Raw genomic sequence first — 144,179 nt, 5'->3', positions numbered from 1 at the left:
AGCAAGCAGTAAAGGAAACAAAAGAAAAATTCGGAATAGGTATTAAAATTCATGGAGAAGAAGTAAAAACTTTGAGGTTCGCCGATGACATTGTAATTATGTCAGAGACAGCAAAGGACTTGGAAGAGCAGTTGAACGGAATGGACAGTGTCTTGAAAGGAGGATATAAGATGAACATCAACAAAAGCAAAACGAGGATAATGGAATGTAGTCAAATTAAGTCGGGTGATGCTGAGGGAATTAGATTAGGAAATGAGACACTTAAAGTAGTAAAGGAGTTTTGCTATTTAGGGAGTAAAATAACCGATGATGGTCGAAGTAGAGAGGATATAAAATGTAGACTGGCAATGGCAAGGAAAGCGTTTCTCAAGAAGAGGGATTTGTTAACATCGAGTATAGATTTAAGTGTCAGGAAGTCGTTTCTGAAAGTATTGTATGGAGTGTAGCCATGTATGGAAGTGAAACATGGACGATAACTAGTTTGGACAAGAAGAGAATAGAAGCTTTCGAAATGTGGTGCTACAGAAGAATGCTGAAGATAAGGTGGGTAGATCACGTAACTAATGAGGAGGTATTGAATAGGATTGGGGAGAAGAGAAGTTTGTGGCACAACTTGACTAGAAGAAGGGATCGGTTGGTAGGACATGTTTTGAGGCATCAAGGGATCACAAATTTAGCATTGGAGGGCAGTGTGGAGGGTAAAAATCGTAGAGGGAGACCAAGAGATGAATACACTAAGCAGATTCAGAAGGATGTAGGTTGCAGTAGATACTGGGAGATGAAGAAGCTTGCACAGGATAGAGTAGCATGGAGAGCTGCATCAAACCAGTCTCAGGACTGAAGACCACAACAACAACATATCATGAGGTAAGTACATTGGCTTCTGCAGAACTTAGCTTTCGGAGGACAATAACTACAACACTGCCACAGAGATTATCTTACAGCAAGACGCACATTTAGCGCTACAGGTATTTGAGTGATTAATTTTGTACTTAAATCATTTATTTTTTAAGATATTTGAAGTACAATGATACAAAGGTTTTCCGTGATACATTTCATTCCATTGCTGTAATCTGTAACACCTGAGGGTATTATTCATTTATCCTCAGGGGGGTACACACTTACTTTGTGTACCATGTGTTTGGCAAGCACAAGGAGCCCTAGCTAATATGGTATTTGCTTATACAACTTTACACATCGGTACCATATTTCTCTAACACACAAATTACACAGCTATCTGATCATTTAACTGAGAGATAAACTTTTTTTTTTACTACATCAGTGACACATGTTTACACAATTACACAGTTGGGTAACTTCACACTTATGAAATTGTATTTTGTCTGTATTTTGTGAACTGTTCATATTTTTTCGGAACCATTGTGATACTATGAGAGCTTTGAATGATGTATTTGGTAAGGGAGCATGATTTTAAAGTACGTTTGAGGTAGATGACAGTATTGAAATGAGCAGAGAATTTTTTTTAGGTTTTGACATTATTGCAGAAAGCTATGACGTTTTCGAAATTTGACTGAGGTGTTATGATGTTATTTTTACGACGACGATGTGTATTATGCTGTTGAGGTATGTTTATGATAAGTAAGATGATGCTACCATATATGAGGAATTTGATTATGCTACGTATTTATTATGATGAAATATTGAAGAAGTGTTGATGAATACGTATATGAATAATGAGTAGCGGTTAGGGACTCTGATTTGTGGAAAAGGATGTTGGAAAACAAGAATCGTACTTTAAGAATTATGAAATGTGTGTAAATGCGTGAATGTATCACAATGCCGACGAAAACTTTTTGAACACTGTTATATTCATAGGATTTTGTTTCTACACATTTGCAGCGCAAATTCTCGACCTGTGAAATTTTTTTATATGAGACTGTCACTGTAATGCAAACTGGTGTCATAAATATTTCAGTAAGAAAGTTAAGTGACCACCTTCACGTAATGAGTCGTGGGCACTCAGCTGCACGACAGTCTCCTGAAAAAAAGCCATTAGTATGTGCCTTTCAGAGGCACAGGTGGAGAAAAAGAGGGGCCATTATCCTTGCTATTGACATTCCTTTGTAGAAAGCATCGCAAATACGACACGCTCAAACTGGAAAACATATGATAACACTGTGGAGCTCTTAATTTATATTTACTGAAATGCCTAATGAAATGACGAGAAATATTTTTATGTCTATACACCTGATTATGACTACTGTCTTTTTAATTGAGAGATTTTTTTACTACCTTATGAAATGCCATATGTCTAATGAATGATATTTCATGCCTTCCTTTGTACATATTTGCTCATTTTCTTTAAAATCTAGTTTCTAGCTGCACTGCAGCATTGGTTATTATAAAATTTAATAGATGTACTAATATCACTATTTTCTGTCTACAGACGCAGTAAAGAATACATTTATGATGTACTTTCTCAGAAAAGAGAGCACACATAGACATTTCCCTTCACAGGAATTGCATAAATAATTTTTTTAATGACTTGGTAACTTTCATCCAGAGTACGTTTTTGTGATGCATCACTCTAGTGTTAAGATGTGACATATGTATTAAAATGGCCATTTTTACTGTAATATTTTTTCTGCTTGAGCTATGTCATGTTTAGATATAAGTTATTGCATTTGCTGCTGCTGTTTGCCAGGCATAGTGCTACTAAATTTCACTTTACATTACTCTGTTAAGCCAGTTTTACTACTGATTTATTTTTCTTGTTTGCTGCTCATTGCCTTATATTAGTTGTAATATTGCTCCTTGCTTTGCCAATTTGCATTTTTTTGTCATTGCTGTTTGTGTTAATTGTTTTGTGCTGCTGCATTGCCTCGTCCCTTAGTTTAGCATCTGAGCTCAGTAGATTTAAGTTAGCTTAAGATGGGGTAGGCCATATAAGAGAACAAGTTGTGATGAATTGGAAGAAATGCATTGAGATGCTATAAGAAAATGGTTTGGCCAAAAAAGTATTTTGAAAAAGGATATGAGCAAAAGAAGTAGGGTTTAGGGACAACAGGTTTAGGTAGGATTTTCTTGGAAATAAATGATGAGGTAAGATAATGGAAAATAAATAATGAGGTAAGAAATATGTGAACAAATAAATACAGAAAGCATGCTTGGATAGAATTTTTTTGGTGGAAACAAATGTTGAAATAAGACGAAAGATCTATGGAATGAAGTTTTGGGTTGGACTGCAGTACTAAATATTACACTGAAAACAAATCCTGCCTTTTCCTCTTGTGTTATACTGCTTATGTCTTTGTGTATGCTTGTGTATTTGTGTTTTTCCTGTCTTTATGTGTTTAGCTGATGAGAGTTATGTTGTAGAATTGTTCTAATACTATGTTATTTACTTTGTAAAGATGTTTAGACATTATTTATCTGTTCTGTTTTGTTGCTCATATGTGAATTTGATGTTTCAAAAGTTATTCTGATCTTTATGTATGTACTTATGTCATAATTTTTGTAACACTGATCTGCATGTTTATTACGATTCTTTTGTAAAGCTTGTACTACTTGTATCAATAAGTGTGTGCATTTGATATCTTTGTTATTGCAATTATGAAAAATTTTATCAAATCATTATTGGCCACTGTCCAAAACAATTTGTAAAATTTTTTGTGGGGAGCATGGGGGCTATGTAAGTAGGCTGTTTATGTTTTCTTATTGGCAACGTGGCGTAGCGCTCTGTATGAAAATCACTGGCTGTGCTGTGTGCAGTCTGTGGCTAGTTTGCATTGTTGTCTGCCATTGTAGTGTTGGGCAGCTGGATGTGAACAGCACATAGCGTTGCGCAGTTGGAGGTGAGCCGCCAGCAGTGGTGGATGTGGGGAGAGAGAATGGCGGAGTTTGGACATTTGTAAGACTGGATGTCATGAACTGATATATATAATATGACTTTGAACAATATTAAGGTAAATACATTGTTTGTTCTCTATCAAAATCTTTCTTTTGCTAACTGTGCCTATCAGTAGTTAGTGCTTTCAGTAGTTTGAATCTTTTATTTAGATGGCAGTAGTGGCGCTCGCTGTATTGCAGTAGTTCGAGTAACGAAGATTTTTGTGAGGTAAGTGATTTGTGAAAGGTATAGGTTAATGTTAGTCAGGGCCATTCTTTTGTAGGGATTAGTGAAAGTCAGATTGCGTTGCACTAAAAATATTGTGTGTCAGTTTAAGGACAGTCATGTATCATTTTTCTAAGGGGACGTTTCATAGGAAACTCATGACCTTCAGTATGACAGACACTGTTTGAAATGTGACAACGAATCAGTTGTTGACACGAACAGGCCATGGACATAAACTTTTATGCTAACCAGCCCATATACTACAATCGATGTGTACCATTGGTTACTTGAACGAGGTACTAACTTGAATGTAGAGTCATGCCAAGCTTCCACGAGAAGAACCACAAAAACTACAAGTGTTAAGCCTTTCACGGACGTCGGACGTGGTCAGGAGATTAGGTGTCATTTGTGTCATACGTCTGTACGAGAGATTTCCATACTCCTAAACATCCCTAGGTCCACTGTTTCCGAAGTGATAGTGAAGTGGAAACGTGAAGAGACACGTTCAGCACAGAATTGTACAGGCTGACCTTGTCTGTTGATTGAGAGACAACCGACAGTTGAAGAGGGTCGTAATGTGCAATCATCAGACGTCTATCCAGACCATCACACAAGAATTCGAGACCTCATCAGGATCCAGTCTAAGTTAGGCGAGAGGTGAGAAAACTTGGATTTCATGGTCGAGCGGCTGGTCATAAGCCACACGTCACGCCGGTAAATGCCAAACGATGCCTCGCTTGGTGTAAGGAGCGTAAACAATGGTCGATTCAACAGTGGAAAAACGTTATGTGGAGTGACGAATCATGGTACACATTTTGGCAGTCCGATGGCAGGGTGTGAATATGGCAAATGTGTGGTGAGCGTCATCTGCCAGCGAGTGTAGTGCCAACAGTAAAATTCGGAGACGGTGGTGTTATGGTGTGGTCGTGTTTTTCATTGAGGGGGCTTGCACCCCTTGTTCTTTGCGTGGCACTATCACAGCACAGGCCTAAATCGATGTTTTAAGCATCTTCTTGCTTCCCACTGTTGACGAACAATTCAGTGATGGCGATTGCATCTTTCAACATGGTCGAGAACCTGTTGATATTGCACGGCCTGTGGCAGAGTGGTTACACGACAATAACATTGCTGTAATGGAGTGGCCTGCACAGAGTCCTGACCTGGATCCTATAGAACACCAGGCCTTACCGACCGACATCGATACCTCTCCTCAGTGCAGCTCTCCATGAAGAGTGGGCTGCCATTTCCCAAGAAACCTTCCAGCACCTGATTGAACATATGCCTGAGAGAGTGGAAGCTGTCTTGAAGGCTAAGGTTGGGCCAACACCATATTTAATTCCAGCATTACCGATGATGGGTGCCAAGAATTTGTAAGTCATTTACAGCCAGGTGTCTGGATACTTTTGATCACATAGTCTATATTCATGTATCTATGCTTGTTTGCACTTTTCTTTTTGATATTTCGGGGACAATATCAAAGACTCTCAAAAAATGGTTCAAATGGCTCTGAGCACTATGGGACTTAATATCTGAGGTCATCAGTCCCGTAGAACTTAGAACTACTTATACCTAACTAACCTAAGGGCATCACACACATCCATGCCTGAGGCAAGATTCGAACCTGCGACAGTAGCGGTCGTGCGGTTTCAGACTGAAGTGCCTAGAACCGCTCAGCCACAACGGCCGGCTCAAAGACACTCGTGTGGGCCTGGCCAGCAATTATTCACCAACTTAATAATACTGGAGCACTCCATTAGCGGAGCTGCATATTGTTTACATTTGTAACCTGATATTATCTTATGTATCAAAGACAATTCTGAAGTACACTATCAACAGTGTCACAGGTTGAGAGTATTTCTTATCTTATGTAATTTTATTATAAAAATAGGCTGTAACAATGACACTAATTTGTTAGTTACTGTCAATGCTTCTTGTCACAATTATGACACTTACTTACCAACATGTATCTCAGTCTGTTGATAACTGATGCAAGGCTGATGAAGGCTGGTCTATTATCAATGGTTGCCATGCACATTTGCTTCCAGATATTGTCAATGTATTTTTATTAATCATTCTATTTGGTGTTATAAACCATTTGGTGGGATGTATTTCTGATGGAATGAATGATTTGATATTGTAACGCAGTGGTTGTGGATGTAGTAACTAACATTAAATTGATTTTGAGTATATGTGGATTTTGAACTCACTCCATCAATGTCAGTGTGAGACTACCAAGGCTTTGCCCTTATTATGAACAGTATAAAACTAATTAATATGTGTGTGCAATATTGTAATAACTGATGATGCTTTCCTTGTTACATGTGTTCCAAATAAATATGCCCTGACATCAATATATATGAGTGAGTTTGAGATGGCTGCTGGGTAAGTGTGTTTGTGTATTTTCATGTTGTCACCTTGGTACCAGATTAGCCTTTTCCACCCATGGCATGAAACTGATCATGCAAAACAAAATTAAAAAAAAAATCATTCTTTCTTTCAGTCTGCTTTAGTCTGCATATATACAAAACAAGTTTGAGACCAGAAGAGGTCTCTGAAACCAAATAGTTTCGTTTGAATAAAGCACCTGTGCCTTGCTTTCAAGCAGGATTAGGGGGCTTGCCTAGTGAGCAGGAGACCTGGTTTCGAATGCTGGCCTTCGTGCAAACTTTCCTGCATTGCTTCATTCTGCATACATATATGATGTTCATTTTTGGAACACAGCCTATGACCAGCTTAGAGACAGAAGTGTTGACACTTTCTGCAGGACCTGACCATCATTTTGCAGGACAATGCTCAAACACATACGGTGTAAGCTGTTACTGATTTGTTTGACTGATGGGTCTGCTAAGTGCTATACCACGTACTGCACTCCCCTGACTTAAGCCCCCATGAGTTCAACTCGATTTCTAAACTGAAGGAAACACTTCATGGCATTCGCTTCAGAGCTGCCACAAATTTGTCAGGCAATAGACCGCGCTGCTCGAACTGTCAACACAACTGGCACTGCTAAGAGTATCCTATGACTTCCACATCGCTGGTGACTACTTTGAAGGTCAGTAAAGCTTTGAAACACTTATCTATTTTGTATGAGCTGTAAATAAATAGTTGCCACTATTAAAGTTCCCACCCTCATATACAGAGTATTATTTAATTGTTTATGGCAGTATGTGGAATATAGTTTATTTATTTAGTTAAAGAATTTGTCTGAAAACTATTGCTGTGTATGGAATACTGTTTAAACAATTTAGACAATTTGTGGAATATTGTTTATTTAAACAATTTAGGGGATTCAAGCCAGTGCATAGAATATATGGAAACTGGTGGCTCTGCGGTGGAGAGGAAGTATCTCACAAAGGGGAAATTCAAGAATGTATTGTTTCTTATAAAAAAAGTTAGTTTTTTGGGGCTTGTGCTTCTTTTGCTAATCATCCTCTGCCTAGGAGACGAGATACTGGCAGAAGTAAAGCTGTGAGTACCGGGCGTGAGTCATGCTTCGGTAGCTCAGATGGTAGAGCACTTGCCCGCGAAAGGCAAAGGTCCCGAGTTCGAGTCTCGGTCGGGCACACAGTTTTAATCTGCCAGGAAGTTTCATATCAGCGCACACTCTGCTGCAGAGTGAAAATCTCATTCAAGGTATCATGTGTTCCCTTCCTGGAAATCGTGACGTTCTGCTTTCAACATATGTCTCAGAAATGGTAAATGCTAACAGCCCTCATCATGTCTGTGCATGCTCGCAAGAACATCGTTACTTATAAAAGCATTCATGTTGTTTGGAAAGAGAGCACTGTCTAAGCACAGATGGGAATATCAGAACAAAAATGCAAACAGAATTCGATGCACTGTCCTATAGAAGAGAGAAATGGCTGGAATTTTTGGTGTCCTACAGGTACTGGTCTGGAGACATCCTAATGCCACAGTGACAGAGAGTGACGGCATCCCCACCAGAGATGGATGGTCTGCTTCAACTTGTCTTTGAACACTTGCTTTCTCAGAACTTTCCATAGATACCTTGCCTCCATCTTGTTCGAATCAGTTTGTAGATGCTCCTATGCCCCAGCATGAAGGATGTCTTGAGAATGAATGGAGCATTCTGATTGGATCTTACTAAATTTACCCTCCAAATTACTTATGCTGCTGGTGTGGAAGCACTGTCCGCCTTTTTTTTCTGCAGACAAGACTTTCGGTGGCAAAAAACTATTTTGTGCAGATCGCCATATTGTACTGTCTATCAAACCCTGCAAAGTGGCCAACAAGTCGTCAAATACGGAAAGACACTTACTCAATTACACTGCTCTTCCACTGAGGACGGAAGCCTGTATGTTAAAATGTGAAACTGATCTCCAACGAGGCAATATATCACCAGGTACTATGTGGATGTAGTAGACAAACAATTTATATCCTGCGCCATACAAAATCGCCCCTTTTGCATGATGCATATAGCTATCGACCGCCAGACACTTGTACATATACCGCGAAGACAGACAGCATAAGCACATGCACCGTAGGTATACCCCTCGCTGCACTAGATATTTCCCGCGAGGTCAGGCGGTCATCCACTCCCGATGGGTGAAGAGAGCGCCCTCAGCGGATCAAAGTCACTCTCAGACCTGTTGTACAAAGTCGGTGTCGGCTCCCCTCGGCACAAAGGTGCCACCGTTTCTGGTCCCGACCTGCTTGCTTGCTTTCTACACCAATCTCCAGACTCTGGGGTAACAAGAAGATGTGTAATTTCACATGGTTTGCTAGAATATTATACCGTGTACGCCATGCTTCTTGATATTAAGCACATAGCAATATCGCTTGCATAGCAGTAGTATCTCTCGCACAACATAATTCCGAAGATATAGACTGGAAATTATTTCTCTAGAAACCCAAAAATGAACACAATGCGATGCCATTCATTGAAAGTCGATGCTTCCTGGTCGCAGAACCATTCCAAACATGGCCATTTATATTGTGGTATTAACAGCAGCCTATGCATGGCGCAGTAATTCCCTAGTCTAGCTGCTGCTGCTCTCCAGCCAATGGTGTTGGATACAAAATGTTGCAGGGACCAAAGCACTTGTCCTCAGATGTGTTGGGGTTACAAAGTACTTGGTGCACATTACAGTGATCCTACCTTCTAGTGGTGAGACATAGTCTGGCAGAGCCTTGACGACATATAAGTTGGCCCTCTCGTTCCCATACTGTCAAACACTGGGCCATTTTCATATACAAATGCCCCACAAATCTAGGTATAACACGATTCAACCAGCTGACCAAATGGTGATTCGCAATAAGGCTCATTGCTTTCCTGGCACATTCCAGTTCCCTTAAAAATACATCCCCTCTGCTTAAACGGAAAGACCTACATCGAAGACGAGCCAAGTGTCTCTTCAGAGACATCAAGCACTAAATACCATATGATAAGTAAACAATAATCCTAATTCTCCTCATTTAGGCTCATGCATTTGTCTGTTAGAACATTATTAAACGCAGTAAATGATCTTTCTTACTTTGCAAGAAGTGACATGTATACTTAAATGAGTAAATTGTGCAAAGTGTAATCCTTATCACTTTCGCCACCAGAAATTGCTCTATCTTCTCTGTGGTCGGTAATGAACGCAGTGTCCCCAAAAATTAGCAATCGTTCACTCCTGATAACTTCCTTAGCACAAATCCAAACTGAAAAAGAAGAGTAAAATGAGCTTGACGGTTAAAGGAGTATGGAGCATGACTCCTTCTTAGTGGTTCTCCAAAATAAAGCATTATAAAGAAAGGAGATAATATCTCCATTTGGTGAAAACACTGAGATCAATGTGGAATAAAGTGCTTTATTGTTCTTTATGGTACGTTTCAGAATAAATGAAAAACATGGGCCTTTTTAAGCTCCTCTTTAACAAATCGGAAGGTTCACAAAATCCTGGCTACATCCTAGAGTGACATTCTGCAGGTAAGCTAAACAAAGCAATTAACACTTTATAGTAGGTCTCTAGATCTTCAAATGTAATATGTGGCAAGTTTGTTAAATGTTTAGGCTATGTTCAAGGCAGTCTTTGGATATCTATATATGTACAGGAACTTAGACTCTAAGATTTATGTTTTATTATGTGTAGATGACATTATCATTTTTGGAAATGATAAGATGAAAATTGAAGAATTATAATTGGCCTTAAGAAGTAAACTTAAAATGAAAGATTTGGGAGGTCTGAAATTGTTCTTGGGAATAAAAATAGATAACATAGGGTGAAATAATATTGAGTCACAAACTTTTCTGGTGAATCTGTTGAGGAGGTTGGTTATGACAAAAGTAAGGTAATGAACACATCTGTTGAATTGAATTACCATACATGAAAACTGAGTATGTTAAGAGATTGCTTGAGAAAGTGACATGCAAGGAGTGAAATGGGATGTTTGCTTTATGATACTCAGACAACATGGGCTGATTTTTGTTATTCTACTACGTATTTCAGCCATTAGCAAAGTGATCTATAGGAATTACATTTTAAGGTTTAAAGAGAATAATGCATCAAACAAAAGGAACAGCAAATTATGGAATGAATTGTAAAAATGAGAAAGACAAGGAAACTCTAACTGTTTCTGCTGATGCTGATTGGGCCAATACATCAGACAGAAAATGAACGTCAGATTGAGTTATCAAGATGTTCGGTAATGCTAAGTTGGGAACTAGAAACCAAAGTCTTGTAGCATTGTCTTCTATGGAAGCAGAAATGCAGCTTCTGTTGTAGAATATTGGTGGTTCGAGAAGCTGTTCCAAGACATAATAATTCTGAAAAATGAGAGACTTGCAATTTACAGAAACAGTCAGTCTTGTATCGACCCTTTTTGTAAATGGGAATATAAAAGACTACAATACATCTATGTTAAGTACAACTTCCTTAGTGATTAATCTTTGAAAGTTAACATAGATGTCCAATACATTGCTACAGAAAATCAGTTAGCTGATATTTTACAAAATCGTTGTGCAAACAAAAATTTGAGAAACAAGAACTGGGGATGTGTAAAGTTGAGGATTATTAGCATGTAGAGTAGAGGCTAAGTGAAACAATAATAATTCAGTATGCACTGCTCATGATTCCTTTGCTATGTGTTCATCTGTGGTGATGACGAGGCTTCCATTTCTTCAAATCTTTTACTGTGCTTTTGTGTGTTGCTGTTAAGCATGTCACATATTGTTATTTTTCTTCAGTGAGTAATTATTTTAAAATAATTTTTTTGCTTGAAACCATGCTCTGCAATCAGTCTACTCAACAATCATCAGGAGCAAGGTTACAAAAAATGGGAATGTTTGCCATCTGTTGTCCACAATGTCGCCAGATTATGATAATCTAACCACAATGCTAGAATGTAATCAAACTCAAGACTTCGTGAAGAATTAACATTTGGATGAAGAGGTAAAGTGTTGTCATGAAATATCACATAAGACATGAACGTTTTTTCGCAATCAGGACAGAAATCCATTTCTGGTAACAATATTAAATCAAACAAAACAGATATTATTCATTTGATTTTTTGTTTTACAACTGTGCGTTAAAAAGTCACAAAACATAATTCTGCATTTGCAGCCTCCTGTGGTCAAGGTAGCAAAGAGAATAATTATTGTTTCCTTGCAACTGGTAATGAAAATTAAGCTGGAATTAAATGATATCTGGATCGTAGAGGTGCAAAGCATTTAATAAGCAGTATAGTATGTGGTTGATAAACATGAATATGTTGCCAGAGCCAATTAAAATTAATATTGCAAAGTCTGGGACATTTATACGTGCTAAATGTGTCGGTGAAATTAAATTTACAGCATGTTGTGTGAAAATAGCAAGAGAAATCCGATTTTGGTTACATATACTCTACCAGTTACACACATCAGCTATAACCTGCTGTCATTACATAAGCTAAATCAAAAGGTTTCCCAGTAGCTTTTGACAAATGTAAAGGCATTATTCAGAATAGCAACATGAATCCTGCTGTTGCACATATAAATAAGTAAAAGATATACACACTAAATTTTGTACATAAGGAACTTCACTGTCATATATCTTCATGAAGAGAGATGATTGAACCATAGCATGAATTTTGCTCACCTGACTACAATAATATTATAAAGTTACAGATGCAATTTAACAGAATAAACGTTAAATCTAACAAGTCAGATAATGGTATGTGTCACACATGTATTGAAGGGAAACAGACATCAGAGACCTGCGAAACACAAAGGGTAAAATCAATGCGATCTCTATAACTTATTCATAGTGACCTACTTTGACCAATTACTCCAAGTTCATATGATGATAAAAGATATATTCTAACATTTCTCTTGTGTATATTTTGTAGGCACAAAGTAGAGCAAACCAGATTTGAATAATAATCAAGAATACATAGTGAAACACAAACCAGTTTGCAATGTGGTATGTTGTTTGTTGTGTGCTATACTTACAAGAAGACCAAACCTCAGTTTTGGACAATGAAGTATAAACGCTGTATTGCCTTATCTTCAAAAGAAGCTCAGTATGTAACCATGGTCATAGCAGCATCTGAACTTTTGTGGTTCATTCAACTGCTGACTTATATAGGTATCAAAGGCAACTACCCACTAAGGAATCTTGAAAACAACAATTGTTGTATTCGTTTGCTTGGAAGATGGGAGTACCAATGAATGTAATATTTTGGTATTAAATACAATTTTGTCATAAGCAATGGAAAATATCTGCAGCTCTAGTGGCTACCTTTCAATTTCTTAATTTGTGTACAATAATCAAACTTCACTGACTTGTGCAACTCAGGTTTCTTGCAAATCCTCGACTGAAATAGCACTTTGAAGTATGTCATGCAGTTTTTGTTAAGTTAACCAAATACATAACACAGCCAAACAGATACAATATTTCTTAGATATATTTTATTGCATCAGAACATAGATAAAAATACTACAGGTTCTGACACACACTTTTTACCAGTTTCTGGCTGAAAATATTCGATTAACATGCTTATTGATTATGAGTATGTGTTAAGTTCAACGAAATGCTTAGTTTTGTACTTATATTGTTGGTTTTGAAGACTATTCTCAACCAGTTCACTATTAATTGGGGTGCATAATATTAATTGTTTCACTGCATAAATCTAAGGAGTTAATGTGACAAGCTGATGATTAAATATTTATACCAGCACATAGTTTCCATTTTGTGTTAATGTTTATATTCTTCCAGCACACTCATAAAACGCACAGTTCTGAGAAACTGACTTTATAGGTCATGTACTCGAAATAACTAAAAACAACTGCCACTCTATTGTCACTCCCAAGCACTGAGGCTCACTGCTTATATTCTTTCTTAACAATACATGTTCTTTGAGAGTCTTGTTCAAGAAAGTCACATTAGTTGAGTTACAAATTAAGTAGGTTCTTTCATATGAAATTACAGCTACAGTTTTGAAGATAATAAATGACTGATTATAACAAATGCGATTTCTAAGATTGCTTTGCAAATTTAGTATCGGAATTCTTCTTGAGAAATGTGACTAACAGTACTTTTACCAAATAATTAATATCTCATAAATTATAAAAGGAATTTTGATGCTAACGTATTTGGAGTACCTTACATAATGAGGAGATAGATGTGAGCGTCAAATTTTACATGATAATCTCATTTTGACCAAATGACCGAAATAACAGTTTGATGATAGACAGTTCTAGGAGTCGTAATTACAGAATTAATTACAAAAAATCTGATTTTAGTTTTCATAGAAACATAATCTCTTGAGAGTGAACATAGCTTTCAGTGCATCAGTTAGCCAAAAATCTACCCAAAACATTACTTTTCATGTTTTATAAAATAATCGAATTTTTACAATTAATTTCCCATTTAATGACTGAAGTGATTTTAACACTAACGTTTCTATGTGATTACTGTCTGGTAGTCACACAAATGAAACAATTAATTTTCTGCAAATTTCGTAAAATTGATACAAATACAAATGTTTTATTCTGCCATTGGTGTTGTCAGTAATAACATAATAAGAATAACAATAATAATAATATAAACTGCAACATGACAAATGTTATTAACTACAATACAATAATCCAAGATGGGTGCAATACATATTTGTGCAAATGTCAATAACAACAAGAAGTTTCCTAACAGATCAGTTAAAAAATAAATAAACTACATATTTCAGTGAATGACAAGTAAATAATTAAACAGATAATTAACAATAAGCACATGATGTGTGGCATATGCATAGTTTGCAGTTAATTTATAGTTTAATCTCATAAGGAAAGTGGGCCATTTGTCACATACTCAAGGAACTCTTGAGCAGATTAAATTACTTTACTTTACTTGAGAGAGTAGTTTTAAATTTATTTACTGGTACTGTGTAGGCACTTTCAGGTAATTTGTTAAAGTAGAGAAGACCAAGATATTTGTAGCTGTTATGTGTCTTTGGAAGCCTAGCATATGGGATATTAACTGCATGTCCACTTCTTATGTTATGGTATCATTTGCTTTGAACTTAGCTGCCTTAATTTCAGACCTGTAAATCGTTTCTCTTTAGTACACATTTCCTTGTCAGCATTACTGTGCTTAAACCTATCATCACAGAGTAGCATTATGATACTTATTCTACTTAGGTGTGGGGTGTACCATCTTTTTAGATATTGTGGTTTGGTGTACTGATTTTGTTTGATATTTTCTTGCAGTGTTTAGAGCAACATGCTTCAAAATTTTCAGTTAACAGTTCTAGAATTTTGTAGGTAGATTCATTTGCACCTGCAGTGGTTATTATTTTATTCCATTTTATTAAATTCAATTTAATTATCAACTTGTTTAGCTTTGATCGTTAATTGGTCTTGTAATTTTTCTTCAGTCTGTGTAAGTTTCAGCTGCTTCACTGTTAAGAGTTTGTCTGAGCCATAGTCCCTCATGATCTGAAATGCCTAGCTTGATTGTGTTGAATTCTGTTTTGTTTAGATGAAAATTACAAAATATGTTATCTAGACGTGCTTCCTTTCTTGTGACTTTGTCATTTACACAACTGAAGTTAAGAGATCTTAAAGTATTTAGCAAGTGATCAACCTTTCTAGTCTGAAACCTAATGTCTATATTGATATCAACAAATATTAGTATTCTGTAATTTTTGTATTTGAGTAGGAAGAGTATCAGTTTGTCCAGAAGCTCTACAAACAGGTCTTCATTGTATTTTTGGGGGGAGTATACTGAAGCTATTATAATTTCCTGGTTTGGCAACATTATGGCTGCAGCTTCAAATTATGCAGTAGCTGGTTGCCAATTCATATTCAAATGGTACACTCAATTTATAGTTCCTCATTGCTAAGCCAGTGTTCATTTACTAAACTCACAGTGCAGTTTACGTTTTCCAGCCAATATTGAAGTTCATTAAGTTTGTTCTTAAATGACTGCACATTAATATATAAGAACATTACACTTGTACTTATCTTACTGTGGTTTTCCAGTAGCCCTTCAGCAAAATATCACTGAGATGGGATGAAACTGCTGCTTTCCTTTTCCTCAGTATATGACCAACTGATGGGTTTTCCAATGTTGACTGCTCCTTCAGATGGCATGGTGCTGAATTTCTCGTCTTATTAAGAGGATGAGCGGCTCCTATTACTTCTGCCAGTGCTGATGTTGCATTTTCCATTATTGGTGTTGATTCTTCTCTTCCTGTCTGTGTTTCTGATGATAATGATTCTGGGGATGCTGCTGCCACTGGTGACTGTGGCTCGGCTGCTGTTGCCAATCATTGTTGTGGTTCTGCTGTTGACTGGGATGATGATGACGTTGTTTGTTCCAATAATGCTGTTAATTCTACATCTGATTCTATTTTTCTTGGTTCAGTGTGGTCAATTCCATTGGTGGAATGTGATGGTCCAGTTTTTCCATCTCCCTGGTTTTTTGATTCTATAGAACATTTTTCTACTTCTGGTGTGATGGTTCCTAATTTGTTGTTTGCCATGACTATGGTCTGCTTTTTGGTTTGTTATTGCATACTTTAATTTTCTGCATATTTTGTTTCTTCCTCTTTTGTTTATATGCAATCCTTGCCTTGTGAAATCTTGTCTTCTTATGAATCTGTTTCCATCAAGTACTATGACATGACTATTGTTGACAGGTCTTTACTGTACTTGTTGAGCTGTTATATGACATAGTTTGTCTGTACCATGTCTGGCTTGTATGGAATCATTGTGTGTAACATATATCCCTGATTAACTCTTCTACAGCGGTTCTGAAATTGCAGGTCGTCTTCCAGTTTCTGCTGTCATTTGATCCAGCACAGACTATTAGAATGTCTTCTTTTCCTAGGTGTTTGATTCTGCTATGAATGTGTTTAGTAACTTCAATAATAACGCACCTGGTTTAACAAAGGACGTTACAGAGAGCACTTCTTGTGACAATTCATTTAAAAGGCTTGCACAGTTTCTGCCGTTTTCGTCAGTCAACATGAGAACTTTAGTTTCTGGCACAGCTGTATTACATTGATTCCTGGTTCCTTTCCCTGCTAATTGTATTTCTTTTAGTGCAATATTTACTTTTATTGAGACGTGTAATGTAACACAATTATCGGAACATTCAGCAATGTGGCTGTTTTGTTCCTCCTTTTGTAAATATGCTCTACATTTTCGATCATCTGAACGAATCGACGCACTGATGTCACACACATCCAGTTTAATTTTTCTTTTAGAGCCTTCAAACTATCAGTAATATGTGCAATTAGAGCATCAACTCGAAAAATTTCATCTTTCTTCTTTGTTGGGAAATTTCGTTTCGAGTATTTCCTTGTACTATTTTATTGTCTATTTGTTTAGTATCAAGCCATTAATTTCGTTCTGTGCCTTGCGCTGACCAGTTTACATACCGTGCATCATGACGATAGTTGTTTGCTTTTCTGCATCATGCTTTGCAATATATATATATATATATATATATATATATATATATATATATATATATATATATATATATTAATTAGAGTAAGCATACCTCGAATACTGGTACTCGAATACTGGTACTGCTGTGTCTTCATTTCCATTTCATTTGTGCACTTTAAACATATAGTTCGGAATTGGACTACACATTTACTTGAAAGGTTTTCACTAGTACATGCACTGATTTATATTTACACTGTGTCCACAGTTTATACAAATTTCACTAGCTTTGTATCGTAACAAACTCTACTGTAACAGGAAAAATTACACCTATAGAATTGATACTTCTCTCATTTATTTTCGCAAATTTGACTGTATTCACAGTATTATAGTTATAATAAGATACTTTCCACTAATTAACGATTCCTATTAATTGTTTTTAAGTGAGCTGTATTTGACTAAATAGCAAATGGGATCGCTGCAGTTGTAACACTGGTTCCCATCAGCTCGCCGAAGTAAAGTATCGTTGGGTTTGGCTCGCACTTACATCTATCTGTCTTGCTGCCAAGCGCTACTGGTAAGTGGGGTACACTCAGCCCTTGTGAGGCAAATTGAGGAGTCACTTGAATGAGAAGTAGTGGCCCCAGTCAGGAAACGTGACAACAGCTGGGAGAGCAGTTGCTGAGCTCATGCTTCTTAATATCTGCATCCAGTACTTCTAGGCTCAGGATGACAGGGCGGTCAGTCAATAACGTTGGGTCACTCGCTATACATTCAGATGGGGTTTAGTTGTCTAAATGGGTGTATTACATTTCTTATATCTCAGGTACAATGCCACTTGATACAATATAGAGCATAAAAACTGTATTTTACTGATTGTTGTACTGTGAAATGTGTATCATATAATACATAAAAGTGTGGTACTGAGTACTGCATAAAAGGGTTCCCACAGTATGTCCTTTCAGAAGCTGTGGTGCCTAAACGAAGCCATAAGATTGACTTCCCATAGTTCCTGCCATTGCTCTGTACGTAGATCATCCTGAGCCTAGATGTACTGGATGCAGATATTAAGAAGCATGAGCTCAGCAACTGCTCTCCCAGCTGTTGTCACGTTTCCAGACTGGGGCCACTACTTCTCATTCAAGTGACTCCTCAATTTGCCTCACAAGGGCTGAGTGTACCCCACTTACCAGTAGCGCTTGGCAGCAAGACAGATAGATGTAAGTGCTAGCCAAACCCAATGATACTTTACTTCGGCGAGCTGATGGGAACCAGTGCTATTGTATCTCTTTATAGATCACCAAATGGAAGTCCATTAATATTTTTAGAAAAACTTGAGACTTTACTAAATTTCTTTCTTAGTCCTCAGTGGAAGAAATATAGTATTGTGATTGGTGATGACATCAATGCCGCATTTGATGTAAACAAAGATGTGCACACTGTAAATGAATTTAAAAACCTGTTACGACAATTCAACTTCATTTTTACGAACTGCAAACCCACAAGACAGTCCGCTTGTCTCGACAACATACTTACAAATGTCAATAGAGAGTTACTGTCTTCAGATGTAGCTGTCTTCGATTTCTCGGACCATGACTCAGTTTGGGTAAAAATAGGTACAGACAGGCCTAACATGGAGTATAAGGAGTTTAAAGAGCCTAAAATAGTCATCACAAGACCAATATCGCAAGAAAAATTGTCTAATTTCATGGTCTCACTCAGTAATTATGACTGGTCACATCTGTTTGACAATAATGCTCAGGGCTCTGCCAATACATTGTTTGATAGATTTTTTCATTATTTCTTAAATATATTTGAGACCAACTGCTCTCAATACAAATGTAAAGTTAACCCTAAAAGTAACAGTAATAGACATAGGGATAAGAGTCCATGGTATACCGCTCAACTAGCCAATATGAAAAGAAGGTTGTTGTTGTATAGAGATTCTTACAGACTTCAGAAAACTGATATGGCTAAACAAAGGTACTCAAGAGCACAAAAGGAATATAAGTATGCTTTAAATGAGGCCAAAAAACAACATAACCTAGTCAGCATTGAAAAAAATGGTTCAAATGGCTCTGAGCACTATGGGACTTAACATCTATGGTCATCAGTCCCCTAGAACTTAGAACTACTTAAACCTAACTAACCTAAGGACAGCACACAACACCCAGCCATCACGAGGCAGAGAAAATCCCTGACCCCGCCGGGAATCAAACCTGGGAACCCGGGCGTGGGAAGCGAGAACGCTACCGCACGACCACGAGATGCGGGCAGTCAGCATTGAGTCATAAAAAAATAAATAAAGAAAAGCATGGACTATAATAAATTCAGTGGCCAAAAGCAAGCAGAAAGTTGAAGTAGTAATTTCAGCAGACGAATTTAATAACTACTGTATAAAATCTGTTAACCAAATTAGGGAAAGCATTGTGAGGCCACAAGAGGCTGTTGCTGATCTCATTAAATACTATAATGTAGACTACACCCTGAACGATAAATTCCTTTTAACAGAGGTCACACCAGATGTTGTTTTAACTCTTGTAAATAACTTTAGACCCTCTGATAGTGAAGATATATATGGTATTTCTTGTAATATGTTAAAAAAGATAATTGGCTACATAGTATATCCTCTTACTAAATGTATAAATAGATGTCTAATTGAAGGAGCATTCCCAGAAGTATTAAAATTATCCAGGGTAGTGCCCATTTACAAGAAAGGAGACAAAAATTGCCCATCTAGCTATCGCCCAATATCCCTGACACCTATTTTATCTAAAGTTTTGGAATCCATCATCAACTCCCAGTGTGCATTTTATCAATGACAAATTGCTCATCTCATACAAGCATAGTTGCATACTATAAAATCATCTGACATGTAATAACATTATTACTCCGGTACAATTTGGCTTTAGGAAGGGCAAATCCACAGTCCATGCCATTGACTCCCTGATTAAAAAAGTGCTTAATGCTTATGAAAGAAAAAATTTTGCTCAGGCTACCTTTTGTGATCTTAGCAAAGCCTTCGATTCTGTGGAGCATATTTCACTCCTCAACAAACTAGTTTATTACGGAATCACAAACAGCGAAGTCGACAACATTTTTGGATCTTTCCTCAGCAACCGTAGACAAATTGTTTGTATTGGTAAACAGAGATCACAGCTAGCTGAAGTTAAGTGCAGTGTTCCACAAGGCTCAGTATTAGGACCTCTGCTATTTATCCTAATGACAAACGATCTACCATCCTACATAAATACTCACTCCATTCTCTATCCAGATGATACCACTTTTTTCAATATCAGCTCAGACATTGATATGCTCCAAACTGTGGCAAACGACACAATATCACAGGTATCAGTCTGGTTCCAAGCTAATGGGTTCCTGCTTAATGAGAGTAAAACTCAAAAGATTGTATTTAGTTTGAGAGATCCGCCAGCAGAAGACTTCAAGAATAGTGTTAAGTTCTTAGGTATTGTTATAGATACTAAACTGACTTGGGAGCCACATATTAAATACATTAGTGCAAGGCCGTCTAGAGTGGTGTATTTGTTAAAGAATTTAATAAACCATGTACCTGCGGCCTATGTAAGATCAGCCTACTTTGCTTTTTTTCAAAGTATTATATCTTATGGCCTTTTAATATGGGGCAATAGCTCACACCTTCAGGACATTTTGGTACTTCAGAAGAAAGTAATTCGAATTATCACAAACAGTGATAAACTGGCCCACTGCAAACCACTGTTTATCAACTTAAAAATATTAACTGTGATAAACATGTATATTTACACTGCCCTACTGCATATAAAGAGCAACTTATCAGAATACCAGCGTAGAAGAGATGTACACTTTCATGGAACCAGGAATAGTAGCAATCTTGACATACCTTACTACAGATTATCCAAGTCATTGAACAGCTACGAAGTGGTGGGTATGAAGATGTTTAATAATTTGCCACTAGAATGGGTAGAAGCTCCATTTGATGTATTTAAAGACAAATTGTTCAGTTGGTTAGCTGCAAATCCATACTACTCACTTCAGGAATTTTATGACTGTAAAATATCATAGTGGTAGCGATTTGGAGAGTGCAGCATAATTTCTTTAACTGAATCAGTTATGATGCAATGTTTTTATATTATTTTATTTTAAATATTGTATTTTATGTAAAACCTATGTCACATATTGATCTTTAACCCATGTATATATGCTGTATGACTTGTATATATGTAACTTGACTTTGTCAATTGCTGTAATAGCTAAACGACAATAAAATTTCATTCATTCATTCGATACCAATAAGTGCAAAGTTACGCTATACATTCTATCAATCAAATTTATTTGAATTTACAATTATGTTTTCAATACTTTTACAAAACTGGCTTTTGAAGCTACTTTATAAATCATTGCAATATTTCTGAAACAGTTAACATACCGAGATATTACATTTCTCGTATGAAAATTATGTGAAGTGTGTATCCATAACAATGTTTTAATTATTTGTATTATTTTCTTTATGAATAAAGTGTGGTTTTAGTTCCTGATATAAATCCTGTATCTTTAGTGTTGGATGTACCGTTATTAGTATCACTTCTATATATATGAATTCCGTGAATGATTAATTGGGCTTTTGTTTACTTTATTTCTGACATATTTTTAGCTTGTAGTTCAGTATATTAATGAATTACAATTCATGTTAACTGATCACATTTAATCTTAAGAAGATTTATTCTTGTCAGTACAGTAACCCAACAATGTTACAGTTCAAGCTTTTGCACTTATATAACTTCATGTAAATTTTTCTTGATAGTATCACATTCTTTGATGTGCTTGGAGTCGTAGTTTTCCTTATATGTTGTCCTACTCTGCTATAATACACACACCCTATCTCCAAAGTATCATACTTAAGAATTATGGGCGAGACTTTGTCGTGGTATGCATTGACCAGAATAGGGAGTTTGTTATACAAAATGATTGTATTGTTTGTTTTGTTTGTGAAACAAAACAGAGACAAATCCTATTGTATTACTCACACTGCATAAAAATTTCATATAAAAATAGCTTTAACATACATACATATTAGTGCATAGGTAATTAACATATATTTCTTTTTATGAATGCCTGCACAGTGACCTTCCTTTACTACATAAACTCTCAAGTACTGCCAAAATGCATAACTGAAACACCACCTTTCAGTATCCTGCATCTCCTCAATTTAATTCAGAGGCTTTGTCTTACTCTGAAATGACACACAGTCTCATTACTAACATTTTGGTCAGAATACAATTTCAAAAAATATGTACACTTTTAAACAACTGATGCACAGTTAAATCTTTCAGTTTCAAATTACACAATTAAAAGTTAAATGTCTCATGTAATCATATTATTAAACAGTACAAGTATGTAGTCACATCATTCATGTTTGAGAAAAAAAACTCAAACATATACACAGATTGTTAGAAGATAGACAGTTTGGTTCTAGACTGGGTAAACATATAGTGTATGTGGACCAAAATTTACAAAATAAGTGGTTAATTAAATATATTACTGATTAGAATCAATTTTTTGCCTACTCATTATGAAGCATTCACACAATAATATGAGTCGCAAAGGCAAACCACTTCAAAATGTAACTGCTATAGATATTTGGCATTTTTCTCGTGTAAATGACATGGTAATATCTTACACATACAACTCATCATTAGGAAAAACATGTATTGAAAACTGTAATGTTAATTTTGTCATCTAGAAAATGTGTGACTTATAGTTATTCCTAATGATGTCTGAAATATTTTTATAAAAGGGTATACATTCAAGTAACCCCAGTGTGCATTTTATCAATGACAAATTGCTCATCTCATACAAGCATAGTTGCATACTATAAAATCATTTGATGATATTACATTAGATTCGTCATCTACAGTTAGTATAGGTTGTCACTCTTTGACAACAATTTTCTCCAATCACCTTTTGTGTAATTAGACACTTACGACAGAAACCATCTGGTTTTTGTAGTCACATGTATATAAATAAATTAGTGCAAAAAACAATTCTGCTTCACTGCATATAGACTTACGTTAGCATTTCTTTCACAAAGGAATAGTTCCATACTATTATATTTACTTATGCTTTGACTAGTTTTGTAAGAATAATAGAACTGTGGTATACAAGTGTAAGGTAAAGTGCTACTTATCAAGCTTTTGTGCTAACAGAAATAAGTTCTAGGGTTTCAGAATACTTTAGAATATGAAAAAAATTCAATTGTATTGGTTTGCATATTGAAAGGGTTCACGCTATTTATATAATTCTCAATACTCGCCAGTTTTCTACATTCTTTATGCTAAAGTAACTTAAGAAAGCTAAAGAAAGAAAACTGCAACTTAATGAGCTAGGTTCTCCTAATCATTTATTCCTAGGCTACGTATTTCTTTATCAGTTCTGCATTATAAAAATCTTTTTCTTGGGCTATGGAGGGATCTACAAGTAATAAACCTTTAGGAATGGTAATATCTACTATCTCTTAAAGGAAATCACATTGCTGAAAGAACTACTAGTTTCTTTTCTTAAATTAGAACTTAGGTTATAAGTTCTTATTACTATTAGTCCATCCAAGAATATTAAAACCACACCCACAGCAAGCTGCTAGGGCTGACATGAGACTGACAGATTTGTCAACTGACTACGCCATTATGTGGAAAGAGCGCAGTGTGTACCATCTATGGTGTGCAAAAGGTGCAGAAAAAGGATATAACGAGAGACTGAGCATGATAATAGAAACACAAAAAATCGGTAATAAATGAAATATACAGGAAATGCTACAAATTCAAACAACATTTGATACATGGCCTGTAATAAACTGGAAACGTGTCACAGGTTATGCTATTATAGACATCTCATTTATGAAAAGGAGTAATGAAAGATTTCAGACTGTGAATTATGTTTTTCTGCGAACTGTTATTAGTGGAAAAAGCAACTTTGACTCCATATTGTCGCATAAATCGTGATGTAGTGGTTATGTTATGATACTCGACTGATGCATGGAGGGTCATGAATTCAAAACTCATCTGAACTGTAAAATTTTAATTTCTATATTCGGTTCGAGTACATTCTAGAAGTCTCAACAAATGTCAAGAATCATTGTACTGGAATGTTCTGTAGCTGTATATGTATTGTATGTGTTCTGGCTGGAGGCAGTTCGCTCCGCGCTCTTGTATGTGCAAGTGCTGAATAAACCTTCGTTAAGTGAAGTTGGTGTTCGTCATTCACCTAATTACAACTTCTTCTATGTGATATTATTGTGGTAGAGGCGCCGGGTATTGGAACTTGTGATAGCACACATGATCGACAACACAGTGGCTCCCATCAGGCACGACCGAGCCGCCGTTTACATGTCGAGAAACCTGAGTTCGAGCCATATTCAACAGATCGCAATCTATCAGAGACAGAAGAAGACGAGGACGTTATGATGGCAGCAACTATGTGCCACCACATGAGACATCCTTCTGGGTTCTCTGGTGACGATGGCCAAGATCCAAACAAGTGGCTGAAGGTATATGGGCGTATAGCCAAATTTAACAAATGGGATGACACCGTGTGTTTGGCTAACGTGTTTTTCTACTTGAAGGGCATTGCCAAGCAATGGTATGAGAACAACGAGGAGAAGTGCACAAGCTGGGAAGTATTCCAGGTGGAACTGCGCAAGTATTTCGGCGACACACAACGACAGAAGTGCAAGGCTGAAGATAAATTAAAGTGCAGGGCATAGCGTCCAGGAGAAACTACAACATCCTGCATTCAAGAAGTGTAAAATAGTGAATACTAGAATGTAGGAGGAAGATAAGCTTGCACATCTCATGAAGGGTGTTGTTGAGGACATGTACACTCCTGGAAATTGAAATAAGAACACCGTGAATTCATTGTCCCAGGAAGGGGAAACTTTATTGACACATTCCTGGGGTCAGATACATCACATGATCACACTGACAGAACCACAGGCACATAGACACAGGCAACAGAGCATGCACAATGTCGGCACTAGTACAGTGTATATCCACCTTTCGCAGCAATGCAGGCTGCTATTCTCCCATGGAGACGATCGTAGAGATGCTGGATGTAGTCCTGTGGAACGGCTTGCCATGCCATTTCCACCTGGCGCCTCAGTTGGACCAGCGTTCGTGCTGGACGTGCAGACCGCGTGAGACGACGCTTCATCCAGTCCCAAACATGCTCAATGGGGGACAGATCCGGAGATCTTGCTGGCCAGAGTAGTTGACTTACACCTTCTAGAGCACGTTGGGTGGCATGGGATACATGCGGACGTGCATTGTTCTGTTGGAACAGCAAGTTCCCTTGCCGGTCTAGGAATGGTAGAACGATGGGTTCGATGACGGTTTGGATGTACCGTGCACTATTCAGTGTCCCCTCGACGATCACCAGTGGTGTACGGCCAGTGTAGGAGATCGTTCCCCACACCATGATGCCACCCTGTGTGCCTCGGTCGTATGCAGTCCTGATTGTGGCGCTCACCTGCACGGCGCCAAACACGCATACGACCATCATTGGCACCAAGGCAGAAGCGACTCTCATCGCTGAAGACGACACGTCTCCATTCGTCCCTCCATTCACGCCTGTCGCGACACCACTGGAGGCGGGCTGCACGACGTTGGGGCGTGAGCGGAAGACGGCCTAACGGTGTGCGGGACCGTAGCCCAGCTTCATGGAGACGGTTGCGAATGGTCCTCGCCGATACCCCAGGAGCAACAGTGTCCCTAATCTGCTGGGAAGTGGCGGTGCGGTCCCCTACGGCACTGCGTAGGATCCTACGGTCTTGGCGTGCATCCGTGCGCCGCTGCGGTCCGGTCCCAGGTCGACGGGCACGTGCACCTTCCGCCGACCACTGGCGACAACATCGATGTACTGTGGAGACCTCACGCCCCACGTGTTGAGCAATTCGGCGGTACGTCCACCCGGCCTCCCGCATGCCCACTATACGCCCTCGCTCAAAGTCCGTCAACTGCACATACGGTTCACGTCCACGCTGTCGCGGCATGCTACCAGTGTTAAAGACTGCGATGGAGCTCCGTATGCCACGGCAAACTGGCTGACACTGACGGCGGCGGTGCACAAATGCTGCGCAGCTAGCGCCATTCGACGGCCAACACCACGGTTCCTGGTGTGTCCGCTGTGCCGTGCGTGTGATCATTGCTTGTACAGCCCTCTCGCAGTGTCCGGAGCAAGTATGGTGGGTCTGACACACCGGTGTCAATGTGTTCTTTTTTCCATTTCCAGGAGTGTATCAAGCCCTACTCCTGAAGGAGGTTTCGACAGCAGACGACTTCATAAAATGCTGCCAGTATATCGAGACATTGCATCAAAAAAGAGTGAGAAACCTGCTTGGGAACCAAGGAAGACTGACGTCTGGAGGACCCAGGATAACCAACCAGTATGTTTCCACTGCAGACGACCGGGACATGTGGTGCGCTATTGTCGAGAAAGGCAGCGGATATTTGATGGCGCCCGCCCTAGAAGACAGTAGACCGATCTTAGCCGACGCCAAGGCCGGGACGACAAAGATGAACAAGAAGATACAGGACAATGTAGGTCATCATCGCCGCAAGCTAGCCGCTGGAGAGGACACTCCCCAGCACGCTGGTCAAGGTCTCCATCTCCGTTTAAAAGCTCCAGCCGATCACCTAGTCGCCGCAACCTGGAAAACTAAAGGGTGCGACCTTCCTTGGAGATGAGGCAGCCGAAGAGAACAAACATCTGCCATCGATCACTACAAAAATGATAGGAAACTACGTCAATATCGTCGTGGATGGCCGACATGCCCAAGCTTTTGTGGACTCTGGAGCATCATATTCAGTAATTTTGGAGAAGTACCGTTGTCAGTTACAGAAAACCGTATTCGTCAACAACAAAACATCTCTGCTGAAGGTGGCTAATGGGAAATTTGTAAAACCTACAGGAAGATGTGTCATTCTTGTGGGTATAAGTGGCTATACACAGCCCTTAGAAATCATCGTCTTACAGGGGTGTAGTGAAGACGTCATTCTCCGGTGGGACTTTTTGAAAGCTTCGCAGGCAATTATAGATTTTGGTCGCTCAAAGATTATGTTAGACGTGATGAGATACTGTGGACAGGAAGATGCGCATCCAAGTATGTGGAGACTATGTTTGCTGGATAAAACAATAATTCCTGCAGTCAGCGCTAGAAAGGTAACTGTCATGTGTCATGCCATGCTTCAACCAATGGATCTTGTAGCGGAATGTAAGAGAAGCATACCACTCAAGAATAACTTGGTCATCCCATCCTCTGTCATCTCGTTTAAGAACGGATTCGGTGAATTGTGGATAGTTAACTGTCACCAAGAAGCGCAGATCCTTCCAAGACACATGTGTGCAGCAAACACTGAGCTGGTAATTGCAGAACAGCTGAGCATCATAGAAACCTCCCATGCCGAGTCTGTGAGTGAAATTACCGCTACCACTACGAGACACGATCTTCTAGCTCGACTATCACCAGATCTCACTAAGGAATAGCAGAAGAAGCTACTTGCCATTCTTCAAGAGTTCTCTGAATGCTTCAATCCACAGTTGAAGAGCAAATTAGATAAATCGATGGTGAAGCACAGGATTAGCACTGGAGAACATCAACCAATAAGCTAGAGAGCATACCATGTGTTGGCAACGGAAGGTCGAATAATTCTCGACGAGGTAGAGAAAATGATGAAGAATGACATCATTCAACCGTCGCAGAGACCATTGTCGTCACCAGTGGTTCTCGTCATGAAGAATGTTGGCAGTTTGCGCTTTTGTGATGATTACAGGAAGCTTAATAAGGTAACTAAAAAGGACGTCTACTCTCTTCCACGAATTGACGATACACGAGGTTGTCTGAAGGGGGGGGGGGGCTAAGTTTTTCTCAACTAAGGACATGTACTCGGGATACTGGCAAATCGAAGTAGATGAGGCTGAACGTGAGAAAACTGCATTCATCACCCCTGAGGGCCTGTATGAGTTTAAGGTAATGCCGTTTGGTTTGCGTAATCCACCAGCAACTTTTGAACGGATGATGGATAATCTTATAAGTCACCAGAAGTGGACGATGTGTCTTTGTTATTTAGATGACATTATAGTATTCTCAGAGACATTTGATGACCACATAAAGACTGAGGGCCATTCTTAAGTGTCTCCAACAAGGCGGACTGAAACTTAATCCAAGAAAGTGTCTGTTTGGAGCAAAAGAGATCAAAATACGTGGACACCGTGTGCCAAACGAAGGTGTACGGCCAGACCCAGAAAAGGTGAGATCTATAACGTAATTTTCTATTACTAAAAGTATTAGAGATGTGAGAAGCTTCCTCGGATTATGTTCTTATTGCCGTCGTTTTATCAAAGACTTTTGTACCAAAGTCAGGCCACTCTAAGAGTTGTTAAAAGCCGATGCTAAATTTATCTGGGGTGGTGCTCAACAAGATTCTTTCGGTGTGCTGAGAAAAGCTCTGGCGACTGACCCTATACTTGGTCTGTATGATGAGAGAGCACGTACAGAACTACACACAGATGCCAGTGGGTATTGGATCGGTGCTGTTCTGGTACAAATTTCGGATGGAAAAGAGAAGGTTATAGCCTATGCTTCTAGAACACTTACAAAAGCCGAGAGGAACTACTCAACTACAGAAAGAGAACGTCTTGCTGTGATCTGGGCAATGTGCAAATATCGACAGTATCTCTATGGAAGGCCATTCACAGTTGTTACAGACCATCATTCACTTGTTGGTTGACAGGTCTTAAGGATCCAACAGGACGACTCGCCAGGTGGGCACTACGTCTTCAAGAGTTGACATTACCAGAGTGTACAAAAGCGGAAGAAAACGGCAAGATGCCAACTGTCTCTCAAGAAACCCTGTGCAAGACCATCAAGACTTTGATGAAGATATTGACTGTCTTGCTGCACTCCAGGATCTCTCTGCTGAGCAGCAGAAATACACCAAGATATCTCAAATTATGCTTACCTTAAATCGATCAGAGGATGTGAAAGGATAATTTAAGGTAGTTAATGGATTACTTTGCAAGAAAAACTTTGATCCGTTTGAAAAGAGGTGGCTACCAGTGATTCCTAAACACATGCGCTTAGATGTTCTACAGAAATTCCACGACACACCTGAGGCCGGACATTTAGGATTTATTAAGACACACGATAGGATCCGCAAGAGATTTTTCTGGCCAGGTTTATTTAGGAGTGTTCGTCACTATAAGTCGCACTGTCAAGAGTTCCAGAGGAGAAAGGCAGTTCCTCAGAAACCACCTGCTGACTCGTACCAATTCCACCAGCCGAAACGCCTTTCCAGCGTGTTGGGATTGACCTCCTTGGACGATTTCCAACGTCTGCTAATGGCAATAGATGGATTATTATTTGCACTGATTATCTGACACGCTATGCCATTACAAAAGCCTTGAAAACAACCAAAGCATTCGACGTAGCCAAATTCATTGTAGCAGACATTGTAGTAAAACACGATGCTCCAAGGTCGTTAATTACGGATCGAGGGAAAGTTTTTCAATCGAATGTTGTGAAAGAGATAAACTGTCGGTGCAATATTACTCATCACATGACGACTGCCTACCATCAACAAACTAACGGGCTTACTGAATGCCTTAATAAGACTTTGGCCGACGTGCTATCAATGTTCGTCAATGTTGAGCAGAGCAACTGGGATGAGGTGCTACCTCTCGTGACGCTTGCCTACAACACCGCCAAACAAGACATCAGATGATTTACGCCATTTTTCCTGTTGCATGGGCGTGAGGCGACTACTACGATGGACACTGTGTTTTCGTTGCATCCTGATGACGTGGACGACCACATCGGCCAGGTGTTAACAAGAGCTGAGGAAGCTCTGCAGTTAGCTCGACTCCGCACGCTGCAGGCTCAAGAAAACGATCGCTGAAGGTATGACGCTAGGCCACCGCCCTGTTGTCTACCGGCCTGGTGACCTCGTCTGGATCTTCACTCCTGTTCGGAAGGTTGGTCTCTCTGAGAAGCTCCTCAGGCACTCTTTGGACATTATAAGGTTGTAAGACAGTTGTGTGATGTTACTTATGAAGTTGAAGATTTCGATCCCGACACAAGACGACGAAAGATCAGAGGTACATTCCACGTACTTCGAATGTAGCCCTATAACGATTCTGCAATCCAGGGTAAATTCGAAACTTCAGCGACAGGCAACAAGCGGAAAGGTGACAAAGAGCGTAGCGGCAAAGGAAGTTCTAACAAGATCACCTCCAGGGCGAACATCAGTCATTGGGAGTCGGTGTATGCAGGACCGATGACTCGTTCCCGCACTAGGCCGACGTAACACTGAGACGCTGTTCTCTTAAGGAGGGTGCAATGTCGCGGAAATCTTGGTGCACTGGTTATGATACCAGACTAGTGTATGGAGTGTCGTGAGTTCAAAAATCACCTAAACTGTAAAATTTTAATTTCTGTATTCGGTTCGAGTACCTTCTAGAAGCATCCACAAATGTCAAGAATCATTGTACTGGAATGTTCTGTAACTGTATACAGGGTAGTCCACTGATCGTGACCAGGCCAAATATCTCACGAAATAAGCGTCAAGCGAAAAAACTACAAAGAACGAAACTTGTCTAGCTTGAAGGTGGATAACAGATGACGCTAGGGTTGGCCCACTAGATGGCGCTGCCGTAGGTCAAACGGACATCAAATGCGTTTTTTTAAATAGGAGCCCCCATTTTTATTACATATTCGTGTAGTACGTAAAGAAATATGAATGTTTTAGTTGGACCATTTTCTTCGCTTTGTGATAGATGGCGCTGTAATAGTCACAAACATATGGCTCACAATTTTAGACGAACAGTGGTAACAGGTTGGTTTTTTAAATTAAAACACAGAACGTAGGTACGTTTGAACATTTTATTTCGGTTGCTCCAATGTGATACATGTACCTTTGTGAACTTATCATTTCTGAGAACGCATGCTGTTACAGCGTGATTACCTGTAAATACCGCATTAATGCAGTAAATGCCCAAAATGATGTCCGTCAACTTCAATGCATTTGGCAATACGTATAACGACATTCCTCTCAACAGCGAGTAGTTCGCCTTCCGTAATGTTCGCACATGCATTGACAATGCGCTGACGCATGTTGTCAGGCATTGTAGGTGGATCACGATAGCAAATACTCTTCAACTTTCCCCACAGAAAGAAATCGGGGCAGGCAGATCCGGTGAACGTGCGGGCCATGGTATGGTGCTTCGACGGCCAATCTACCTGTCATGAAATATGCTATTCAATACTGGTTCAACCGCACGCGAGCTATGTACCGGACATCCATCATGTTGGAAGTACATCGCTATTCTGTCATGCAGTGAAACATCTTGTAGTAACATCGGTAGAACATTACGTAGGAAATCAGCATACATTGCACCATTTAGTTTGCCATCGATAAAGTGGGGCCCAATTATCCTTCCTCCCATAATGCCGCACCATACATTAACCCGCTAAGGTCGCTGATGTTCCACTTGTCGCAGCCATCGTGGATTTTCCGTTGCCCAATAGTGCATATTATGCCGGTTTACGTTACCGCTGTTGGTGAATAACGCTTCGTCGCTAAATAGAACGCATGCATAAAATCTGTCTTCATTCCGTAATTTCTCTTGTGCCCAGTGGCAGAACTGCACACGACATTCAGAGTCGTCGCCATGCAGTTCCTGGTGCATAGAAATATGATACGGGTGCAATCGATGTTGATGTAGCATTCTCGACACCAACGTTTTTGAGATTCCCGATTCTCGCGCAATTTGTGTGCTACTGATGTGCGGATTAGCCGCGACAGCAGCTAAAACACCTACTTGGGTATCATCATTTGTTGTAGGTCGTGGTTGATGTTTCACATGTGGCTCAACTCTTCCTGTTTCTCTAAATAACGTAACTATCCGGCGAACGGTCTGGACACTTGTATGACGTCGTTCAGGATACCGAGCAGCATACACAGCAAATGCCCGTTGGGCATTTTGATCACAATAGCCATATATCAACACGATATCGACCTTTTCAACAATTGGTATACGGTCGGTCCATTTTAACACGGGTAATGTATCACGAAGCAAATACCGTCCGCACTGACGGAATGTTACGTGATACCACGTACTTATACGTTTGTGACTATTACAGAGCCATCTATCACAATGCGGAAAAAGTGGTCCAACTAAAACATTCATATTTCTTTACGTACTACACGAATATGCAATAAAATGTGTGGGTTCCTATTTTTAAAAAAACGCAGTTGATATCCGTTTGACCTATGGCAGCGCCATCTAGCGGGCCAACCATAGCGCCATCTGGTTTCCCCCTTCAAGCTAGACGAGTTTCGTTCTTTGTAGTTTTTTCGTTTGATGCTTATTTTGTGAGATATTTGGCCTGGTCACTATCAAAGGAGCACCCTGTATACCGTATGTGTTCTGGCCGGAGGCAGTTCGCTCCGTGCTCTTGCATGTACAAGTGCTGAATAAACCTTCGTTAAGTGAAGTTAGTATGCGTCATTCATCTAATTACACATTCTTCTACGTGACAATATTATTTTTCTAGCATACGACGTATTCTGTAGGAAATGGTACCTAAATACGTTATTGAAAAGAATTCTTGCTCCGTAAGAATACAAGGAACCAGAGATTTCTACTGAACAGCACGTTGGGAGGCATCCAAGATATGCTCAGTAACGTTCATGTCTGGGGAGTTTGATGGCCAGCGGAAGTGCTTAAACACAGAAGAGTGTTCGTATAGCCACTCTGTAGCAATTCGGGACGTATGGGGTGTGGCATTGTCCTGCTGAAAATGCCCAAGTCCGTCAGAATGCACAATGGGCATGGATGGATGCTGGTGATCAGACAGGATGCTCACGTACGTGCCACCTATCAGAGTCGTATCTAGACGTATCAAGGCTCCCATATCACTCCAATTGCACAAGCTCCACACCATTGCAGAGCCTCCACCAGCTTGAACAGTCCCCTGCTGACATGCAGAGTCCATGGGTTCATGAGGTTGTTCCCATACCCGCTCGATACAATTTGAAACGAGACTCGTCCGACCAGGCAACATGTTTCCAGTCATCAACAATCCAATGTCGGTGTTGACGGGCGTAGGTGAGGTGTACAGCTTTGTGGCATGCAGTCAGCAAGGGTACAAGAGTGGGTCTTCAACTCTGAAGGCCCATATCGATGATGTTTCGTTGAATATTTCGCACGCTGACACTTGTTGATGGCCCAGCACTGAAATCTGCAGCAATTTGCGGAAGGGTTGCACTTCTGTCACATTGAACGATTGTCTTCAGTCGTCATTGGTCCCGTTCTTGCAGGATCTTTTTCCGGCAGCAGCAATGTCGGAGAAATGTTCAAATGTGTGTGAATTCCTAAGGGGCCAAATTGCTGAGGTCATCGGTCCCTAGTCTAACACACTAGTTAAACTAACTTAACGCTAAGGACAACACTCAGACCCATGCCCGACGGAAGACTCGAACCTCCGGCGGAATGGGTCGCACGATTAGTGACATGGCGCCTCTAACCGCGCGGCCACTCCACGCGGCTATGTCGGAGATTTGGTGTTTCACCAGATTGCTAATATTCACGGTACAGTCGTGAAATGATCGTACAGGAAAATCCCATTTACACCCCATACGTGGTGCGCACTCGGTGTTTCCATGTAGTGGCGTAATCAGCTGAGAAACCTTTCAATTTGATGGTAGTCCTACTGGCTTGCTATGATTGTGGTTTTAAATTGGCTTTACAAGACAACGTAACTTATTTGACTCGAGTGCTTCAGCTAATATGGTCTTATTATCTCCCTATGCAATGTAAAACTACATAAGTAAGACAATCCATTTATAATACATCTTGCGCTGCTGAAGGTCTTTGAAATCTTTGTTGTTCTCCAGTGTTGATTTAAAATTTTCTGTAGGTAACTATAATTTATTCTGGTGAAGACACACTTAGCAGATATCAAAACCAGATCAATGCAATAAAATTTGCGCAACCAGCTGGCTTTTGTTATCCTTCATTAAAACTAAAACACAGTTGCTGAATATCTGCCAAATCCAAGATTGTAACTCCTTACGTTTCTGCTCACGCCTTTGAACTAGGTCATATGTATAATACTTTTCGTCATACCGAAATGGCCATAATCTTCATAAGTAAACCAAACTAATTCTTCTATGGCTACCCTTGGATTATGTGGATTATACACTTCCACACCTGGACTCTTCTATTCATCTCAAAAATAAGCCTCCTTCTTGTAGCATCCATAAAGGTTTCTCAGTATCTGTTAGGGTTCACCAATGGTTTATTTTTTTTCAAAGAATTCATCAGACTGTAATCTCCCTTAATATTCCTGGCTGGGCATCTTACCTCATTACTGTATTCGTATAACTAAAGTACAAGAATTAAATTTTAAAAACAACATAAAGTTCGTCTGTTCTTGGCAGTGTGCTCATCCCTAAAGGTAAGAGTGATAGTGCATCTTGGACTTAATTTAATGAACCTTTAACGTATTTTATTTTTATCTGGAATTCTTGAAAAAACTACGTCCAGTGCATAGGTTGGCTGTTCGTATTTCCAATAAGTGATAAAATGAAGGACAATTTGTCTGTTCGAAGGCATACAGCAGTTTTGTATAAGAGACTACCGTCTCATCTTTGTTTCGCATGAACAGCGCTAAGTATTAACCCCTTAATACCTGAATAACTTTCTGAATGAAAGATAAAAATAAAAAATCGTGGCGAAACACTCAGGATATGCAGCACTCGTCAATAGCGCTGGTAGCTTCATGAGGAATCAGCACCTACCGCAATGGCAATCAGAAACGGTTAACTTTCCATTTATTGGCACAGCACTGGTGTAATGCGAATTCGCTACATTCGTCATTAAGGGGTTAATAACTATGATCGGATGTTTATAATGTGTAGTCTTTACATTACAAAGGGAAGTACTTGATAATTATCTGTGACCCCCATATTAGCGTTTCGAATTTCGTGTGCATTCCACGCAATGGCTAACGATTCCTTTTCTTTGACCGTGTAATTTAATTCGTTCCTATTTAGGTACTTGCTAGCGAAAGCTATTGCATCATGACTGCCTTCTTGTGGGTTCCATTCTACCTGGGAAAGCTCACAGGCTACCCCGTATTCCAATGCATCCGTGGCGAGTTTGAAAGGCTGACACCATTTTAGACGTTGTAGAATTTCTGTATTTACTTATGCTTATTTTATGTTGTTAAAATCTTCTGCAGCACCTTAATCCCATATAAGCTTAGTTCGCCGTTTCAATTGGGACAAGAGACGTGGATCATTCGTTGGTTGTCCTCTTACAAATCGCCTATAAAACCCAGGCAACCCTAATAAGGAGCAAAAGTGGTTTATGTTTTGAGCTTCTGGACAGTATTTTCTGCTTGAATCCATTCAGGGTCAGGGCTCACTCCCTTTATACCCACTATGTGTCCCAAAAATTGTAACTCGTATCTTCTGAAATGGGATTTTGTAAGTTTTATTGTAATACTTTCCTTCCTTAATGACGAAAAAGGTTCTTTCCACGTGTTAGATACTACAAGTGGATAAAGTTATAAATGAGTCTTGAAACCTAGGCACCGTCAAGTTGCTCACAGGCGGTGAAGGGATTGCATAGTCAGTGGCTTCGCAACACTAGAGTGGCGACATGCAACACTTGCCGCCGGATTGTGACACAGCCTGCAGGAGTATTGCAACTTAATTACAACACGCGGGAGTCGCCAATACATTCCAGATGGTTGGGCATGGCACACTAACCACAGTAAACAGCAGAAATCAGCGTGGAGAATTATTATTTAAGGACGCACTAACAAGTCAGTCATAATCAAACAGCTGAGCAGTGATGTGGCTTCGAACCTGCACCAGTCCACACTGCAACGATGATGCAGACGTTTCTGCCTCTGTCGTCAGATGAACCACTGCCTCCTAAGCTTCTGGGCACAAGGGTGTAGCTCCAAACTCTACGGTTGTCCCAAGAGTACCATGCCAGGTCCCAGACACCGGAGCCCCTATTGGGGTACCAATAGAAGACCCCTATGCTCTGAGCCTGGCAATATGATGCAACCTGACGTACCTGTGGTCACTACCACCAGCCATGCTCACGATGGTTGCGATACACAGGAACGTGGCGACACAGCACCAGCTGCCCAGCAATGGCACATGCAGTTAGCAGCCAGAGGCCGTCGTTTCAGTGGAGATACTATCGCATGCTCTGAACTGCCCAGTGACAATACTAATCAAGCCGTGACAATACTAATCAAGCCTCAATAAAGAAGTTATTGTAATCATCATTGAGCCTTTTTGAGCTGCCCAAAATCCTCCCTCTGCAGAGAATTCTGGCCCACACTAAATTATCAGACACATTGTGTTATGATTGCTGTCAGGATCACTGCCGGAGATGATCATAATGAAGAAGATGGACAGTCAAAAGACAGTAACCAGAACTTCCTGCAACAGGAACGTCCTATGCAACAATACGAGTAGATTACAAATTCAAAGTTTTGTGTGGTTGTTTAACTAACCTTTCTTCATTCTTTTATTGTTTGTGTATAATGATAATTGGGTTGGTAGTAAGTAGGTATAGGGAGATGTAGTACGTAATTCAGCGGTTAATAAATCAAGTAAATCAGTGACAGGGAGAATTAGGGCATCTAAAGGAGGAAAGGAGGGAACAGACGCTTCCTAGTACACCTACCTATCCTGGGTACCGAAACTGCTACATTGGTTACACCACTTTCTGGTAAATATGGGGAGGCTATATTTGTAGTTTTCGATAGTTTGTACATAGCCACTAGGTCAGAAAATTGGAGTAATGAGCAGTTGTTGAGTGTAGCCGCCGGCCGAAGTGGCCGTGCGGTTAAAGGCGCTGCAGTGTGGAACCGCAAGACCGCTACGGTCGCAGGTTCGAATCCTGCCTCGGGCATGGATGTTTGTGATGTCCTTAGGTTAGTTAGGTTTAATTAGTTCTAAGTTCTAGGGGACTAATGACCTCAGCAGTTGAGTCCCATAGTGCTCAGAGCCATTTTGAGTGTAGCCAAGCTAAAACTTGCAGGGGATGCTAAGAAATATGTGATGTGCCATGAAACGTTAAGGGAAAAACAGTCACTCATTGTCTTCACGGAAGGGATGATAGACAGATATACACTATGTGATCAAAAGAATCCGAACACCTGGCTGAATATGAGTGGACCCCTCCATCGGTAATGCTGGAATTCAATATGGTGCTAGCCCACACTTAGCCTCGATGACAGCTTCCACTCTTGCAGGCATACGTTCAATCAGGCGCTGGAAGGTTTCTTGTAGAATGGCGACCCATTCTTCATAGAGAACTGCACTGAGAAGAGGGATCCATGTCGGTCGATAAGGCCTGGCGTTCTATAGGATCCAGGTCAGGACTGTGTGCAGGTCAGTCCATTACAGGAATGTTATTGTCGTGTAACCACTCCGCCACAGGCCGTGCATTATGAACAGGTGCTCGATCATGTTGAAAGAGGCAATCATCCCCGAATTGTTCTTCAACAGTGGGAAGCAAGAAGGAGCTTAAAACACCATTGTAGGCGTGTGCTGTGATAGTGCCACGCTAAACAACAAGGGATGCAAGCCCCCTCCATGAAAAACACGACCACACCATAGCACCACTGCCTCCGTATTTTGCTGTTGACACTACACACGCTGGCAGATGACACTCACCAGCCATTTGCCATACTCACTCGTACCATGCCATCGGATCGCCACATTGTGTACCATGATTCGTCACTCCACACAACGTTTTTCCACTGTTCAATTTTCCAATGTTTATGCTCCTTACACCAAGTGAGGCGTCGTTTGGCATTTACCAGTGAGCAGCTGCTCGACCATGAAATCCGAGTTTTCTCACCTTCCGCCTAACTGTCACAGTACTTGCAGTGGATCCTGATGCAGTTTGGAATTCCTGTGTGATAGTCTGGATAGATGCCTGCCTATTATACATAACAACCCCATCAACTGTCGGCGGTCTCTGTCGGTCAACAGCCCAGGTCGCCCTGTATGCTTTGGTGCTGTACGTGTCCCTTCACGTTTCCACATCACAATCACATCGGAAACAGTGGACCTAGGGATGTTTAGGACTGTGGATATCCGCGTACAGGCATATGACACAACTGACACCCAGTCACCACATCACGTTTGAAGTCCATGAGTTCTGTGAAGCGCTCCATTCTGTTCTCTCACGATGTCTAATGACTACTGAGGTCGCTGACATGGAGTACCTGGCAGGTGGTGGCAGCACAATGCACCTAATATGAAAACGTATGTTTTTGGGAGTGTCCAGATACTTTTGATCACATAGTGTAGGAGGAAGAATACATTGAGATATTACCGTGAGCAACTTAAAAGTGTGTTTAAAAAGCATGAGGAATCAGCAGAGAGTTTTGTAGACCGTATTCACAAAATTAATGTCAGTTCGTATGAACTAACGGCAAATGATAATGCTAATGAAACCATCTTGCAGTAAGCTGTGCAGAGAGCACTCGTCGCCTATTTTCGGTCGTTGCAGCCAGGAATGTCTCGAAGAGCTTGGATGGACTTTCCAAAGTCTCTAAACGAAGCAACAGAAACAGCACAGATGTTAGTCAAAACTGATGTAGTCCCGAAGCCTCAGGAAAGGAGGTGGTATTTAACACAAATGTTAAATGTTTTAGACGTAGACATACAGGGCAGATGAGTCATATGCAGACAGTTTGGACATTCTGAGCAGAATTGTACGGACAGAAATTCACAGAGACATGGGAGACAGCCACCCCTCATAGTTAAGTGAGACAGGGATCGACTGTCCACTGTACAATGCTCCCACTAAGAGCTAGCACCTTTATGAAATGAGTGGTAGAAGATCGCAGGTATCTGTGGAAAGTAGGGGTATACTTGGGAAATTGAAATTACATCTGCCATGCTTGGCACTAAGTGGCGTAGGTGGGGGTCACGAAGCTTAATTTGGTTCCATAGAAATAAGTCTCTGAGTGGCAGAAGGTAACTTCCGGGTTGATGTACAAATTCTTCCTGCACTCGGAAGGTGCTAAGAATTCATTCGTGGTTTAGTTTTCCTGGTTGCACATCACGCCATAGTTGACTTGGAATGATGTGTAGTAGAAATGGATGGCACATTGCTTCATCTTGGCTCTATGGCCAGAATGCTGTTACTGTTGCAAAGTTCACCCAATGGCCAGGGGCGACCAGCGACCACCTAAACTGCGTACAAGGTCCCTTAAAGTCCTCTTGAAGGCTGTCATACCAAAATGTGCTGCAAAGATAATCTTGGCTGGTGTTGAATCTGATCTGCCAATGAATTCTTTGTGCATTGTTGAATCTTTATCTGAAAATGAAGAACTGAACAAAGTGACGTGTTCTGTTATGTGTAGTTTATCCTACATATGGTAAACTGAAGGAAGCAAAGTCTTTCAGTATACATAAATTTAGCCCTGAAGAGATAATCTGTCAAGCAGTACCCCAATAGCTAATTTAGAGGCACTAGATGAAGACAGATTGGACAACAACGGAACAGTCTGCTGGCTTAACTGCACTGAGAAATAAAGTAGCACATTTGGAGGGCAAGGAGGACATGGAAAGACTTTTAGAAGAATACACTGGGTTTTTTGATACTTCTACCCCGTTATTTGCCATGCTGCTAACTCAACATCATATTACCACTGGAAATGAAGCACCTGTTCATAAGAAGTCATATTGTGTTCCTAAAACCTTACAGACTGCCATGGACGACTTTAGAGCTTTAAGATGGTATCATAGAAACAAGTAATAGCCCCCAGTCAGCACTAGTCGCCGTCTGCCATCATACTGAAAGGGTCGCCAGATGGCAACAAAGTATAGTGATTCTGTTGGGAACACCATTACATACATCAGAAAACAGTGTCAGTTACTACCTGATGCCAAATATAACTGAAACGTTAGACAATCTGCACATGTTGATATTTTACAATATGGACCTATGAAGTGGACACCGTTAATTAGAGGTAGCACCTGCAGACCGCTCTATGACAGCATTCTTAATCTCTTCTGGTCTTATCAATATTCTTCACATGCACTTCAGGCTGAAAAATGCATTAGCTACTTTCCAGCGATTATTATAAAGTGTATTGCGAGGATTAAAATCGAAGCAATGCATGGTGCATTTAGATGATATAATTGTATATTCCAATTACATCCAGGAGCATACAGTGAATTTACACAAAGTTTTCAATCGTTTATGTGCAACACAGTTTTACAAGAAGAGCATTACTTGAGCCACATTATCAGCTGAAACCAGATTTGCATCAATCAATGACTTGATGTTATCAAAAATCTTGTGACATCCACTACAGTAAAAGAATAGCAATCAAAATTAGGCCTCCCAAATTTTGATTGCAGTTAATATGTCCAAACATTTGCTGAAATTTCAAGACACCTAACGCAGTTGTTAAGGAAAGGTTTAAGTTTCATTGGTCACCAGATTGTGCATAAGAATTATTAAGACTAAGAGGTTTGTTAACACTATTCCAGTTCTTGCCTTTACAGATTTTCAGAAACAGTCCATACTAACCTGTGATTCCAACAATTGCCTAGGCTGTGTCTTGAGTTAGGAAATAGATACGCAGGAACACCACATAGCATATAAACCAATGAGCCAAAACATTACAATAACCTGTTTAATAGTGTGTTGTTCCACTTTTAAACACAGTACAACAGAGATTCGGCTTGGCATGGATTCTACAAGTCCTTGACAGGATTTCAGAAGTATGTGGCACCAGATGCCTATGCACAGGTGGACGGTGGTTTGTGAGCATGCACCTGGCACGTGATATGTGTTCAAGTGGGTACAGGTCAGGCACATTTACTGGCCAACAAATCAATGTCAGTCCACTACAAAGCTCCTCGACCACTTTGATATGATTACACTCCTGCAACACAGACAGTTCTCCAGCTGGAAAATGTCATCACTGTAGGGGGAGACTTCAAGTACAAAGGTCCTTAATAATGTTCGCATAGTTCACTGCTGTCATGATGTCTACAATTACCAGCACAGATCTCATGAAAGCCCAACTCACTGTAGCCCATAGCATAATTATCTCCTCACCAGCCTGCATCTATGGCATGGTGCATGTTTTATGCAGCCATTGGCCTGGATGACAGCATGTAAGGACCCAACCATTGTCCTGATGTAGGAGAAAATGTGATTCATTCGACAGGTGACACGTTTCTATTGATCCACAGTGAAAACTCAGTGATGGCTCTGAGCACTATGGGACTTAACATCTGAGGTAATCAGTCCACTAGAACTTAGAACTACTTAAACCTAACTAACCTAAGGACATCACACACATCCATACCCGAGGAAACTCAGTGATGCTGTGCCCATTGCAATCATAGCTGATGATGCCTTGAGTCAACACAACATATAGGGATTATGTGATGTGGAGCTCCATGTTCAACAATGGCCTTTGAATGATATGTTCTGAAACAAATGGCCGGCCGCGGTGGTCTAGCGGTTCTGGCGCTGCAGTCCGGAACCGCAGGACTGCTACGGTCGCAGGTTCGAATCCTGCCTCGGGCATGGGTGTGTGTGATGTCCTTAGGTTAGTTAGGTTTAAGTAGTTCTAAGTTCTAGGGGACTTATGACCTAAGATGTTGAGTCCCATAGTGCTCAGAGCCATTTGAACCATTTTTTTAAAACAAATGTGCCTGCACCAGCATTGTACTCTGTCATCAGATCTACCACAGATCACTGCCTATCCTGGATTCTGTGAAAAACACAATATCCTCTGTAGCAATCAGTTTGGCTTTCACAAAGGGAAAAACACAACAGGGGCCATCTTGGAAATCATTGATCAAACCTTAACAGCTTTTGAAAGCAATAACATGGTATCACTGGTATCATGTGACCTAAGCAAAGCTTTTGATTGCATTCCTGTTGACGAACTACTGGGGAAACTAGAGCCTTATGGGGCGAGAGGGAGCACTTTAGCTGTGATAAATTCTTATTTAAGCGACCGAAAACAATTCGTTTCAGTCAGAAATGTAAATTCATGCATAATGGAAATCAGCACAGGTGCACCATAAGGGTGTATCCTTGGACCCTTTTTCTTCATTGTAGCTATTTATTAATGATTTACATAAAAACATAGCCCTCCCTGTCATGTGTTATGCTGATGATACAGCACTACTTACCACACATCAGAACATTTCAGATCTGAATAAACTAACAAAATAAACACTTGATAAGGCCCTGGACTGCTTTGCAGCCAGTAAGCTCCTGTGTAATCCTGATAAAGTCCAGCAACTTTTAATGGGAACATCAAATGAAGTAGGCAATAAGTCGGTAAAACTCTTAGGTATTCACATTGACTCTAAACTCTATTGGGAGGAACATGTCAATCACGTATGTGAAAAAATATGTTGGGTGGCATACCTTATGTTGAAACTAAGGGAGGTAGTGAGCTTAGAGTACCTTAGGGTGACATACTTTGGGCTATTCCAGTCACATATTTCATATGGTCTGATTATATGGGGGAACTCCCCTCACATCAAGAACATCTTGAAATTGCACATAATATGTAAGAGAGGTCATGAGGAGGACTGTTGTCCACTTTTTTCCAGACTCAGAATACTCACAATTATAAATTTTGTACATCTATGAGTCCACACTCTATATTAAAAATAATATTTCAGAATTTATTGCCAGAGGGGAAATACATAAACACAACACCAGGACTAAGGGCAATTTAGATATACCATGCCACAGATTAGCAAGAACAGGAAAATCTCACAAAGTGAACCCACTCAAAATGTTCAGTAAACTGCCAATTCATCTTCAGTCTACGGATATAGATTTTTTTAAAAAGTAAGTGGTACAATGGGCTGTCAGATCATCCATTCTATGACATTAAAGAATTCTTTGAGATGCCTGAGGGGGATATTAACATTTAAAAGTTATCAGTGGTTAAACATATTATTGTGTGCTGTGGTTAATCATGTGTAATTACATAGTGTATAAAATAAACAGTACAATAGTATATTATATCAGATTATAGTATAGCTTGTTGCATTAACTTTTAGAAGCTATCCTGGTGTAATTTGGTACAATACCATGCTTGAAGTGTATTCTATAATGTACTGACACTTGTTTATTTTATTATGCTGTATGTACTAGTACATCCTGTATGACGAAGTTAATATCATTGTAAAATTATCTATGGTGAATAAAATTCTTGATTTTTGATTGCACAATGTTTTGTGATGAGACATGGTCATCCAGTACCATACAGTTTACTTGTTCTTTCACCATCCTTCAACCACTTTCCATAGGTGCTCAAGACAGAAGTACACCAAATAGCGACCAGCTTCACCGTTTCTTGTTTTCAGCTGCAGCATCAAAACAATGTGCCCTTTGTCAAAACCGCTTATATCAGTAGATTTCCACATTTTCGGACCATACCTTCGCTATAATTACAGCCCATTCAACTCTCTTCCGCTCACATTCTTTCCTTACTGCGCCATGTGGCTGTAACACCACCAGGAGGCATTCAGCCTCACACTTGGCAGTGGTCATAATGTTTTGGCTCATCATTGTAGATCCAGACAGCTTAATTGAGCAGAAATAAATTATTCAGCAACTGAGAAAAAAATGCTGGCATTAATATTCAGAATACCAAACTTTATATCCAGAGTTACTTATACAGATGTCATTTTAAAATAACAGCCGAACATATAGCAATAAAACTGTTATTACGACTTGAAGATTGAAGTAGCAGTTAAATAGATGGTCATTGCATCTCAGTGAGTTTGATTTTGAAGTAATACATCATTCAGGAAGGTAACACAAAAATACAGATGATCTGGGTCACAAATTATGCACTGTGGAATGTGCTGGCACATAGAAAGATGAACGGATCGAAGCATAAAGCAATGATCTCGACTGTCAGCGGTTTTCCAGGGGGTGACATTTCAGCATGGAGGATCATGTATTGTACAGGAAGATGAGATATGGGCCAAACACTATAGCACCAGAGTGATTACGAAATGAAGTGTTCATTCAATTTTAGTGGGACACACTGGTCACAGAGCAACAGAACGCAGAGTAGTCCAAAATTACTGGTGGGTCACAAGTAGACAGGACATCAATCATTACATAAAGAATTGTATACCATTTGCCCAAAGGGCAGAGTTCAGTGACCAGAAGATTATTCTAAAAAGGTTGGGGTTTGAAGTACTTGAGCCTTTTGTGAAAACACCCACAGGAACGTGGTATGTTTTGATAATAATAATCATTTTTCACGTTTCGCTTCCATCATGGCTATATCAAACCAGAAGGCCAAAACCATAACATATGCTATGGTAAACCAATGGGTACTCAAGTTTGTAATGCCTGAAGCAATAAAAAGTGACAAACTTTATATTTGATTTAATGAAGCAGTTATGCCAGTTATTGCACATTAAAAAACTTTGGACTAGTGCGTAATATCCACAGACAAACAGTCAAGCAGAAAGGGCTCATCAGCTGACTGAAAAGTTGTTAAGCTACTACGTTAAGTCACAGCATGTTAACTGAGACGTTTCTCTTGCGTATGTCATGGTAGCATACAGTTCAAAAATCAACAAGAGCACAGGGTTGGCCTCCTATGAGGTTGTTTTTGCTCAACATTTTGTAAGACCAGGAAGTGACATTTTGGTGGTGAAAAATTTATCCACATGGCTGAAAGGTATTTGGTCATAGGTGAAAAATATGAACATCAAAGCCTTGGAATGACAAGACAGGACACAATAAGAAACTAGTGTTACCTACGTATTGCATAGGTCAATGGGTTATGATGAGAAACCCATATGTATGAAAAAGAAAAACCAAGAAGTGTGTGACACATTATTAGGGCCCCTTTTTGGTTACAGAAATGACATCACCTGATAATGTTAAGCTACAACTGCTTTCTTGTCCCTTGAGAGGCCACATCTGTCAGATTCATCCACTTGAGTGAGCCTACAGGTCTGCCACCACTGTCAGTAGCACCTTCAAAAAAGGGGAGAAGAACCTGGAGAAAAGGGAAAGGTTGGACAAGAAAAGCATGAAAGTTGTGTAGTTATACCAGCACATCACTCTGAACTTACACCGTGGAAGGAATAATAAGGTGATTAGGGAACAGCAGGATAGCTGCGAACAGTGTGTGCTTATGAATTTTTTGTTTTTCCATCTCAATTATTCAGGTTATGTGTTTTATACTTATATTTATGTTTTACGAAAGACTAGATTGTAGAGGATGTAGTTTTTGTGAAAGGGATTCACACAAGTGTAAATAAAGGAGACATTTAGTGTTTAAGTTCTTGTTTGAAGTAATTTTTAGTGAATCTATATTTTAAATAATACTAGTGCCAACAGAACTTTAGCACTTGGGTTGACAGAAAAACATTGATATACCTGGTATGATAAGTTAATTACACTCTAAGATACAAAAAAGACGCATCATGAAGGAATTATCCCAATGGGATGGGCATCAGTAGCTGTGATGTACATATACAGACAAACAAATTTTTACAATTTCAGATAAAAACTGGATGATTACAAACTGAAGAAGTCAATAATGTGTTGTTCCACCTCTGGTCCTTATACAAGCATTTATTCGCCTTGGCACTGATTGACAGAGTTGTTGAATGTCCTCCTGAGGGATATCATGACAGATTCTGTCCAATTGGCATGTTAGATCATCAAAATACCGAGATGGTTGGAGGGCCCTGCCCATATTGCACCAAATGTCCTCTGTAGGGGAGAGATCTGGTGACCTTACTGGCCAAGGTACAGTTTGGCAAGCACAAAGACTCTCGCTATGTGCGGGTGGACATTATCTAGCTGAAAATATATGTACAGAATGGCTTATCATAAAGGATTGCAAAATAGGACATAGAACATCGTCAAGTACCACTATACTGTAAGGGTGCTGCAGATGACAATCAAAAGGCCCCTTTTATGAAAAGAAATGGCATGCCAGAATATCACTCCGGGTTTCCAGGCTGTATGGTTGGTATACCATCACTGTCTAGGGTGTCTCCAGGCACGTCTTCAGCCTGGAATCTCATTGACTAGAGTAGAACAGCCTTTAGTGAAGAGTCCTACTTCAAGCTGAGCCCTGATGTAAAGCAAAGATGTGCCTGGAGATGCCCTGAACAACAGGGGGATACCAACCTGACTGTCACCTGCCACACACACTGACATCCACAACTGATGGCCTGGGATGCCATTTCTTTTCATAGCATGACCCACTTAGTTGTAATCAACAGCACACTTATAGCACAGCTGGACATCAATGATACTCTACGTCCTGTTTTGTTGTGCTTCATGACAAGCCATTCTGGACTTACTTTCCAAAAGACAGTGCTCAGTCACACACTGAGAGTTTTTACTGCTTGTCTTTGTGCTTAACAAACGACACCTTTGCCAACAACATTTCTGTATCTCTCCTCAATTGAGAACGTTGGGAGTATTATGGGCAGGACCCTCCAACCATCTCGAAATTTTGATGATGTAATATGCAAATTGAACAGAATTTGGCATGATACACCTCAAGATGACATCCAGCAACCCTATCAATTAATGCCAAGCTTTTTCTTGAGTAAGTCATCCAATTTTTCTGAAACTGTAATCAATCTACTGATTTCTGTCCCATTTGGATAACTCCATGGTGGTGCATCGTTGTTTTTTTTTTACCTCAAGCAAAAAACTATCCATTGTAGGCAGATTTTTCCAGGGTAGGAATGCTGATTGTTTTTCACCTTTATAAAGAGTCAGGTACACTCATTTGAAGCCAATAACTTGGACTGGTACCCTATTCCAAATGGTTTCTGAGAGAAAACACATTTTGTACATTTGTCTTTGGGCTGTTGGTGCATGTGCTCTATTCATTGGATTGATCATGGTAGCACAGTTAACTGGCAGTTAAGATTATTAGACCATATGCCATTAGATTTTTGTTTCTGGGGTTGGACGAGGTCCAAGGTATATAAATGAAAGATGAATATGCAAGATAAACTGCTTGGTTGCAATATGGATGCTGCTGATCTCATTAGCAAATGTCCAGAAGCACTCAGACAACCAACACAACTTGTTCTCCTAAGAGTAGAGAAATGCATTGAAGTTGATAAGTGAGGAATTCAAAAGTTTATTGTGAACCGTGCAACAGCTGTAATGTGATGTGTATGATAATGCTTAGAGGTGAATATGTTAAAAACACATATTTTTCAATTGATACTTTGTAAAGCTTACATTGTAATGTTTATCTGTGTCATGTGTAGACCTGGCAACACAGTGAATAATGCAGAAAATAAATAACAATGTATATTAAATATGTTCGACCTTATAAGCCATTTGGGATAAGGCATATGTCCATACTAGGTTTTTTGTTTCAAATAATCATTCCTATCATATCCCTGAAAATTGACCATTTATCCTGGGACACCCTGTATATTCAACTGCCTCATTCACACAAAGATAAATCATGATTCCTATAGAAAGTGAAATGAAGATCGGCAACACAGACACAATACAGGCAGTATACAAAGGGCATGGCATTAATTATCAAAGACACAAAACAGTTTCGCAATATTGGCTTGAAATTATTTAAGGCACTACATAAAAATATTCACTTATTATCAAAGGAGCACCATAGAAGTAAAAGTTTTTGTAAATTAAAAGTGTAACCCCTGTACAATAATGAAGAATTTTTCTCTGGTAATAGAATAGTAGCTACCTCAGTTGAAACTTGTGCCATGACCACAACAGTAACTCTGCTGTTTAACTACTTTATGTTCTAGGACTGATTTTATAGTTGTGTCATTATTGTAAAGTATGCTGTAATCTAGTTCTTAAAAATAATATGTTTTATAGCATCCATTTTGGTATTATAGTTTAAACTGCAGTATTATATTCATTTTATTGTGGTAATATCATTCTAGTATTGACACAGTTTATCCAGCCATCCATGGTGAACAGCATAGAATTGGTGATAAATTGGGAATATGATTCTAGTTGGAACATCTGCTATTGTTTCTTGCTAACATGTGTTGTTAACTCTTACAATTTGCACTTATGCCTCTTCTCAGTGGAGAATTCTATGTTTATATCACCACATATTCATTGTGTTTACTGTGTGTAAGAATTCCATATTATGGAAAGTACTCATCCATGTTGGAAGCTGCTGAACATGAATTGTGTGTATGTGGACATTATTAAAACTGTCAGAAAAGTATGATGATAGTTTGGAAGAAAATAATGATATAGGCAATACTAAGGAAAGAAAGCAGACTTAAAAAATATACGATGACACAGACAGCAGGTGTACATGGTCTCTCAGATTAACTCTTATAGATTATCTGAGACAAAATTAATATACTTTATACATGAATATACTTTATACACTCTGGCATGAGACTTTCAGTTTCTTATTCTAATATAAAATGACTAAGAATCTGTAATAGAATAATGTTCAAGATACTTTGTTTGAGAATAATGTTCAATTTACTTTGTTCAAGAATAATGTTCAAGGTACTTTGTTTCTAGGGGATACACTTCTGCACTATTTCAATGATATTATGGTTACTCATTGCAAAAATGTTTCTGTTTTTTGTCATGGAATAACATAGTACTAGAATTCTGTATTGTATTTTACTGACTTTTTATACAATTGTTTACATAACAATTTCTCTTACCACCCAAGGACATGTATGTTAGAAATAGTCAGCTAAACCTTGACATTCATTTTCAAATTCCACTTTTGAAACTGTCTTGGGGTTTCATACCATATCCATATTTGTTCCATGCTGAAAAAAAGTTCTGAACATTAGTTTTTCATTATTCATAAAACATTTAGATGTCTGAGCAAATTGATACATAATAAAATGTTCAGGAAAATTAAGCAATATTTTAAATGATTTGAATCTCAAATAATGTTAAAAATATTAAATAACTAAAAAATATAGACAAAAAGTTGAATATCTTTATGAGGAGTAAAAAAAAAACTGTTAAACAAAAGTAAATACGATGGTGGACCGTAAAGACCAACTTTAATCCAGAAGTATAAATAAATTTGAGAATAATTTTTTCTGCAGGAATGATACAGAAGTCACACTAACAAAATTTCCTGAAAAGGAAGATTTTATGTGGCCATTATCACCAACCAGGTGTCCACCTGACTGAATACTCACCACCAGACTTGCCAGGGGCAAACACAACAATCCAATACAGAGCATGCTGCTAGGACTAATATGCTGAACTGTGGAGCTGCTTCATGAACGAAAGTATCTTAATTCTCCCCTATAATTCTAGCTTCTCTAAACTGTATAGTTGAGAAATGTCATTACAACAGATCCCTCTATCTCTCAATCCATGTGGCTTCAATCTCTGTTTACTTATTTGTTTCATTTAATTATTTATTTAGCACTTTTACTTTTTCATCTATATTCTCCTTCCTTATCTCTTCGTCATTTTTAGCCCACTCTGTTCTTAATGCATACAGTTATCTCCCTTTCAATCTATCTTTACTTCTCATTCCATCTTCTCTGGACTGAAGCTGGTACTGTGCTAACTGATCTACTCTCACTGATGACTGCCGATTCACATCTGTCCATCCTTATCCTCACTGCAGATGGGCCACTTCATCCTCCAGTATGAGTGTTCTGCCCTTTCTTCTCACTCTTCTGCAATCAATCCACCTCTCCTCCTCAAGAAATGAACTGATAGTTCACAATGCTAGGACTGTGTTGTGTACTTTTACTTTGATATCTGTCTATTGTAGTATTTACTGTAAACTGCTAACTATAATTGTTACACCATAATCACCAGAGGTACAGAGATCTAAAAACTAATCATCGTGGGTGTTTCACTATGTCCATCAACACTTACTGGCAACTTAGTTGAGGCAAATAATCCAAAACTGGACACTGACAACTTTAGAAGTGCTCAGTCAGATCAATATTACTGCAAATTGACATAAAAATCTCCACAAATAATGAGTCTTGAGTTAAATCCGCATAACCTTATTAAAACTATCTCTATCAGTTTTATGAAGCTTAAAGTACGTGCTGCTGGTGGCCTGTAAATGTCAGTACAACAAGTTTTATGTTTCCTGATTCATTAGTGAGTCACCACATTTGAAGAGCTGTTCAGCAAACAGCTGATGAACCACACAACCAGTGACTTAGTCTTTTCCTTCTCCCTTTTTTGTACCTGTAACAATTAACCCTTTCCCTTTGCTTGTTTCACCACATTACAATATTAGCTTATTTCACTCAATACAAACTGTTCAATTTCAGTGATGTTCTGATAAATGCATCATATCTGGAGATATTCCATCTGCCTTTTCACATTTCAGTATGTTAGTTATAGGAGTTAATTCTGTTTATTAATGGGGCTTTGAGGTTTTGTGTAAGTTAGTAAATGAACGTTTCTGAAGTTCCAAGGCTTTCTAAAAGCAGCAGAATTTTATTTTTCTAGTAGCTGTTCCAACTGCAGCTGTATTCATTCTACAGATCTATCTTTTGGGTATCTTTTGGGAGAATTTATGCTAAAAATGACCTAAAAAGGTCTAAAGAAAACATGGATAAGGTGGACACCACTTTAATTTGACTGGATGCTTCCAACAGCCTCTTACCAGAAGTATTTAGATTCAAATCATGGTGTCTATGATATATAAAGCCCCTACTGTTTTAAGGAATTTTCCAAACTCTGCAATCACACAATCCACAGAATGCCTTCTGTAGAGCTTAACGTACCTCTCAGAGTGACAACAACTTCACACTAGTGTCAGGAGCATTCTCAGCAATGTGCCTGATGCCATCATCAATTGTGTGAATGAAATTGCAGCCCGAATTGTCGCCTACACCTCCTACCACTATTACATGATCTTCTTTTCCAAAATCATTCTCCAAAGACCAAAATTACAGGTGGCATGATTAAGCCCAGCAAGTGGCTCCACAATAGTAGTGACCTGGTAACCATTTATTGAAGAGTTTTGTACCAATTCCGTTAGTCTCCTCCCCTGTAATAAGACTTTCTTGATCTTATTAACACTTTCCTTTCTAGCCTTACCTTGCACCACCTACATCCTGTATATGCCGGATATTGTCAGACTGCTTCTAAAGTTGTTTAGTTGTCTTTATGTTTTATCCACATTTTCCAGAGTACTGAAGCTATTTAAAGTGCTAGACTGGAACTTTCAGATTCACACTATTTGCTGAATATTTTCACTGATTTGGACAGCTGAAATCCACCTTAGCCTTCTCATCTAGTCCTAAAATTACTTCTGTGAACTGAAGTTTCCAGTCGTGTTTAAGTTTAAATATTAACTGTTCTTTTTTTAGTATTATATTGTGGTAGGAATAATATTTGCATCCAGTCAGAAGTGAAGAGCATCATATTCATGGATATTGTATCACAACATCCAATATGAAAATAATCCTTTTTGTCAATATAAAGTAATTGGATACTTAAAAAATATCTGCTCACCAAGTGGTGACAGGAGAACTCACACATAAAAAAGGTTTTATTTATGCAAGCTATCAGAGCCAGTGGCACCTTCTTCTGGCAGAAGGGTTGAAAGGGAAGGGAGAGGGGTGGAGGAAAAGGAGCGGGGAGATTTAGGAAAAGGGGTAGAGTTCAGAAAAGTCGTCCAGAACCCTGGGTCATGGGAGACTTACCAGACAGGGTAAGAAGGAGACTGATTGTTGGGGACTGCACTGGATGAGATTTTAAAACCTGGGAGATTAAAGGTGGCAGACAGAGTAATATCCAAGGCAAAGATTACTGATAAAACGTCATGAATGAGTTAATAAGAGTGAAGAAACTGCAAGACTTGCTCTACGCATCGTTCTATCACCATTCATACCACCCCTGTAATCCCTGTAACATATACCATCAAAGGGAGAGCCATCTGCAAAATGACAAGTCATATACCAGCTGTTATGTAAACACTGTTCGGCCTCTTACATTGACATGACTACCTTCAAACTATCAGCTGGGATGAATGAGCATAAACAGAGGGAGTATACCAACAACACACAATATCCTGTTGTAGAACATGCTTTGCAACATGACAGTCATGATCTCAGTGCCTGTTTCATCACATGCAGCATCTAGATTCTTCCCCCCAAAAACCAGTTTCTCAGAACTACACATGTGGGAACTGTCACAACACCACGTTCTTGGTTCTTGATACCCACTTGGCCTTAATTTACATTAATTTCTTCTGTCTCAGCATTTCTTCATAATAACTACTCCTTTCTTCATTCCAGTTTAGTTTTCTATATCTTTCATTTTCTGACCTGTCAATTTTTTGCTATCCCCCTCCCACCCCTGTTACATACAATGCACTTAGTTTTTTCACTCTTATTAACTCATGCACAATGTTTTAGCAGTAATTTCTGTCTTGGATATTACCCCATCATCCACCTTTAAGCTCTCAGGTTTTAAAATATTGTCTAGTGCAGTCCCCAACAATCAGTCTTTCCTTCTCATCCTGTTTGGTAAGTCTCCCCTGACCAGGGGTTCTGGGTGATTTTTCCAAACTGTACCCTTTTTCCTAAACCTCTCCAGTCCTCATCGTTTGCCTCTCCCCTCACTATCAACTCTTCTGCTGGAAGAAGGTGCCACTCGCTCAGAGAACTTGCATAAGTAAAACCTTTTTTTATGTGTTTGTTCTCCTGCCGCTGCTTGGTGAGTAGATTTTTTTATCTATCCAATTACATTAAATTATGAAAATAAGGCTGACATTCCTCACAGTTGTGTTCTTTCTCTATTATTCTGTCATAGTTTGCACACTTGACCATTTTAACGTAGAACCTTAAGCCAGGTATCTGGCTAAAAATCCTTGTTCAGTGAAAGGCAACAACCAAGGAACTATTAAATCTGATTTCTGTAGATTGTTGTCTAACAATTTTTCATGTTATTTCTTCTATCTGCTATGCTAAATAACTTGAGTGGTGAAGTTTGTTTGTGGGAGAAAATCAAAATGATTCATGAAAGATAATTTAGTTTTTGAAAATGAAAACATAATTTATGAAAGATAATGCTCACATAATTTGTAGAGGCAGATAGTTTGAGGTAAAGAATAGATTAATGGAGATTGTTTGATAGATGAAAACATTCACTGCCATAGAAACAATCAAAATAAATCACAATAATTCATTAGGTTACACACAAACATTAGTTTTATGATAACTGATGATTTAACGTCCTAGGTACATGTATGATAATACTGTTATAACTGCAAATGCACTAATATTATAGTTTTGTAACTATGAAATTGTAAACAGCAGCATCTACATTGTTGGTTTAGGGAATCAAAAATTGCCAGTGATGGATTACACCCGAGAGCACAAAATTGCGCAGTCAGTCTATGTATTGTGTTTCTGTGTGAAATTTGTGGGTTAGAGCAATGAATGACTTATCACTCAATGAATTGTACTCATGTAACAATGTTATAGATGTGGTGCAATCAGTTTTTACAGCAATTAAGCATGGTTTTAGTGTTTTATTTTTTGTTGCTATGGCCATATGAGATAGTGATTTCATATTACAGTTTATACTGTTATTCAGGAACTGTGAACCACTCCAAAGAGTGTAGTTAAATCAGAAATGATCACATACATTAACTGGAAATAGAAATATAAAAACACTGATACTCTTACAATTAGATTGTTAGATTTTGCCATGATCAGCTTGTGTCATAAAAGTGGGAGTGTATAGAAGTTAATAGTAATAGTTAAAACAAACAGGGCTACAGCTAATGATTTTCAGCTATTCATTAAACAACCTGACACATTACTTAAGTTTTTAACTTTGAAACAGAATTAGACAATGTTAAGCAGAAACTTTCTAGACAATACCTGTTCTAGAGCTATCATTTAGTCCTTTCCCATTTTATGTAATCTACTTCTCTCTCACAGAATTTGGTCTATTGTTGAAAACAGTTTTGTAGATGCATCAAAACTACAACATCATAGTTTGAATGTCAGGATGCAACTTTCTTTTAAATGAACTGAAATCCATTTTTTACAATTAATTAAAGGTGGACTGCATTAATGGTGATGACATCAAGATGCATACTACTAACAAGTGAGTCTCTGAGTTGGTGAAGTCACTTGCCTCTGACCTAGTAGTTGCAGATCCTTATGAGGAGGCATATTAGGCCTTGCCGTCAGGGAAGGATTTCCAAATTACCTCATTGTCAAAGTGGGTGATGTGCCATTGGGGTGACAGTGCAAGGCTACCACCTTATTTACTGGTGATAAACTCTACAGAGACCACCATAGATTCAAGATAATACTCCAGCTCAGAACATTCCTGGGCTATTGCCTCCAGATCTTTAGCTGCCACTGAACTAACTGCTGTAGACACCGAGGCTTTGCCCATGTAAGCAGATACAGCTGGAGGCAGGAAACCTGTGCCAAGTGTGATGGTCATCACACCAGTCACAGCTGAGATGGAACAACAACAATCCACTGTATTGCTAGTGCTGTGAAGATCATGTTGCCAGTTGTACGGCTCCAAAAGACAGAAGGTGAATAGGAAATAGTTGGTATAGAGTCCTAGTTGTCCATCTCACTGCACAAAGACAAGAGAGGTATTTGAGGAAGGGTGAGAAACTCTAATGTGCCACTGTAATGCATTCATTCATATCCTTTAAATAACATAGTGGCTAACATGTGACACTAACATCATGGTGCAGTCAATCTGACCTCTTAATTATAATTGGGTGCAATATTAACAATTTGAATCTCTTTGAAATTCTCTGTTTTGCATATAGCAGAATGTACATACATTGTAAACAAATATGAAAATACAGAACATTAACATTAAATAATTAATGATACACTGGCATTCAGATATGTTTACTGCACATCTTGTAAACTAATACATTTACATGTTTTTCATAAGCTAATAATGAAATTAATGTGTAGATAGATTTATTTCTTCTTGAAGAACTAATCGAACAAAAGATGTAATGTTTTTAACCTGAAAAAATAGCTCATGAAAAATCAGAGCCCTCCAAATCATAATTTTTTGCAACAGTGCTTGCAGACCTGGAAACAGCACTGCATGCATATTGGTCTCTTGCATATGTAGCAAACATGCGAAGACTTACTTTTCTTGCTGGCTGGGCAGATTATGCACATTTTCCTATTCCTAGTACCTAATTCTGCTTCTTCTGTTGGAGCATTGGGGCCTAAAATCTAGCGGGTCATTAGCCATAACTCCGGCGGAAATCATGGGTTCTGAGCTCACTTTTGCATATGTTTCAGCGCAAGACTATCGGCCAGCTCTTTCAGGAAGATACATTTGTTGACAGGAGCTTCATCTGATCCACTCTTCTGAAGAACATATGCATTTACTGTGCTGATGTCCAATAAATGGTAGAATAAACATATTGACCAACTTCGAATTCTTCGACTGCAGGAGTTTGTGGAACACATTTTGTCCAGTTCATCAACATCTCCTTTTGTGGCGTTGTAGTATGACATTATTTATGGTTTCTGAGAAGTCAAATCCTCAGTGGGGCTATGATGCATGGAAGAGACAAGAAGAATTGCTTTGTTTGTCTTTGGCACGTGTGACAACAGATTGGTGTCTCACGTAAAACAGTACAAAGACAAACTAACTGGCCTATGATTATTTGGTTGGAAGGCTTGCAGAATCTCTTCCTTATTCTTTTTTAGAGTTCCAACAAAAGTCAATCTCCTTTTCCTTAACTCTTCTACAGCCTGTATTGAGCTGAACCAACTGTCAGCAGTAATGTAGCGATTACTGCCATACATTGTTTTACACAACCGCAGCAGAGACTGCATTGGTATCATCAGTTTCTTATAATTGTCTGGCAAAGTATCACCATCAGAGCCTTTTCCAGTGTACATATACCCATTATAAAGTAACTGGTCCTTGCATCACACAAAGACAGTATTTTTAAACGTTATTTATCAGTCTTCTTTGGCATGTAGCGAGCATTTACCACAGAAGGAAATTAGTTGCTCATCTACAGTAGTACATGTGCCTAAATTGAAATATTTTTGGGAATTTTCCACAATTTTTTTAAAGGGAAAAGAGGCTGTTGCCATTTTGTCAACTTTGAGACTCTCTTTTCTAGCTCAAAAGTCATCAAACCGTAAGCAGTTCAACAACATTAAGAAACAGTTCCTAGACATGACACAGTTGAAAATTTTTTGACCTAAACCATCAGTTGCAAATATACAATTTACATTTTCGTGGTTGGATTTAAAGACAGAAGAATATATCCGAAGTCCTTAAAAAGCCAAAAGTTTATCCAAATCCAGATTTTGAAGTTCAGCTTTGCCTTTGTCAGAGTACTTCTGCCTTACACTATTTATTTTAGCATTTGTCCGAAGTAGGATGTGATCGAGAACTTTGTCATCAAAATAGAGATGCCATAATAAAAATGGGTCTTTTGGATCTCCTGTAGTCAATGTGGTGGATGGAAATTTCATGATGATGTCATGGCAAGGAGTTCTAACAGTTCAGATTGGAGGTGCTTTGGTTCATTTGTACTGATTCTTGCCATAGAAGTAATGGCATCTCTGTTGCTCATCTCATGGATCCCTACTTTCACTGCTTTCATCAGAGTAATTTTCTGTTGCACTTTGTTCTGGCAGAGTGTCATGCTCACTCACAGTGTGTTCAGTTTCTTCAGGATTATCATCACAGTCACTATCATCTGATTCCTCCAACTGTCTGCTCACAGTTTCCTCAAAGTTTTGGTCTGTAGGGTTCACATGTTGTCTGCTACTTGCATCAGATCCTTTATCTGTAGAATTACTAGGTTCTGCCCTATTTTTTAAAAAGCTGTGAAATGGAAAATGTTGGGAATATGCAAGGAAAGTAATTGCAGAAAAAATTACACAAAGCGCAAGGTCAAATAGACTGCACGACGTTAGTTAAAGGATATCCATGGTTCTCATTCTGAATGTTTGCAGTGAGTTTAAGAGGTGGGATAAGGTGTAGGCTGCTTGGGATGATGGAAAAGGGCAAATATATTGATTTGAGATAAGGAACTGTGGTCTGGAAAAGACTGAGTCAAAATATGTGAAGCCAAAAGTGTTGTGGGACAACCCTGCCATTGGTAAATGAGAACTTATGAGCTGTTGTTTGTACACTGCAATAAATTGACTTATGATATATGTTATTCCTGACATTGCAGAGTAGGCAAACAGGCAAACTTGACCAACATGTAATCATATAAATATGCAGCAGGGGAGGGGACAGGCAGCTAACTTCACTGTATATTTGTGTTTTTGAGTAACATATTACCCAGACTGTTGGAAGAAATTCCGCTTGATTTTCATAAACTTAGGTGGTTCCAACATGATGGAGCTCAAGCTCACTTTTCCCACGTCATTCATGAACACCTGCATCAGGTGTACCCTGAAGGTTGTGTAGGAAGAGGAGGCCTTACATTCTTTGTCAGTGTGGTCATATGATCTGAGCTTATTTTATTTTTTCTAGGTGGGTAATTTGAAAGATCTTGCATATGAAACACGTGCTGAGACTGATCAGTCTCTTCTGATATGAATTCTAATTCCCTGTGACACTATTTGACAACTCCAGGGTTTTTTGAATGGGTACAACACAACTTTGCACACTAGTGTTGCCTTTATTGAAACAGGGGGTATCGATTTAAAAACATTTTCAACGCAGCACTTTACGCAGGTCAAGTAAACAAATAAAAGTATTACAAAATTTGTCATGAGCAGACCAACAGTTTTCTTATTTTTCACCCATAAATATTGACTAAATCATTTAAAAACCAGGGCTCCCTTTCTCAAAGTGATACATTTGTCCTTTTCTAACATACTTGATAGTTTAAATAAAATAGAAGGAAACATTCCACATGGGAAAAATATATTAAAAACAAAGATTCCATGACTTACGAAACGGGAAAGCGCTGGTAGATAGACACAATAAAAAAGCACACAAATACACACACAAAATTTCAAGCTTTCGCAACCAACGGTTGCTTCGTCAGGAAAGAGGGAAGGAGAGGGAAAGATGAAAGGATGTGCGTTTTAAGGGAGAGGGTAAGGAGTCATTCCGATCCCGGGAGCGGAAAGACTTACCTTAGGGGGAAAAAAGGATGGGTATACACTCGCACACACACACATATCCATCCACACATATACAGACACAAGCAGACATATTTAAAGGCAAAGAGTTTGGGGAGAGATGTCAGTGGAGGTGGAAGTGCAGAGGCAAAGATGTTGTTGAATGACAGATGGGGTATGAGTGGCGGCAACTTGAAATTAGCGGAGATTGAGGCCTGGTGGATAATGGGAAGAGAGGATATATTGAAGGGCAAGTTCCCATCTCTGGAGTTCGGATAGGTTGGTTTAGTGGGAAGTATCCAGATAACCCGGATGGTGTAACACTGTGCCAAGATGTGCTGGCCGTGCACCAAGGCATGTTTCCCACTAAACCAACCTATCCAGACTCCAGAGATGGGAACTTGCCCTTCAATATATCCTCTCTTCCCATTATCCACCAGGCCTCAATCTCCGCTAATTTCAAGTTGCCGCCACTCATACCTCATCTGTCATTCAACAACATCTTTGCCTCTGCACTTCCACCTCCACTGACATCTCTCCCCAAACTCTTTGCCTTTAAATATGTCTGCTTGTGTCTGTATATGTGTGGATGGATATGTGTGTGTGTGCGAGTGTATACCCATCCTTTTTTCCCCCTAAGGTAAGTCTTTCCGCTCCCGGGATCGGAATGACTCCTTACCCTCTCCCTTAAAACGCACATCCTTTCGTCTTTCCCTCTCCTTCCCTCTTTCCTGACAAAGCAACCGTTGGTTGCGAAAGCTTGAAATTTTGCGTGTGTGTTTGTGTGTTTTTATATTGTGTCTATCTACCAGCGCTCTCCCGTTTGGTAAGTCATGGAACCTTTGTTTTTAATTTACTTGATAGTTTGTATCATTACAGAAACACTCAGTATAAGCAATACTAAAACATATGCATTTGCATGAGTATTTGTGTGTGTGTGTGTGTGTGTGTGTGTGTGTGTGTGTGTGTGTGTGTCTGATGAGGGCCTTGTTGGTCAACCCAAAGCTCATTTTGTGACAGTCTTTTTGTTGTGCCTATCTGTGCCGCAGCATCTCCGCTAAATGGTGAGTAGCAACTAGCCTTTTCACAATATTATTACATTTCCTGCTGGATTTCCCACTGTTGAATTTTGCCTACAACATATTAAGTTAGATTTCCAATCAATGGCTTAGTTTTTGCAAAATTTTCTTGGTTACTTTGTTGTATGCATGCTTCATGAAAAATTTAAATATAACAGTTCTTAGAAACAGCACTGATTAACACCAAACTATGAATATATTACCTTTGATCATGTTTTCATTATGTTGAATTTTGGTTCTGAATGAACTGAAATTGAAATCAGGAAGCATTCCTCCTAACTGCTTTGGCAGTATCTCAAAAGGCACATAGTCATGCAGGGAAGACATGTTTTTACCATGAATATGAATCTGAAAAATTTAGTCATTAGAAACAGGTCTAACATTTACATCTTCATATACATATTACAACCATAATGTAGTCTTATTATAAACATTGTAGAAAAGTTATTGTGGAGTCTAAATACTTGAGGATTAAGGGAGGCTGCTCACCAAAAAGCAGAGGTGTGGAGTTGTTGGTAGACACACACAAATGAAAGAAAACTTGCTAGCTTTTGAAGTTATCCTTTGATGAGCTCTCTCTTCTCTCTCTCCCTCACGCGCACACACACACACACACACACACACACACACACACACACACACACTGTGATCAGTCCACCTACCAAACAATAGCACTGGCACTGCTAGTCTAGCTGGCACCACGTATGGGCATAGGCTTGTTTATGCCATTTGTGTGCAAAGGAAAACTTCAAAAGGTAGCGAGTTTTATTTCTTTTGTGTGTGCCTATTGACAACACAGGATTTTAGTGATTGGTCTCCTTTAATCCTGAAGTATTTATGGTCTTATTATAATATGTTGCTACACTAAAATAAAGAAAGTCTCTAAGAAAGGTTGCGATTTCAGATTATACCCATATTATCTTGATACAATACTCACTCTTCTTCTCAGCTTTTCTTTCAAAAATGGTTTACAAAGTGCAAACACTGTGCTAAAAAGTGATGGTGCATTTACAACATGGATACCCTTGAGCCTCAAAGGGAAGCTATCCTGCAAATCCATATTTTCATACATAAAATATTACTACACACAAACATATTTCTTTCATAAGCATACATGGCATAATATTAGATGCAGTAATGGAATGCTGATTTTTACCTGGAACATTTTAACAAAAAGTGATAAGTTTGATGGTGTTGCAACTAGGAAATGTTGGAGTCCATACCCTGTCATATCCACAATAAATACTGCACCAGAAATCTGAACATGAGGATCTTCACAGCAAAATGAAAGCACTGTTGCTGTCAACCGGAAGCATTCTTCTACAACAATCTTTTTGAAATCCACTTTTTCTGAAAGGCTGTCATTTAATTAATCTTGGTAATAAAAAACAATTCTATTACACCTAATCTGAAGAGTTAATAGTATGTGTACTTAAGAAAGTATTATAATCAGTCACATAAGGAGTTATGTTATGTGAAAAATACTTACCTTAAAAGACATTAAATAAATGTCTGTGCTCATGCAGGAGATTCAGAATCAGTAAATAATTGAATTTTCAATGTGTCAAAATATTTAAGTACAACTATATCAACAATACATAAATGCAGTTATTGATCTTTTAAAAATGACACTTACCAAATCTCATGATAACTACAATCCTTCCATCATTATCTTTTTGGTCTAGCACTGTCATTACATCCATGTCATAAACATATCCTTTTTCTGATGGAAGACAGCATTCAAGTTGTTTTGGATGTGCCTTTTTAATTTTGTAAAAGTTTTTGAGCTGAAGGCAGACCAGAAACGTTGTTAAAACAGGGGTGTAACAGGAAAGATCAGTTCGACAATCTCAAATATTTATTTACTTTCTTCATCATAATTACTCACAAGATCCAAGTGAATTGAGATTCACAAGAAAGATCAGAAACACACTGTGTTTCATGTGAATATTAAGGTGCTAGATTTTTCAATAAAAGTAGAAGAAAAATTTCAAGAAAAGAAAAAGTTTCAAAACTAGCATCACTAATTGAATGTAAAGAGGTGATGCGATGAATACATAACATGCCAGTGAAATGGAATACTATTACACATATATATAAAAATGCTTCATTTATGCAAGTACCCACTGTTGTGAACAAACCAAATATCAATGCCATTTCAATACTACATCTGCTGTTAGACTTACTTAGCTATATACATATTCTTTACCTATGTACAGGGGTAAAGAGAACTACAGTATTTTGTTGAAACTTACAATGGAAGAAAATTAGCATGCTGGTACAATTCCGCAATCTTACCAATTTGAATGCTTCATTCACATTGTGTTTTCTTGCTCTTAAGAAAGCTAAAAGGAATATGTCATCAGTTCTTGAATATAGCCCTTTTTCACCTGAAAATTGCCAAAACACTTTCTTTATTTTTTGAAATGAATAGATCTTGTAATTTTAGCACACAAAAACACAAATGTATAATTTTGTGACTATATTATGATAAGAAATAATATGTCCAAGAAGTGGGCCCTGAAAATGCACTGTCCTAAAAGGTGAACAAGTCACAAAACTTTTTCCTTTCAATAACTTTTGAGAGTGCCCATATTTTGCAAAATTATGCCAACAAACAAATGACACTGACTGATTTTTTAATATACAATTGTCACCCACAATCTTTGTTACATATTAAAAAATCATGAAGCCATAAACTACCAAAGTTTGTCTCTCTAATCGAGTAGACAATGATTATCAGATGATGAATGGCAAGTAGAATTCCTGTTATGTATTCATAGAGTGAGGTGGAGCAGTGGCTAAGGCACTGAAATCACATTCAGAAGGGGCAGTCTAATAGTCACTATGTGGCTATCCAACATCTGGTTTTCCATGATTTCCCTCGAAGATTACGATAAATGATAGGATGCCTACTTTGCAAAGGTCACATCCAATATCCTTTCCCATCCTTGTTCTATCTGATCTTGAGCACAACCTCTAATGGAATTGTTATCTACTGGCTGTGAAGACGTGAACTTCCTTTTTTTGGGGATATATTAAAAAACACAAAATTACAGGGAAAACAGCTGACTGAAATAGAAGTCTTGAGAATGTTTCATTGCTTCCCTGTAGGCTTTAGGAGTGATGAAAGTTATAGGCAGAAAGCTAGTGAACAATGATGGTAATGGAGTCAATTGATAGCTGGCTCAGCCACACCTCACCTGTACAGACTATGAGATATCACAGTGTATTGCAGAAAGGGAAACTGTGGTAGAGAAGAGAATGAAACAGGGTTGTAGCCTATCCCCAATGTTATTCAAACTGTACAATAAAAAAAGCAGTAAACGAAACCAAAGAATACTTTGGAGAAGGCATCAAATTTCAGGGAGAAGAAATGAAAACTTTGATGTCTGCCAGTGACACTGTAGTTCTGTCAGAGACAGCAAAGAATATGGAAGAAGTTGAATGAAATAGATGGTGCCCTGAAAGGAGGCTGTGAGAGAAACAACAAAAAAATCAAAACTAGGCCAATGGGATGTACCTAAATTTTAACAGGTAGTGGTGAGGGATTTATACTAGGAAATGAGATGCTACAAGCAGTAAATGAGTTTTGCTATTTAGGCAGTAAAAGAACAGATGGTGGCTGAAGTAGAGAGGCAATGGCAATGGTAAGAAAAGTATCTCTGAAAAGGAGGCATTGATTAATATATTTAAGTGTTAGGAAGACTTTTCTCAAGGAATTTGTCTGGGGGCTGGCCTTGCACAGAAGTGCAATATGGGCAATAAGCAGTTCAGAGAAGAAGCGAATAGAAGCTTTTGAAATGTGATGTTTTTTTATATTCACTGATGGAAAAAAATTCACAACATCAAGAAGTAATTAATTCAGAGTAATGAAATTCTGGGAATAGATTTGTCTAGGTAACATATTTAAGTGACTGATATTGCACAATCACAGGTTAACATAAGCATGAGATAAGCCGTTGCAAATGTGAAACGCTGGTACATTAATAACTGGTGTAACCACCAAAATGTTGAATGCAAGCATGAAAACATGTATGCATTGTTTTGTAGAGGTAACCATCAAAATGTTGAATGCAAGCATGAAAACATGTACCATTGTTTTGTAGAGGTAGGCGAAGGATGTCAGTTTGTGGGATGGAGTTCCATGCCCATGCCCATGCCCATTATGTTGGTCAATACAGGGATGTGTAATGCTGGTTGTGAATGCCACTGGAGTTGTCCTCTGATGATGTCCCATATGTACTCAATTGGAGACAGATCTGGTGATTGAGAAAGCCAAGGGAACATGTCAACATTCTGCAGAGCTTGTTGGGTTACAACAGCAGCTTGTGGGCAAGTGTTATCCTGTTGGAAAGCAGTCCCTGAAATGCTATTCATGAATGGCATCACAACAAGTCGAATTACCAGATTGACAAACATATTTGCAGTCTGGCTCTGTGGGATAGCCAAGAGAGTGTTCCTGTTGTTACACAAAATTGGACTCCAGACCATAACTCCAAGTGTAAGTCCAGTGTGTCTAGCATGCAGACAGTTTGTTGTAGGTCCCCAACTGGCCTCCTTCTAAGCAAACCACTGCCGTCATTGGTACCAAGGCAGGACAGCTTTCATCAGAAAACATGACAGACCTCCACTCTGCCCTCCAATGAGCTCTTGCATGACACCACTGAAGTCACAAATGGCAGTGATTTGGGGTCAGTGGAATATGTCCTACAGTGTGTCTGGCTTGGAGCTTCCTTGAAGTAATCAGTTTGTAACAGCTCATTGCGTCACTGTACTGCCAACTACTGCTCATATTGCTACTGCAGATGCATTTTGATGCACAAGAGTCATATACTGAACTCTATGGTAGTGTCACAAGGCAGTCTGGAGCCCTGTGTTCTTGTGACTGTACATTCCCATGACCATTGCTGTCAGCAGTCATACATGACACAGTGGCTACATTCTACATCTACATTTATACTCTGCAAGCCACCAAACGGTGTGTGGCGGAGGGCACTTTATGTGCCACTGTCACCTCCCTCTCCTGTTCCAGTCGCGTATGGTTCGCGGGAAGAATGACTGCCGGAAAGCCTCCGTGCATGCTCAAAACTCTCTAATTTTACATTTGTGATCTCCTTGGGAGGTATGAATAGGGGGAAGCAATATATTCAATACCTCATCCAGAAACACACCCTCTCAAAACCTGGACAGCAAGCTACACCACGATGCAGAGCACCTCTTTTGCAGAGTCTGCCACTTGAGTTTGCTAAACATCTCCATAACGTTATCATGCTTACCAAATAACCCTGTGACAAAATGTGCCACTCTTTTTTGGATCTTCTCTATCTCCTCTGTCAACCCGACCTGGTACGGATCCCACACTGATGAGCAATACTCAAGTATAGGTCGAACAAGTGTTTTGTAAGCCACCTCCTTTGTTGATGGACTACATTTTCTAAGGACTCTCCCAATGAAACTCAACCTGGCACCTGCTTTACCAATAATTAATTTTATATGATCATTCCACTTCAAATCGTTCTGTAGGCACACACAGAGAAGTAACTGCTACCAGTGTTTGTTCCGCTATCATATAATCATACAATAAAGGATCCTTCTTTCTATGTATTCGCAATACATTACAATTCTCTATGTTAAGCGTCAGTTGCCACTCCCTGCACCAAGTGCCTATCTGCTGCAGATCTTCTTGCATTTCACTGCAATTTTCTAATGCTGCAACTTCTCTGTTGCTGCAAAGTCTTTCTAAAATATCACAGAAGGAACATTCTACTTCTTGCAATCCTATTACATGATTTTGTTCAAACTCTATGAGTTGTTGATAATGGCATCTTTGTTACTTTAAAGGCATTCTTGATTATCATCAACTCATCACATCCAGTCTGAAAGGTAACTACCTTGACTGTCACGACACGTATTTAAAGCAAACCTGATTTGCATCCTCATAGAGGCATTGCTAGCACCACTAGCACCACTAGCATGAGATTTGAATAGACAGCATCTTTCAGATGTAGAAATAGACCTACCAATGTTTGTTTATGTCACACAACTCATTGTTGGTGCTGCAACCTTTTTTTCATCAGTGTACATGTAAATAAGTATACTGGTATCCTACATTGCTTCAAGTAGTCATAAGTGTTGGTAAACTGTAAAGATATGTAAATGCATGTAATTAATATACTGTTGTAATTAAGAAGTTGTACGTGTGTACAAAAGTGTTCCAGTAATCTACATACAGGTGTCAATAAGTGTGCTACTAACCTTTATGGTCCTTTAATTACACAAAATTTTATTTACTCATAAGCTATATTTATATTTACCTTAGATGTTGACAAGGCCAGTTGTATAAAAATATACTGAATGACTGAAGTAAACATTCTAATAATTCTAAGTCTATTAATTCTAGTAATTCAACAATATTATGAAAAGGATAGATAGCCACTGACCACATAGAGAAGGCACTGAGTCACAATGAAAAGAATGCTGAACATTTAAGCTTTCAGATACAAATTCCCTTCTTCAGAAATAGGAAAAAACCACACAGTCACACAAACATAGTTCAAATACACATGGCCACAGTCTTTGGACACTGTGGCCCAACTGCAGAGCATGACTGTGTCTGACACAAGCAGCAATCTGGGATGAGTGATGGGGAAAGGAGGAGGTGTAGGGTGGGGAGGGAGTGGGATAGTGTGTTAAGGGTGGTGGAAAAGGTGATGCCATGAGAGCATACAGGAATGTAGTTAACACAGGATAGGGCTGCTATGTGCTGAGTTGGGAGGCTGTGCTGTAGTGAACATGTGTGTGGGAATGTGTGTGTTTTCTCTTTCCAATGAAGGACTTTTTTTATCCGAAAGCTTAAATGTTTGCAACCCAACACTTCTCTATATGGTGAGCTGCAGTCTGCTCTTTTTTCTTTTCATAATGTAGTTGTTATTCCATCGTGGACTTTATATTGTTTAAATTCAGGTAATTCATTTGCATATCTGAAAAATAATACCCAAAAAGTAAGATACATCATACCTTGAACAAGTGTTCGCAAGGCATATATGTTGTCTTCAACCTTTGTTGGATCTTCCAACACCTCATGCTGTGCACGTTGCTTCCAGCTCTCATCTAATGATTTGTGAAAACTGGACATATCCAGGCAATGTTTTCAGTTGTTTGTCTAAGTTCATACACTGTCGTGAAAGAGGGATATTAGTTGCATATTAAAAATATTACTGAGTATTTTATAAATTGTAGCTTTTTACATCATATAAGTTATCACAAGACAATAATGACAATTTTTTGTTAAAGCTGTAGAAAAATAAAGGCTTTACCACACAATCATACAGTAACAAGCATTTAGCTTTAAGGATGATACTGTAAACTGAGAACATGGTATGCTCCAAGGCATTTGTAATAAATCGCAAAAAATCCAGACTACATTTGATTAGACAACTAAATAATGTGAAATATAAACATGGGCTGCAAACAAGCATGTTAGTTTGACAGATCCATGTTAAAACACTTCTGAAACATTTTCTTCTTTTACAATTTTCAGAATTGTTTCTGTTTACATTGATGATTTCATCCTGTATAAAGCAATGCAGCATTTCTTTTTTCAAAAAGTTTTAAATCCATCTATCAAACTTACTATATATCCCATAAAGGTTAATGTGCTTTAAAATATTTTAGTGTCACACTAAATCATAAGCTATCAAAATTCTAGAAATGAGTTTCACAGCTTCCACTTGGTGATCTCTACTCATGACTACAAAGATATCACATGTGAAGGGAATGAGTTGGGTGTAACAAATGGTTACTTACAAAAACCATGCAAAATCATTTTCCGTGATGTAGTTTTTTTGTTTGATTTCTGAAAATACTCTAGGATATGGAGACAGACAGGTGAATACTCATTTGTAGACCACATTTTTGATGAATCAGGTCATTAGCTCATTTGGTCAGGGATGGGAACTAGGTGGCAAATTAGGATGGTAAACCTTCTTATTGAGCTACACAGTTTGTCACATCCATTTAAGCAATTGTCATGCATTTTTGTGTGTCCGTATCATAAATATTGCACAAAAGTAATCCAAGCAAATAGAATAGCGATTACATGATTCACACAAAACAAGTAATATGAAATGCCGCTCCTTACTGTCCTTACATTAAGGTGAACTTTTAGCATCAGACCATTAGATCTCAGAAACAAGTACAAACTCATGCTGAAGATGCATTAGTTAGAACTGCAAGAACAAAGACTGGTGGGCAAACAGTCAACTGTAGAAAAGAAGTCAGTTCTTAATGATCACCATGAAGTTTTAAAATTTTAATCTTGGGTGCTAAAACTAATTACAGATGCCCATCAACATTTGCAGCAGAGATATGGTGCAGATATCCTTCCATATTCAGCCACATTTTTATGATATGAACAGATTAACAAGAATGTTTGCTTCATAGCAGATCAGTCTAGATTGTAATTAGCATCATTAACAATATCTCAAGGAAACATTCAGAATAAAACTGAAGACAGCATTTCCCACATTCGCATTATCATTATACTTCCAAATCACTGGTGCATTCAGCATGCCTATAGCTCATATAGGGAACTTGCTAGAGCTTGTGGGACTTATTGGAACATAGGAGGAGGAGGAGGAGATTATTGTTTAATGTTCCATTGACAACAAGGTCATTAGAGACAGAGCTCAGATTAGGGAAACATTGAGAAGGAAAGTAGCTGTGCCTTTATGAAGTAACCATCCTAGCATTTGCCTTAAGTAATGTAGGGAAATCATGAAAAACCTAAATCAGGATGGCCAGATGTGAATTTGAACTATCATCCTTCAGAATGCAAGTCCAGAGTGCTAACCGCTGCACTACCCTGCAAGTTCTCATTTCCATGCACATATACTTCTATCCTGTACAAAGCACTGAAGTTCATGGCAGAGTGTACTTCCCATTTCACCACATATTGGGATTTATTTCCTTTATATTTGTGTAGGGTATAAGAAAATAATGACTGCCTAAACATCTCTGTCTTCTGTTATCAATCTCATTTTGTCCTCACTACTATATAGGAGTGATACCTAGGGACTGTTATATACCCCTAGATTTATCACTTAGTACTGTTTTCTGTAAATTTATAAGTAGGCTTTCATGCGATAGTTGCCATGTGTCTTTGAGTATCCACTAGCTCAAGTTTTTCAAGAGTTTTGCAATGTTATCATGTGAGTCACCATTTGTGCTACAATTACAAATTTCCACTTCATATCCTCTGTTAGATCTGCCTGGTGTGTGTATTCAGATCTGGCTTTGTATTTAGGAGCCCAACATCAAAGGTATAAGCATTATACACATATAACCTAGTATGCTAATTTAAGGAAAGTATTCAGTTTACAGGATGTGAGAGACAAGTTATTCCATTATGTCAATAATTAATCAGAACATTGTTCTACGACTGAAGCCTACTACAAACCAATTTTGAAGATGCTGTCTAAACACATTGGATAAAAAGAGAGAAACTTGAACTGTTTTCATCTGTTGCTATAGTAGCTCTGACACTAGTACCAATTTTATCCAGTGTCTAGTTGTTTGATTGTTTACTAACACCAAAGAAGGTAAATATTTCTTGGCCTGTGAAGCTGTTACTGATCATTTCTTACATAATATCAGTAGCACATCATGGTTTAGAGTGAGACATGGAAATTAGAAACCATTCTTGAAGATCCAGACTAAACAAATCTCTTATTTGTCCCTACATCATGCCCCATCACATTGACAGTGATATCAAGTTGAGGTATTTCCACAAGAACATGTCTTTTGGACATACATAGACAGATGGTAGCTGTATTTTACTATGAAGTGTATTAACTTGAGTATTTGCAGTCTTTTTGTTTCCAGAGAGTGAAATATTGTGTCTATGCTTGACATGGAAATGAAACCATCAACCACAAAGACAAATGATTGCTTGTGTTTTATCATTCCACCAAAGGGAGCAGTAAATACAAGGTAGCAACCAGAGGGTGCAATGTATGACTGAAGCTGAACTGTTAGGACACCTTACAACTGTATACAGGTGGTTCTCACCTAGCAGTGCTATGAAGCATTCATAACCTACTGGAGGGGACAATTTGGAAAGCCAAAATTTCCAGTTTTGACTGTTTCTTTGCACTGCCATCACCTTACCTTGTGTAATGGCACATTACTTCGACAGCAGTGGGAACATCAGCTGCATGTCATAACATCACAACAGCTTGTGTAACATCTTCTGAATTAGAACTGGTTTGATGGGATCATAAGTGTTAGTATTTTTTAATCCTAGATTGTTAAGAGATTGAAATACTTTGTCATATACCCAGTGGTAATTCAGCTGTGGTCTATTGTATGATATATAAATCTGGTGATGACTAGTGTGGAATATGTCATAAATTATTGTCTTCATTGTTTGACTGATGACCTTCTGAAGCAGCCAGTATTGAAGCTCTCAGAGGCACAACAGTAGTATAAGCAGTGTTTTAGGAGCAACAAGAATTACAGTTCCAGAATGAAATTTTCACTCTGCAGCGGAGTGTGCGCTGATATGAAACTTCCTGGCAGATTAAAACTGTGTGCCGGACCGAGACCCAAACTCAGGACCTTTGCCTTTCGCGGGCAAGTGCTCTACCATCTGAGCTACCCAAGCATGACTCATGCCCCATCGTAACAGCTTTACTTCTGCCAGTACCTTGTCTCCTACCGTCCAAACTTTACAGAATATCTCTTGCGAGCCTTGCAGAACGAGCACTCCTGAAAAAAAAGGATATTTCAGAGACATGGCTTAGCCACAGCTTAGGGGATGTTTCCAGAATGAGATTTTCACTTTGCAGCAGAGTGTGAGCTGATATGAAACTTCCTGGCAGATTAGAACTGTGTGCCGGACTGAGACCCAAACTCATGATCTTTGCCTTTCGCGGGCAAGTGCTCAGATGGTAGAGCAGGGTTGATAGGACTCTGAAATTGAAATTTTTGATGTAAATGAGTTGGTAAGCTTTGAGACCTGTCATGCCCAAGAATGATGAAAATTTATAGGTGACACAAAAAGCTTATTGCAACATCACCCTAAAATCTTTGTGCAATTATCAATATTTATTTTACAAAACAATAGAACTTACAGATTTGTGGAACATGACAAATGAAGAATAATCATTAGAGTTCACAGTCTTTTGTGGTTGAAGTGTGCTGTGTATGAATAATGTGTGTTTCTCTGTTTCTCCTATTATCATGAAGGCTGTGGCCAAAAGCTTTGTGTAAGCATGTTTTAATTGTGCCTGTCTGCAACTTACCATGTCTTCTTTACAGTAAGTAGCAATGTGTCATTTCCTACATTCTTGGCTATAGAAAGGTTTTTACGAAGTTTTAATGTGTGGCACATGAAATTCTTCTACAGACATGGTGGCCTTTGGTCTGTGAAAAGTGTTAGAGCTGTGAAACAGTTGTTCTTACGAAGCCTCTCCAAATCTGCTTGACACACATATCTTGAATTAGGGATTACTAGACCAGAGTACACACAATGGATTGCACCTGCATGCATTCCATGTCCAGATAAGACATGCATTACAGCCAGATGATGGTACTCATTGAGCGACTTTTGTGATGGAGATATTGGTATGAATCAACACCAGCAAAGAGTATCTTCAATGAATTTGTTTTACAGGGGAGGCTACTTTCCACATACCAGGTAAAGTTAATTGGGACAATGTTAGGGTATGGGGCCACAAGTTGCCCTAGATAATGTTAGGGGTTCCCTTGAAACAAATGTGTGGATTTAAATCAGGATAGAGTTACTGGCTATTTCTTTTTTGTTGAAAACTGAGTAACAGCTATCACCTATCTGGATATTCTAGAACAATTTGCAGAATTGCAACTGAGAGAAATTCAGCCTGATGTGATTTTCCAACAAGATATTGCACTACCATATTGGGTATTGCATGTTAGAAATTTAATTAACGAAACAATTCCTGACATGTGGATTGGGCATGATGGTCGTACTGCCTGGCCTGCAAGATCATCAGACATAATGCGTTTACATTTTTTTTTTTTTTTTTTTTTTTGAAGTCCCGTATAAAGGAGAAGGTTTATTATCTGCCTATATTAAGAATGTTGTCAAATGTGTGATGTCAAATTGAATATTGATTAGACGTAGCAATAAAGGGTACACAGGTTGAGGTTTATTGACATTGTAATAAAAACTTGGTGATTTGTTCTTTAATTTATCACAAACTACAAACTTTTAAGCTCTATAGATTTTTTAAAAATAAATATTGGTAATTATACAAAGAGTTTAGACCCATCCTGTATATCCTAGAGAATTGATGGTTATAAACTCACTTCTATAAGTGTATGAAAATTCTACAATGAATAAAAAAATGTCCTCCATATCCCAGGATGGGATCGACATATTACTTTTAAAAAATACTACATGCCAGGTAAAGTCCTACAATCAATAGGGAATGTTAGAAACATGATTACACTGATAACAATGTATTATGCTTTTTTTTACACTCAATACTTAATAATGGAATTACTTTCTGAGTCAGTTAAGTTATGAAAACTTTAAAAGAAAGTAGGCACAACAGTTTTATTCAAACAGCAAAGGGAAATACACAAACCACTATTTAAGAAGATGAATATATTGCTCCTTCCTTGCCAATACGTACTAGAAATATTATATTTCACTGCAGAAAGCATTAACAAACTTGTATTGCCACCATCATGGCACAAGATCAAAAACCTTTTTAAGACTAGTTCCCCACTCAACAAACTTGTACAGTAAAGGTGTTAAATGTATGGGAATAAAATCATATAATCACCTTCTGGCATCAATAAAAGAAATCTAGAAAATAAATAAATTTAAAATGAATGTAACATCATTCTTAATAAAATGCCGTTTTTACATTATCTAGGAATTTTCGGAATCTGACCTGTCCTGTAAACAAAAGCATATCAAAACAGTTATACTTAAGCCATTTCCATGGATGTCTTATGATATAACTAGCAATAAAAGTAAATGAATTAAAAAAACATTTGAGTATGTAAGTCGTCTTGCCCACTCATGCAGCAAATAAGATAATAATATATGAATTTGTAATTGTACTTGAATTATGCAACCATTACAGCACCTCACCTGAACTTATCGATACCAGTAATATTCTACTGTGTTTCTGTTAACTACTTAACATATTTCTGAGACAACATTCAGATTTGATTTCATTTGTGATACATCGATATGTTTATATTGCAATGATATTATTCTTATGTGTATTCTTTCTTTTGTCACTATGATCTTTGACGTACTTGTAACTCGGATTTTTGGGCGTGTGAGCGATAGTTAGTTAGTTGTTAACTTGTTAGAGAGTCGGACCTTGAGAACGTCAAGTCGTGGACGTCATGTTGGAAAGACGAATATTGTCGTCAGCTTATAAAATGTGAACTTTAACAGTGACTGTGAGGAAGATGTTTTCAAGTATGTTTTGTATTGTGAAGTGATGTTTGTGTGTCACATGATATTGCAATAAAAGCAATTAAAAGGAAGTGTAACTTAAATTCGGAGTGCTGATTACTTTTTATACATCACCATTGTCCAACAAAAGTGTAATCTTCAAGAATGGTTTGTGAAGCGCATCTACAAAACTTTTGAATATAGCAAAATAAAACCTAGGCCTCTTCGCATCCGAGCTTGGAATCATAACCACCTAGATTTTCAATGATTGAGCAATGATTTTACAATGAGACCAGCGTGGGAAACACAAAAAGATGAGTGCCTAGTTTTTTGATTAGTACATGAAATGACTTTGTAGCGACGCTGCCGCGCACTAATTCAAGCTCGCCGGTGTGTGTGTGTGTGTGCTGTGCGCGTGTGTCAGTGCAGTGGTGTGCGGTCGTAATTACCTTACGCGATGTTTGTGTAGTTTCCGAGGATTATGGATCCTCTGTATAGGCCGGAAGCAAATTTTATAGCTCCGATTGGTCCATGCATGCCGGGCGTCGTCAGATACGCGCTCGCAATAAAGTTATTGTTGCTCAACTGAAGGTCTTCATTCTTCTGAATCACGTTAAGCAAAGGTCGGACAGCCACCAGTTTAGCTGAACCCGACAAGTGGTGACCCCGACGTGATCCAAGCAGAGACCGACGTGATTAAGAAGAAGCAGCCGTGAGCTACTTAAGTAACGAGCACATAATGACCGAACAGCAGGCCGTCTCCAGGATTGCAGTCTGTTTGCCGTCATTCTGGCCCGACAACCCGGTACTCTGGTTCGCCCAGGCAGAGGCAAGTTTTAACTGCACTGGAATAACGGTCGAAGCAACTAAATTTGCGCTGATTGTGAGCCAACTCGACCAACGTTATGCAGCCGAGGTGCAGGACATAATCACAGCATCGCCCGAGGCTGGAGCTTATGCCAGGCTAAAATCAGAGTTGATTCGACGGGTGGCCGCATCACAAGAGGACCGGATACGTCAGGTTCTGACACAGGAAGAAATTGGCGACAGGAAGCCTTCTCAATACCTGCGACATCTACGCAGCAAAGTTGATACCGTTACTGTGCCAGACAGTCTGCTCAGAACGCTGTGGAGCAGTAGGTTGCCACCACAAATAAAAGCCATAAACGCTTCACAAACGGACATGCCGCTGGATGACGTGGCGCAGCTAGCAGACTGGATTCAGGACGCGATCACACCGGCTCCAGTCAGCGCAGTCGCAGCGTTGGACAACAGTGCAAACAGTACTGCGTCTGTAGCAAGAGCCAACCATGATTCTCTCACTGCCAAGGTTGAGCTTTTGTGCGCCCAGGTCAGTGCGCTGCTGGCACGTGATGACGACAATAATAGAAGAAGCCGATACAGACGGCGGCGTTCGAGAAGCAGATCTTCCGGCGGTACTACCGCTCCACAAGGCGAGGTACCGTTGTGCTGGTACCACCGATGATTCAGCGATCGGCCAAGGAAGTGCACATCGCCATGCTCCCACCCAAATGCCACCAGTGGTCGACAATAGGCGCAACCGACTGCCAGTTATCCTCCAAGCGCCTGTTCGTTACCGATAGGAGTTCCGGCGTAAAGTATTTAATTGACACTGGGTTGGACCTGAGTATCATACCACGAACAGCTGTACGTCGTTGCCGGCCGCCAACTGCCTTCCGTCTGATGGCTGCCAACAATTCTTCCATCGCAACATATGGCACACAGAGGATGGAGCTTAATCTCGGCCTATGTCGCGCGTACGAGTGGAATTTTACAGTGGCTGATGTCACTGAGGCGATCGTCGGGGCTGATGTCCTCGCGCACTACCACCTGCTGTCGGACGTCCCGAACGCACGCTTGGTAGACAGCGTCACTGGCTTAGCAGTCACGGGTTTCCGTCGCAACACCGCAACGCACAGTGCCAAGTCGGTCCATGCTACGGAGGGTGAGTACACTGAATTACTGCTTAACTATCCGAACTTGACCACGCCGCCCAGCGCTCCCAGGTGTATACCACATGACACGGTGCATCACATTCAAACGACTGATAGTCCCCCAGTAGCATGCCGACCTAGGCGTCTCACTCCGGACCGATTGATGATAGCGAAGGTAGAATTTGACGCCATGATTCGCAAGGGCATAATGCGGCCATTTAAGAGCCTGTGGTCCTCCGCATTACATCTTGTTCCGAAGAAGGGTGGAGCTTGGCGCCCATGCGGTGACTACCGTGCGCTTAACGCGCAAACAGTGCCGGACAGATATCCCATTCCGTTACTGAGGGATTATAATCACGCTTTACATGGTGCCACGGTGTTCACAGTTCTGGACTGTGCTAAAGCGTATACACAGATTCCGGTGGCTAATGACGACATTCCAAAGACTGCAATAATAATGCCTTTCGGTTTATTTGAAAGCAAATTTATGACTTTCGGTTTACGCAATGCCGCTCAGACCTGGCAAAGGTTTATAGACTCGGTTCACCAGGGGCTGCCGTTCTGTTTCGCCTACCTGGACAATGTGTTAGTGTTCTCTGCTGACCACGAACAACACCGACAACATCTGCGAGAGATTTTCGAGCGATTGGAGCGTTACGGTGTCGTCTTGAACGTGGACAAGTGTGTTTTTGGGCAGTCAGAGGTGACATTTCTTGGCCATAAGATTTCTGCTGAAGGCTCTCTTCCTCTGTCCGAGAAGGTGGACGCTATCTTGCAGCTACCCCGACCAACTACGATCAGAGAATTACGTCGTTTTTTGGGGATGCTCAATTTTTATCGACGGCACCTTCCTCACGCATTATCAGGCCCTAAAGTAAATAGCAAGTCTCTGATACAGTGGACAGAGGACATGTGTTCTGCGTTCGAGGCAACAAAGAGGAGCATGGCCGACGCGGCACTTCTCGCACACCCACGGCTCGACGCGCCATTAGCAATTGTCGTAGATGCGAGCCAGACGGCGATCGGTGCCGCGTTACAATGGTCCGACAACGCATGGCAGCCACTGGCGTATTATTCCCACAAGCTTTCGCCTGCACAGAGAAAATGGAGCACATATGACCGTGAGCTCCTGGCAGTATACCAGGCAGTGAAATATTTTCGCCCCCAAGTGGAAGCGCGAACTTTCACGATATATACAGACCACAAGCCACTCACGTTCGCCTTCCGTCGGAATAGTGTCAACTGCTCTCCCCGTCAATTTCATCACCTTGAGTTCGTGGCCCAGTTTACTACCGACATTAGACATATTTCTGGGATCGACAACATTGTTGCGGATTGCCTTTCACGGATCAGCAGTGTTTCCAGTACCGCAGACTTTCCTGCACTGGCACAGGCACAGAGAGACGACGAAGAACTCCTTGCCTATGTTAAAGACACGGTTTCCGCATTGCAACTGAAACTCGTTGATGTTCCGGGGGAAGATACACAGCTATACTGCGACGTTTCTCGCGGCCGACCTCGTCCCTTCCTGACGCCGGCTTTTAGAAGACAAGCCTTTGATATAGTACATGGATTGTGCCATCCCGGGATACGCCCGACATTCCGCCTAGTATCACAACGTTTCGTGTGGCCAGGCATGCAAAAAGACTGCCGCGAGTGGGCCCGATCTTGTCTTCAGTGCCAACGCTGCAAGATTAATCACCATGTACATGCACCGATCGACGATTTTCCGGATACCACTGCCCGCTTTGCCCACGTTCATTTAGATGTAGTCGGACCACTTCCACCTTCGAACGGGCAAAGATATCTGTTTACAATGATCGACCGTTTTACACGTTGGCCGGAGGCAGTGCCGGTGGATAATATCACAGCAGACACATTAGCTTCCGCTTTTGCAATGACTTGGTTGGCAAGATTTGGATGCCCACTACATATTACCACTGACCGCGGATGGCAATTTGAATCAGACTTGTTCTCACAGCTGGCCAAGTTTTGTGGTTACACCCACCATAAGATCACAAGTTATCACCCAGCAAGCAACGGAATGATCGAATGCTGGCACCGTTGTTTGAAGGCCGCGCTGATGTGCCACGAAGAAACCTGGACAACCGCACTACCAGTGGTCTAGTTAGGCTTACGGACTACTTTCAAACCAGACCTGGGGTCGTCAGCGGCAGAACTGGTTTATGGAGAAACACTGCGCCTTCCTGGGGACTTTGTAGACGCCGATGCCACAGAGACAGTTGCTACTGGCCAGCCGGATTTCTTGCGAAAATTGAGGGACCATGTATCAAAGATTCGCCCACCGAAAGCCACACGTCATGGCAAGCCGGCCACTTCCGCGCACCAGGACCTGGACCTGGAACAATGTCGTCACGTCATGCTCCGCACTGAAGGCATTAAACCGCCTCTACAAGCTCCTTATTCTGGTTCATATGAAGTGCTACGGCACAGTGCCCACACCATGGATATCCTAGTGAATGGCAAAACCACGACTGTTGCACTGAATCGGGTTAAACCTGCGTATGTTTTTCCTGACACCCCACTAGCGGCACCTCGACGTAGGCATCCACCTACCGCTGTTCCAGATACTGACGCCACATCTCCGGCGCCGGCTCTTCAACATCCGCCGCCCAACGCAGCACAACATCCGCCTCCTGACGTTGTTCCTCCTCCTCCGACGAGGACGACCCGTTCTGGACATCGGGTGCACTTTCCGGCGCGGTATCTCGACGCCGACGCTCCGCTTCCGCCCGGGGGGCTGATGTAGCGACGCTGCCGCGTGCCAATTCAAGCTCGCCAGTGTGTGTGTGTGCTGTGCGCGTGTGTCAGTGCAGTGGTGTGCGGTCGTAATTACTTTACGCGACTTTTGTGTAGTTCCGCGCCCAGCCTCTAGAGGCGCTGTGTTTTCTAGCTTTTATATACGTTCTGTTTATTATTATTATTATTCCTTGTTTTTTGAGTTAGTTACTAGTTCCATGCCTCCTGGCTTGTGTGGGCGAGTACTGTTTTCTCTCCTAGCTACGGAAGTTTCTGAGGATTAAGGATCCTCTGTAGAGGCCGGAAGCAAATTTTATAGCTCCGATCGGTCCATGCATGCCGGGTGTCGTCAGATACGCACTCGCAATAAAGTTATTGTTGCTCAACTGAAGGTCTTCATTCTTCTGAATCACGTTAAGCAAAGGTCGGACAGCCACCAGTTTAGCTGAACCCGACAACTTTATTAACTGTGCTCTAATGACACCCGCCACATAATATGACTGTTGTTGCCCAGAAATGCAGTATTTAGCAGTGTGAGCAACACCACAATCATTAAATTTTGACCTTTGTTGTGGTAGGGTTGTTAGAACGTGGGGGCTCAGCCGGGATCGGCAGCACTAAATATTCAAAAATTAACTGTAGATGTGTTTCAGGAAAAGTACACAGTGAATCTTTTTGAAAAATATTGACAAAAACCTGACAATCAAAAGGAGACAACCACAGGACGAAAAATGGACGCAAAAAACATTGGGATGACAAAGGATTTAAAATAAACACTACAACTGGATTCCAACGGAGAAGACTTCAGCTATAAGTCAAGTAAAAATTCTAACGAATTTTGTAATTTGGTATTGTCATTTCTAGTGGTTCATTTTCTGCTAACAGTTAATAATGGATAAAATTAATGAAGGGGGAGAAATAGTAGGGGGGGATCCAAAAATTTATACGTTAGAATTAATTATGCAGCTTCTGATTAAGCAGAATGAAAACATAAATAATTTAAGATCTGAAATGAGAGTTGAAATTGACGAAAGGTTAGGGGAGAATTTGAATAAGCAATGAAATGCCATAAGAACTGAGTTAACTGAGGTCAAAAATACACTGGAAGGTAACTTAAAGGTGGTAGAATCGAGGGTAGACAATGTGGAGAAAAAAGTGATTGTTTTTGAAAATGAATTCATTGCTGAAAATAGTAACAGAGCCAGGGAAATTCAGGAACTTCAAAATGAAAATGAATCACTAGATGAAAAATTTAATGACTTGAAAGTAAACAGTGTTAATGCAGTCAGTAGTATGATAAAAAGGTTGACAGTTTAGAATCAAATCTTACCAATAAATTAGACACATTAAAAACAAAAATAAATCAAGTTGAAGAATATGTTGTTAACGAAAATTTGTACAGTCATGGACCAGCTTGGTTGAACCTGTTAGTGAAAATTTTCCTTGTGATAATTTGCACCCAGTTGATTTTTTGCACCATTGCAAGGACAATTTTGTGCCAGCAGTGGCTGATAATTCAAAAATTAAATTTGTGAAAAAATTTCTTGAAGGTGAGGCCCTATTCTGGGTTAACCAAAATTTCGATCAGTGGGAGACCTTTGCAAATTTTGAGAGAAGCTTCTTAAACAAATTTTGGTCAGAATCTGAACAGGGGAGAATTAAATCTGAATTTTTAAATGGAGCTATTTTCAGAGGGAGAGTGGGCACCATGAAAGCATTTTGTAAAGATAAATTGAGAAAATTGATATATTTAGATAAACCTTTAGATGAAATGACACAAATAGATGCGCTGAAAAGAAGGCTACCTGAAAACTTGCAGTGGGATTTAGTTCATGGGCCTGATGATTCTGTGGAAGAATTTTTAAAATATGTGGATAAATTGGATAGGGCATCAGAAAGAGGGAATATGCAAAATTTTAAAACAATGGTGAAAGGGGGCAAGGCACCAGGTTGGGACGAAGTAACAGTGGATATGATACGAGCAGCAGGAGAAGTAGGAACCCAGTGGCTATACAGAGTGCTGAGGGTGGTGTGGAAGGAGAACGGAATTCCTGAGGATTGGAAGAAAGGAATTATAGTCCCGATCTTCAAGAAAGGGGATAAAAGGAGATGTGAGAACTACAGAGGAATCACCCTGCTATGCCACTGTGGAAAAATCTATGAAAAGATCCTGGAGAAGAGAATAAGAAGCAGTATTGAAAGTAGACTGCAAGAGGAGCAGTATGGTTTCAGACCGGGAAGATCAACAACGGACCTCATATTTGCGGTAAGGCAACTGCAGGAAAGGCACTATGAGTACGGGAAGGACTTAATCATGGCCTTTTTAGATATTGAGAAGGCGTATGACAGTATCTGTAGGGACAAGCTCTGGGATGTGCTGAACGCAGAAGGGATAGATGAAGAGATAACACGAAAAGTCAGAAAAATGTATGAGGGAAGTGAGAGTTGTGTGAAAGTGGGGAGGGAATGTACTGCATGGTTCAAGCTGGAAAATGGGCTGCGACAGGGAAGTGCACTTTCGCCTTTATTGTTTATTATTGTTATGGATGAAATCCTACAGCAAGTGTCAGATGCAATTGGAGATCATAAAATGAAAGCAGTGCTTTTTGCCGATGACCTGATGTTATGGGGAAATTGCGAGAAGGAGGTGCAAGAGCAGTTAGATGCATGGGAGGAAACGGCAGCACAATATGGAATGCATTTCTCTGCAAAGAAAAGTAAAATAATTGTCACAACAAGGAAGACGAATAGGCCAAATGTGGATATAACTTGTGGAGGGGAAAAACTACAAGTGGTAGAGAACTTCAAGTACCTGGGAAGCGTGATTGAAAGTAAGGGGGGAAACGCAATGGAAATAAATGAAAGGTGCAGAAAAGCAGGGCAGTTCTACAAATGCATTAGGGGGCTTATTTGGAGCAAGGAGGTGCCACAGAAATCCAAGGGAATTATATACCGAACCTACTTTGTCCCCATATTGGCATACGGAAGTGAGACATGGGTAATGCACAAAAGCGACAAAAGTAGAATACAGGCTAGCGAAATGAAGTTCCAGAGGAGCAGGTTGGGTGTAACAAGACGAGACAGATTGCGAAATGAGTATGTGAGGGAAAGACTAAAGGAGGAACCAGTACAGGACAGGATAGAAAAATCAAGACTGCAGTGGTATGGACACATGAAGAGAATGGATGAGGGAAGAATTCCTAAGAGGATGTTTGATCTGCAACTGGAGGGGAAGAGGCCCAGAGGAAGACCAAGAGATAGATGGGTGAAGGGAGTGAAGGAATGTGTGACGAGAAGAGGAGAGAACTGGACGAAGGTGGAAGAGGGGGAATGGTGGAAAGACAGAACACGATGGAGAGGCTTGTGTTCCCGACAGACCCAGCCAGTGGCTGGAAACTGTCCAAGATGATGATGATGGTGAACACCAACAGGGGGGGGGGGGGGGGGGATTCAAACAGGTATGGAGAGAGAAGAGAATACAGAGACAATAGTTATGAACAACACAGGGGAAACAATAGGGATGATGATGGTAATGACAGAGACAGGGATAGAAATTTTGGAAATAGAAACAGATGGGATGACAGAAACAGGGGGGAACAAAATTGGAGATCAAACAGAGAAAACAGGCAGGAAAACTCTGGACCACCTCAATGAGGGTCCGCAGTTTTGGGGCGAGAAAATTTAATCACAGTAGGACCTACAATAACAACTGGGAATTTACAGACAGAGGAAGAAGGAGAAATGTAACTTTATTATAATAAAACCAGTGGAAGACAAAACAAACACACACCACAAATAACAGACACTCATGTTCAACACCAAATTAATACTTTAAATTTTGATCAGAAATTTTGGGATACAATAAGAGAAAATGATCATGTTGAAAGCAATAAGGTAACCACTTCTGAGAAAAAGCCAGATGAGGATATTGCAATTGTGGCAGAATTTTATAATTGGGTAGAGAATGATAATCTATGCAATTCTGAAGTATCTGACAAACATTACAGCTCTGATTTGAATAAGTTATTTAATGAAAATGAAAAGTTATGTGAAGAGAGAGAAATGGAACGTAATGTGACTGTGGATAGGATGCATGATGAGGAAAGTTTTGATTTTGATGAAAATATGGAAGCTAATGATGTTGTTGAGAGTTGTACGAAGGTAAGTAAGGGTGAGATTAATGCTGTAGGTGAGTATCAAGTATTCATCGAGATTATTTCAAGTGAAGTAGTGAAGCTATGTGATAATGAAGTTGATAATTGTGAGCATTATGATGAGGTAAGTGTGGTTAGTACTGAGGAAGAGGACACTCATGCATCTGAAGAACAGGTAAAGTTAAGTCAGTGTAACCAATTTAATGTAGCAGAGGACTGTAATGTTGTGCCAGCTAATAGTATGCAGTATTTAAAATCACATACAAGTTCTGAAGAAAAAGGTGAAAATTTTTGAAAATATTATGGAACAGTTGCAAGTACTAAACAGATAGGGAAGAGTTGTGGAACTATTTAGCTAAAATTTGTAGAAGGTTATATCCTCACTGGTGGCAAAGTGTATAATGTAATGAATTTCTGTTGTATGCTCAACCTGTTGTATCCATAGATGATGATAATGAAAGTGTCAATGTGTATGTGAAGCACCCAGGAAAATAATGAGGGTTATTTTAGAGAAATTGAAAATGACCTGTTACATTAACCATTAAAAGAAAAAGTAGAAGAATGTTAATTAGGGTGTCCATACATTAAAGCTAAAGTAAAAAATTTGGAGGGTAAATGTCTCATTGATGCAGGGAGTCCTATTTCAGCTATTTCAGAAAAATTTAGAAATAAAATTAAAGACAGTATTGATTTTGTTGAGGCCCCTGTGATGGGAGTAAAGATAAGAGGAGCTACAGGCAAACACAGTAAAGTTATCAAAAGTCAAGTATTTTTATCATTTGAAATAGAAAATGTAAAATTTGAGCAGGGTTGTCTTATTATTCCAAGTTAAGAGAACATATTGTTTGGCATGGACTGTGTGCTAAAGGTTAGTGCTGCATTTAGCTGGAGTGAGATGAATTTAATTGTGTGTGGGACTGTGTGCTAAAGGTAAGTGCTGCATTTAGCTGGAGTGAGATGAATTTAATTGTGTGTGAACCCAAAATCAATATTATTGTGTGTATGCAACTGTTTATTATACACTGTGGAGAAGGTTGCAATCATGTCAGGAAAATCATGGACTATGAAGAGAATTTGTACTGTTTTTATGACAAATCTGAGCTAAATTTTTCTGGTCAAAATTATGAAAACCTAGTTAAAAGCAAAGTGGAGGAAGCAATTAATTTGGACAGTGATCAAAAGAGACAGTTGGAAAATATATTGTGGGAATTTCAAGATGTTTTCAATGAAAAACCTGGAAGAGTCAGGAATTATCAATGCACTTTACACCTTATAAATCATGAACCTTTCTACCTTATAGTATTCCTTTTGCAAAAAGAAAGGAAGTAGAGAGTGAGATACAAAAAATGGAAGCATGGGGTAAAATCGAAAGAAGTAACAGTGATTATAATAATCCTTTGGTGGTGGTTTCCAAATGTGTAGGTGGTGTTAGACTTGTACTTGATTCTAGGCACCTTAACAAATTTTTGTAAAGACAAAATGATTATCCAGAAAACATAGATGAACTGTTACATAAATTTGAATGTGTGAAATTCATGAGCAGCTTAGACTTAACTTCAGGCTTTCACAAAATTTCTTTAGATATAAATTCTAGAAAATATACTGCATTTTTGTATGGGGGAAAAAGTTATCATTACTGTGTTGTACCATTTGGCCTAACTGTTTCTATTGCTGAGTTTATTAGAGCATTAGATCTTGTTTTGGGGGATGAACTACTGTCTAAACTTATTGTATATGTAGATGATATTTTGATTTCTGGAAAAACATGGGAAGAACATTTTGAACTGCTGACACAGGTGTGTACAAAATTAAGGGAAGGGGGTATGACCATAAAGTTAGAAAAATGTAAATTTGGAGTAAGTGAATTGAAATTTTTGGGACACATTATTTCGGAAAAGGGGATTGAACATGATGGAGAAAAAAATTGAAGCTATAGAGAATTTTCCTGTTCCTAAAAATAAAAAACAATTAAATCTTTTTTTGGTCTTGCTGGATTTCACAGAAAGTATGTCAGTACTCAAGCTATGAACACTTCTTGTTTATGTGATCTATTAAAGAAAAATACTGTCTGGGACTGGTCACCTGATTGTCAAAAAGCATTTGATGAGATAAAGAAACAACTTTCACAGAGCAGATTTCTATATAGGCCTGACATGTCTTTACCCTTCTGTTTAATGACTAACAGCAGTGATACAGGATTAGGAGCACACTTATTTCAGGAAAAAGTAGTAAGAGATCATATTGAACACCATTCCATTGCATTTGCTAGTAGAGCATTACAAAAGTATGAAAAGACTTACACTGTGACTGAAAAAGAACTTTTGGCTATACATTGGGCTTTCAACCAATTTAAAAATTATCTTCTTGGACACAAAGTGATTGTTTACTCTGACCATAAAGCACTAAGTTACTTACAGGAGTATAGGCTTTATCATAGTAGAATCACCAGATGGGCATTATTTTTACAACAATTTGATTATGAAATTAAATATATTAAGGGAAAAGAAAATGTTATTGCTGATGCACTTTCTAGGTCACCTATTGGGCTAAATTTTGATAATGAAACAGGCATTGATGACAAAAATTTCAAAATTATGTATTTGAAGGGGATAAAAGAGGAAGCAGAAATTTTAAAAATTTGTAATGACATTAGGAGACACCAAAATCATGATGAAAATGGGAAATTGCTAAAAAGTTATTTGGGAGTTAAGCAAAAGGTAAATAATTATTATAAGGTACACAAAGGAATTCTGTTCAGAAGATTAAGACCTGATTTGGATGACTGGAAATTATGTTGGCCTGAACAGCACATAGAAGTATATACATGAGAGCTTTTGACATTGTGGTTCTGTCAAATGCATACAAAAGATTCAGGAAAATGTCTACTTTTATAATATTGTCAGAAGAGTGAAGAAAAAATTAGCAGCCTGTGACCGATGCCAAAGCGTGAAGGTGAGTAATCAAACATGCAGAGGGATGATGCAAAATATTTTGCCCAGCAAAAGTTCTGAGCTGACAGCTTGCGACATTTACGGACCCCTCCCCAAGTCAAAAGGAGGTCACAGTTTTATCTTTGTAATTGTTGACATATTCTCAAAGTTCATCAAATTGTATCCATTAAGGAAAGCCACAAGTAAACAGATTACTTTTAAATTAACCAGTGATTATTTCAATAAGGTAGGTACTCCCCAAGCAATCTTGTCAGACAATGGCTCACAATTTACATCAAAAGTATGGAAAGATTTTGTTGAAAATGCAAACATAAAACATATTTTGATTTCAGTTTATCCACCCGTCCAGTAATCTGGCAGAGAGGTACATGAGAGAGATAGGGAGGTTGTGCAGAACATATTTTAGTAAGAACCATGTAAATTGGATTGAATATGTAAATGACTTCGAAGACATAATGAACAGTTTGCAACATACATCCACTGGCTTTTCACCATTCGAAATTATGTGCAGGAACATTGCTTCATCAGTATCAAACCCATGGAAACGGTGTGATGTAGTAAAAACACTTACAACCAGCTCTGCAAGAAAGGTCAGATTTTGTACCGGTACTGTAGAAACCAATTCATGCCAAGATAGACAGGGAACTAATGTGAATACAAGAAACAGATGTATAGCTGTGTCTCACCCTGTCACTGCCAATGACATATTAATACCATATGATGAAGTTCCACCCAAAGAACCTCAAGGACTGGAAAATAATTCCGATGCAGTATCTCCAAGGATAAAAGGTAATCCCCGATTTTCTATGAGAGAAAGAAGAATTCCAAAAAGAAACAGTGATTTTTTATGGCCAGCACCCACCCGACCTCACCAACGACATCTAGTGAACAAATCTCCAGCTGCGACATAGGTCTTAATGTATCCAACACAGTTTTGAGTGCAACGGGGACTAACGGTGTTAATGGACAAGCAGACCAGCAGAAGGACAGTAGAGGTAGCTATAAGAATCTTATTATTCTTCATCAAAATATCAGAAGTCTCAAAAGTAAATTAGAGTTTTTATCTGTAAATTTAGGGGACATGGACACTGTTGACCGTCCTCATGTTTTATGCCTTACTGAGCATCATGTAACAGTTGGAATTGATGGGCTGCAGCTTGATGGGTATGATCTAGCTACTCATTACTGCAGAACAAGTAAGGAGAAAGGTGGCGCTGTAATTTATATAGACAGTAAAATCATTTATAAATCTTTAGATCTAAGTAAGTATTGTGTAGATCAACATTTTGAAGTTTGCGGGACTTAAATTTCTGCAAAGGACATGTTACTTACTGTGCTTGCAATTTACAGAGCTCCAGCAGGGAAGTTTTGCATCTTTATGAATAAGTTAGAATCTCTTTTGACCAAATTGTTCTCTAAAACTAGAAATTTAATAATTGTAGGTGACTTTAATGTCAACTTCTTAACTGATAACAACCTCAAAACTGACCTGGACCACATAATGAATTCTTACAACTTGGCTGCGATGGTTACCTGGCCCACTAGAGTTACAGAAAATTGCAAGAGCCTTCTAGATAATATTTTCATTGACAAGAATAGAGTCAACAGTGCTAGTGTGAGCAAAGTAATTTATGGCCTGTCTGACCATGATGGACAACTTCTGAAAGTAAATAACATCAGTTTGTGCAATAAAATCTCCCACACCTATAGGTCCTATAGATGTATAAACACTGAAACTGTGTCTGCCTTTAACGACTATTTGTCACAGATAGATTGGGAGCCAGTGTACAGCACATCAGATGTTAATGATAAATTTAACCTTTTTTTAAATGAATTTATATCTGTATTTGAAATGGCTTTCCCAAAAAAAACTGTCAGAAAGAACAATGAGGTTTCTTCCAGTAAACCATGGATTACTGGAGGTATAAAAATTTCTTGCAGGAATAAGAGGGAGTTACATGCCTCACTAAGAGTATCAAATGATCCCCTTGAAAGGTCTCATTTTAAGTTATATTGTAAAATTTTAGAAAGGGTGATAAACAAATCCAAGAGCCTCTATATTAAGTCTGAAATTGATAAATCTGAGAACAAAATAAAAGCAGTTTGGAATGTTATAAAGAGAGAGTGTGGCAAGAGTAACAAGAATGTTATTACCACAGAGATAAGCTATAAGGATGAGGTTATTCATAATCCTGTAACAGTTTCCAACATATTCAACAATCACTTCATAACTGCAGCAGAACAAGTAGGTTGTAACGGTTCCTTAAATGCTGCTACGCATTTATTACACAGAGCTAACCCTAACACGTATGACCCAAATTTGTATTGCCCCAGTTACTATTACTGAAGTTAAAAATACCATCAAGGCCTTAAAAAATAAAAATTCCACTGGTATTGACAACATTTCACCAAAAATACTGAAGCATTGTAGTGACCACATATGTCAAGTCCTGTGTCACATTTTTAATGAGTCTATCCAGCAAGGTGTTGTCCCAGAGAGATTAAAGCTTGCCGTTGTGAAACCACTTTTCAAGAAGGGTGACGAAACTAATTTATCTAACTACCGTCCAATATCACTACTAAGTAGTTTCTCAAAAGTATTAGAGAAACTAATGTATACAAGAATTGTAGAACATCTTAACAGCCACAACATACTCAACAGAAACCAGTTTGGTTTCCAAAAAGGTAGATCAACTGAGCAGGCTATTTTTTTCTCTCACAAATGAAATTTTAGAGTCAATAAATAATAAAATGTCACCTATTGGAATTTTTTGTGACTTGTCTAAGGCCTTTGACTGTGTGGACCACAACATTCTCTTACATAAGGCTAATTTTTATGGCTTGCGAGGTAGCATTGGTAGATGGATAGAATCATATCTGCAAAACAGAAAACAGAAAGGTGATAATTAATGGTGCCAATGATAGTCCCATTTCTTCTGATTGGGGCACATTAAAGTGTGGTGTGCCTCAGGGGTCCATCCTAGGACCTTTGCTTTTCCTTATCTTCATCAATGATCTCCCACTTAGCACAGACACCGAGTGTAAATTTACTCTTTTTGCCGATGACACCACTATTCTGCTTGAAAGTCGAACTAACAGTGACCTAGAAAATAAATGTAATGCTGTACTCGTTGATATCCTACACTGGTTTAAGTGCAACGGACTAACTCTAAACATTCAGAAAACTCAGTATATGCAATTTCACACATCTCAACAAGAAAATGAAGTATGCCACTTAAACTGTGGTAACCAAAATATACTACACTGTGAATCATCTAAGTTCTTGGGCATTCTAATTGATGGCAAGCTGAACTGGTCTGAGCATATCTTAGACCTACATAGAAGGCTCAGTGTGGCAACTTATGCTCTGCGTGTAATCACCCCCATTGGTGATGAGGACGCTACTAAAGCTGCCTACTTTGGTTATTTTCATTCTATCATGTCGTATGGCATAATATTTTGGGGCAACAAGCCTTTAGCCAAAAAAATATTTACTGCACAGAAGAGAGCTGTTAGAATCATGAGTGGTGTTCATCCAAGATATTCTTGCAGAAGTCTGTTTCATAAGTTACAAATATTAACACTTACCTCTCAATTCATATTTTCTTTGATGATTTTTGTTTCTAACAACCTATCTCTTTTTAAAACTAATAGTGAATGTCATGATCATAATACTAGGTCTAAAAATGATCTACACAGGGATCTGAAACATTTAAGTCTTGTTCAGAAAGGTGTTCATTATTCAGCCACAAAAATTTTCAACTCCCTTCCATCAGGTATTAAAGATCACATAAATGTCTTACCTACTTTTAAATGTAAATTGAGAGAATACCTAATGATAAATTCCTTCTATTCTCTTGATGAGTATCTGCAGATAAAGCAATGATTTTTTATACTGATAAAAATTTGTTTGCTATAGATCACATTAACTGTTTAATTTGGAAAATGTACTATATTTCCTTTTTAGGTATTGTTTTATATTACTTGAGCTATACCTTTGATTTGATTTTAACCTACAAACTTATTCATAATCTTATGGTACATTTTTGTCATTTTATATATGTGTATTATTTGTTTAATTTGGAAAATGTACTATATTTCCTTTTTAGGTATTGTTTTATATTACTTGAGCTATACCTTTGATTTGATTTTAACCTACAAACTTATTCATAATCTTATGGTACATTTTTGTCATTTTATATATGTGTATTATATCTGTTGTATATAATCATGACTCATTCCACATCCTTGTGATTTATCACAATACGGATTAATGGAATACGAAATAAATAAAATAAAATAAAAATAAATAAAATAACAAAAGACCCACTAGCTTTATTACTGAACACATAGATTTTCCAGTTTGTCAAATTTTGTCACCTCAGGAGATAGAACTAATTGTAAAAGACACCATGAAAAAACAAGCAGATTACAGAAAGAAAAGACACAATGCAAAAGGCAGGTTTTCACACTTTAATATTGGTGATTTGGTTTTGGTTAAAATGAAAGATAAATCTAAACTTATGACTTCAGAATTAAAGAAATTTTTTGACATTTATATAGGACCATTTGAGGTGAAAGAAAATCCTCACCCAAATGCTTACAGATTGATCTATCAAAAGTCGAGGAAATTATTTGGCTTGAGAAATGTAACTGAATTGAAACCTTTTAAGTCTGATACCTAGAATGAAATTTGCGAATCTCAATAACCTGGGATACAAGGAAAATTTTTCACATTTTATATTGTTTATGAAGTTTGTTTCCTATCATGTGATATGGAAACTATATATGGTACTAAAGCTTACTTAATGTAATTTCTATTTTGATGGCATGTAATATACATACTATTCATTGAATACATAGCTAGATGTAAGAAAATATTTTGATGGTTGCTTCTGCATTTTATTTTCTTTGTGTGGTAGAACATGTGCTATTGTAGTTGTAGTTTACTCATGTTAGTTATTAGACATTTTGGTGAACATTTTGACATCCATATTTTGTGCTTACTACTATTTTCTTCATGTGCTGATGTCATTTATGCTGAAAAAATTTTGTTGCTGTTATTATATTTTCTGAGCCTATATGTTGGAAAAGACTGAAATTGGAATATTATGAACAGGATATGCCTGCTTATTTGCCCACTTGACAGTAGGGATTTATGAAATTGAGGACTTTCCACACTGTGGAATTAAATCATTCTTTTGTGTATTATTGGTGAATCATTCTGTCTGCCTATGGAGGCAACACACAGAAACTAACAACTGTCATTTTTCTTCATTTTGTCTTTTTATATAACATGTTTAGGATTATTTTTATTATTCTCGAATCAGAAGCATACAAATTTACAGTTGCCATACACATCAATAAATATATACAATGTCTAGGATTAATGTGATACCTTTTGATATTTTGCATATTATTTTGATGAAATTAAGAGGATGCTTGTTGCAAAATCCAACCTTTACTTTTGTCATTTTGATAATGTTTCTTCTGTTTTTGTAAGACTCAGTGTAGCCCTGAGCACTTTTCTTCCTTTGTACATGTCATATTGTAGGTTTTTATGCTACAGTTAGATTGGATCTGTATTGGGGGGAGGGGTGAATATTGGGCTAGACAATATATATCAGTGATGGGTTTCTTAAGCTACTGTAGGGGGATTATCACAGTTATCCGTTTTGCCATGTCTGCGTTGTATTTTATAATGGTGGGCGGCTGTTGATATTCTACTCTCAGTTATATTTTTTGAGCCCTCCCCTTTTATTTCTTATCCTATTGCCTGTCACTAATTCTATTCTATTTTTCTTCTTCTGCTGATGAGAGGGGGCTAGGCTGAACTCTCCAGTAGTACCTATTTCTATCTTTTTTTTCCATCCACAGATTTTGAGGTATCGCTCCTCCCTTGTTGCAGTGTCTATTATTGTACCATGTCCTCATACTCTTCAATACAGATCAACAAGCAATTGTTTTCTTAAATGCTGACTAGTAATACTTTTCTTTGTCACAAAATTCCATATTAATGTAGTAAACTGTATCTAGTTGAATAACTTTGAAATTAATTTCCAAATTTATTTATACACTATGATACCATATTACAGTAGAGTAAAAATTTCAATTACTTTCACATCAAAATGTTGAAGGCTATGGATGATAAAAGCTTGCTAATGATATATTACTAACAAGATTTTTTTAAAAGTAATGTTAAAAAATGAGAAATTTAATATGTGTTGTAATATATAGAATTTTATTGAATATAAATAATTTTTAGACTATTACAATCTTTCATATTGTTTCTAGTACATCATTCTACTAGTGTTCGCTCATTCTTGGTGACACAATATAACACTGAATATTTGTGTAGGAATTTATACTGAACTGAACAGTAAAGCCTATGTTATAATTTCAGATAAAGAACCCACCAGCTAAAAGGAACTATGTAAAGGGAATACCTATGGACCTGTTATTAGAGGAAAAACTTAACTAGAAGAACAGGAACAATAGTGGTGAAATGGACAGTGAGTTATATATAAATGATGGACTGAAAATAACAATTGGACTCTTGTTTGAAAAAATTTTAATACTTTTCTTATTTTATTGCCAAGAGACATATTCTGTACTCATGTGCATAGTTGTGACTAAGATTCAAAAATTTTATGAGTTTTTCTTTGCATACAATATGTTACTGATTAACAGATTACATTTTCATATTTATGTGTACTGTTGTAAAGAGAGTGAAGGGAGGCCTGTTGTAAAATTTAGTAATTTTTGCAAGTTTGAAAAGATATGGCTAAAGCAATTTTTAATCTATTACATTTCATTTCTTTAATATTATACCATGAGGATCAATAATCTTTATGTACTGTTTCAAAGATACTATTATTCTGTATAATGATTACTGTAACTTACTACCTTATTATCTTGCTGTTTGGGACACCCAATCCCATGCAGCTTGTGCATGGAATTGTGTGTGTGTGTGTGTGTGTGTGTGTGTGTGTGTGTGTGTGTGTGTGTGTGTGTGTAGGGGGGGTATTGTAATGGTACTTGAATTACGCAACCATTACGGCACCTCACGTGAACTTATCGATACCAGTAATATTCTACTGTGTTTCTGTTAACTACTTGACATATTTCTGAGACAACATTCAGATTTGATTTCATTTGTGATCCATCTATATGTTTATATTGCAATGATATTATTCTTATGTGTATTCTTTCTTTTGTCACTATGATCTTTGACGTACTTGTAACTCGGATTTTTGGGCGCGTGAGCAATAGTTAGTTAGTTGTTAACTTGTTAGTGAGTCGGACTTTGAGAAAGTCAAGTCGTGGACGTCATGTCGGAAAGACGAATATTGTCGTCAGCTTATAAAATGTGAACTTTAACAGTGACTGTGAGGAAGATGTTTTCAAGTATATTTTGTATTGTGAAGTGATGTTTGTGTGTCACATGATATTGCAATAAAAGCAATTAAAAGGAAGTGTAACTTAAATTCGGAGTGCTGATTACTTTTTATACATCACCATTGTCCAGCAAAAGTGTAATCTTCAAGAATGGTTTGTGAAGCGCATCTACAAAACTTTTGAATATAGCAGAATAAAACATAGGCCTCTTTGCATCCGAGTTTGGAATCATAACCACCTAAATTTTCAACGATTGAGCCATGATTTTACGATGAGACCAGCGTGGGAAACACAAAAAGATGAGTGCCTAGTTTTTTGATTATTACATGAAATGACTTTATTAACTGTGCTCTAATGACACCCGCCACATAATATGACTGTTGTTGCCCAGAAATACAGTATTTAGCAGCGTGAGCAACACCACAATCATTAAATTTTTACCTTTGTTGTGGTAGGGTTGTTGGAAGTTGTAACTATTAAATCCTACACAACATAGGTAAAAATAACACTATCAGTATTATAATGTTCCATTCTGCTGTTTGTAAATAGCGTTTAGCAAAATTTTGTGAAAATGTTGGATGATATTCATGTGTATATGTTGTAATATAAGTTTTTGTATTGACTTATCCGATGTAATATGTTTTTTCATATTGACTTATCCCATATAAATTGTACATGCTTCTGTACTGGTATGATCCACAGGACAAATAATAACTAAATAAACAGATAACTACTCCATTGACAATGTTTGAGGTTAGTATTAATATCGCCACAAGTGGTAGGGCATACAATGTGCTGTAGTCGTTAGCATCACTGAATGGTATGCTGCAAGTTGCCAGTTAAAACTCAACCACCAACTGTTATTTGTGGCATAGTAATTATCATTTCTGGCAGGTTGTCAAAATATTTATGTTATGTTTGTATAAATAGAAGCACACTCTGTCCAAGGAGTTAATTATAGGATGATCATTATTGAATGGTTTGCATAAGGACATTCAAACTGCTTGGGTGGCTGCCGGGCATGGAGGGAATTAGTGTGCACATGCACACATGCCTTGTTGTTTTAGGTCATTCACACATAAAAATTTCATGGTACTGCATGCCTGAGCATATAGCACTTGTGACAGCCTACTGTGCAAGCAATAACAGACCAACTGCAGCTCAAAGTAATTTTGCAACTGAGTTCAAACTGAAGGTTATCTGGTTTAAGTGTACTAACAATCAAGAATTTTATTCGCAAGTTTGAGAGGACGGGTAGTGTTCATGATGACAGCACTGACAACGTTGGTCATCCAACAAGGGTAAAACACCTGAAAACATTGAGAAGACACATGCTGCATTTCAAACCAGACCCAGAAAATTGATCAGATGATCTGCACAACAGGTGACAATCAACTGAGAGACACTGCGACAAATTGATATTGAAGACGTGCATCTGTTCCCATAAAAAATTTAAACTCATCACCCATTAAGCCCCAGGTCAATGGTCAGCAGTTGTGTTTCACCAACACTATTGCCCACAGAATTGACAAACAGGACTTTGATAAGAATATGGTTTGGTTTAGTGATGAAGTCCACTTTCATTTAGATGAGTTCATCAGTAAGCAAAACTGGTACATTTAGGGGACTGAGAATCCACATTTCATGATCCAGAAGTCTCTTCACCCTCAACAGGTCGTTGTGTGGTGTGCAATATCCAGTTGCAGAATAATTGATGCAATTTTCCTTGACAGCACAGTGACTACCAAGTGGTACATGAAGGTTTTGGAAGATGACTTCATCCCCATTATCCAAAGTGAGCCTGATTTCAACAAGATGTGATTCATGCAAGACAGAGCTCAATCCCATCAAAGCAGGAGTGTGTCTGATGTTCTAGAGGAGCACTTTGGGGACTGCATTCTGGCTCTGGGGTACACAGAGGCGACTGGCATGGGCCTCGATTAGCCACCATACTCTCCAGATCTGAACACATGTGACTCCTCTTTTTGGGAGGCTATATTAAAGACAAGGTGTACAACAATACACCCAAAACCATTGCTGATCTGAAAATGGCCATTCAGGAGGTTATCGACAGCATCAATGTTCCGACACTTCAGCAGGTCAAGCAAAATTTTGCTATTCATCTGCACCACATCATTTTCAAGTATGGCAGGCATATCGAACATGTCATAACCTAAATCTGAATATCTGTAGTGATGTTTAGATGTTAAATAAAGTGTAAGTATGTCATAGTCTGTAACTAATTTATTTTCAAGAATTGTCACCCTGTATGTTCTGGTTATATGATACTTTTCATAATAAATGTACTTTCAGTGTTAAGTGTTGTGTTTCATTTATGATCCTGCTTTCAGATTTGGACTTGAATGTGATTATGAGGTGGCAATGCTTTGTGGAAACGCCAAGTGCTTCAAAACATCTCCACCACCATGACTCCAATTAGCCAATGGAAATGCTGTCACTGACATGTGCAGGGACCAGAATACAAACAGTACATTACTCAAGAGGTCGATATATTCAACACCAGTGGATTCCAAGCCAGCAGTAAGTCAGCTGCACATGAGGCATCCGTCATTGTTTCCCAGAGATGCAGGCCAGGATCTGGTGAAAAATTGTTGAAAGGATTCAACTGTGCCATCAAATCCTTCAAGTGGAATGTCATGATGTGTTTGACTAACTTATACTTTTACCTGGATGGCACAGCCCAACAATGGTTCAAGACTAGTGAAGAAAAGCTCATTAGCTGAAACAAGTTTCAAGCTGAAATGAAGAAAACATTTGGTGGTAATCAACAGCAAGTCTGCTTAGCAGAAGAACAATCTAAGAACAGGGGCCAATTTTATGGCAAAACAACACTGTCATACATACAGTATATTTTGGTCTTACATAACATTGTGAATCCAAATGTGACAGAAGCCAACAAAATCAGAAATTTGATCAAAGAAGTCATAGAAGACATGTATCAAATTACCCTGGTAAAAGTTGTTGTAACAACAGAAGAATTTGTAAAGTGGTGCCAGCACATAGAGAAAGTGCCAAAAAGAAAAAAAAAAAGGAAGTGTGGTGAAAGAAAGACGATAGACTCCTGTGTGGCCCCATGACAACTGCAAAAGACCACCATGACCTTGCTTTTTTATACCTCAGGTTATAAGAGAAGAGATACAGTATCTTATGGAGGTCAGGACCATTGAACTAAGTATACATGTAATAGCCACTATGCTGAAGAAGAGGTGTCTCAATTTTTGGCACCAATCTGCACCACCAGTTCAATGCTCCAGGAAGAATGGACTCAGCCAATTCAGACTTACACTGCTGCCATCAAATGACAACACAGAATCCAATCAATGCAGGTATGACCAACTTCTCCACCTTGAATAACACCTATAGAAGAACAGACATTTGAAGGACAGAGGACAAAACAATGGTGTCTTTCCACTGTTGACACCCAGGACATGTAAGCTAACACAGAGAAAGAAGGTGAGTGGTTCAATAACTATTTCACTGCAAGATGTCAACCATCACAACAGTCCTATCTGCCTCAGTTAACTGCAGATGGGTATAGTCAACGTATGGGACAAAGCTCATCATCATACGCTGAATAAGGTCATTCCCCAGAATGTTGTAGCCATTCCCTGTCCTCATATAGAATTATGAGACCCTTTACTAGCCAGTGAACTCAGGAAACTAAGTGAGTTGATAATCCATGGAGATGAGGGCACCCAAATGAAAATACTCCATGGATGACAGTTACTGAGGTGACAGAAAATCTTATTGATGATCAAACTGTCCAGGTGCTAGTTGACTCAGGGCTTCCTTTTTTGTAATGTATGATGATTATCATTGACAGTAAAGAAGACTATGTTCTATTACACAAAAGCTATTGTGCTGAAAGGTGCAGATGGGAAATATGCCCAACTGACAGGAATATGTTTTGCTAGGATAAGTATCATGACAGAATGCAGTCCTTTGAATTTGTTATTTTAATGTAATGTAGTCATAATGTTAGTCTAGGCTGGGACTTCTTGCAGGCATTGCAAGCAGTCATAGACTGCAGAAGATCTGAGCTAGAGATTGACGAAACTATTCCAACAAGCACAAATAACGAATATTGCTCTGGACAGTTGTCTGTCATTAAAGATGTTACCCTGCAAACATGAACAAAATGAGTTCCAGTCATCAATTGAGATGCTCAGTTAAACTATGAAACTTTTGCCAGTTGCAAAAAGAAGAAATCTTATTATTATCACTAGCAAGAAATCTACTTGCCAGCAATAATCACAAGCATTGTAGGTGGTCAAGGAGAACTTTGTTTTTAAATGTCACAAGCAGCCACAATTCATTCCTAAGGGTATGTGCTTATGGACAGCCAAATCAATCAAGGAATAGCAGGTTAGTATTACTGACAAAAAATCATGCTCCTCCGCCACTACAGATCACCCACGGAAGGAAACCAGTATCAAACTACCAATAGGTTCTGCCCTTAGTGAGGAACAATGCTGGTGAATGATACCAGTAGTTATGAGGTGAGTGATACCGTTAGTTATGCTGCCTTCGAACAAATGATCGACAATCTACACTCCTGGAAATTGAAATAAGAACACCGTGAATTCATTGTCCCAGGAAGGGGAAACTTTATTGACACATTCCTGGGGTCAGATACATCACATGATCACACTGACAGAACCACAGGCACATAGACACAGGCAACAGAGCATGCACAATGTCGGCACTAGTACAGTGTATATCCACCTTTCGCAGCAATGCAGGCTGCTATTCTCCCATGGAGACGATCGTAGAGATGCTGGATGTAGTCCTGTGGAACGGCTTGCCATGCCATTTCCACCTGGCGCCTCAGTTGGACCAGCGTTCGTGCTGGACGTGCAGACCGCGTGAGACGACGCTTCATCCAGTCCCAAACATGCTCAATGGGGGACAGATCCGGAGATCTTGCTGGCCAGGGTAGTTGACTTACACCTTCTAGAGCACGTTGGGTGGCACGGGATACATGCGGACGTGCATTGTCCTGTTGGAACAGCAAGTTCCCTTGCCGGTCTAGGAATGGTAGAACGATGGGTTCGATGACGGTTTGGATGTACCGTGCACTATTCAGTGTCCCCTCGACGATCACCAGTGGTGTACGGCCAGTGTAGGAGATCGCTCCCCACACCATGATGCCGGGTGTTGGCCCTGTGTGCCTCGGACGTATGCAGTCCTGATTGTGGCGCTCACCTGCACGGCGCCAAACACGCATACGACCGTCATTGGCACCAAGGCAGAAGCGACTCTCATCGCTGAAGACGACACGTCTCCATTCGTCCCTCCATTCACACCTGTCGCGACACCACTGGAGGCGGGCTGCACGATGTTGGGGCGTGAGCGGAAGACGGCCTAACGGTGTGCGGGACCGTAGCCCAGCTTCATGGAGACGGTTGCGAATGGTCCTCGCCGATACCCCAGGAGCAACAGTGTCCCTAATTTGCTGGGAAGTGGCGGTGCGGTCCCCTACGGCACTGCGTAGGATCCTACGGTCTTGGCGTGCATCCGTGCGTCGCTGCGGTCCGGTCCCAGGTCGACGGGCACGTGCACCTTCCGCTGACCACTGGCGACAACATCGATGTACTGTGGAGACCTCACGCCCCACGTGTTGAGCAATTCGGCGGTACGTCCACCCGGCCTCCCGCATGCCCACTATACGCCCTCGCTCAAAGTCCGTCAACTGCACATACGGTTCACGTCCACGCTGTCGCGGCATGCTACCAGTGTTAAAGACTGCGATGGAGCTCCGTATGCCACGGCAAACTGGCTGACACTGACGGCGGCGGTGCACAAATGCTGCGCAGCTAGCGCCATTCGACGGCCAACACCGCGGTTCCTGGTGTGTCCGCTGTGCCGTGCGTGTGATCATTGCTTGTACAGCCCTCTCGCAGTGTCCGGAGCAAGTATGGTGGGTCTGACACACCGGTGTCAATGTGTTCTTTTTTCCATTTCCAGGAGTGTATTTTGACACGTTAAATGAACAATGTGTCTTTGCTGTCCAGATGACAATGTCTTTTTCTTAGGACATTTGAAGAATGTCTAAGCCACAGGACAACCATGTTGACATGTACTCAGAGTGCAACCCTCCACCTCCCAAGAAAGAAAAATCTTGGGGAGTCTTAGTGTATGACGATGGAGACCATCCCAATGCAGAGAAAATAAGAGCAGTCATAGATTTTCGGGATCCTCAGCACGTTCTTGATGTGAGAAGCTTTACCAAAATGTGCTCGTCCTTTTCCACCGATTCACAGAGAACTTCTTTACCAGGGCAAGTCCCTTGCAAGAACTACTGCAGGGAAATGACTAATTTTTCTGGAATGAGGTGCAAGAAATCTCTCTACTTGTCCTTGAGGAGGTGCTAACATCTTCTCCAGTCCCAGCACTTGTTTGATGAGAATGCCAAGACAGAATTTCACACCGACACTGTTTATTAAGAGATAGGTGCAATTCTAGTACAAATCCAGACAGGTGCTGAATACGAGACAGATTATGCTTTCCATGTACTCTCCAAGTTCGAGACGAACTACTTTACAACTGAGAAAGAGTGCCTTGCAGTTGTTGGGGGCATCAACAAGTTCCATTCTTATTTATTTGGGAAAACATTCACCACTGTGATGGATCACCATCCTCTGTGCTTCCTGACTAGCTCGAAGGACGCATCAGCTTGACTGATGAGATGGACATTGAAGCTTCAGTGGTATACAAAATTGATGCAGCCACTATCGCACCAACTGCCTTGTCGGGTATTTATCAACTGAAAACATAAAGTCCATAAACAAGTCCACAATCGTAATTAACGCTATTCATATGTGTCCATTCTCATCAAATGTGCTATATAATCACAAAGACCAGTTTTGGCTTCAACTTATGGTCATGAAGACTCAAGGCAGAATCATGCACAGGTAATACTGGTCAGGTCTCTACTGATCCATTAGACACTATAAGAGCCATGTAAAAAATGCCAAAAATGGAAGTATATGCCACATTTGCCTCCAAAAAACACAACTGACCTCTATCCTGGCGCCCAGTGAGCTCTCGCTTGTCATCGCTGAAGTTGCAAATGGCGGTGATTTGGGGTCAGTGGAATGCACGCTACTGGACGTCTGGCTTAGAGTTGTCCTTGAAATAACTGATTTGTGGCAGTTCTTCGTGTCTCCCTAGTGCAACTGTTGTTCAAATTGCTGCTGCAGATGCAGTACAATGCGCCAGAGCTCCACGCCAAACACGATGGTCTTCACTCTAAGTAGCGCCATGTGGCGGTCCGGAGCCCAGTCTTCTTGCGACCGTGCATTCTTGTGACTTTCGCTGCTAGCAATCATGTACTGTGGCTACCATCCTGCCAATTCTTTCTGCATTATCACAGAAGGAACATCCAACTTCTCTTAACCCTATTACATGACCTCGTTCAAACGTATTTGTCGCCTTAAAGGCATTCTTGACTAGCATCAAAGATTAACGGTCACGACCACTACAGCATATATTTAAAGCACACATGATCTGCATTCTCATACGGCGTTACTAGCGCCATTCTGATGCGACTGGCGAGAAAACTGAATAGACATTGTCTTTCAAACATAGAAAGTCGCCCACCAACTTCCGTTTATGTCGCACAACTACTTCTTGGTGCTGTGGTTTTGTTCCATCAATGTATTTATGGGTCGAGTACATGAATGATTTATTTTGGCAGTTGCCCGGTACAGGCTTCGACCTCCACACCGAGACAATGGCTGTGTGCTGTGCAGAGTTGTGGCTCGTTTATATTTCTAATGAGTGGTTTACGAAGTTAGTTACAATCACACTTTAAGCTAACATAACATTAAGAATTAATTCCATTTTAAAATTAGAGACAGACAATCGCAGGACCAGTGGCAGAGTTAGCTACATACTGTATGGGTCAGTTTGTCTTGTCTGTTCTAAAAGTTTCATTCACTAAACATTCAAATCAGTTGTTTTTCGCACACTGTTGAACAAGTGAAGAGTGTTCCAGCGAGCAAATAATGTGAAATTAAATTTCAGTCAGTCATGAACTTGGATGAAAGAAGAATAACTGTTTCAGCAATAAGAAAAAGAAATGCAATTGCTAATGACTTTGTATGTGAATCTGTTATAATACCTTGGTAAGACAGCACTATCTAAGGTGTTACATGAGGTATATGTATTACACTTTATAATATGTGCAATTTTGTTGATTTTATTGTTGTGTTTTGATTGCTGTATTGTAACTGAAAACTCTTCTGAAACATAATACAAGAAACTAACCTCCTGCTGATGACCCTTCGCCACACAATCCAGCAATCTGTTTTTGGGCAGTGCTTACTGAAAATGGTTTGTTTAATATTATGTTTTTATTGATGTAAGTATCACTCTTCCCAATAATGTAATTGTCCAAGACAATAATTAGATGCAAAGGAATCGATGCCACTATTGGTACTTGTACATGAAATAAGAGTGAAATAGTATCCTGTGTCACACTTATTATACACTCCTGGAAATGGAAAAAAGAACACATTGACACCGGTGTGTCAGACCCACCATACTTGCTCCGGACACTGCGAGAGGGCTGTACAAGCAATGATCACACGCACGGCACAGCGGACACACCAGGAACCGCGGTGTTGGCCGTCGAATGGCGCTAGCTGCGCAGCATTTGTGCACCGCCGCCGTCAGTGTCAGCCAGTTTGCCGTGGCATACGGAGCTCCATCGCAGTCTTTAACACTGGTAGCATGCCGCGACAGCGTGGACGTGAACCGTATGTGCAGTTGACGGACTTTGAGCGAGGGCGTATAGTGGGCATGCGGGAGGCAGGGTGGACGTACCGCCGAATTGCTCAACACGTGGGGCGTGAGGTCTCCACAGTACACCGATGTTGTCGCCAGTGGTCGGCGGAAGGTGCACGTGCCCGTCGACCTGGGACCGGACCGCAGCGACGCACGGATGCACGCCAAGACCGTAGGATCCTACACAGTGCCGTAGGGGACCGCACCGCCACTTCCCAGCAAATTAGGGACACTGTTGCTCCTGGGGTATCGGCGAGGACCATTCGCAACCATCTCCATGAAGCTGGGCAACGGTCCCGCACACCGTTAGGCCGTCTTCCGCTCACGCCCCAACATCGTGCAGCCCGCCTCCAGTGGTGTCGGTCGCGACAGGCGTGAATGGAGGGACGAATGGAGACGTGTCGTCTTCAGCGATGAGAGTCGCTTCTGCCTTGGTGCCAATGATGGTCGTATGCGTGTTTGGCGCCGTGCAGGTGAGCGCCACAATCAGGACTGCATACGACCGAGGCACACAGGGCCAACACCCGGCATCATGGTGTGGGGAGCGATCTCCTACACTGGCCGTACACCACTGGTGATCGTCGAGGGGACACTGAATAGTGCACGGTACATCCAAACCGTCATCGAACCCATCGTTCTACCATTCCTAGACCGGCAAGGGAACTTGCTGTTCCAACAGGACAACGCACGTCCGCATGTATCCCGTGCCACCCAACGTGCTCTAGAAGGTGTAAGTCAACTACCCTGGCCAGCAAGATCTCCGGATCTGTCCCCCATTGAGCATGTTTGGGACTGGATGAAGCGTCGTCTCACGCGGTCTGCACGTCCAGCACGAACGCTGGTCCAACTGAGGTGCCAGGTGGAAATGGCATGGCAAGCCGTTCCACAGGACTACATCCAGCATCTCTACGATCGTCTCCATGGGAGAATAGCAGCCTGCATTGCTGAGAAAGGTGGATATACACTGTACTAGTGCCGACATTGTGCATGCTCTGTTGCCTGTGTCTATGTGCCTGTGGTTCTGTCTGTGTGATCATGTGATGTATCTGACCCCAGGAATGTGTCAATAAAGTTTCCCCTTCCTGGGACAATGAATTCACGGTGTTCTTATTTCAATTTCCAGGAGTGTATACTGGGAGACTCAGACGTTCATAACGGGTGGCAGGGACAAAGAATCCAGTGAAATTTTTTTAAGTGCTTTATCTGAAAACTACCTTGAGCAGTTAAACAGAGAACCGACTCGTGGCGATAACATATTAGACATTCTGGTGACAAACACACCCGAACTATTTGAAAAAGTTAACGCAGAACAGGGAATCAGCGATCATAAAGCGGTTACGGCATCGATGATTTCAGCCGTAAATAGGAATATTGAAAAGGGTAGGAAGATTTTTCTGTTTTGAAAAAGTGACAAAAAGCAGATTTCAGAGTACCTGTTGGCTCAACACAAAAGTTTTGTCGCAAGTACAGATAGTGTTGAGGATCAGTGGACAAAGTTCAAAACCGTCGTACATAATGCGTTAGATGAGTATGTGCCAAGCAAGATCGTAAGAGATGGAAAAGAGCCACCGTGGTACAACAACCGAGTTAGAAAACTGCTGCGGAAGCAAAGGGAATTTCACAGCAAACATAAACATAGCCAAAGCCTTGCAGACAAACAAAAATTACGCGAAGCGAAATGTAGTGTGAGGAGGGCTATGCGAGAGGCGTTCAATGAATTCGAAAGTAAAGTTCTATGTACTGACTTGGCAGAAAATCCTAAGAAATTTTGGTCTTATGTCAAAGCGGTAGGTGGATCAAAACAAATGTCCAGACACCCAGTGACCAAAATGGTACTGAAACAGAGGATGACAGACTAAAGGCCGAAATACTAAATGTCTTTTTCCAAAGTTGTTTCACAGAGGAAGATTGCACTGTAGTTCCTTCTCTAGATTGTCGCACAGATGACAAAATGGTAGATATCGAAACAGACGACAGAGGGATAGAGAAACAATTAAAATCGCTCAAAGGAGGAAAGGCCTCTGGACCTGATGGGATACCAGTTCAATTTTACACAGAGTACGCGAAGGAACTTGCCCCCCTTCTTGCAGCGGTGTACTGTAGGTCTCTAGAAGAGCGTAGCGTTCCAAAGGATTGGAAAAGGGCACAGGTCATCCCCGTTTTCAAGAAGGGACGTCGAACAGATGTGCAGAACTATAGACCTATATCTCTAACGTCGATCAGTTGTAGAATTTTGGAACACGTATTGTGTTCGAGTATAATGACTTTTCTGGAGACTAGAAATCTACTCTGTAGGAATCAGCATGGGTTTCGAAAAAGACGGTCATGTGAAACCCATCTCGCGCTATTCGTCCACGAGACTCAGAGGGCCATAGACACGGGTTCACAGGTAGATGCCGTGTTTCTTGACTTCCGCAAGGCGTTCGGTACAGTTCCCTACAGTCGTTTAATGAACAAAGTAAGAGCATACGGACTATCAGACCAATTGTGTGATTGGATTGAGGAGTTCCTAGATAACAGGGCGCAGCATGTCATTCTCAATGGAGAGAAGTCCTCCGAAGCAAGAGTGATTTCAGGTGTGCCGCAGGGGAGTGTCATAGGACCGTTGCTATTCACAATATACATAAATGACCTGGTGGATGACATCGGAAGTTCACTGAGGCTTTTTGCAGATGATGCTGTGGTGTATCGAGAGGTTGTAACAATGGAAAATTGTACTGAAATGCAGGAGGATCTGCAGCGAATTGACCGAGCGAGGTGGCGCAGTGGTTAGCACACTGGACTCGCATTCGGGAGGACGACGGTTCAATCCCGCGTCCGGCCATCCTGATTTAGGTTTTCCGTGATTTCCCTAAATCGCTTCAGGCAAATGCCGGGATGGTTCCTTAGAAAGGGCACGGTCGATTTCCTTCCCTATCCTTCCGTAATCCGAGCTTGTGCTCCGTCTCTAATGACCTCGTTGTCGTCGGGACGTTAAACAGTAATCTCCTCCTGCTGCGAATTGACGCATGGTGCAGGGAATGGCAATTGAATCTCAATGTAGACAAGTGTAATGTGCTGCGAATACACAGAAAGATAGATCCTTTATCATTTAGCTACAAAATAGCAGGTCAGCAACTGGAAGCAGTTAATACCATAAATTATTTGGGAGTACGCATTAGGAGTGATTTAAAATGGAATGATCATATAATGTTGATCGTCGGTAAAGCAGATGCCAGACTGAGATGCACTGGAAGAATCCTAAGGAAATGCAATCCGAAAACAAAGGAAGTAGGTTACAGTACACTTGTTCGCCCACTGCTTGAGTACTGCTTGAATATCCGTACCAGATAGGGTTGATAGAAGAGACAGAGAAGATCCAACGGAGAGCAGCGCGCTTCGTTACAGGATCATTTAGTAATCGCGAGAGCATTGCGGAGCTGATAGATAAACTCCAGTGGAAGACTCTGCAAGAGAGACGCTCAGTAGCTCGGAACGGGCTTTTGTTGAAGTTTCGATAACATATCTTCACCGAGGAGTCAAACAGTATGTTGCTCCCTCCTACCTATATCTCGCGAAGAGACCATGAGGATAAAATCAGAGATTAGAGCCCACACAGAGGCATACCGACAATCTTTCTTTCCACGAGCAATACGAGACTGGAATAGAAGGGAGAACCGGTAGAGGTACTCAAAGTACCCTCCGCCACGCACCGTCAGGTGGCTTGGGGAGTATGGATGTAGATGTAGATGTAGAAGACTGGCCGAAAACGTATGTGAACAGTCTCTACGTCGTGCTTGCCTGCTGCTCGGTGAGTGAATAGCACATCTAAATGCTTCACGGTATAGTTATTTCCTCAAGAAGTTTGTATTAAATAATCCACTGCACTTCAACGTGAACAATTATGTACATAAGTGACTGAGGTAGCCGGCTTTGCTCAGGGAGTTGATATGAGACTGCGTGGTAGTTAGAATAAAAGGATAAACTTTAAAACAGAAGAGGTAAAAAACTACTGAAAATATATCATAACGATTTACAATACTTGTTAAAGCTTAAGAGGTAATTTTTTTGTTGAAAACATATTCTAAATATTTACAATACTTGTCTGTATAAGAGGTAAAAATTTTTTATTGAAAACATATTCTGACTATTTACAATATTCGTCTGTCAACAACATTTTTCATTTTGCTACCCGAGATACATACGCACAAATTTTTCGAATTTTCTTCTCAAGCTGACCGTGTGCGCAGCAGGAGTCTTTGAGGTTGATGCTGCAATATATTAAAGTTTGTTGTTGCGCTTTGCTAATTGTAAAACTGTAGGCCAGTTTGATTGGAAATTGCAGTCTTTTAAACTGGAATGACAGTTCAGTAGAGATCAGTGTATTCTGGGGATAAAAAGTATGTCCTTTGTACTTTCCAGCCATAAGTTCGGCTTCGATGATGTTATTCGATAGCTGTTTGACGATCATCTTTGTTCTATTGCATATTTTTGGTGAGTTGAAATTTCTGAGTAGTATGATCGGAGATCGAATGTTAAGTAATGTTCTGTCCATGGTTTCCAGTGATTTTCTATGTGCCATTATGCTTCCATCCCAGAAGATAATTTTACCTTGCTTTAGAAGTTCACCCCGTCCAGATGCTCTTGAGATTTTACATACCGGGAATTATTCTTAGGCTATATTCAACGGTTGTTGCAGGGCGAAATGGGCAATTACCATAAGTGTGGCTGCAATGCCGGATGACGCCAGTGCATGAGCGATGTATTGTTTAGCACTTATTTCCGCCAGCAATGATTTATTAGAAACGTTTTCCCGATGCCGCCTGGTGCGTCCAAGTAAATTATTCCGCCATTGTTGTCGATCCGGTCCATGATAACGTTGTAAATTTTCTTTTGATTGTTATTGAAGAGTGGTTTGTTGTGAGCAATGTATTTAGGTAGTTCGTTGATATTGTAGCTTTTTTCCTTCGTAATTTTGAAGTTAGCACACCGATAGCATCTTTTAGTGGTGCTTGCATCCCAATTTGTACTAGGGTTTGATTGTTTACTGTTAAACATTTATCTTCTAGGCGACTGAGTGTTTCATAGAAGATGTTGTCGTTGAATTCGATGGTCAGTTCAGGATGTGCTTGTCGGATTTGGTACAGTATTCATCACTCATACTCTCTTTGAAGGAGTTCCATAGCTGTTTCGGATTCGATAGGTTACACGTTGTTAGAATTATGGCAAATAAGTCTCTTATTTGTTCAGCTGAGGCTTCTTGTGGTGTTAGTTCCCAGTGGTTGTCGTTTTCCAGTAGTCCTGAGCATTGGCATGCTTTTCCGTGTGTCTGGCATAGGTAACCGTCAACAGTCTTGAGATCTACGCATCTTGTTGGTCCCCATATTTCGTGTAGCACCATCAGGAGACAGAAACATTGGGCGCTGTTCGGATGTTTGGTGTACAATCGGCTTGGTTTTTCATGATTTCTGGATGATCTTCTAGTGTAATTCCTTCTTTTCGTAGTTGAAAGATTTTTCTTGTTGTGTTCCAAGTACGAGGGTGAGTCTTAAATTTGTTACAACAAATCGAAATTTCGCGCCGTTATCCTGTAAGTTGGTAAGCGTGCTACAAACAACGTGCAGAATGGCCTGTAGGTGGCATTATAGTGCAGATGCACACATACTGTTGCAGTATCAGTATGAAGATGGCCGCCCCACTTGCGACTTGCGCCAGGGAAGAACAGCGTTTTGTTATTCGGTTTTTGCGTAGTGAAGGTGTGAAACCTACTGAAATTCATCGACGAATGAAGGTTCAGTACGGTGATGCATGTTTCTCATGGCAGCAAGTCCACGAATGGAGTAGCAAGTTCTCAAATGGTGTGACTTCAGTGCAAGATGCTCCTCGTCCAGGTCAGGCACAACGAGTTGTGACTCCACAGAACATTGCAGCAGTTCAAGCCATAGTGAAGGAAAATCACCGAGTGACACTGGATGACATTGCAGCATGTTTACAGATTAGTCATGGCTCAGCACACCACATGGTGCATATTGTGTATGTGCTCCAGTTCCACAAAGTGTCTGCAAGATGGGTGCCACGGCAGCTGACTCCTAAAATGAGAGAATGACGTATTGATGCTTGTGAAGAACTTCTTCGGCACTTTGAACGAGAAGGTGATGGGTTTCTTGCAAGAATCGTTACTGGGGATGAAACCTGGGTTCACTTCCACCAACCGGTAACGAAGGGAGCGAGCAAGGGATGGCGCCATTCATCATCATCAAAACCAAAGAAGTTTCGAACAGAACCATCAGCAGGAAAGGTTATGCTGACTCTCTTTTGTGACGAAAATGGCGTCATTTTGGAGCATTACATTCCTAGAGGGACCACTATCACCAGTGCATCATACACAGATCTCCTAAAAATCATCTGCAGCCTGCAAGTAAATCAAAGCGACGTGGATTGCTGTCAGCAGGTGTCCTTTTGCAACATGGCAATGCAAGGTCCCACAATGCCCGTACAACAGTTGTAACAATAGCAGACCTGCATTTTGAGTATCCTCCTCATCCAATATACTCACCAAACCTTGCCCCAAGTGATTTCTATATGTTTGGACCACTCAAAGAGGAACGGGAGGAAAGACGTTCCGTTCTGATGAAGAGGTACGCCACGCAATGCATGAGTGGTTGCGTGGACTACCAAAAGAATTTTTTTCTAAAGGAATTTATGCACTTTGTAAGTGCTGGAGGACCTGCATTGAGCTCAGGGGAGATTATGTTGAAAAGTGTACCACTTCTGCACAATAAATCATGCCTCCCTTGGGCATGAGTGTGTGTGTTTTTCTTATCATAAGTTAGTTTAAGTTAGATTAAGTAGTGTGTAAGCCTAGAGACCGATGACCTCAGAAGATTGGTCCCATAGAAACTTACCATAAATTTCCAAATTTCGTTTTTATTTTGTTGTTTGCTGTCTTTGGATATTTGAAATACTGGCATGTCACTGCCTTTGCTCAGATACCTACAGACATTTGATAAATTTCACTGAATTGCAGTATTCTGCGTTTATGTTTGCTTGGAACATTTTGGAAAGTAGTGAGTTATATGGTACTACCCACTGATTATCTAGTTCCAGTTTGTCGCTGTCTCATATTTGTATTTCTGCTGTAAAGTCGCCGTTTCTGGGTGATCGTCTTCTGTATTTTGGATAACCATCAACTCCAGATTTTGTGCTGTCCAAGAATGGTTTTGGGTATTTTTTTGCAAATTTTCCGTCACTTATATATGGCGAATTGAGGTTTAGTGGCCCGCATGTTCCATGAATCATGTTTTTACTACTACAACGTAAGTTGTGTGACTACCTTTGTACAGCCCCACTCTCCATTGTAGCCAGATGTATCCAAGATGGCGATGATGACGTCATCCAAGATGGTGGCTGTAGACTTCGCAACAGTGAATGATGTCATCCAATATGGGGGTTTTGGTGGGAAGATAGATCAATTGGGCTACCTCCACTAACTTAACCCCCTCCCCTCCCCCATAAAATGGTGGGAAGTTCAAATTCCATTAGGACAATGCTACACACTTCCACTAACCTAAGAAAATGACAGGAAAATCGGTCACTTGGGCTACCTCCAAGAACCTAAGTCATCTGACTGACACCTCTTCCTAGGACCCGGTGGAAAGTTCGAATTTTGGAGGAAGATAGTTCAATTGGGCTACCTCTACTAATCAAAGACAATGGCAGGAAAGAAAGGGAACTTGGGCTGCCTCCACTATTTTAAGTCATCTGACCGCCACCTCATCCTAGGAAATAGCAGGAAATATGAATTTTGGAGGGAAGATAGGTCAGTTGGGCTACCTCTACTAATGTAAGAAAATGGCAGGAATGAAAGGGCACTTGGGCTACCTCCACTAACCTAAGTCATCTGACCACCACCTTGTCTTAGGAAATGGTGGGAAGAGGACTCAACCTGTGCTGGATGTAAGTCTTTATTTTGCATGCACTATTTATTTAAACAATTAGAGGCAGTGCCACCATCAAGTGTAGTCGCCATGGGGTCCAGAGTCCAACTGACCTAGTACACAGTACTGCCACCAGAGGGCACTGTCATCCATTACGTGACGTAATCCAAGATGGCGGGGAAAAGTGGAGGGAAACAATGTGGTCGCCATGGGGTCTGGAGTCCAACTGACCTGGTACACTACACTGCCATTAGAGGGCACTGTTGTTCATTCTGTGATGTAATCCAAGATGGCAGGGGAAAATATAAATTACTGAAATAACGCTATGTAGACCCGCAGGCGACTCCTAATTTACCGAAATAACTTCAGTACACAGCACAAAGACATTAACTCCTCTTAAATAATGAAGTACACTGATGTGCAGACACGAAATCTACTCTTAAACTGTCCAAATAATGTACAGCACAGCCTACAGACCTGCTTGCAAAATAATACAACAGACATGCAAACCACACGCGCAGACACCGCCCACTGCCCCCTGTCCATGTACTTCACAGGAGGCTACCACACACGCTCCCAGAAGTCAGTATCCACGGCAGACGCCAAGCCACTCACAGGTGCCCGTTCGGGCCCCTAAAACATGAAGTGGCGGCATCCCTTTTGTACTTGACACCTGAGAAATTCCTCTCGAAATAAGTGATCACCTAGGCACCGTTGCTAATGCGACTAGACAGGTAGCGAAGACCTATTTGCATAGCACAGATGCTCCAAGGGTGCGCACATGTCGACACCGCCACGAGCCACTGCCGGGCACAAGCCAGCAAAAGCCATCACTCTCATACCGGTGCCGATCGCATCTCCAAGAAACTTCTACAGTTAAAGTTCTTTTGTTATACTGACTTCACGTATCTGTCTAAATAAGCGCCAAGTCATCCTCTGGGCTGCGCCCCCCCCCCTCCCCCCATGTGTTCACTGTTGCTGGTGTGATCCCTCTCTCTACCTGCGGTCCAACGAAGCCCTAATTGCTGAGTGACTCACCCTCACAGACACTGAAGAAATTCGTTCCAGAATAGCACAGGCTGCTATCTCCCTAGCGATTATAATAGGATATGGGTGATGCGTGGCTGACCGATCACTGGACATAGCCACATACCATCGCAAGCGCATCTAGCAATGTTCTCAATGTTATACTAAACCCACATGGCTATCTAAAATAAGATCCAAGTCGAACTCTCGGAAATTGTATAGTGCCCCAGAAATACTTAATATGTGCTTTTGTAGAAGCTTTCGTGGTGTCTCGGCTTCTGTGCACTGAAATTCTTCCCCTAAGAGAACCTGTTTACGAAAATACTGCAGAGAAACGTTGAATGCATTCTTCCTCGTGATCCTAATGTGGCAACCTGTCCACCACGTGTTATCCTTCCTGCTTTCAACAGTAGTAAACGTTCTCATCGCTCTGTAGAGACTCCTATGTCCCAGCACAAAGTATGTCTTGTGAATGAATTGTTCATTATCGAATTTATCCACTGAATTAATGATTCCACTGGAGTGGAAGCACTGTCTGCCTTTTCTTTTTCTTTCTGCAGATGAGGCTTTCAGCAGAAAAAAACTCTTTTACACAGATCGCCATATTCCACTGGCAATTAAACCTTGCAAAGTGCCCCTACATATCGTCAAATACTGACAACCTCGTACTCAATTACAGTGCTCTCCCACTGAGGACAGAAGCTTGAATATTAGAGCGTGAAAACAATCTCTAACCCAGCAATATGTCACCGCATACCATGTCGAAGTAGTAAACATACAATTCATATCCTGTTCCATATAAAATCACCTCTTTTCCATCGTTCGTACATATACTGTGAAGACAAACAGCACCCTATTCACTCCATGCAGCAATAGTTATTTCCCTGCGAGGTCGGCGGTCATCCACACCCAACGGCTGCCCAGAGCGCCCTCAGTCACTCTCACAATCAGACAATTTTCATGGGAGGGAATAATGGTCCAACAAAAACACATGTCCATATTGAATCTACTCAAATTTCCATGCGATCACAAAAGCTATCCAATACATACTAAAGATTAGTTCACTATTCGGCCATCTACAGGATAATATGGTTACGTCATCTACATTCCTTCACTCCAACAGGCCTCTCCATTCGGACAGCTCCTACCGCTAACGGGAAACATGAATCATCTCTGCACAGGTCACTTGCGCTGCACGCCAAGCACGCACAGGTAGAATCATCATCCTAAGAAATCGGTCAAATATACACTCCTGGAAATTGAAATAAGAACACCGTGAATTCATTGTCCCAGGAAGGGGAAACTTTATTGACACATTCCTGGGATCAGATACATCACATGATCACATTGACAGAACCACAGGCACATAGACACAGGCAACAGAGCATGCACAATGTCGGCACTAGTACAGTGTATATCCACCTTTCGCAGCAATGCAGGCTGCTATTCTCCCATGGAGACGATCGTAGAGATGCTGGATGTAGTCCTGTGGAACGGCTTGCCATGCCATTTCCACCTGGCGCCTCAGTTGGACCAGCGTTCGTGCTGGACGTGCAGACCGCGTGAGACGACGCTTCATCCAGTCCCAAACATGCTCAATGGGGGACAGATCCGGAGGTCTTGCTGGCCAGGGTAGTTGACTTACACCTTCTAGAGCACGTTGGGTGGCATGGGATACATGCGGACGTGCATTGTCCTGTTGGAACAGCAAGTTCCCTTGCCGGTCTAGGAATGGTAGAACGATGGGTTCGATGACGGTTTGGATGTACCGTGCACTATTCAGTGTCCCCTCGACGATCACCAGTGGTGTACGGCCAGTGTAGGAGATCGCTCCCCACACCATGATGCCGGGTGTTGGCCCTGTGTGCCTCGGTCGTATGCAGTCCTGATTGTGGCGCTCACCTGCACGGCGCCAAACACGCATACGACCATCATTGGCACCAAGGCAGAAGCGACTCTCATCGCTGAAGACGACACGTCTCCATTCGTCCCTCCATTCACGCCTGTCGCGACACCACTGGAGGCGGGCTGCACGATGTTGGGGCGTGAGCGGAAGACGGCCTAACGGTGTGCGGGACCATAGCCCAGCTTCATGGAGACGGTTGCGAATGGTCCTCGCCGATACCCCAGGAGCAACAGTGTCCCTAATTTGCTGGGAAGTGGCGGTGCGGTCCCCTACGGCACTGCGTAGGATCCTACGGTCTTGGCGTGCATCCGTGCGTCGCTGCGGTCCGGTCCCAGGTCGACGGGCACGTGCACCTTCCACCGACCACTGGCGACAACATCGATGTACTGTGGAGACCTCACGCCCCACGTGTTGAGCAATTCGGCGGTACGTCCACCCGGCCTCCCGCATGCCCACTATACGCCCTCGCTCAAAGTCCGTCAACTGCACATACGGTTCACGTCCACGCTGTCGTGGCATGCTACCAGTGCTAAAGACTCGATGGAGCTCCGTATGCCACGGCAAACTGGCTGACACTGACGGCGGCGGTGCACAAATGCTGCGCAGCTAGCGCCATTCGACGGCCAACACCGCGGTTCCTGGTGTGTCCGCTGTGCCGTGCGTGTGATCATTGCTTGTACAGCCCTCTCGCAGTGTCCGGAGCAAGTATGGTGGGTCTGACACACCGGTGTCAATGTGTTCTTTTTTCCATTTCCAGGAGTGTATATTTTATCCCTTTACTTGCAACTAAATGTTACGATCGCGGTCTCAGTTAAACGACATTCGACAATGAGCAAAGTATCGGAAATACACCCTGTTGACGGCTGTGGCTCTGGAAATAGAAATATCAGTAGCATTCTTATGACTTGACATACACTGCCCTTTGCTATCACAGTACTCGAGGTCAAATCCACACCTTCCTTATGAATGGACATAGTTGTTTCTTTTGCACATGTTGGAACACAAACACATACTTTACGAGTATAAGCCTGATGCTCAAGGCGAACCTATCACGTACCCTCTACTACTAAGTATAATACTTCGTCAATAACTGATCACTGGCGATACGAAATAATACTGACAGAAAATAAACTGTGTGTGGACATATCTCATATGTTTTTCTTGCGAGTGTCACCACCGTGTCTTATAAAGTGATGTTTAATCATCTTACAAACCGCCAGATGTTAGAAAAGCCGATCCCAACAACTACTGTGTGTTACTGTCACAAGCAGTCTTGGTCTACATGTACACATAAGTATCCATGTTAAAAGCTATACCCACTTTATAAATCCACTATGGATTACCTACAAATCATGTGGTTTTTCCAGACAAATACTGAGACGGTGATCATTGGAGTGTATATTATCAGACCAGCAGTTCGGTTACACATAGCCCACGATGCAACCTTGTCATAAAGTCGCTGAATTTTGAAAGTGATTCGGATAGGAATGTGGTATGAAATGCCTATTTGCAACCCCCACGCTGCCGCCACTAGATATTTCTCCAGTATTTGTAACATATTCTGTCTTGATACAATGTCATCCCCTTATCACATGTTAAGTGTAAAATCGGCACTTCAGCTTCATAACTAACTTAGGGATAGGTGCTTGTGAGACACTGCACTCCACCACACACCGTTTGGTGGCTTGTGGAGTATAAATGTAGATGTAGATGTAGGTACTGTGATATATCCACTGATTTATAGGCGGTGACTGATTTAGAAGGAAGACAAACAATAGTTGATGGTGTGCTAAATGAGGTTGTAAGAAATACAGAAAATACAGAAAACAGAGCAAATGGTCTCCAAATGTGGGGGTGACTGGACACAATCGAGTACAGTGCTATACTACACCTCCTGATGAGTGCATTTGGGCTAGGTGTTGGCAGTTGTGCTACATTTACAAGCAATTTTAGAACACTGAACGGTAGGTTATTTCATGATCGCATGGATAGATCTGACATAAAATCGATAGAATTGCGAAAAATGATGGGGGAATAGGTATTAATTGGCCGAATATACACTGAAATGCGGGGAAATTGAGGAAGTACTTGCGTAACTTCTGGTTTGGGAAGAACAATTTGTACATGGGAACAAGTATGCAGCAGCAAGAGGGATCCGAGAAACATTGACATGGAATCGAAGGGAATTAGGGAAGCAGTAATTTTTTTTTTTCGCCGAGGCAACAGTATACTGTATGTCTATTGAGGTACCAGCGATACACGCAAGTTGACTACTATATTTGACGCTTTTCAGGAAGACAAAGAACCATCCGCCTCTAAACTTACATGAATCTGTGTTAAAGGATGACAGGGGGCGGATGGGATGATCGATTGAGATGGAGCTGCAGCGAGTTACAATTTAATGGTAGACTGATGATGCTTTCTAGAGAAGGGGAAGTTGCTGTAGGTCAGTTTCTCCATAGTTCTGACAGGGTGCATCAGGCACGTGACATAGCCTGCATTCAACTCGTATACAGCCACGTGTTCTGTATGTGATTTAAAGCACTGTCTACTTGCAGTTATTAACAGTAAACCTGTCGGTCATAAGAGGACTTACATCTCATGTGTGATGAAACGTGACACATTCCTCTGAACGAACTATGATTCATGCGATGTACTCCATCCCCTTGTCATATGTTAAGTGTAAAATCGATACTTCAGTTTCATAACTAACTTAGCGATAGGTGCTTGTGAGACACTGCAATCCAATGTGTATACATCTGCTTGACAGATGTGCTGTTTACAGAGTTAGTGGCGGGATGACTTGTAATTTTCACATGTCGGACACTGCTGCTATGCGTTTATCTGTTTCCTTGTAAGAGGTATTCCCCGTTACTAAACATAATTTTATATAGGGCTGATGCAGGCATAATATAATTTCTGAAGTGTGATCGGATGTGAACAGTGGACGCTATACATCTAATGAAGCTATATTGTGCTCGTATCACAGAGAGCCAATTTTTTAAGGAGGTAGTTCTTTCAAAAAAATGGTTCAAATGGCTCTGAGCACTATGGGACTTAACATCGATGGTCATCAGTCCCCTAGAACTTAGAACTACTTAAACCTAACTAACCTAAGGACAGCACACAACACCCAGCCATCACGAGGCAGAGAAAATCCCTGACCCCGCCGGGAATCGAACCCGGGAACCCGGGCGTGGGAAGCGCGAACGCTACCGCACGACCACGAGATGCGGGCGGTAGTTTTTTCGTTTTACATTTCGATAACATTGTTTTTGTAGAGAAACTGGGAAGAAAGATGAATGTCATGCGCTTGAAATATATTTCTTACATTCGTATATTAACAATGCCACATTCTGTATGACTGATAGGTTGGAAGCGAAAGCGATCTAACATTATACCCCGTTTTAAGCGCGGAATGTTGTAGCCTTAGGAGTGCGTGTGTTTATGTTCTCTCTTACGAGTACAGTCCAGGTACTGATCCTAGACCCTGGAATATTACTTTAACGTTGATATCCTGGTTGATTTACGTAAAAATGCATCGAACTCCACCCGTCTGGAGCGCCATCGCGTATAAAAATCATCCATTTCTTGTTCTTCTTCAACATCTGCTATTACATCACAACGCTTTCAAATCTGTTAGCCGGCCGCGGTGGTCTAGCGGTTCTGGCGCTGCAGTCCGGAACCGCGGGACTGCTACGGTCGCAGGTTCGAATCCTGCCTCGGGCATGGGTGTGTGTGATGTCCTTAGGTTAGTTAGGTTTAAGTAGTTCTAAGTTCTAGGGGACTTATGACCTAAGATGTTGAGTCCCATAGTGCTCAGAGCCATTTGACCCTCAAATCTGTTACTATACTTCGGTAAGGAGTGCTAACCTCCTCGACATAGGCACATCTCGAGAAATCTTGCACACTTGGATGGGAGAGGACTCGGCAGGCTCCATTCATTCACGAGACGTGGAATGTAGCAGTCTACTTCTGGTCGATTGCAGATTAAATCGGTAACAGTGCTGCAGCGCGAGTTGGTCAATGACAGTGTGAGGGGGGGGGGGGGGGGTCTTTCAGTCTCTAATTTTACCTTAAGACTGTGAGAATGCTCTGACTCCCATCAGCATAGAGATAGATCGTAAATTAAGCACTATGCTCGAAGTGTCAGAAGTAAGTAGAACGCTGTCTGATATACTTTGATGATGGATGTGTTTGAGAATTAACAATGCATGGACGTACTGCACAGTCACCTATCCACATTCGCAATGATAGTTGGAAAGTGGTGGAGGGGGTGGTTTAGCTATGATACTGATATTGGGGAACATGCTGTCACATCATTGGTCGGTGTTGAAATTACTGTAAAATTGGTAAAATTGTTCACACAATCAACAGTAATGCTTATTATTTCAGTACATCAGGGCTATCTTTCCCATCCCATCTGTCCACTGGTTCACTGTTGGTTACCACATAATGACTGACTGACATCGCTTGTTTGAGTTGGAGAGAGAGTTTTGGTGGAGGGACAACACCTTCTGGGGACGGATAGCACCAAAAAAAAAAAAAAAAAGATCGTGTACATGACAGCAATATGAGGAATCAGTCGAAACAGAACATGGAGCCATCAGCTATTCCATCACTGTGACAGATGGTTTTAAATGTAGAGGTCGGACAGCAGTTTGGAAACTCTCCACAACGCCACCAAACTCTTCCAGTTTCCTTATGTTGTAAGTGTCTTTTATTTAAAACCATCCAGTGTGTGCCACGTGTTATGGTAGGTGCAGTAGCAACATGATTTTCACTGTGCAATGTCTAGTTTTCTGGGAGAGGCAATAGATCAGAACATGTTAATGTCAGTTTAGAACCTGACACAGACCGCTAAGTCGTGGCAGAAAAACAAAATGTATGGAAGTGTACAAAGCGTGTTACAGCAGAAAAAAGCAATGTTTCAAACAACAACACAGGGTCACAGGGAGCGTCTCTTGCGACTTACAGTATAGTCTGTGGGATACGGTCATCCTCCTACAGTATAGGTGTTGAAACTTTAAACTGGTCTGTGCAGTGCATCAATACCTGTATATTTAATAGAATCACTGCATGTGCTCGAAGCTGGCATGCATGCGGTATTTGTCTTCGATGTATGGGAGGAGAGAGATGCAGTACAAATCTTATCGACATCTCTATCGGATGAATTTAGTGGAACGGAACAATGATGATGGAATGTTGGGGTGACAGACGTGAATGGACCCTGAGAGTTGTGGATCTGTAGTACCTGCTTGTAGTTTGGAAATGTACCACAATGCCATAGCAAAACCCATGACCTTCCCCCAGTTCCCGTACTGTCTTTTATACTACCTCGTGCTGCAGGAGCAGGCTTCATTTCCATCGAATGGTCAAAACACAGTTCTGTCGCAGTAACTCAGCTTTGCCTGTTAATACACGGGTTGCAGAAGGTGGTAGATATAGCCTTCTCCAACTTTTACTCAGTTCCGATTTACATTGGAACAATAACAGGCGCAAAGCTGCAGGGGCGGTAGCACAGAGTAGTTGCAAGATGGATAGGGGCTACCTAAAACCATGTTGGAATTTAACTGCAGCAGATAGGTTCTAGAAAGGTGGCTCGTTTAGAGAGTGCCAGCAATATGATTCACTAGTTACTGTAATTATTGGAGGACTTCTCCATAGGATCCATTGCAGGTATGTGGTTGAATGGAATGACTAGATTACAAATCATAGACATCTTTTCTAGCAGATAGCACAACACTAGAGATCTGAAAAGCTAGTGTACATTTCTTACGAGCTCAGTCAGCACACCATCAACCACTGTTTGTTATCCTTCTCAATCAATCATTGCCTATAGCTCAGTGGATATATCACAGAACCTCTGACATTGTATCGAGACAGAATACATTTCAAATACTGGAGAAATATCTAGAGGTTGTGGCGTGGGGGGAGGGGGGGTTGCAAATAGCTGTTTCATACCACATTCCTTAGCCGAATCACTTTCAAAATTCAGCGATTTTATGACGAGATTGCATCGTGGCTATGTGTAACCGAACTGCTGGTCTGATAATGTACACCCCTACGATCACCGTCTCAGTATTTGTCCGGAAAAACCACGTGATTCGTAGGTAATCCATAGTGGATTTATAAAGCCGATATAGCTTTTAACATGAATACTTGTGTGTACATATAGATCAAGACTGCTTGTGACAGTAACATACAGTAGTTGTTAGGATCGGCTTTTCTAAAATATGGCCGTTTGTAAGATGATTAAACATCTCTTTCTAAGACACAGTGGTGGCACTTGCAAGAAATACTTGCAAGACATGTCCACCCATAGTTTATTTTCCGTCAGTATTATTTCGTATCGCCAGCGATCAGTTATTGACGAAGTATTATTCATAGTAGTAGGAAGTGCGTGATAGGTTTGCCTTGAGCATCAGGCATATCCTCGTAAAGTTGTGTTCCAACATCTGCAAAGGAAATGACTATGTCCATTCGTGAGGAAGGTGTGGATTTGGCCTCGAGTACTGTGATAGCAAAGGGAAGAGTACGCCAAGTCATAAGAATGGTACTGATATTTCTATTTCCAGAGCCACAGCCGTCAACAGGGTGTATTTCCGATACTTTGCTCATTGTCGAATGTCGTTCAACTGAGACCGCGATCGTAACATTTAGTTCAAGTAAAGGGATAAAATATATATTTGACCGATTTCTTAGGATGATGATTCTACCTGTGCGTGGCTGGCGTGCAGCGCAAGTGACCTGTGCAGGGATGATTCACGTTTCCTGTTAGCGGTAGGAGCTGTCCAAATGGAGAGGACTGTTGGAGTGAAGGAATGTAGATGATTTAACCATATTGTCTTCTAGACGGCCGAATAGCGAACTAATACTTAGTATGTGTTGGATAGCTTTTGTGATCGCGTGGAAATTTGAGAAGATTGAATATGGAGGTGTGTTTATGGAATTTTGTTTGCACTGGACTATTATTCCCTCCCATGTAAATTGTTTGGTTGACTGCTTCTTCAGATTTCACGTCTTTATTTAGTTGAGAGAACACTGATTGTGATATATGCATTTAGCAGGTGGAAGACACTTTTGCTGGTTCTCTAGACACGAGAATCACTTTATTTGACTTTGTAAATTTTAGGTATGAATTGGAATCTGTATCATCGCCAAACAAGTGGAAATACCAGTTTACACTATTTTTTTTTTTTTTTTTGTCGACGTGTTCACGTAAAGGTCTTTGCAGACAGGAAAAGTTTCTAGTTACTCAGTGGTCTAGAGCACACTCTACCTCGCTAAAATTTTGCATTTGCAGAGAAATAATTTGCAGTTTATATCTTTGGAATTATGTTGTGCGAGTGATTGGTAGGATACTGCTGTATGCTTGATATAAATTGTATAACATTATGGCAAACCATGCGAAAATACATGTGTTCTTGTACTCCAAGAGTCTGGAGATAGGTGTAGAAAAACAAGCAAGGAAGCAGGTTCAGACCAGAAACAGTAACACATTTGTGCCAAGGGGGAACGAGCCTGAATTTGTGGTACAGTTGTGACTGTGATTTCGCTCCACTGAAGGTGCTCTGGTCACCCGACAGGGGTGGATGACCAACGACCTAGCAGGGAAGTATCTAGTGCTGCGAGGAGTGTATACGGTGCTGTCTGTCTTCGCAGTATATGTACGAATGACGTAAAAGGAGTGATTTTGTATGGCGCAGGATATGAATTGTATGTTTACTACATTGACATGGCACGCGGTGATATATTGCTGGGTTGGCGATTGGTTTCATGCTCTAATATTCAAGCTCCTGTCCTCAGTGGTAGAGCAATGTAATTGAGTACAAGGTTTTCAGTATTTGACGATATGTAGGGACACTTTGCAAGGTTTAATTGTTGGTGGAATGTGGCGATCTGTGTAAAATAGTTTTCTGCCACTGAAACCCTCGTCTACAGAAAGAAAAAGAAAAGGCAGACAGTGCTTACACACTGGTGGCATCGGTAATTGGGCGGGTAAATTCATAAGAGCGAAACATAATGCACAATTCATTCACAAGGCATCCTTTGTGTTGGGATATAGGAGTCTCTACACAGCAGTGAGAACGTTTGCATATCTTGAAAGCAGGAAGGGTAACACATGGTGGACGGGTTGCCACTTTAGGATCATGAGGAAGAATGCATTCAACGTTTCTCTGCACTATTTTCGTAAACAAGTTTTGTTAGGGGAAGAATTTCCATGCATACAAGCCGAGACATCACAAAATCTTCTACAAAAGCACACATTAAATGTTTCTGGAGGACCATACAATTTCCGAGAGTTCGACTTTGTTCTTATTTTAGATAGCCATGTGGCTTTAGTATAACACCAAGAACATTGCTAGATGGGCTTGTGATGGTATGCAGCTATGTCCAGCGATGTGTCAGCCGACCGTCACGCATGCCCCGTTAGAATCGTTAAGGAGAAAGCAGCCTGTGCTATTCTGTAATGGATTTCTGCAGTGTCTGCGAGGGTGAGTTGATTGGCAATTAGGTCTTTGCTGGACAGCAGGTAAAGAGAGGGATAACACCAGCAGCAGTGAACACATGGGGGGTGCGGCCCAGGGAATGACTTGGCGCTTATTTAGACAGACATGTGTAGTCAGTATAACACTCGAAGAACTTTAACTGTAGAGGTGAGTTTGCCATGCCATCGACAGCAGTATGAGAGTGATGGCTTGCGCTGGCTTGCACCCGTGCATGGCTTGGCAGATGCCGGTGCACCCCAACCTCTGGGAGCATGTGTGGTAGCCTCCTGTGCGGTCCATGGACAGGGAGCATTGGGCAGTGTCCACGCATGTGGTTTCCGTGTCTGTTGTATTATTTTGCAAGCAGGTCTGTAGGCTGTTCTATGCATTATTTGGACAGTTTACGAGTTGATTTCGTGTCTGCACATCAGTGTACTGTATTATTTAGGAGGAGTTTTAATGTCTTTGTGCTGTGTACTGAAATTATTTCGGTAATTTAGGTGATGTATCCGTGTCTACAGAGCGTTATTTCAGTAATTTACGAATAGTTTACAGGTCTGTGAGCTGTGTGGCTGGACCCCAAGCATGTATGAGCATGTGTTTTGTATCAGTGTTAAAAATATGCTATCTAAAACCATCCCTAAATAAACTGTTCCAAAATAAATAAAGTTCACACCTTCCTCTCTCCAGCTGTCCTGCGCAGGCTGAGTAATTTTCCCCTCCAGACAGCCGTCTTGGGTTATGTCATGGAGTTGATGACTGTGCCCTCTGTTGGCAGTACTGTGTACTAGGTCAGTTGGACTCTGGACCCCATGGCGACTACACTTGATGTTGGTACTGCCTCTAATTTTTTTAAATGAATAATTCTTGTGAAACAAAGAGTTATGTCCAGCACTAGCTAAGTCCTCATCCCGCCATTTCCTAGGACGAGGTGGCAGTTGGATGACTTAGGTTAGTGGAGGTAGACCAAGTTCCCTTTCTTTCCTGCCATTTTCTTAGGTTAGTAGATGTAGCCCATTTGACCTATCTTCCCTCCAAAATTCAAACTTTCTGCCAGTTCCTAGGAAGAGGTGGTGGACAGATGACTCAGGTTCATGGACGTAGCCCAAGTGATGTATTTCCCCTTGATTTTCTGGAGGAGAGGAGGGAGTTAGGTTAGTGGAGATAGCCCAATTGATTTATCTTCCTGCCAAATCTCCTATCTTGGATGACGTCACAGCCGCTATCTTGGATGACGTCAGGCACTGTTGCCAAGTCTACAGACCGCCATCTTGGATGACGTCATTGTTGCTATCTTGGATACATCTGGCAACAATGGAGAGTGGGGCCGTACCAAGGTCGTCCCACTACAGTCGTAAAGTTCTAGATCTACTTGTAGATTGAGAAATTTAGCTTGGATGGTTTTGTGTATGTCCTTGGGATGATTCTGTCATATAGCCATATGAGATTGTGTGAGTGAGGCAGTTTTTGCCATTTGATTAGTGAACATCCAGCATCTAATGATGTGGTATTTTGTGATGGCTACATCAAACCACACTTGTTTTTATTAGAAAACTTGTATTATTATGTCGTGTCAATACATAGGAGCTAGTTCAAATGTCGTCAACGTTTCCGCCATTTATGACTGCGCCTTGAAGGTGGATGTGTTCTTCTACATTTACATATATACTCCGTGAGTCACCAAGCGGTGGGTGGCGGGGGGCACTATTCGCGCCAAAGTCATATCCCCCCTCCCCCCTCGTTCCACTCACGGATCGCGCGAGGGAAAAACGACTGTCTGAACGGCTCAGTACGACCTCTAGTTTCCCTTATGTGATCATTGCGCGATTTGAAAGTTGGTGGTAATAATATATGCTCTATATCCTCGGCGAAGATAGGATTTTGGAAGTTAGTGAGCAGCCCCTTCCGTGTAGCGTGTCGTCTATCTGCAGGTATGTCCCACTTCAAACTTTCTATGAGATCTGTAACGCTCTCGCAATGGCTATATGTACCAGTCACGAATCTTGCCGCTCTTCTTTGGACCTTCTCAATCTCTTGAATCAGACCCAACCGGTAAGGTTCCTATATAGACGAACAATACTCTAAGGCTGGACAAACTAAAGTATTGTAAGCAAATTCCTTTGTTGAAGGACTGCATCGCTTCAGGACTCTACCTATAAACCGCAATCTGGAGTTCGCCTTACCCGTCACTTGTGTAATCTGATCGTTCCATTTGAGATCATTTCGAATAGTCACACCCAGGTACTTGACGGATGTTACCGCTTCCAAAGACTGGGCATTTATTTTGTACTCACACATTAATGTGGGTTTTCGCTTTGTTATATGCAGTAGGTTACACTTACTAATATTGAGAGGTAAGTACCAGTCATTACACCACATACTTATTTTCTGCAAATCCTCAGTGATTTGTTCACAACTTTAGTGTGATACTACTTTCCTGTAGAGTACAGCATCATCGACAAACAGTCTAATGCCACTGTCCATACCATCCACCAGAGCTTTTATGTAAATCGTAAAAAGCAGCGGACCTATTACGCTGCCCTGGGACACACCTGATGTTACGCTTGTTTCTGTTGAAGTCTCCCCATTCAGGACGACATACTGCTCTCTGTCGGTTAGAAAACTTTCTATCCAAAAGCACCTGTCATCGGATAGTCTATAAGGGCACACTTTTTAGAGCAAGCAACAGTGCGGAAATGAGTCGAACGCCTTTCGAAAGTCGAGGAATATTGCATCAGCCTAGGAGCTGTATCTAGAACCTGTTGTACATCATGCACAAAGAGGGCCAACTGAGTCTCGCATGACTACTGTTTCCTAAAACCATGCTGGTTTCTGCTGATGAGCTTCTCAGAGTCTAGAAAGGTCATTATGTCTGAACACAAAATATGTTCCATGATTCTACAACAAATCGATATCAGTGAAATTGGCTGGTAATTATGTGCATCCGATTTTCTATCCTTTTTGTAGATTGCTATGACCTGGGCCTTATTTCAGTCCCGTGGAACTTTCCGCTGTTCCAATGATCTCTGATAGATGATGGATAAATGGATAAGGATTGGTTCTATAAAATCTTAGAAGGATACCGTCTGGGCCTGATGCCTTCCTGGCGTCTAAGGATCTTAACTGATTTACTATCCCAGATACACTAAACATATGTCAGTCATCCTTGCTTTCGTTCGATAATTGAAATGGAGAATGGTGCTGCAGTCCTCTACCGTAAACGAGTTTTTGAAAGATAGGTGTAGAATTACGGCCTTCTGTTTATCATCTTCCGTTACATTACCCGTACTGTCAGCAGGAGAAGGTATTGGATTATTTGTAGCGTTCATAGATTTTACGTACGACCAAAATTTTTTGGGGTTATTTTTAGGATCTGCAGATAAAATATTGCTTTCAAATTCGTTAAAAGTATCTCTCATTGACCTTTTGACAGCTGCTTTCATTTCGCATAATTTCTGATTGTCAGCGGGGCAGTGAGTACGTTTAATACGACTGTGCAAAATGCTCTGCTTTTTCAGCAACTTCCTGTTATGTTTGTTGAACCAAGGTGTGTCCTTTCCCTCCCCTATATTTTTACCAGGCACATTTTTCTGTAGCACGTGGTGGACAATACCTTTAAATTCCGACCAAAGATGCTCAATCAATATCTTTGTGTGCTGCGGTGAATGCTTGGAGCTGACTATGACGATATTCATTAATGACGCTTTCATTTGCTTTCCCAAACAAAAAAACTCTACGCTGTTTCTTCGATTTTTTTCCACTGACATAGAAGCCACTACGACATTATGGTCGTTAATACCTTCTTCTAGATTAATTTCCTAAAAAGATCAGGTCTGCTTGTCGCCAAGATAGCTAAAATGTTCCCATCTCGAGTTGGTTTTCTAACCAATTGCTCAAGGTTGTATGTTGAGAGCGCTCCTAGAATAACTACACACAAGTCTTTGCTTCTGCCCCCTGTGATAATTCTGTGTGTAGTTTCTTCTGATTCAGTCTTATGCAAAGCATCCGTTCCGCTTTTCTTTTTGCATGCGTGTCTACCAGGAATTGTTAGAATAAACGGCGAGTGGAGAATGTGATTGTGTGTTTCAGTGTCTTTGATCATTAAGCGTCAAACACAGAACTTCTCTGATGTGAAGGTTTTGTTTCTAGGCCTGTTTAGGCCGGATTTGTTTTACATCAAAATGATATCCGTCCTCTCCGTGCAGAAATATTAAAGGACATCGGAGGGCATCATATGAATGCGGTGTCTCTGCAACGTGTTGTAGCCCTTCTCTTATTCGTTGTACAATTATGTCACGGCTTCTGTTTTCATTGTCCACATTTACGATGGCGACTTCGTCTACCTGAGCTGCATTAAACCGACGTTCGTGTTCTCCACGTGGTCTTTTGTCGGCACGAGTTATAACTTTAGCCATCAGAAATCATTCGGTTTAGTGGTGTTTTGAATATGTGAAGCAGTTGATTGTATTCATGTAAGATCTTCTGTGCACCTCGGACGTCTTCTCGTCTCAATCCACTGATATTTGTAGATCGTTGATCTACATCTACATCTACATAGATATTCCGCAAGCCACCGTACGGTGCGTGGCGGAGGGTACGCTGTACCACTACTTGTCAATTCCTTTCCTGTTCCACTCGCAAATAGAGCGAGGGATGCCTCCGTATGAACCCTAATTTCTCGTATCTTCATTATCCTTATGCGCAATGTACGTTTTCGTACGTGTTATTGGAACCTACCAGTAATAAATCTAGCAGCCCGCTTCTAACTGCTTCGATGTCTTCCTTTAATCCGACCTGCTCTGGATCCTAAACACTCGACCCAGTCCTCAAGAATAGGTCGCACCACCGTCCTATATGCGGTCTCCTTTACAGGTGTTGATGATGTCTGGTTTTTGGGGCGCTCAATTACGCGGTCATCAGCGCCCGTACAAAGTTCCAATTTTTACATAGTCCATTTTCTTTTCACAATTCAATCTAGTCACTCTCACAAATGATGATGAAACGATGAGGACAACACAAATACCCAGTCCCTGGATATAGAAAAATCCCCAACCCGGCTCGGAATCGAACCCAGAATCCCGTGATCCAGAGGCAGCAACGCTAGCCCCTAGACCACTACCTGCGGACCTCCTTTAGAGGTGAACCACTTTTTCCTAAAATTCTTCCAATAAACCGAAGTCGACCATTCGCCTTCCCTACCACAGTTCTTAGATGCTCGTTCCACCACATGTCGCTTTGCAACGTTGCGCCCAGATATTTAAACGACTTGACTGTGTAAAGCAGGACACTAGTAATACTGTATCCGAACAATACAAACAAAAATAAATCGTTACGGAGATGTTTAACAAACTCAAGTGGCAGACTCTGCAAGAGAGGCGCTCTGCATCGCGGTGTAGCTTGCTCGCCAGGTTTCGAGAGGGTGCGTTTCTGAATGAGGTATCGAATATATTGCTTCCCCCTACTTATACCTCCCGAGGAGATCACGAATGTAAAATAAGAGAGATTAGAGCGCGCACAGAGGCTTTCAGACAGTCGTTCTTCCCGCGAACCATACGCGACTGGAACAGGAAAGGGAGGTAATGACAGTGGCATGTAAAGTGCCCTCCGCCACACACCGTTGGGTGGCTTGCGGAGTATAAATGTAGATGTAGATGTAGATGTTTGCCGGGAGGTCTCATCCATGATGTGGAAGAGGCCCTGCCGGCGGCTATCGAGCGCACTGGGTGCAATCAGCTGCATGTAGTGGCACATGTCGCCAGGAATGATGCCTGTTGCTTGGGTTCAGAGGCCATCCTTCGCTCTTTTTGGCGGCTGGCTAATTTGGTGAAGGAACATAGCAACGCACGCTGAGTCCATGGTAAGTGTCTATTTGTAGCACCGTACCCAGAATTGATCGCGGACCTCTAGTTTGGAGCAGAGTGGAAGGTCTAAACCAGAGGCTCAGACGACTCTGCGACGGTAACTGATGCGAATTTCTCGACTTCCGCTATCGGGTACAGAATTGTAGGTTTCCCCTTAATAGGTCAGGGAAGCGGCTACTAGGGTAGCGGAGTACGTGTGGTGTGCACATGGGACTTTTTTTAGGATAGAGAACCCCTCCCTTGGGATCAAAGTCAATTTGAATGTTAAATCAGCTACAGTGACCTCAGAGAATCTAAGTCCTTTCAGATCAGAGATAGAAAAGATTAATATGAGTTTAGGAAGCTGCACGAGCATCCAAGGAAAGGTCCCAGTATTAGTATCGCTTCTAGGATGATATTTTCATTCTACAGCGGAGTATGCGCTGATATGAAACTTCCTGGCAGATTAAAACTGTGTGCTGGACCGAGACTCGAACAGACATGGGTGCACGAATGGCAAAACGTCATTTTTTCGGATGAATTCAGGTTCTGTGTACATCATCATGATGGTCGCATCCATGTTTGGCGACCTCGCGGTGAACGCACATTGGAAGCGTGTATTCGTCATCGCCATACTGGTGTATCACCTTGCGTGATGGTATGGGGTGCTACTGGTTAAACGTCTCGGTCACCTCTTGTTCGCATTGACGGCACTTTAACAGTGGACGTTACATTTCAAATGTGTTACGACTCGTGGCTCTACCCTTCATTCGATCCCTGCGAAACCCTACATTTCAGCAGGATAATGCACGACCGCATGTTGCAGGTCCTGTACGGGCCTTTCTGGATACAGAAAATGTTCGACTACTGCCCTGGCCAGCACATTCTCCAGATCTCTCACCAATTGAAAACGTCTGGTCAATGGTGGCCGAGCAACTGGCTCGTCACAATACGCCAGTCACTACTCGTGATGAACTGTGGTATCGTGTTGAAGCTGCATTGACAGCTGTACCTGTACACGGCATCCAAGCTCTGTTTGACTCAATGCCCAGGCGTGTCAAGGCCGTTATTACGGCCAGAGGTGGTTGTTCTGGGTACTGATTTCTCAGGATCTATGCACCGAAATTGCGTGAAAATGTAATCACATGTCATTTCTTGTATAATATATTTGTCCAATGAATACCCGTTTATCATCTGCATTTCTTCTTGGTGTAGCAATTTTAATGGCCACTATTGTAGATGGAAACAGTTGCCGAATTTCACTCTGTGGGCTCCATACGTCAGTAACGTTTGAGCATTTTAGGTGCTTCTATTAATTTTTGCATAGTAGTAGAAACTATAGATGAATTATTCAACCGCTTAACTTTACATAGCATAGTGTCTCAAATGGTAACATCGTTTACCTCTTGACTTCAGATAGTAGTGGTTTCTCAAGGCCACACGAAAGCGCACTACATCGACACCTCGTACGCCGTATGTTCCCGAGCGTCATTCATTCAAAGGAGTGTCAAATGTTTACATACTCTACTTTGTCTTACTTGCAGACAAAACATACTATACCGGATTTATTTTTCAAAATTTTTGTGTATTTGAGCTACTTATTTTCATCTATTGTGATGAAAAATCCAGTATCGATGTAACACGAATCCTTTTGGGAATAAATAAATAATAACAAAATAACAAAGTAACGACGAAAGTAGTGAAGAGTAGTGGGAAAGAAAGTAACGTCTTCCTTGACATCAAAAGTATGGTTACACAGGACGGTCGCAGGAAGCAAGATATCGGAAGTAGAAAGACGTCGGCAAAACGAGCTTTCTTCAATATAAGATCTCTACCTTGCAGGAAGTGAGGAACAAGTTCCTGAAAGTGTACAGCATTGTTTGGAAGCGAAACGTGGACCATAAGAAATGATGAGAAGATGTAACTGGAAGCATATAAAAATGTGAACCTATCGAAGAATGTTAGAAATTAGCTGTAGAGATAAGGTAAATAGAATTCCGAAAACCATTATGATGCGTTAGAAGTAAGCATAGCGTGTCATTTACAGTAGCCGTAGCTGATCCCGTATCTGTCTCGTATAAAGTAGGGCCAAGAGGGAATCCCTTCTATGTCGGTAGCACTGCTCATAACGACCGATCATGGTATTTTTCCGAAAAAGTTCCGTGCACTTCTGCCGCTTGCTGTCGTTTGCCAAAAAGTTCGTTTCAATAAGTTGAACTGTTCACAAAATAAAAGGGCGTTAGTTTTAGATGGTGAAAATCTTGCGAAAATTTACACTTTAGCTGAGTTGAACTATTAAGAATACTCAGAAACGAAACAGAGACAGTGCCGGATTAGCTACGTAGCAAGGGTTAGCAAATGCTACAGGTCCCGCACATAAGAGAGCCCCGCACCTGGTTGTAAAAATATATATATATCTACCAAGTTAGATATGAATGGCATTCTACCCACCGTCCAATGGAAAGACGGTAGAGTCCAAACCTGCAATAAGTAGTAATAATTTTAGCTCATTTCTAAAAGTGATAGCTGACCACACCATACATTACATGCGTAAGTTGACAATTCCGCACAACTTACAGAGGAATTCCCTAATGTTGTCCGAACTAGTCGTAATAACCGGAAAAACAGGGTGCTATTGATTATCACAGGCCACCGATGGAAAAACTTTTTTGCTGAAAATACCTTATTCTTACGTTTTTTAGGGTGGGAAATCCAAATATGACACTTCAAAAACTGCATTACCCACCATTTCTTCACATTTTATAGTTAAATTTATTAAATTAAGCTATTTTTTAAAGAATTTAACAGCTTTTACATAGTTAAAATAATATAAAAAGGAGGTGTAATGAATGTAGATAACGTTGATAGCACTGCTGAAAAACATTTTCTGGCTGAAAAGGTCGATTCTATTTTTATGTTAACAGATGGTGTTTTGTTTACTGTCAACCTAACCTCACTTTCCCATTTCCTGTACATGTGCTCAGTACAATGTCTAATTGTGGTTGTAAAACCTCTGCTGACAGTTTTTGTTACATTTCTGGTGAATCTGTGATTAAAAAACACCAAAGAAACCTTACAGACTTTGTGAAAAAGGTCTATCTATCATACTTTGGCTCTAAACTTGGTGATCAAGATAAATCTTGGGTGCTGCATAAGGTATGTTATGTGTGTGTTGAAGATCTGAGAAAATGGTCCAAAAAGGAGAAAAAAGCCTTTAGATTTGCTGTTCGTATGATATGGAGGGAGCCAAGAAATCATTCTGATGATTGCTACTTTTGCAGTGTTGATATTACTGGTCATAATTCAAAAAACAAGAATATAATAAGCTACCCTAACCTTCCATCCGCCATCTGACCATTGGGGCATGGAGTAGATTTGCCGGTTCCTGAACCACCAGATGATTTAAATTCTATTCCAGCAGAAATATTTTCTGATGTACTAGCTGATTTAGATGAACCAGATGACGATGAATTCCATTGTAATACAGAAAGTCTAGAGCCCAGATTGTTTCCTCAGACCGAGCTTAACGATTTGGTTAGGGATCTGGGCTTAACAAAAGAAAAAGCTGAATTTCTTGGCTCTAGATTGAAAGAAAAGAACTTATTGGCAGTTGGAACCAGAATATAGATGTATAGAAAGAGAGAGCAGCAATTTTCCAAGTTTTTTCAACAAGAAGGTGATTTAATGTACAGCTCAGTCATGCCTCGTCTGATGAATGAGTTTGGTATTGAATACAAAAAGGAAGACTTGAGACTGTTTATTGATTCCTCCAAAACCAGTTTAAAGGCTGTTTTATTACACAGTGATAACATGTATGCATCTATATCTGTTGGACATTCCGTACATATGAAAGAAAGCTACGAAAACCTAGAAATAGTGCTAAATAAAATAGGCTATTCTGCTCATGGTTGGATGATATGTGGCGATCTAAAAGTAACATGCACGCTCCTTGGTCAGCAAGGTGGCTTTACCAAATTTCCATATTTCTTGTGTGAATGGGACAGTAGGGTTAGCGATCGATACTGGTGCAGAAAGAACTGGCCAGTGAGGGAGTCTTTAAAACCTGGTGAGAAGAACATTGTACGCAAAAACCTTGCAGATCCAAAAACCTACTCCTACGACCTCTACATATAAAGTTAGGCCTAATGAAACAGTATGTAAAGGCTTTGCCCCGTAAAGATGGATCATGTTTTAAGTGTCTCTGCCAAAAGATTCCACACATTTCAGAAGCTAAAATAAAAGAATGCGTCTTCGTTGGACCTGACATTAGAAAATTGAGATCTGATGTTAACTTTGAATACACAATGACCTTAAATGAGAAAGAAGCATGGGCATCATTCAAGCAAGTCGTTACAAAGTTCTTAGGACATGAAAAAAACAACCAGAATATGTTTCTATTATAGCTACAATGTTAAAGAAGTTTAAAACTTTAGGATGTTTAATGAGCCTGAAAGTTCACTTTTTGAACAGTCACCTTGATTACTTCTCGGACAATATGGGAGATGTTAGTGAGGAGCAAGGAGAGCGTTTTCACCAGGACATTAAAGTGATGGAAAAAGGCTACCAAGGCCGCTGGAGCACCAACATGATAGGGGACTACTGTTGGTCACTTCACCGAGAAGTTCACCAAGCAACTCATCGTAGAAAAAGCTACACAAGAAGCTTCAAAGAAAAAAGAGAAAGAAAATACAAACCAATTCCAGCTGACAAGTGAAGCCTCTATTAACATATATCATTATTTTAAGTAGCTTACTGTAAATACAAACCATGCTTATTTTGTAACAAAGCGTTTCATTAATTTCCCCGTTTATTGTATACCAAAGGATTTTTATACTACATAGTAAAAAGCATATTGCTCGAAAACTATGTCTGATACAAAAAAACTAAGGCTAGATTTGGATTCATCTCATAAGAATCTATAAAGATCAGCTATCAAAATAAAAAAGTTGTTCAAAAATTTTTTTTCGTTGGCCTGTGTTACCAGTAAGAATGTAATTAATGGATAGCATTTGCTACGGCCTTGCACTGACGTAATTCAGCACTGAACAGATATTTGTTTTCTGTGTCGGCTAGGCCATCTGTAATATCGTGCATATTTTCGTCTAGAATGAAGCGTAGCAGAAATGAAATACGTATACTGATAAACTCTAAACTTAGACAATTGTATCAAGATTTCACATCTTCACTTACTCCGAGAGAAAACGTTCAGCGTTTATCAACAAAAAAGTTCGTTTGAACGTTGCAGTGCTTCATTAAGAACGAGTCAAGTAAAGATGAATGCAACTTGCATTCCTTTGAAATCAGACACTATGTAACTGGATAAATACAGCGAGATCTACGTAGTTTTATACTGAAACTCAAACCGCACTAGTGCCTAACATTTCGAGCGGTATAAAGCTTTGCTAACCACAACAGACACAGTAAAACTCAGCCCAATTCACCTTAATAAACTGAGCTATGTGATCAGAAAAAATGGAAACTAATAGTTGAGATTAATGTGCTAGCACGGGGGACCAATGTAAACATTGTCTATAATAAGGTTTCAATGCCTACTGTAAGTATTTTGAGAACGATGTAATTTATGACCAGCGGAACAAGACTCATGCTGTGCATGTACTACGAGTTTTATTTAAAATTTACTGCGAGAACTTTGATAAATCTAGCTCATCAACAGCCTCTCCCCCCCCCCACCTCCCCCCCCCCCCTCTCTCTCTCTCTCTCTCACACACACACACACACACACACACACAGACGTCAGACGTACCTGTCAAACAGCTGGTCACGCTGTTAGCGAGAGACTCACCACTGGTCGCAGCACCACGGATTAGCTCCAGTGCTGCTGAGCCTGTATCGGCAGTTTGCGCATGCGCAGAATGTAGCTTAAAGTCGGCAGTCGTCTGCGGGAATAGTGATAAGCTTTCAGGTAGCTTTTCTTGCAATACACCTCAAACAAAGACATTTTATCACGATTTCAATTTGCTAGATGCTTATCGAATCTGTCCCTTTTCTCTCAGGCTCTTCCAACTAGCTGAATCGATTCAATGAAAGCAACAGTGCAGACTTGGAGCAAATTAACGACGTAGACAGTGTAACAGATATACATATTCATTCGTATTTTTCTCTTGTGTCTTTATCCCAAATCGGCGCAGGTTCGGCACGGTTATTTAACGGATGTAGCATGGCTAATTTAAGCGGGACGAAATATGTGTACCTCAACTATCTGCGTATAGCGTTATTCATGTGAAACTGAGCGAAAGTTTTTCTAAATGTTTACGAAGCGTGTAACTGAGGTGGGACTTACGTAACAGCGCGATACTCAAAGGGATGTGGAAAACTGCCTAATAGCCACATCCATAATCTTCTGTATACACAGTGTAGCGGGTACAAGTGCAGATATTTCCATTAGTGACTGAAGATGGTGTGTTAAACAACATTAAATCAACAGTTACATCATTTGCAGACTAATAATTGGCACTATTACGAGTCCTATGTTCTTAGATTGGTTAGTAGCTCCAAGTACATGTGGCGAGAGCAAACTATTGATGTTTATTTTCCCCTGGGCAACAAGTCAGGTGTTGAAACGTGAATGAGTGGACTCAAAACTGCAAGTCTATACTGACAGGCGTAGTCCACTTTGTCGTGCAATTAAATCAGGTGATCGTGAGAAAATTAGATTAGGAAATGAAAAACTACAAATAGGAGACAAGTTTTGCTGTTTGGGTACAGCCGTATATGAAAAGGAAACTTGAACGACAAACAGTGCAAACAAGAAACTTTTGCACTGTGTTGTTACAGAAGAGTGCTGAAGATCACACGCGCGAATCGGGTAAGCAGTGGAGAAGTATGAATGGGATTTCGGAGGAAATAAATTTATGGCATAACTTGTCTTAAATACAGGCACGGATGATGAGACAGGTCCTGAGGCGTCAGTGAATAGTTAATTCAGTAACTGAGATAATCATAGGGGATAAAATCGTAGCGGGGGCCCATGGCTTGACTACAGTAAGCAGATTCAAGAGGATGTGGGTACGAACAGTTCTGTAGAGATGAAGAGGCTTGAAACAATGCAAAAAGTGTTTCGTTAAGTTAATACAATACGTTAGGTTTCACCAAGAGTCCATAAATGAATCAATTAAAACGTAAAAAAAAATTTGTTTCTTCATGTATGAGCCCTCAGCCTCGATGTAATTTCTGAATGCTAGAACCGTTTTAGATATCCAAGTAAACCGTCAAATTCTTTGTACAAGATTATCTTTATCATGTTTTGTGCTACATGACTGGCCATTTTCAAACGCCTGTAATAAGATTACTGATGGAGTAAAAAGGTTAAACACATTTCTGACATCGTTACACTTTGAATGTAACTGCTGTTACATTACTTACAATTTCGTTGGTGATACGTGTGTCATATTTACCGTCGCAACTGTAGGTAGTCTAACAAGAGATATAATATATAACGTGTAACGTTGTCAAAAAATTGTTTTTTGCGTTTAATTTGTTGGTATTGTTATTACAGGTATTTGAAAATGACCACCGACCGAAACTGGTCAGTTTTAACGTAATGCACCATGCAATAAATGTCATTTTGTATAAAGAACTTAGGAGTCTATGGTGGACATACAAAAAAATGGATTTATCATTCAGAAATAAATTTATTAAATATATTGAGCATTTTTCTACGGAGGCTTTTTTTTTTATAGTGTTCCACAACCATCGTTAACGTTTCTGTATGTGTTATCGTCGCTTACGAGCTGCAGTAGGAATGCACTTTGATTACTTTCGATACATTTCGTGGGTGCATTCAATCGGCAATTGAATCGGAAAAATCCTTGTGATTTGTCCGCTGTATATCAAGTCACAACCATCACATCCGGTTGTAAATATTCCTGATGTATTTAATTGTACCAGTCTATGGCTGGTGCGTCTTATAATTTTTTTCTTTTAGTAAGAAATCCAATTCTGATTATCATATTTTTAAAAGTTTGGCCTATTTCGTTTGAAATGTTGCTTTAACACCCCAGAATTGCGAAATTACTACTTTATTTAGCCGTTTTGTTTTTTAGAGTAATTTTGTTGGTGATTGACTTCGTTTAGTTTTCAACTTATATTTGTGCATTATTTAGTCAACTGTGGTTCAAAATAGTTTACTTTGGTTAAATTTTCAAGGATTGCTATTCCTTCGTTAATTTTGTCCTCATCTTCTTCTTGCGTGGGAGCAAGGTAGATGTTATTACTAACGCATTTGTCAAGGTTAGTTTATTGAGCGGCCGTTTGCTCTTCCTGTCTCCACCCCCTTATCGAAAAGATCGAGCCGAATTTCCCGTTATGCAATCGAAGGTATAGCACTGCGGTGCCATCCCAAGGACGGTAGGCCAATGCAGCAGCCACCCTTACATACTATCGAGAACTATGAGCAGAAGGAAGATTTTATGATGGAGGTACGCACGCATGGAGACCAGTCATGGATACACAGCTCGGCGCTTATCACAACAGGAAACGGTTGAAGGGCATATACAAACATGTTCACTGGACTGGTCAACACTAGAGGACGATTATCTCTACTGATAAGTACCGGTTTAGCTTGCGAAGTGGCTCTAGACGACCTTCAATTTGGCGAGAAGTGGGAAGCCGTCTCGTCTTCGGACGAGGAAATGTTTGAGGAACGTTATATTTTAAGGTGATTGTCGAGACTTTGATATCCTTTAACGTGGAGATGTGGATGCGTATATATAATTATATTGAGATGATATCGTTGTTATTGTATATGATTTTACGCCAGTGTTATAGGTGATGATATGACCATACCAGATGGCAATGGTCAACCACATTGGACTCTCAAAGGAAGTGCAAGGGGTGATCAAAAATAGGGAAACCCCAAAAACACAAGACATCACCATGTCTAATATAGAGGAGAAGCGTTTCCCTTCAAAAAAGTTTCCACTCCTCTCGAAATGGGGATGAGTACAAGCTCTGTATGGTTTTCAAGCGTTTCCTGCAAAACTTACAAGTTTACCTAACGATGAAGGGTGTGGGTAACGATCACGCACACGTCTTTCCAAAGCAGACCGTAAAGACTCGGTAATATTGAGATATAGTGACGGTGCTGGTTAGGGGAGATGCAACTGTTCATCCTCGTTCTCACGAAACCAGTACTGGACGATGTGATTTATGCAAACAGGCGCCCTGGCTCCTTGGAACACAGCATCACCATTCGAGAACAAGCATTGTGCCATGGGTGCAAAGTGGTCACATAATCCTTCGCAGTAATGCGGCCTTGCTGAGTAACCATGGGGCTCATGGAATGCCATGATGTGGCTGCTCAAAACATTCGCCGAACCTGCGCCATATTTCACTCTTGAGACTTAAACTCGGCCAGAATTTGGAAACAGTGCGCAACAAGACTCATCCGACCAAATGACTTTCTTCCATTGCTTGATAGTTCAGGTATTATGGCTTTAGCATCACGTTTACCTGTTAAGGGCATTTATATCACTGATGAGTGGTGTCGGCATTCCAGCTCGCTTTGCAACTCGAAGCTTATGGAGCTCCATTCGTGTTGCTTTGGTGCTGACGTGTCAGAGCGTGCGACATTCAGTTCTTCAATCACTTTTGCAGCTGTCGTGCTCTTATTTCTCGATACAATCCTCTTCAATAACCGTCCGTCACGATCATTCAGCACACACTTTCGACCGCGTTGTGACTTAGCAGATAATATTTTTCCTCTCTCCCTGTATGCCGTGCCTCTTGCAACACCAAACACTTCGGCAATCTTGGATGCGGGAGCATCCAGCATCTATTTTTCATGCGGACTTCATGTCTGGGATAGTAGTAGCCGTATCTACTGTGGTTGTGCGAAGCTCGTATGCTTCTTTCCTCCTCCCCCCTACACTGATGTGTTTAGTGTGACAAGCTGGAAGCATAACAATTTCTATAATGATGTAGCTTGATAATGTTCACGGGGCTGAAATTAGCTGACTGATAAATAATGAAATAAAGTCACGGTATATTGATAATTTTTACTTATGGACCGTCTGGCAGCAACTGAATACAACACTATTTTAGTGCCATACGCGTTTCGCCTTTATTTTCTGCAAGGCATCATCAGTGGCCTAGAATATGTACATATGTTAGCTATTTAATTCTCATTTTTGTCACTGTGCCTGTAGGTTATAAACAGTTCTGGTGGTATTTCCTATTAAGTAGTAATGTTTTGAACTGTACTTACGGGTTGCGTGGACAATTTCTTACATATTACGCTCCTGTTGCATTTTTTGTGTTGTTCTTCTTCTTATGAATGCCAATTTGCGTTTTTTTTCCCACATTCCACAGCACTATGAACTGAACGCTTGTTTCAATGCAATGTTTTGGTTTCTGTTGGCGACTGTCGAATGTTTTTGCCAAAGATCGAATGTTATTGCCAAACTTTCGAGTGTAATTATTGAAGTATCTGTGATCTGTTCGTGTATGCATTTGTGTGTGTGTGTGTGTTTTGGTGTGATATAATTTTTTTGTACTGTGTGTGTGGTATATATATATATATATATATATATATGGCTCTGCTTGTGTGTGTGTGTGTATTTTGGTGTGGTATAATTTCTTTATTTTTTTTGTGGGCTGTCTCTCTCTCTCTCTCTTTGTGTGTGTGTGTCCAGATGGTATGGGGAAGAGTTTTTTAGGTCCATAAGTAAAAATTATCAATATACCGTGATATTATACGCAACTGAGGAAGACAGGACTACAAAATTTGAAAATTAAATAAAGTGTTTATTTCAAAATTGGAGAACAACCTATGCAGGAGAATGACTTTATTTAAGAAATTTACAACGCGTATGGATCTATACGTAAAAAACAGCTATTCACGCACGACTCGTCACGTGGAGAATACCTTCAACACAAACAATTCAACGCATGTACACAGAGCGTAAGTTTAGGGACATGGCTAAAGAGACAGTAGGTTTTAAGAGTGGGATGTCCACTAGGCTCTATAGGGTGTAAAAGATCAGCGTGATGTACTCTGTGTGGAAGTATGTGAAGTGAAATAACAGAAAAATTAGGTGGGCCCAGGAAATCGGAAGCACGTGTAAGACGCTAGGGAAAAAACGCTTCGCTGCTATTGAAGCTATAATCTCAGAAAGTAGACGGGAAGTACGTGACCCGAGAAGAAAATTAGGAATTGTTTCGGACTAGACCGAGAAGACAGTGAGTGATTCACCATCATACACGAGGAGGTCATGGCGCATTTGTAAAGTATTATCTTTAAAGGACCACATTATAGAAGGGATGAACATCGAAAGTAGGGGACACTTGTTTTCAATTGCGCACAGCATAGAATTACCGCTGCCGATATAATACCGCAATCGCAACACTATCCGAATACATCTTGCGTGAAACTCAAAATTGTTGTCGAGAAAGAGGCATATCTGTTCGACATAAGCTTCTGATAGTCCGACAAACGCTCTCGACAGTAGGGATGTCGTGTGACTTGTAGTCTCCTGCTCAGAAGATACAATACATGCCGAGATTTCGTGAAAAGCTCTTGACATCTTTCCAGAACTTTGTTGTGCAAACCAAGCTTAAGCTAAAAATGTTTAGGGGAAAATTTGTGAAACGATCCAGAGTTTTAATGGAGATGTTCACGAGTGACTTTGTTGTCCTATCAAGTTACTTAGACGAAAAGATGTCAGAAGAAGAACAGTATGTGAAGAACCATCCGTGGTAAACATCCACTTTTAATGAACTACAACGGAAATAGTGACTGCTGCGCTATAGGTGTAAAACAAAGCACACGGCTATAGATGGAGGCTGAATTAAAAGCGCTTGGCTGTCAAAAGAACAATGTGTGAATCATTCAGTGACTACCGTAGCAGAATTTTATCGAAAGAACTGGGCGTCTTTTGAGGATATCTATGAAACGGTGTAATTTTGTAGTTTTTCGTGTAGCCGGAAGTGTTGGACAGCAGGGCCATGCGCCATTGATCGAAAAAGGTGGCAGTCAGAGGGATCATGGGCTGGAGAATACGGCGGGTAGAGTATAGAGTGCTGCAAAGCTCTGTGTTTGACCGGTCACGGCTCGCCTGTTGACGTGGGGACCGAGCCGCTCGTGTCCGGCCCCATACGACTCGGCTCGGTCACGTACTCGCGCCATGTCTGTTGTCCGGATTCCGCACACGCGGATAACCGAGCATGACCGGTCACCGCTGACGACTCACCTCACCTCGCCCCGGCTCGCTGCACTGTACTGTACAAATCCAACGCCCCTCTCTCTCTCTCTCTCTCTCTCTCTCTCTCTCTCTCTCTCTTTTAATACAAAAGTAACATTTCCGAGAATGGGTACGTGACACAGCTAAATTCATAAAGCACCTGGAAAGTGAAATGATATTTCAATACAATCGCGGATAGAAGACGAGTCTCATTTCCAAACAAAAGAGATATTTTTCCTTTCATTTATAGGAAACATTAAATAAGTGCTTTCCCTGTAATCTAGAAGACAACCATCTTCATAAAGAAAGCATACAAAGAACATTAAACATTTACAGACGTAACTTGTCATACGTTTCAATTGTTTGCAACATAAACTAAATTATAGTTATTGTTGATCAGCAGGAAATCACTAACGCGTTCCGGATTTAATTGGCTGCGGCAATTTGTTAGTAACATGCCGGCTTTACTAAAGCACCTTTCATTAGGTGCGCTTGTGGCTGGGATACATAAAATACGTCTTGCAACTGCAGCCAAACCTGGCAGATCTGTTTCATGTCTGCTCCACCACTTTAAGATGTCATCATCATCTCCGGGGTGCATTAAAATGTACAGATCTACTTCATCTGCTGCGGATGATCTGTTGTTCCTCCATTCCTTGAAACGAGCTCTCTTTCTGGCTGGTGATGACACAGTACTTGAAGGATGTATGATAATAAACAAAAGAGACAAGTAATACAGAACTGATATGGAAATCATCGAAACATTCTCGTAAGAGACCGATGACCTCGCTGTTTGGTCTCTCCCCCCCAAACAACCCGACCTCCGTTCCCATAAAAACGAGATGTTTTACGTTAATGAAATATTATACGAGTCACAACATTCCCGTTTCTCTATAATACGCTTTCCACTAACTATGCAAAAACGATTTATGTTAATGATTTAATGTTGTACCTGCGTACGTAGCACACATTTGTCGCACATTGTTAAGAATTTCCTGCTTTTCCCTTATTTCAAGCATATTAAGATAACGGAAGGATGGCCAAAGAAACGATCTTTGTGAGGTTTCTTGCAACTGTGTTTCTTTAAATGAGTGGTTCGCGACTGGAAAAACAATAAAGTGGAGCAGTTTATGCACGATACGTACCCAGTAGACGCAATGTTTTCATCTACAACCAACAGAAATATACTCCATACTTGGCTTTTTAGACCTTCCCGTTTCTTTAATGTGTAAACATTGGTTTCAATCTTACGTCTTACTACACTAGCTTCCTCGCGCTGCATGATTACAGAGAGAGACACACCACAAATACGAAGCCCGTACTGGCTGCAGGTTCACACGGATAATAACGCGTGTAATGTGTTCGAAGTTCTGTGCTACGTATTCGGTCACGGCTTCTATGCTCGGTCACAAGCCCTAGTGCGGGTAGCCTATCCAGTTAGGGTGTGCTCGCCCCACCGCGTATTTTGTGCTCGCTTACTCGGTCATGCAGGACTCTAGTAGAGTAAGACTTCCTATTTAACGTTTCCAAGTATGTTTCTATGGGTTTTGCGACATGGGGACGAACATTGCCACGCTGTAAAATCACTTTTTCGTGTCTGTCGCTGTACTGTGGCCGTTTGTCTTCCAGTGCTCGGCTCAAACATGTCAACTGCTGTCGATAAAAATCTCCTGTGATGGTTTCCGTAGTTTCGGAAACCTTCTCTCTTTCACCACCTTGCCGCCTTCAACGTCGAAGTCACCGTTCTCGAAGCGTTGAAACCATTCTCTGCACTTTCTTTCACTAATAGATACCTCACCATAAGTGTTACCCAGCATTTTATGAGCCTTAGCTGCAGGTTTCTTCAAATTAAAGCATAAAATAAAAATTTCCCGCAAATGACGAGAACTGGTCTCGTAAGTTGACATATTAAACAGAGAATAACTTGATGATGCAGTAATGAACTGACTAATATTTTGATGGTGTTATGTTTACAAATTCGTTAAGTTTGTTGTATGGCACTTAAGACCTGCCAGCTGAACCACCACTTACCACTGCTGCTGTCTATTACAAAACGCCAGAAGCAAAATTGTAGATCTCATACTTCACCAGCAGCAATTAGCAATGCACTTAAACTAGTGTGTTAATGTAATGTAATTTCTGAATAATTATCCTATTTCCAGTTTTTAAGAATACTTCCAATAACATTTTTAAAAATAATAGATAGACAAAACCCTTGTATCACTCCTTGACATATTTTTATCTCATCTGTCCTTCGTCTCCTGCATTTGTTACTATTTTTCTCTCACTATTTCCCTTAGAACGCATGGTAGTAGTCATTGTCATTTATTATTGTCAAAAATGTATTTCCATCAGTTCGATTAAAACCTTATTGAAAATTTATTAAAGCTATGTGGGTTTAGAGATTAAAACCTCTTTGTGTTTCTGTCACTCTGTTATTACGAAAATATCTTCACTGCACCAAGTATTTTTCTTAATTCATTGTGATAGCCTAGAAGTGCTTTAGCTAGAAATGTATCCTGTTGTTCAAGATCTTTGAGTACATAACGTTCAACGTACTAATACCTCTGTAGTTTCGTATCGACAGCTCTTTGTGAATAGAGAGATAATGCGCACCGTATTCCACGTGTTTGGAATTGATAAGATCTAGTAATCTGTCACTCTGTTATTATGAAAATATCTTCACTACACCAAGTATTTTTCTAAATTCACTGTGATAGCCTAGAAGTGCTTCAGCTAGAAATGTATCCTGTTGTTCAAGATCTTTGAGTACATAACGTTCAACGTACTAATACCTCTGTAGTTTCGTATCGACAGCTCTTTGTGAATAGAGAGATAATGTGCACCGTATTCCACGTGTTTGGAATTGATAAGATCTAGGAATTGATAAGATCTCGGAATATAGGAATTGATAAGATCTCGTAATATAGCAAGGAACCCCTTGAGTGCGAAGTCGCACGTTCAGTCTTTAGTAAGGCGCATTTCAAAGTGTCGTCTTAACAATTATGACAGGAAAAGTATTAGCTGCTAATGATTCTCCACGTGCTTCAGGATAGCGACAGTAAACTCAAGTCCAAGTCATGTTTTAAGGCAGCCCAGTTTTCAGCCGCTCTGCGCGTCCTCCTCCATTAGCCACTGGTAGCCAATAATATTCGTTCTCTTTCCGGGCGGCTAGCAGCGAGTTACACCTAGACAGCTAGAATCTCGCTTCTACATGCTGCAGTGTTGCCGTACTTAGCGACAACCGAATGATTCATTCAACTATCAGTTGTTTCTGTTTTCGTTTTCTTTCTTGTAGCAGTATAGCTGTGAATGTGTATCTGTTGATGTTTAAGTGCAATTAAAAGAAAGTCAGGTGACGGATATAAATGTTAAGTGCTTCACAAGCAGGCGAAGGGGATTATTTACCGCATTTATAACTTTTTCAAGCGTGAATTTGAAATCAGGTTGTGGGGCGGCGGGTTAAATTATGATGGTGGTTTATTGTCTTTGTTGTACGCCGTCTTTCTCATGCGAGCCTGGCAGTTATTTTTGTGGTCAGCCAGAAAGCGATAGAGAACAGACTGACTATAGTTTCCAGTCAGCACCGCCACATTCTTGTCCATCCCACTGAAAGAAATGTTTCTATTATCTTTCTGCTTAGCGGGATCGGGTATTTGATTATAAATGAAGGTATAAAGTTCTAGTTCATACATATAATTAGTAAAGTATCTCTTGCACAACTCTTTGAAAGTCACTATGATCAATCGACAGTAAATCTTTCTATCCTAAACAGCACTATTAACAGTTCAGAGACGACCTCTATGGTACGTTCCCACCAAATTGTCTTTCGCTCTGACTTCTAATACTCAAATGAATGTTCGAAATAAATGCTGGCCACAAAAGTGGAAATAACAGTCACCACTTGCCACGCGGATTTGTAATTATCACGGACGGCACACTAACAGTTAGTTCAGTAAAACCAAAGCGAGGCAGAGCGCAGTCCGACGTTTAACAGACGTGGATCTTACAGTGGCTGAGTGCGAAGTGAACCTTTCTCCGCACCGCTCTTTACCTAGTTGGATATTGCCTGACTATCTCTAGGTTAAGCAAGTTAAGTGCTTTGCACTATTCCTGCGTTTCCTAATATGTATTTTGAGTGGGCCTATCGTGTGTGTTGGTCCTATTTTGTGATGAGCATTTTATGTTAGTTATTAATCGTTACTGTAGTGGTTTTTACTGCCGTAGCAGGTCGGGCCATCTTGTGGTGCCCCTTCTATGTATCTGGTTCCCGAGGTTCGAGACCAGTCTGTTCTCTGACTGCTGTGGTTTCTCATAGAAAAATTGTGCGGTCTGTCTTATTCTTTCCTTTATTGGCTGCACTCCAGTGATGGTATGCAACTCCCTAGTGGGAAAATCACGCGGGAGTTTCACGATCATCCTAAGTACTCTACCCTGGAGGCCCTGTAATCTCCGGATGTGGCAGTCTGCCGCGTTGCCCCACACTACTGCCGCATACTCCATCACCGGCCTTATAAGGGCGAGGAACAGCGTAATGCCGCAGCGTGTGGGTAGGGTTGTCTTCGGGTTCAGGATTGGGTATAGCGCTCTCAATCTGCCATAGGCTTTACCCACAATGTCCCTTATGTGTGGTCCCCACGTGAGGCTCCTGTCTAAGGTCACCCCAAGGTATTTCGCAGTGCGGGTCCATGTGATGGGGCCTCCCATGATCCGCACCGGCTGTAGGTCGATGGGGATTCTTTTCCTCGTAATGATGATTGCCTGGCTTTTGCTGGCATTGTATTTCAGGCTCCACTTTGTGGCCCATGTACCTAGAGCTTCACATGCCATCTGCAGGCGGCGCCGCATGAGGTTCACGTTCGCGCTTCTGGTATACAACGCGGTGTCGTCGGCGTACAATGCGAGCGAGACTCTGTTAGCCTTTGGCGTGTCCGAGGTGTATAAGGAGTACAACAGGGGGCCAAGGACAGAACCCTGTGGCACTCCCGCCTGTGTGGGCCTTGCTGTGGATATACCCGCTCCCGCACGGACATTGAACGTTCGTCCACTAAGGTAAGACTTGATGAGTCGAACGTGTGGCGTAGGTACCCCCATTGCAAACAGTTTGTAGAGGAGGCCCTTGTGCCACACACAATCGAAGGCCCTAGAGACATCGAGCAGCACTACCCCTGCGTACTGTCGACTCTCCAGGGCACCCATCGCATCCTCCACAAGACGTAACAGCTGTTGCTCTGTGCTATGTCCACGTCGGAAGCCGAATTGTTCCGGCGGGATCAGCTCCTCCGCGTTTACGTGAAGCATTAGCCTTTTAGAGTACAGGCGCTCAAATACCTTAGAGATTGCTGGTAAAAGGCTGATCGGCCTGTAATTCTGTGGAAGCCTGGTGTCTTTGCCCTGTTTTGGTATGGCAACCACCTCTGCATGTTTCCATGCAGAGGGGAAGTTGCCAGTCTGCATGATTCGATTGAAGATCGCGGTGATGGGGCGAATGGCTGATTGTGGTAACTGATGTAGTATTGCATTTTCTAGCTGGTCGCACCCCCCGCTTTCCTCGGGTTTAACTGCTTCAATTGTGCCTGTACTTTCTCCTCTGAGAAGTCTTCTATGTCTGTTCCTGCATCACTTTCGAGGAAGTCTGGGAGCCGTTGCTGCACTAGACGAATGTGCTCCTCATCAATGGGATCCTCTACGGGAGTGAAGTTCTCCGCAAAGACATCGGCCAAGGCACTGGCCTTGGCGTCAGGCTCGCATGTCGCCTCACCCCTGACTTGTAGGGGAGGGATGCTTTGACCTTTCCTCAGAACGTACTTTGTCGTTCTCCAGACTGACCCATCGTTTATCTGCAGGCTGGCTATTTTCCCTTCCCATTCCCTATTACGATGGCCTTCCACCGCCACTTTCAACTCTCTCCTGAGCCTGTTGAGGAGACGCTTAGTGACAGGACTTCTGGTTACTTGCCATTCCCGAAAGACTCTATTTTTGCGGGCTATAGCGTCTATTAGCTCTGGGGGGAGCTGGCGTGAGAAGTCTTTAATTTTTTGTGGGCCTCTGGGGGACGCATTTGCTACAGCCTGTATTGTAGCTGCATTAAGTCTTCTGATTGCCTCAT

The 144,179-nt window shown here is 40.5% G+C and overlaps 1 protein-coding gene across 1 annotated transcript; it reads right to left on the bottom strand.

Annotated features, from left to right (window-relative positions):
• Positions 1 to 48,662: 48,662 nt before the first annotated feature.
• LOC126146553 (clavesin-2-like) lies at positions 48,663 to 131,766 on the bottom strand. Its single transcript, XM_049915628.1, has 8 exons — positions 131,635 to 131,766; positions 66,220 to 66,377; positions 61,498 to 61,589; positions 60,836 to 60,986; positions 60,356 to 60,549; positions 60,137 to 60,247; positions 59,403 to 59,547; positions 48,663 to 48,835 (listed from the first exon to the last, which is right to left on the bottom strand). Exons 2-8 carry the CDS (start codon positions 66,335 to 66,337, stop codon positions 48,777 to 48,779), a joined length of 870 nt encoding a protein of 289 aa, XP_049771585.1. The 5' UTR covers positions 66,338 to 66,377; positions 131,635 to 131,766; the 3' UTR covers positions 48,663 to 48,776.
• Between the last annotated feature and the right edge of the window lie 12,413 nt (positions 131,767 to 144,179).

Source organism: Schistocerca cancellata, chromosome 2, assembly GCF_023864275.1.
Source record: "Schistocerca cancellata isolate TAMUIC-IGC-003103 chromosome 2, iqSchCanc2.1, whole genome shotgun sequence".
Classification (NCBI taxonomy): domain Eukaryota; kingdom Metazoa; phylum Arthropoda; class Insecta; order Orthoptera; family Acrididae; genus Schistocerca; species Schistocerca cancellata.
The sequence above is the reverse complement of the archived record's forward strand: the minus strand, read 5'-3'. Positions and strand labels throughout refer to the sequence as shown.

What these genes read in the sequence shown, in the direction of transcription:
- LOC126146553 (XM_049915628.1), bottom strand. Translation starts at nt 66,337, where the DNA reads ATGTCCAGTTTTCACAAATCATTAGATGAGAGCTGGAAGCAACGTGCA. An exon ending in CTTGCGAACACTTGTTCAAG is followed by an intron (nt 61,590 to 66,219) that starts GTATGATGTATC and finishes GGCAATTTTCAG; the next exon opens with GTGAAAAAGGGCTATATTCA. An exon ending in TGAATGAAGCATTCAAATTG is followed by an intron (nt 60,987 to 61,497) that starts GTAAGATTGCGG and finishes GTCTGCCTTCAG; the next exon opens with CTCAAAAACTTTTACAAAAT.